Source organism: Rhinolophus sinicus, chromosome 14 (assembly GCF_057876585.1).
Source record: "Rhinolophus sinicus isolate RSI-liver-muscle chromosome 14, RSI-T2T, whole genome shotgun sequence".
Classification (NCBI taxonomy): domain Eukaryota; kingdom Metazoa; phylum Chordata; class Mammalia; order Chiroptera; family Rhinolophidae; genus Rhinolophus; species Rhinolophus sinicus.
This window is the reverse complement of record NC_142514.1, coordinates 18728044-18870508: the sequence shown is the minus strand read 5'-3', so window position 1 is coordinate 18870508 and position 142465 is coordinate 18728044. Positions and strand designations below refer to the sequence as shown.

At 48.2% G+C, this 142465-nt stretch overlaps 2 protein-coding genes and 1 long non-coding RNA gene across 16 annotated transcripts in view; 2 read left to right on the top strand and 1 right to left on the bottom strand.

Annotated features, from left to right (window-relative positions):
• Positions 1-43753, top strand: part of AHDC1 (AT-hook DNA binding motif containing 1) — a 64036-nt gene extending 20283 nt beyond the window's left edge. For 7 of the 12 annotated variants that reach the window (XM_088790698.1, XM_088790697.1, XM_088790695.1 and 4 more), the window contains 5 exons: positions 22493-22670; positions 27811-27921; positions 28074-28111; positions 28485-33407; positions 43305-43753. In XM_088790698.1, coding sequence (XP_088646824.1) covers positions 28559-33364 — 4806 coding nt within the window. In that variant the 5' untranslated portion in view covers positions 22493-22670; positions 27811-27921; positions 28074-28111; positions 28485-28558 and the 3' untranslated portion in view covers positions 33365-33407; positions 43305-43753. Of the gene's footprint in view, positions 1-22492; positions 22671-27691; positions 27922-28073; positions 28112-28484; positions 33408-43304 lie in introns of all 12 variants that reach the window. The other 5 variants (XM_088790703.1, XM_088790701.1, XM_088790702.1 and 2 more) reach the window with 3 other exon arrangements.
• Positions 43754-75429: 31676 nt separating this feature from the next.
• On the top strand, positions 75430-138801 carry WASF2 (WASP family member 2). 3 transcript variants are annotated; one of them, XM_088790690.1, is made up of 10 exons: positions 75430-75617; positions 75799-75912; positions 118596-118768; positions 125037-125171; positions 125701-125854; positions 127964-128081; positions 129106-129236; positions 131376-131528; positions 133252-133769; positions 134744-138801. In XM_088790690.1, exons 3-10 carry the CDS (start codon positions 118639-118641, stop codon positions 134899-134901), a joined length of 1497 nt encoding a protein of 498 aa, XP_088646816.1. In that variant the 5' UTR covers positions 75430-75617; positions 75799-75912; positions 118596-118638; the 3' UTR covers positions 134902-138801. The 3 variants fall into 3 exon arrangements, with proteins under 3 accessions (XP_088646816.1, XP_088646815.1, XP_088646817.1); XM_088790689.1 differs by lacking the exon at positions 75799-75912; XM_088790691.1 differs by lacking the exons at positions 75430-75617; positions 75799-75912 and adding an exon at positions 117225-117428.
• On the bottom strand, positions 97045-102711 carry LOC148755541 (uncharacterized). The gene is made up of 2 exons (XR_016018586.1): positions 101928-102711; positions 97045-97231 (listed from the first exon to the last, which is right to left on the bottom strand). It is a non-coding gene; the product is annotated as an uncharacterized LOC148755541 (long non-coding RNA).
• Positions 138802-142465: the final 3664 nt, after the last annotated feature.

Sequence of the window (142465 nt, the reverse complement as noted above, 5' to 3'; positions counted from 1 at the left end):
GTGTATGCTCTCCCACTGGGTTCTCCCAGCAGTAAACAACAAGGCATGAGCTCAGGAAAGGGAGCAAGTGAAGACTGGATGCAAGGGTTCCTGGAAAAGATGGGTTTTGAGAAATCAGCAGAGTTGAAAGAGATGGAGTCAGTGCATTCCAGGCAGAGCGCAGCACCGCATCAGCAAAGGCCCTGGGGTGAGAATGAGCAGCATGGCTTAGGGCTAAGAAGTGGGAGGAAATGGCTGAGAGACGTCAGAATGAGTTGGGAGGGCTGGGACTCAGGGGCACAGGGAGAGTAACAGCCCCAGGGAGATAGGGAGGGGGATAGATTCAAGAGGCTTAGCTAATGTAGAAATAGAAATACCTCCCCCCCCCCCCCCCCAATCTTGACAGGAAATAGAGAATAGTGATCAAGAGGGCAGGCCCTGAAGTCAAATCCTAGCTAGGTTGCTTCCTACCCTGTGATCAGGGTAAGCCACTCAAGGTCTCATTTTCAAAATAAGGGGTAACGACAGTACCTGTCTCCTAAGATGAGGTGATCTATGAGAAGTGCTTAGCACAGTGCCTGGCACATAGTAAGCACTTGATTCATTCATTCATTTCTTAACTACCAACTGCACATTTGGTATCAGTCACTTTTCAAGGGCACACAGCAGAGAACTAAGTAGATTAAAATCCCTGCCCTCAAGGAGCTAACATTTAGGGGGTGAAAGAGACAGTTAATACAAAAATAAGTAAAATATATGATTTGTTAGATGCTGATAAGTGCCCAGGAGAAAAATGAAATAGGGAAAGGTCTTAGGGAGTGCCAAGGTTGCAGGGTTGTTGCAATTTTAAATAAACTTATAAACAGAGACTATTGTTAGTATTATTTGTACAGCAGGTTTTAATAGAAAAAGTACCTTCCAGTTTATGAGGCATTTATCCTTCATGAGAATCATACGAGGTGTAGGATTGCTGTTCCCATTTTATAGATGAGAACACTGAGGTTCAAAGAGAAGAATCTGACCCAGGAGTCATGACTTTGAGGACAGTGCTAAACCACCTGACTCCCTGTGACAAGAGTAGTGTTCCTGAAAGTCTAGGGAACAGAACGAGAGAGAGGTTAACTGGAGAGCATATGGGCAGTGGCTAAGGTGGGTCAGTGTCAAGGAGTGGAGCTGGGATGGAGAGCAAGGGCAGAGGCTTGCCTCCTGGAGCCCGAGCTGCGGTATGGGTCAGCATACCCCCGTGCTGGGGCCTGATCAAGGTGAGTTCTGAGAGTGGCTGGACCTAGGAGCAAGCCTGAGGGCAGAGCGGGGGCAGCAGACAGAGCCTGAGACACTGTGTGATTGAGCAAAGGGGCAGAATCTGTCCAGAACTGAGTGATTGTGTGGGTGGTATGGAGACTATGAGGAGGGGGAGCGAAGAGAGGAAGAAGTCAGCTCCACTGACCAGACAAGAGGCAACAGCGAGGAGGTTGGCAGGGGCCAGAGCTGGCTGTGAAGGCTCTTGCATGTCAGGCTAAAGACCTCAGCCTTGATGTTGTCGTTAGCAGTAGGGAGCTATTAAAGGTTTTGGAGCAGGGACACAGTATCATGAGAATGAGATTTGAGGAAGATGAATCTGGCACTAAGTACAAGAGATGTAGTGGAGGCATCTGGCGGTGGGGAGCCCACTGGGGGGCTGTCAATAGCTGAGCAGGTGAGAAATGATGAAGTCAGATCAGAGAGACAGCTTGGCCTAGTGGTAAGAGTAAGTGGGACCTGGGAGACAGTACTCCTGATTACTCGCCTTGGGTCTGCCTCACATTTTCCGAGGGACCCTGGGGCAGTCCTTTCCCCTCTGTGTGCCATTGTTTCTTCATTTGGATTGAACTTAAAGCCCCACCCCACCCCTTTTTTTAAACATTTGGGCCAAGGATCCATTTTGAGAAGATGAGAGCATGGGCCTTCTCTTCAAAACAATACAAAAACAAGTTTTGGTTAAAATATTCTGAGGTTTATAAACCTGCCAAAGTCCATCCATGGAACCAAGCTAGATGATCAACAGTAATAAAAATAGCAGCTAACATTGCATGCTTATTGTGCCGGGCAAAGTAACATACAGCGTGATCTTAAGTCCGTACAACAACCCTGTGAGGTAGGTACCATTATTACTATTCTGTTTAACAGATGAGTAAACTGAGGAAGCCTAGAGAGATGGAGTGACTTGCCCAAAGTCAGAGCTGGAATTAAAGCCTGGGTTTGTCAGCTCCAGAGCCCGAGATCTTAGCTAAAGTTAAAGCTAGGATTTCTCGGATGGAGGAAGAAGAAATGGCAGGGAGGAACGCAGGTGTGGGAGGATTTTCAAAGGAAGCCGTGGAGAAGCAGAGCTAGAGGTAAACTGTGAGACGGGGATAGTGGTGCCACGCCAGCCTGAGGTGATAGGCATCAGATGGTTGGAGGTAAAGATGCCATTTGGAGCCCTCTGGTCTAGCTTCTGGAGGGGTTGATTATCTGTCCCACGTGACCCCCAGCTAAGTGACCTGCTCTGGAGCCTGCTGGGAAGTGGTAGACTGTTTTTTTGGCCTGATTATATTGTGCCCCCTTGGCAGGGAAGGACTTAACCCTGAATCGTTTTCCAGTGCTGTCTCTGGCATGTACCCTCCTTCCTTCTTCTCAAGGCCATTGAGTAGGGCCAATGAGCCTTGATGTGTTTAGGGGAGTTTAGAAATGGAGACACCCTTTCCATCCCAGAGAAGAGTACTAGGGCCCATCTCCTGAGATCAGAGCAGAATCTGGAACCCAAGCAGCATGGGGCACATGTTCAGCTCTGCTTTAGATCCTGATCAGCAGGACTGTCTTGCAGGAAGTGATCTAGATTAGACTAGCCATAGTCTCAGGCTGGAATCTGGATTTATTGTGGGTTGGACTAGTTGGGCCTCTAGAACAGGTGGCACATTTTCTGTAAAGAGTCAGTGAAAATTTTAGGCTTTGTAGACCATTCGATCTGTCAGGAGTACTCAGCTCTGCCATTGTGCCTTGAAAGCAGTCATAGACTATGCATAAAGGAATGAATATGGCCGCGTTCCAATCAAACTTGAATTATAAAAACTGGATTTGGCCCTTGGGCCACAGTTTGCCAACCCGATTGAGAACCTCTCCTCCTGAAGTTATCTAGATCTTAAATCTTACTAGACAGTGATTTCTAAGCAAACAAGGTTGGAGTGTCAGGCTGGATGACCTAGAAGGTGGTCTAGAGCCATATTCTTGCTGGGATCTAGATATTGGGAATTGTTGAACAAGAAATATACTAGACAATGGTTTAAAGCAGACTAAGCCATCTTCTCTGGTTGAGTCTAAATTCACAGAAAGCTGGAGTGGGGTGGGGTGGAGTGGTGAGATTTAGACCCACATACAGGCTATAGTCTGGATATTGGGAAACTGATGAGCTGAAGCCACACAGATATTATTCTAGAGCAGGCCAAGTCTGGGTCCTAAGCCAGAACACCATATGATCTAGAACAGCACTTACCAATAGAAATGTAATGGGAGCCACACAAAGTAAAAAGAAATAACTGAATTAATGTTCATAATATATCTTATATAACTCAATATATCCAAAATATTATTTCAACATATAATCATTATAAAAATTGAGATATTTTAGTTTTTTTCATATTCAGACTACAAAATCTGGTGTATATTTTATACTGATGGCACATACCAATTCCAACTAGTCACATTTCCAGTGCTCAATAGATAGTTTCTACCATATTGGGCAGCACAGGTTTAGAAGTAGGCTTTTCTTTGGGACCAGGGTCCAGAGGAGTCATGAGCCAGAATGATCTGGAATAAATAGAGTTGGACACACCAGAGGTTATACTCTTAGCAGACTTGAATTGGGTATAGACTGACTCACCCTGGGAGAGCCTCTAGGCTATGGGTTGGGGAGGGGCGGTGTCCCTCCCTTGGAGTCCTGACCAACTGGCCTCCAGCTCCTGCTTCACTCATCCCAATGTCACCTCTGACTCTGGAGTCTAGTCTGGCCTGGCAGGTGGGGTTGGGGCAGGGTAGCAGCTGGACCCTTGAGGGAGCAGGAGCTCCACCCCTCCAAGCCAGCTGCTGCCAGCCTTCCTGGACTGACTGTGGAAACAGGGGGCCCAGAGACAGAAATAAACTGCCAGGTTTCCGGGGAGGAGTGGGGGGCCTGCCAACCTTTGTGCTTCCTTGCTCAGGGGGTGGGGGCAGGAAGCAACTCCAGGCCCTGTCCCAGGCTGTTACCCCTGTGTGCTATCTTCCCTCAACCCCCAGATGCTTTGACCCCCATGGCTGAGGCTAGGCTAAGTCTAGAATTTGGTGGATTAGTGAACCCTGGGGGCCCAGGAGTTTGGATCCGACCCTTGGGAACAGAGGATGATCTCCAAGGCCCTGGACACAGCTTGGTGCCCATGGGGTAGTGCCTATGTGCCCATTTCTAGGACCTTATCCTGGGAACCCTCACTAGCTGCCCCATGGCAGGAGCTGAACAGATTCAGAGGGCTGCAGCTGGACATTTATTAGACTAGGAATTGGAAGACCTGTGTTGGATGTGCTGCCACTAACTGGCCAAAGGCAACTTTGGGCAAATCATATTTTGAACCTCACTTTCCTCCTCTATAAAAAAAGTGAACAGTGCTTGTCCCGTTTGTCTCAGGGCACTATGGTTCAATGGTTAACTCAGACTCTGGAGCTAGAGTTTAGCTGACTGTGGCCTCTTCCATTGTGTGATCTTTGGCGGGTCACTTAACTTTCCTGAGCCTCAGTTTCCTTACCAGCCAAAAGGGGATATTACCTACTTTATGGGAGTCTTACAATTCAAGTGCTCAGTGGTGGCTATTACCATTGGATAGTCGCTAAGCTCAAAAGGGTTGTAAATGAAAATTCATTATTCAAATGTAAGGGTTTCTTCCCCTGGAAAGAGTCCTCTCAGACCTCCTCATTTTATAAATGGAAAAACTGAGGCCTCATAAAAGGAAGGTGTCTTGCCCAAGGAGAAGGACACATCAAGCAAAATTTTATTTGGTACCCACTATATAAAGCCAGGTAGCTTATTCCCAATTTACCCCCAATTTACAGGTAAGGAAATCGAGGCCGGTGATTGGCCACTGGTGCACCGTGGCGCTATCCAGTGAGGCCTGAGTCCGTCGCTGGAGAGGGAGTGCCCTGGCCGCCCGTGCGCCCCGTAGGAGGGGCGTGCAGGTAGCAAGCGTCCTGGAGCTGCACGGGAACCAGGCGCGCTATTAATAATCCGTCCGCGGGGCCTCCGCCGAGAGCGCAGGGCCGGACCGCCGCCGGGCGCCTACCGGGCCTGGGACCGAGCCCGAGCCGGGTCGCGGCGTCTCCCCCCCTTTGCCCTGCCACGTGATCCACCCCACTCCGCGGGCAGCCGAGGGCCTTAGCTGGCGGGCCGGGGGCCAGGAAAAAGCCGAAAACACCGAGGCTGGGCCGCTCCCTTCCCGCTCAAAATAGCCCCCGGCCGGGGCTGCCACGCATTCCGCCCGGCCCGGGGCGCGGGAAGGGGCGGCCACCCCGGCCCAACGTGGCTGCCGGGCCGTGGTGGAAGGGGGGAGCGAGGGCGGGCCGCGCGGCCGGCCGGCATGTGGCTCTCCTTCGGGGAGCCTTGGCAGCCCGGGCTGCGCGCTGCGCCGGGATGATGGAGAGCTTCTGGAATTTCCTGCAGCTGGAGAGCGCGGCCGGCCGGGGGAGCGGGCTGAGCTCGCGGCTGGGGAAGGGGTGCCTCGCAGTCCGACCCTAGGGGGCGCCTCGGTGGCGGGGGTTGTGGGAGTTGATCTTACGTGCCCCCAAACTACGGGAAAGGAGACGGCACACCTCCCCTCCCCCGCCGCTCTTTTCGGTCTGGCTGGGGTCCAGTCCCGCCCTTTCGGCCTGGGCTGCGGAGAGGGGCCAGGTGCAGGCGACGCCCCTCCCCCAGCCGCCTGGTTTCCCTCTCGCCCGTCACCTCCTCCTGGAGTCAGAAGCTCGGCTGCCTCCTCTGGGAGGGGGCGGGGGTGGCAGGGATAAGGGGGCAGCACAGGCCTGCCAGGTAGCCAGCGAGGCTGCGGCGGAAAAAACGGGGGCGGACCGTTCTGGCCCGAGAACGGCTAGGCTAGTGGACCATAGAGACCCTCCTGCCCCTACAAGAGGCGTCTCAGGGCTTCTAGGAGGGAGGCGAGGCAGTCCTCCCAACAACCCCTCATCCCCGAAACTGGCGGGGGGTGGGGGTGGGGGGGGCGGACGTGCCCGAAAAACCCTGGACAATTTTCTGACGGCGGCTACAGCTTTCTTTGGGGGTGGCTTGGCACCTTGCAGGTCCCGAAGTCCAGAAAAGGGCCCCCGGGAGGGAGGGGCTTCCTTTTATAGGAGCCCTGAGATCCAGGGGAGTTAGTAAGTGACCTCTCAGGGCTCACTGTTGGCACTGTGGGTTGGGGGAAGGAAAGGTCTACTCTGCCCTTTGTGGAGGAGGGGAAGGGGTGCCTGCCCACAATTTTGCTAGTTCCAGTACCATTTGGTGCTCTGCAAACTGACCTCAGCAGGAACGTCCCCCGCCCCCCCTCCCCGCCTGGGCTGGACCCTCTCTCCTTGCCAGTGGTCCCTGTTCAACCTAATTTTCTGCCCAAACCCAGCACATGCTCACCATGTTAAACAAAAGTGGGGAGTTCAAATCCCTTCTCTGCCATTCACTGGCTGTGTGACCTTGAGCAAGTCCCTTCACTCCTTAGTCCCTTCACTCCTAAGTCCCTTTGCTCATCTGAAAAACTGCAATAGTACGTAGGCCATGGTCTTGTTGTTGGGCTTAAAGTTGCACAATATTTAAAGCAATGAGCACATATTATAGTAAGGGTGGAAAATAAAGGGCACCTGTGTAACATACAGAGTAATATAAGTAAATCCCCTTCCCCTCCAATAACCCTGTGAAATTTGGCTTCCCAAGGTAAATGGTGCCTCTCATTCAGGCTGGGAAGATTGAAAGATGGTTTTATTCAGTGTTCATTTATTTATTAAGCACATATTTAATATTCTCTGCTAGCTTCAGACTGGGGAGAGACTTCTGAATTTGTGCTGGGGACTGAGAACTAGAACTGGTCACCATACTAGGTTAAAGCTGGAAGGGCCCTTAGAAGTCCTTCCTGCTAGACTAGCTCTTAGGACAGATGGGGAAACTGAGGCCCAAGGGAGGGGGCCGAGTCTCATAATGCTCCTGCTACTGTTGTGTGGGGGAGAGGCTGGCAGAGAGTTCTGGGCTGGGGAAGTTGGGGCAGCCCCTGGCCCAGCTCCCTGGGGCTGGCTTTGAGTGATGGAATTCCACTTCCTCTCCCTCCCATCTCCATGCTGACCTTTCACTCCACCACTGTTAGAATGGGTGGGGGTGGAACCCAGACACCCAGATTCAAATTCAGATGCCTGTTGGCTCCCCCTCCGCTCTGGATGTTGGGCCTGGGCCTGTATCAACTCCCACCCCCCAGTTCTCCCTGTTTCCTGTTGGATTGGCCTGCCTTGTATACTGGAAGGAACTCAAGGCTCCATTTGTTGTCTTTGTGAACTTGAGCAAACTACCCCACCTCAGCGAGCCTCAATTTGTTTTTCTGCAAAATGGAGTTGAAATGAAAACTACCTAGCAGAAAATCTCTTTTTCATGCATCCCAGAGGCTTCCTGGTAAAAATCTATTTAAATAATAAAAGGCAGAGATTCGCTAGAATTTACATTCTAGGCCTAGGAACAGCAATCTTGTGGTACCTATGGTTTGGGGAGGCAGCTCTCTGGGGCCCTCGGATAGGAAGTGGGGTGGAGATGATTATCCACCAGATCATTTTGGCAGAGTTTAGATTCAAGCAAATTTATGTGGCCAGGATTCCAGAGCTGCCAGGTACCCATGTCTGAATGCACTGCTGGGCAGTTTGCGTAAACTCCTCTTTAGGACTACAGACTCCCTCTCCAACTAATCTAGTCCCACCTCTGTTGCCTCAGGGAAGCCTTCCTGGGCTGAATGTTCCCCTCTCCCCCAGTTTCTCTCCAACGCTTAGAGGGCTCTCAGTGAGGGGCTGGCTGCAGTATTTGAGCTGTGTGACTTTGGGTAAGCTGTTTCCCCTCTCTGGGCCTCGGTTTCCTCCCGCATGGTGGAGGAGGCTGGGTTAGTGACTCCCTAAGGCACCTTCCAGCTCTGACAGGCTCTGAGCCTGTGTTGACTGATGTATCCTAGGAGATAGGAGCACATAGAACTAAGTCTGCTGGGAGATTTCTGTTGAGGTATCCCCCCACCCCCCCTACCCCAGAAGGCTGGAGTGCCTCCCTTTCCAAGACACACCCTTCAGGGACACTGGCGAAGATTGTGGTGGGTGGAGGGGGCATATCACCCAAGTGAGTGAGATTGCTGATTCCCAGAGTCCCTGTTGTGAGTAGAGAGGCCTGTGCATAAGAACAGGAGTTTGTGTCAGGCGGGGCTGTGAGACTGCTGGCTTCTAAGGGAAGGGAATGTGTGTGTCAGTGACCAGTCAGCCTCCAGGGAATTGGGGGTGCAGTGCACAAGGCAGCTAGTTTGTGAGATGGTGTGTCCAGAGAGCGATTGCAGGGGCAGTATGTTGGGGTGTGTGCAAAACAAGGAGGCTAGCAATGGGAGGGAGAAAAAAAACAGATGAACCAAAGAACCTGGCTCTGAGTTAGGGCAGGCTGCATAGGGAGGCTCCCGGCCTTATGGGGAAGTGGTAGAAGATTCAGCACAGTCTGACACAGGGCAGTCTTGCCTGCGCCTAGGTTTGTCTGCCTGTTCATAGGTGTTGAGCTGAGCTGAGCTGCACTGTTCTGAATTGCAGATGTCATGTTCTATTGTGGGGGTGTCTATATTGGGGTATTGTCAAGGTTTTCTGAACAGTGAGTGGATGTTTGGGGTGTGTGTCTGTACAGGATAGCATTATAAGGCAGTGGGAAGCTTCTGTCCATTTGAGATACTTAGCAGATTGTACTGGGGACATCAATTCTGGCTGTTAGGAAGCTTTAGCTAATTGGGGGGGTTGCTGGGTTGTAAGGGAGGATGTGTTCAGGCTGTGAGCAAATCCTGGCCATATTTTGGGTGCTTTTTCCCCCCTCCATTGCTTACACACTGGGAAAGAGGTCTCCTGGTTTAATCAGTCCCTCTGCACCTCTGCAGGTAGGCAAGCAGTCAGCACAAGCCTGTTCACACTTGCAGTAATTTTACCACGGTGCCTAAGTCAGGAACAGGCGTGAATTGACCTTTTAACCCCTTCCCCGCCATGGGATTAGACTCTGTTTCCTGTTCAATCTCCTCCAGAACCAGTTCCATCCCGCCTGGGGGGCCCCCCAAGGAGAGGATAAGCAACCCCCCATCACTTTTCTTCCCTCTCCACTGTTGAGCCTTGGGGGGGCCTGAGGGCCAGGCTGGTGCAGGGTCTGGAAGGAGCTGAGGGCCCAGGCGGGAGTGATAAATATTGAAGAGGAGGGATTTCGGTGTGGGCTGGAGCAGCTGCAGTGGTTCGAGTGTCACACTATCTCTCCCCAGGTTTACTGACCCATTTCCATTCACGCGGCTGCCGGTTTCCTAGCAACGGCAACAGTCCCCCCAGAACAGGCGGAGTGTGTGTCTGCCATTAGCGACTGCCGCAACTGTGTCAAGGTTACCCCGCTCCCTGCAAACCCACCCCGGCGGGTTTGTTTTCTGCCAGCGCCTGGCACACACCGTGCCAGCCAGAGAAGGGGAGGGGAGGGGGCCGGGGGCCAGCCCAGTGGCTTGGGTGGGGGTGGGGGGCCGAGGAAGAGCTGCAGTTCCTGGTCCAGTGGGAGCCAACTTGGACTGAGGCCGAAGCAGGCCCCCCTCCCTTGGCTGGTGGAATTCCTGAGCCCGAGGGGAGCAGGGGGCGGGGCTGTCCCTCAGCCCTGACCCCCGAGATTCCACAGCCTGGGGGGAGGGGTGTGGGCCGAGGGGCCTCTGGGAAGCCTGCCCGATCTGACCCCACCTGGCTTGTTCTGCTCCTGCCCTGGCTTCCTCCCACTTCTGCGCAGCTCCATGCTAGCTCTCTGCTCTCAGCTCTTTGTCCCAGTCTCGGTTCCTGGTCTCCCCCCCCCCCATCACACTCCCCAGGGCAGGGTTGTATTTCTCCCATCAGACTAGGGGCTCCTGAGATTGGGGTTCATGATGCTTCTTTCCTTCTCCCCTCAGCACCACCTCACGACTGTTTTCCCAAATGTCATGGGAGATGAGATTAAACAGTTGGGATGGCAAAGTCTAATTTTTCTTAACAGGAACAAATGAGGCAAATACCCCCATCCTACCCCCTGGATGAAGTAGATTCTGCTTCTTCCCACCTGGCAGCATTCATATGGAAATGAACATTGGAAGTAGCGTACCCCTCTTTTCTACCCCAAAACCTGGCTGCAAAGGGTTAAAGCAGCTCCCCCTTCCCCCCACCTTGCCTTGGTATGTGAGCTCCCCCAGGATGGGGGATGGGAGGATGGGGGGTCTGTCGCCTTGTAGCCACTCATGTGGTCAGCTCAGACCTGACCAGTCACATTCCTGCCCAGGAGGGCTGGAGCTTGAGGTGGAGGGGCAGGGGCCTAGAGGGGGCTGAGTTTATAGGAATGGGGGGGGGGGGTACCAAGAAGCTGGGTCTAGGGGCTGCTGGGAACTTGAAAGTATTGTGCAATATAAACTTCAGGAAGCCTGAATCCACCTCCTGTTCCCCTGGGCCTCAGTCTCTCTGTCTTTCCTCCCATTTTGCACTCTTCAAAATGTTCCCATGGTCCACATAGTTGTGATACAGGTACAGACCTGGTCTCAATTCTAAGTTGTGGTAGAAGCTGTTTCTGACATGCAGGGCGGCACAGAGACTTGTGGGTAGCCTCCAGTGTGACTTTCTGGTGCTTGGAGGAGGTCGGCTGGGTTTTTTGGCTGGGTCAGAGGCTTTGAGATCTAGGGTACAGAGCAGGCTGTGCTAGACAGCAGAAAGAGACCTGGGCGGGCACCCAGGAAGCCTGGTTCTCTGCCCAGCCCTGTGCCTGACTCACAGCCTCACTCTCCCCATCGGAGGGGCTTAGACCAGTGGTCTCTAAAAGCTCTCCAGCCCTGTTAGTCTGTGGTTCTGGGTGAGAGATGAGGAGTGGGGGGCAATAGTCTGGAGGGCTGTAGGAAGCTGCCAGCTCAAGGGGGAGTTTGCAACACGATCCCAGAGCGAAAATAGCCCAGGTCATTTTCAGCTGCTTGGGCTGAGGTATCTGATCCTGGCAGGGCAGGGCAGCTTGGGCAGGGGGCAGGGAGGAGCATTCTGTAAAGCCCTCTGGGAAACCGGACCCCAGGATGGGGAGGGTGGGGAAAGGTTGGCATGCCCGGCTGGGCTTCCTGAGACCCGCTGGGGCCCTGGCAGGGGCTCCAGAATGGAAAGATGAGGAATTCAGAGGGTTAACAGGAGGTGAAGGCTGGACTCCAGCCCCCTTTGGGTCCTGGCCTGGATGAGGTGAAAGGTCAGCCCCAAGGAGTCCAGGCACAGCTGGGGAAGGAGTAACCTGATCCTTCTCCCTAGCCAGGCTCTGGGGATCACAGAGCCACCTCCCCCAGGAAAGGTGCTTTGACATCCCCAGGAAGGAGTTTGTTTCGACTTGTTCTCAGCAGGAGTTGGGGGCTAGGGGAGGGTCCTGGCCCAAGGGGTCAGGAAGAGCTGCAGGCCTGGCGCCCCAGCCAGGATGCCAGTGCTTTGTCATCCTGGGGTCAGGAGAGGTGGAGGTGAGCCTGCTGGAAAGGTTAGAGGTGGCCCGTTCTGGCTCTGCTCTCACTCTGTGCCCCATTTATAATGACTCTGACGGAAGCTTAGAGGTAGGAGACTCCCCCACCCCCCAGCACACACACTGATTAGTGAGAGAAACTGCCTGATACTAGACTGTGACATTGAGATGTGTGTGGGGTGGAGAATTACACCTCGACTCTGAGATGGCTTTGCTGTCTGTGGTTGTGTGTGTGGTAGGGTGTTAGGGTGTAAGGTCAGGTGTGATGAGAGGCAGAGATAATACATGGAAGAACATGGGCTCTGAAGTCAAGCTTTGCCTAGGTTCACATCCTTGCTGCTGCCTTAGGCAAGCTGTTGAACTTAAGCCTCTGTTTCCCCAACCACAAAAGGGACGAATAGTACTCACCGTAAAGGGTAATGGCAAGGATTGGCACAGAACAAGTGCTCGGTAAAAAGTAACCCTAATGAACTTCATTGTGTACCAAGGTCATACACAGTGTGGCGCTCACATTGAAGCTGGTCTGACTTCAGAGCAGGAGTTGGTGAGCTACAAATGAGGGAGAGGGTAGCTAAAAAATGTGACTGGGTCTTTGTCCCTAGAGCTGTGCCTAAGGCTGTGGGAGTATGCAGGTCACTTGGTAGTGGGATGGGGTCAGGTGAGTGGTGTTGAGTCTGTGGCAAGGGGTACTGTGTTTCCCTGAAAATAAGAGACAGGCCTGTAGAGGGAAAGTACCTTGTCAAAAGTCATGCAGCAATAGGTGGGACAGTCAGCTCTAATGCGTCTTTTGGAGCAAAAATTCATATAAGACCCGGTCTTATTTTACTATAAGACCTGGTAATAATATAATATAATACCTGGTCTTAATATGAATTTTTGCTCCAAAAGACGCATTAGAGCCGCTTGTCCGGCTAGGTCTTAATTTCAGGGAAACAGGGTAGTTGGGGCAAGCTTCTTAACCCATATCTCTGGGGCTAGCTGATAGCCCCTTCTGCTCATGCCTGGCGGGCTTTGTGCAGTCATACGTGGGTGTAGCTGTCCCCGGAGTGTGACTGTAGGTATGTTTGAGAAGGCGCAGGCATCCCAAGAAAGAACAAGTCGCCTTTTGTACGTGTCCAGCCCCGGGCTGGGCTGGGCCCTCTCTGGGGGATCCCCTGTTTCCGCGCCCAGCTCCCCGCCCACAGACAGCGCCCCGGCCCCGCCCGTCACCTGAGAGGGCGGCAAGGCGGCCCGAGCGCCCCCTCCCGGGGACCACGCTTCGTACGTGGGGCAGGGGTCTGGGACAGGGGGCGTGCCTGAAGCCCTGCCCCTGCCCCTCGTGACATCACTCCAGGTGCAACCAATCTCCCCGAGCCCTACCCACGGATGCCCGGCCCCCGCCCCGCCCCCTTGCCCGACTCCGCAACCGCGACCGCCACCTCTCTCCGGTGATCCGAAGGCGCGGTAGGTGGAGGAGGAGGCTTGGCCTCCCTATGGGGCGGGGAGACCATTAAAGACCTCGCCCTTCCTGCTCTGGGAGGGGCTGAGCATGAGGCCCTAAGACCTTGCAGCTCAGCTGCCCTGGAACCTCACAAGATCTCTTTCCTGGAGCACTCTGCCTTGTCCACCTGTCCAAATCTTGCCACGTACCCCTTTCTGCAGGAAGCCTTCCAGAACTGACCTCCCTCCCAATGTTTTTTTCTGATTACTTACGCCCTTTTAGGGAGTGGGTGATGGCAATACCAGCACTACTACAAACACCAGCTGCTGTGCACCGTACAATTCACTGTGTACCGGACTGCTCCGTTTTTCATGGAAGATCTTACCTGATGGGTCTCTGATTGTTTTCTACCTTGTAGCCTTTCTTACCTACTGGACTGGGAGTTCCTCTGGGCAACAGTTCCAGACGTGGCACTACTAAATGTTTAGGATGGATGATAGATGAGACAGGCCTGTAGAGGGAAAGTACCTTGTCAAAAGTCATGCAGCAATAGGTGGAACAAACAGAGCTAGAACCCAGGTTTCCTGGCTGTATTCAGGTCTTTGGTTCTGGTGTGTGATTAAAGAGTGGGAGTCACACAGAAAGATGCTATAGGCCTTCCCTTCCCCCATGGGAGGGCCTGCCCACCCACAAGATCAACCTGAAGTCTGTCTTCCTCTGCAGCCCATACCTTGTACCAGAACCCCTGACTCCTGGGAGGAGGGGGAGGAGATACTAGGGAAGCTAGGCAGGTTTTTGCAGGCCAAAGGGGCAGTTCTGGACTACAAGGAGTATTGTGGGCTCAGTGATTGGGGGGTACTGGTTCTGCAGACTTAAAAGTTAAAAGATTTAGCTTGCAGGTGGGAGGTTCCAAGCTGGGCACAGAGGAGTGTTGGGAGCCAAAGTATGTGGGGGTTCAGTACAAGGGAGGCAAGGATTATGCTGGGCCAGCATTCCCCCTACCAACAAGCTGGCCGTGTGGAATGCTGGGAGGCCCGGGGGATGGGCCAGGCAGCCAAGGTGTCTCCCGGTGGCACAGAAGCAGTTAAGAGCTGCCTCAGCCCGTTCCTTCAGACAATTAGTGACATCTCGCTTGACAACAACACACTGAGCCGATGCAGACCTCAGCCCCCCTCCTGGCGCCCCCCCCCCCCCCAGGCCGCTTCAGCTGTTTATTCTTGGGCTTTAACAATTGGGATTCTGACTTAGAGGAGCAGGCGCCCCGCACTGCCCTCTGACCCTCCGTCGCCTTGGCAACTGGAGCCCGGTAGGCCTGGGCTCTGCCTTAGGATTACAGATCCTGAATTCACAATCTTGCTCCCCTGCAAGCAGAAGCAGCAGCTGCAGTAGCAGCAGCATGCGGGATCTTCAGCTAGACTGGAGGGGACAGAAAAGGAGGATTCCCCAGGGGCCAGCCTGAGGCAGGGCTGGGAATCTAGGGTACCCACAGGTGACCTGGAGAGTGGTGCCCTGCTGGCAGCCTCCATGGGGTGGAGCAGGGCCCAGAGTCTTCCTGAGCTCTCAGCATCTCCCATTCACTCTCTGGAAACTTTCTTCCTCTTAGAACGCCAAGGGCAGGCAGGGGCGAGCCTTCTTCATCGCCCCCTATTTCCCCTCAGACAGCCCCCTACCATGCCCAGAACTCCAAGTGCCAGCAGACTGTGCCCCTGCCGTGCCCGCAGCCATAGCAACAGTCCTCCCTCCCTTGCCAGCTCTGCTCCTTCCTCCCTCCACCCCCAGCAGCCAACTGCCCCAGCTGAAACCGGAGCCGATGCATCTGCGAGCCTCATGCCCAGACCCACATTCCATTTCTGTCCTCTGTCCCCCCAGCTCTGGCGACGACATCTCCCCCCCTCACCCCCTCCCTCCTTGCCTCTTGTCTACTCTTGCTGCCCCCCCTACACTACACACACACACACACCATCATTTAGGGTCTCCCCCTTCTTCCTGCCCCATTTTCTGAGTGTCTCACCCTCTCCGACAGTCTCTGTTGGTCTGTGTGTCAATCCCTTGTCTCTCCAGCTCCCTGTGGTGTCCTCAGTTCTCTGTGCCTTGCCCTGTCTGTGGTAGGCTCCTTCTCCATCTCTTCCCCTCTGTGTATCTCTCTCTCTCTCTCTCTCTCTCTCTCTCTCTCTCTCTCTCTCTCTCTCTCTCTCTCTCTCTCATCCTGACTGTCTCTCTGTCTTGTTTTTTTCTTCCTCCTGTCCCTCCTTTCCTCTCTGTTTTGCTGTTTTCCTTCCTCCAATATTCATATGTACGTGTCCCCCCTTCCCCGTCTCTCATCCCCTCCTTCCTCATTTCTTTCATCCCCATTCTGTCCTGTTTCTCTTGCCACCACATTCTTCCTCTTTCCGTCTCTTCCTGAATCTGATTTTCTGACTTGGTTTCTCCCTCCCTCCTTCTCTCTGACTGTCTCCCTCTAAATATGTAGATTTCTTTCAAGTCTTCCTCTTTTTCCCATTTGGTCATTTCCCTCATGGCCTCCAGATTGGAGCCGTCCAGAGTCACCCCAAAGGAGTCTCCTGTCAAGGAGGGAACAGATGTCCTGGCAATCCATTGGGCAAATGTAGTTGAATCTCAGATAGGGAGGGGAAAGCCTAAGGTCAAAGAGCCCATAGAGGCTAGGGCACCAGGAACTGAGAGTGCCAGGCCTCCTTTTCCAGGATTTCAGAGGATGGGCTCCATCCATCTAGTCTACCTCCTGCCAGCACAGGTCAGGGTAGAGGGTAGTCCCAAGGTCTGAACTGACCCTAGACGCCCGCTAGCTATTAGGACTCAAAGAGGAGCATGTCTAGGCCTCACTGATTCCTGGGATTTGTCTCCTCCCATGCCACAATGATGGCTTTCTCAGATTGTGCCTCAGTTTCCCCCAAGGGCACAGAGGTACTATCTGTGCTCTGTGTCTTTGTTAAAGGACTTGAAGTTCCTGGAGCAAAGTCAAAGTTGTGAAGAGGGAAAGGGTAGAGTGACTCCCGCCCCCTTGCTCGCCAACCCCAGGGGGACTACAGCACGGAAGGATTTGTCTCAGGGTAAAGGTTGAATAAGGGTCCTATCTCCTTAAGTGTCTGGTGGAGGAGAGTGTCCTGCCTCCCCCCAAAGACTGGCAACCCCTGCTGTCAGGCCTGCCCATCCTCCCAGCCTGGGCAGTGGCCTCTAGCCTTCCTCCTTGCAGTTGCTCTTCAAGGAATGAGCTTGAAGTCATGGGAAACAGGCCCTGGGGTGGGGGTGCCAGGCCTCCAGGGCCCAGCCCTTGCCTCAGGGTGTGATGAGGTCTGGTCTAGGCAGAAGTTCTAGGACCCTGGGGTCTGGACACTACTCACCAAGGGGCCGGGCTGGGGAGTAGGGGTGCCTGGGGGAGGCGGGTTGCACGCAAGGCATGCTGGGCCCCCCTCGGCGGGTGGGTGGGGGGAACAAAGCTGGCATCGAGGCCTCAGCTAAAATTAGCCGCTTCCCTGCGCGGGAGCGAGCATGCCTGCCAGCCGCCCAGATCGCCGCTGCCTCGGCAGGCCATCTGTCGCCACGTTTTGCTCAGTCCCCCAGGGCTCCCCAGCTCCAGCCACCCCCAAGGGCTAGAAGGACTCTGCTCTGAGGCTGTCCCTAGCCAGGGTTCTGGTCTCTGCTGCTGTCATGCTGTGTGACCTCAGGCTAGGCGTGTCCCTCTCTGGGCTCCTGTATAGCAAGAAGGCCCTGGATACTGACATCCTAGATCCCCCAGTCCTTCCAAGCACCAGGTGCTGGTTGCTGATCATGGGGTACTAGAGTATGGGCCCCCTGCCTCCCTTAGAGCTGGCCCTCTGGTTCAGTGTTTAAAGGTGGGCCAAGTGGGATTTAGGGTAAAGTTTGGGGTGTGTGATCAGTTTCTTTGGTCTTCACTGGACAGTAGGACAGCTCTATATCCAAAAACACCCCAGTATCCCCCCTTACACCGCTCCCCACCGACACACACAGACACACACACATGTTGTGGACCTCCAGGCAGTCTTACAGAAACAGCTCTAGTGGGAAGCCAGGAAGTGGAGGCTGAGCTCAGCTGATATTAACTGCTCTGTGGCTTGGGCAAGTCTGCTGCCCTCTCTCAGTCTGTTTTCTCCTCTTCAGTAAGAAGCTACCATTTCTTGAGCACCTTCCCACTTTATGCCACATTGTCTCTTGAGGCTGACATTATGGTCCCCGCTTTACAGCTGAGCAAACTGAGGTACAGAAAGCTGAGGTTCTTTGTGAGGAAGTGTTGGAACCAGCAGTGGATGGCTGTGTCCTCCTTCCCATGGCCTCCACTGCTTTGCTTGCTGGTCTCCAGCCTTGGCTATTTTCAGACCCTGGCACTTCCCTGGCTGCTGCCCCTTCCCTCCTCCCCAAAGCCAGAAACTGAGCTGCTGCTCCAGGGTCACTCACATTGGCCTGGGAGGAGCTCAGACTTGAACCCAGGCCCCTTGGCTCCTAGCCTTCCTCCCTCTGGCCAGCAGGCTGGGCCTGTTCCCTGGGTGAGTCATGCCCCTGGACTTTGGCCTCCTTGTCAGGCTGTATGGCCTGAATTTGGAGAGGGGGGCCTTTGTAAGAAAGAGGGGCTCCCTTGGTAGCAGTGGGGGTTTGAAGCTATTATCCCTCTCCCTCCTCAGTCCTGGGCCCTGAGGGCATGGTGACAGCAACCCATGACCTGTCTACCCTCCACTGATCTCTAAGAAGTCTTGTAGGAAGAATTCCTGGGGCTTCCTTACTCATTCTGCCCCCTCCCTAGATAACTACATTCAGTTAGCAATGGGGTGGGGGAAGCTTAGGGTGGTGGCATTTCCAGGTTGTCTCTGTGCCCAGGCAGCTTCCTTCCCAGCACTCGTCTTCCCCCAGCACTGGGCTGTTGGGTTACCCTGGAGGGAAACCATGGTGCCTCCACTCCTGGTGTCCAGGGACCAAGGTCACACCCAGAGCCCTATGCGCCCCCACCTCCTCCTGGGGCCAGTGGTGTTTGTCACTGGGGCAACGTGCGGCTGTGCCCGGCTCTGGCAGTACTGGGGTGACATTCATGCCCTGTGAGCTGTGACGCCTCTGCAGGCAGAGGACAGCACCACCCAGGCTGGCATTGATGGGGGAGGGATGGGAGTGGGCTGTCACCTGTCTGAAGCAGTCGGGATGATATGTTGTGTACCCATGCTGCAGTTTGGAGGGAAGGAGTGAGGTCGTGTCCCTGGCCTATACTGTGGGTTGGGGGGATCTGTAGCCTTCTCACACCTGGAAGGTGAGGCTTGTTTGTGTGTGTGTGTGTGTGTGTGTGTGTGTGTGTGTGTGTGTGTGTGTGAGATCTCTCACACAGAGACATTCTCTGTGTATTTCACATCCCATTATTGGTTGTGGGGGTGCCTGGTTGGTTGTACGCTAGTTACACCACTGCGAGGGTGACAGCCTATATTCTTGTTTCATACTGTCTGGGAGTATCAGATGTGCCCATCTCATGCTTCAGGGGAAGTGACAGGTTATGTGCTTCACTCATCCTGTTAGGAGGGTAGTCACCGACTCATATGCCTGTCTCTGACTGTTGGGTATGTGTGAGATGTCACCATGTGCCCATCTCATGCTGTTGTGGGGAGTGATATGTGTGATTATCTCATGCTGTTGGGAGGTTGTCTGTCACCCTAAAGAGACAACATGTTGCCTAGTGGTGTGGAGATGACAGTTGGTGGGACCTTCCCATGGAGACTACAGGGCCCCAAAGGGCTGGCCAGAGGAAGCCAGCCCTCATGGGTTGGGGGTAGGGGTGCCTCAGTCTCACATGACCTACCTTCTGACCCAGGTGCCAACCCTGGGGACTGTTCCCCTGGAGGAAGGACCTAGTGTTTTTCTGACAGTGTGGAACAGGACCTCTGGGACTGGGGCAGGTGTGACTGGGGAGGTGAGGCACCAAGCAGGGTTCGCATGGGGGGCTGTGTCCCGCAGGCCTGGGGGACCCTATTCCCTGCCTCTTCTGCCCCTGAAACTGTTAAACTAATTAAAGCTGTGGAGCCGCAGGATTAATCGGGGCAGCTCGGCGCGGGCCGGGAGCTCAGGTAGTCGATTAGTGTGCCGCGGAGGATATTGGATTTCTGAACCGCAAGTCAGCACTATTCGGGCCTGTTATCTCTCCGAGGCTCGAGGGTCAGGAGGCGGGAGGCTCCAGGCGTGCTGGCCACCCCCGCCCGGACATCTCGGAGCATCCATTCCCCCGGCCCACACCGCCACCTTCTCCACCTGACTGCCTGCGTCCCCCACCCCCTGCCCTCCTGACCCTGCTGCTGCCCATGCGGCGTTCTCACCCAACCCTTCTCCCTGGCTCATCCTGGCCCTGCGCGAGGTCTCCCTCTGTCTCTCTCTCTCCATCACCCTCTGGTCCCCATCTGTCAGACTGGCCTCCCCAGTGTTGCCATTCCCTCTGGCTCTCTCCCTCCCACCTGGTCTGACTTGCACTCTGCCTCACTGACACCCGCTTTTCAGCCTCTGACTGCCCCTCCACCTCTGCCTTCCTTTCCCGTCACTGTCCCTGTCCCCCAGTCTCTTTCTCTGTCTCTCTGCTATTGTGTTTGTATGTGCCTGTCTCACAGTCTCTGTCTCTCATGTGTCTCTGTCTCTGTTTCTCTCCCTCTTTGTGTCTCTGTGTATCTCGCTCTCCCTCTCTTTCTTTTCCCTCCCTCTGGCACTCAATCTCTCTCTCTCTCTCTCTTTCTCTCTCTCTCTCTCTCTCCTCTCTCTCTTGTGTGGTCTCGGCTGGTGTCTGCAACCAGAACAAATCTCCCCCAGCCAACACCCCCTGAACAAGGAGGCCAGAGCAGCTAATGGGAAACATGTGATTCTGCCTTGCGCCTGGAGCACCGTGAAGGGAGCCTTAGTCCCAGCTCAGCCCCTGCTCCCCCTCTCGCTGCATTCCCCGCACCCGTACTGTCCCCTGTCTCCCAGGGGCTCCCCCAACCTGTGTGGGCACAGTGCAAGTTCCCCAGTCATTTACATTTCAGGGGGTGGGGGGCGCTGACGTTTTTTTTTTTCAGTTGGGGAGTATCAGGTTGTGGAGGGGCCGGGAGCAGCTTTGCTCTTTTGGTTCCCCTCAGCCCCCAGGGCCAGGCAGACCCCATGCAGACTCCCCCCACCACCACCACCATATGTAGGAAAACAGGGCCAAGATGAGCTGAGCTGTGGGGGCCTGGATGGGGGCAGCCAGTCCACCCCCACTGGAAGGCTCTGGAGCCACCCAGATTTCCATCTTTTCTGCCCTCCTGGGCCTCTGGGGAGCTGCAGGGGTGGGGGCTCCCTGAGGGCTTTGGAGCTGCTGGGCTGCATTTCTGTGCCCACCCAACCACGGGGAAAGGGGGGACAGATCAGAGGAGGGAGACTCTGGCAGGTTGGAATTCTCCTTCTCTGCCTGTGGATAAATTGTCCCTAATCCAGGCTTGGGGAGCTGTCTGGCTCCTACAGAGAGAGAGAGAGAGAGAGAGAGAGAGAGAGAGAGAGAGAGAGAGGAAGCAGGCATACAAACACAGTGACACAGACACACACTGTCTCACAAAGGGCCTCTCACATGCGCACACACGTACTAACGAGTTACACAAAGGTACCACACAGACACTGAGGCACCCTTGGTTGACAGGCACACTATGGCACACAGATCCTCTCACACATGTTGACACTGACACAGCTGTACAGGCACAGACATACAATGACACGGCACAAGGGCCCACGGACACACACAGACACACAAATATAAGGTCATACAGCTCACACATGCATGGACGTACGCATGAGCCCATGCTGACCCATCCGTGGTGAAACGGCTCCACAAGGACACTGTGACCAGTCACGCTGTCATACCATGACCCTGAAAACCCAAAGAAATGCACAAGTAGGAGGGAGGCCACACTGATCCACAGTGACACCAGTGCCCGCAGTCACAGGCCTTGAGATGGGAAACCTGCAGGGACAGCAGAGGATCAGCCGCTCCCCCCCACCCCTCTCCCCACACACATTCAGAGAGCTCTGAGACAGGCAGAAGCCGCTTCTGCTCCTGACACAGCGGGATGCAGAGAGTCAAGCAGAGTGTGTGCATACACAGACACACTCATAGCCTGACCACAGCTGGGCACACCTTGTCACACATAGGCACACACACTTCCACCTGTGTCCTCACAGGCATGCAAATGCAGGCTCAGCCGGACATGCACAAAGCTGAATAGACCCAGATGCACACACCCACATGTCTCACTGAAGACACCAAACCCAAGTATGCATGTGTCTCTCACACACACACACACACACACACACACACACGGCTGATCACACAGACCACAACTGAGCAAACACACAGTCCTATACATGTACATTCATAAACACACATGTACCTGCACAGACATACAGAAATGCACAGAGAAGCATACAGAAGGCTAAATAAACCTAGGAACCCACATGTAGGTGTATTTACCCAGACAACTCAACACAGACATACATTTATACAGGCAGGATCTCTAACACACACATTGTGTTTCCCCGAAAATAAGACCTAGCCGGACAATCAGCTCTAATGCGTCTTTTCGAGCAGAAATTAATATAAGACCCAGTATTAAAGTATATTATACCCAGTCTTATACTAAAATAAGACCCGGGTCTTATGTTAATTTTTACTTCAAAAGAAGCATTAGAGCTGATGGTCTGGCTAGGTCTTATTTTCGGGAAAACACGGTACAAATTCCCAGACAATCAGAACCTGCAAGGAGGCCCATGAAGCCTGGTTCCAAGACCCGCTCTGGACTCCAGTGCAGACCTCAAGGAGGCATACAAATGGTCAGGAAGCAGGGGGGTGGTGAGAAGGGCTATGGCTATTAAAGAGAACGAGAGACATAACCAGTAGCTGAGAAGAGTAAATGCCAGCTGCATACACACCCCCTCCTGGAAATCTATATACACCATCACTTTGAACAGGCTGTTAGCATTTAAGTTTTCCCAGAGTGCTCCTTCCCATTCACAAGATCTCCCCATTTTATAGATGAGAAAACTGAGAGCCTGCGAGGTTAACTGACTTGCCCAAGATCAGACAGTTAGTGAGGGTTGAGCGAAGGACTATCTGACTGCCAAGACCAGGTTCTTTCCACCATAACGTAGGTATTCATGTTCATGCGTATGTGTGTACCTACACATACAAAGATACTGTTTCCCAATAGGAACCTAATGTTTCAAGGTTCACAACTCCCAAGTGAAATGAGGTTTGAGCTGATCTAATTGTGTGCAAGGATGAACCCCATCTAAGACGGCCTCCTGGTCCCCCTGTGTCCATGCTTATGCCTGTGGTGCTGTGTTTGCTTCCACAGATGGGAGCTTGCCTGCCTGACTACCCATCGGCCTGGACCCCAAAGCCCGCCCTGCTAAGTGTGTGCAGAGGGCCCCGGGTTCGGGGCGACTCTCAGGCTGCCAAGGAGACCACCCTGGAATCACTGGCGAAGACAGGCCTTTCCTGCTGAGCTGGGCCTGTCTACACAGCCTGCTCGGGTAGGTAACAACGTATGGGGAAGCCAGGTCTGTGCTTGGGCTACCCGCAGGAAGTGGAGGAGGTCAGGGGGACTTACTTCCCCATCCTAGCAGGGATTCCCCCCTCCCAGCTTAGGCCAAAAAGAGGCCCTTGATAGAATCAAAATATATTAACCAAACTTACTCAAATTTCACATGGGATACTGAGACCCATGGGTATACAGCAAGGCCGATGGACTCCTGCCTCCTAGTCTAGGGACTCTTCCCTGCTCTTTGATGACCTGAGAGAACTGGGAAGGGAAAGGGTTTGTGACAATGAGCAGAACTCAGGGCAGAGGTGGAAACCAGAGTGCCTAATATGTACGGCTGACCCCCAGGACTGAAGTCTGGAAGCAGAGAGCTGAGAGGCCAGCCAAGGTGAGGTGCTGAGAGGACCTGGGTAGTTCAGGTATGCTAGGTCGCCCTCCTAGGATGAAAGGGGGCAGAATCTGCCTCCCTACTCCTGGCCCACATTAGCCCACCCAGGCTCAAGAGCTACAGAGGCCAGGTGGGGCTACCCTGCCCTGCAGAGGCAACTCCCTGAACTGACACAAGAAGCCTCAGGGCTCCAGGAAGCTCCCTAGAACCCAGCCTGCCTGGGGACCCCACCCAACTTCCAAGGGAGCATTCCTGGAGCCTGAGGTCTGGGGGCGGGGCCTCCTGGGATTGTAAGGGTGGAAAGGTTGGGCGTGAGAGGAAAAGGATACAGGGCTATGTGTGTGCCCACTGTAAAAGTACAGGACATCTTATGTGCAAGTACACAGGCATACGTGCAAGCAGGTGTGTACGGGGGGGGGGGGCTCTGTCCTTAGGTGTGGAGGGCTCTGCATACAAGAGTGATATAAGTGGACTGAGCTAGGAGATGTTTGAGGGCTGTGTGTTGTATGATGAGTGTGCAGAACTCAGTGTGTCCTGTGCAGGTGTGGGAATACTGGAGTGTTGTGTGTGCTACACTGGATGGTGTATGTATACAGGATGCTGGTGTACATTGAAGAGGTGTGTAGATAAGAATCTGAATACACTGTGGTGATATGTGGGTCCACTGGGATGGTGTGTATATACACTGGCATCTCTCCGTGTGTCACTGGGGAAGTGTGTGTTCAGGGTTCTGAGTGCACACAGGGGGTGGTGTGTTCACATGGTTCCATTTGCGCTTTGGAGGTGGGCTGGGCAAGCCTTCAGCTGAGCTGGGCTCAGCAGTGCCCAGCCTTGTGGCCAAATCGCTGAAGTCACTTCCTTTCCAGCAGCAACTTTCCAGGAGGAGGAGTTCTTCAGACCTGGGCGGGGAGGGGGGGGTGGAACATGTTGCTCTCTGGGGAAGGAGGTGGGCGGGGGTGAGAGGCTGTGGGGAGGGCCTGGTGGGGCTGGAGGAGGGGAGTCCTCCGGGAGACAGAAGGAAAGACAAGGACAGAAGTCTGGAAGGGCCAAGGGCAGGAGGGGATGGGGGCGGAGCAGGGCGGGAAGCACAGTCCCTGGGTGACCTCGGAGAGAGGAAGGGAGGGCCACCCGGCAGGGTGACCCTCGGGTTCAACCAGAGCTGGCTGTGATGCCCGCACACCTGGCACCCAGGGCAGGGGGCTGGCAGGGGGCGGGTCTAGGACAGACCTGCTTGCCAGGTGCCCAGCTCTTGGCAGGAAGGGGGTGGGCGAGGGCTGCACAAAGGAGCTCTGTGTGGCTGGGGATAGGGTGGGGTGGGGTGTGTTGTGTTGTTGGGGGGGCTGATGGCTCCAGGGGGTGGGGCGGGGCTTGCTCCCCTTGGGGGCATCAGTGGCTCTAAGGGGACACCTAGTGGCAAGGGAGAGTAGTGCATCAGGATGACCGAGGTGGGAGGGGGTGAGGAAGCTGTCAGGGAGTAGATTAGAAGTCAAAGATTAAAACTGGTGGTTGGGAATAGAACAGTTGCTGCAGGAGAGGAGGCTGCAGGACAGGGGCTGACTCTCTGGACAGTGAAGAAGTTTGGTTGAGAGGAGCCCAACAAACCTAAATTCAGACTCAACTCTTCTGTCATGGCTGTTTGTCCTTAAGGGCATAACTTAACCTCTCTGTGCCCCCATTTAAATGCCAAATAAGTGACAGTTGCCATTATTATTTTCATTATTGTTATTTTTGTTATGATTTGGGGCCGGAGTCGGGTTAGAAAAAGATCTTGGGGTACATTTGGGTGGGTGGGACGGGGCAGAAGAGAAGGAGATTGAGAGGGGTGATGCTTAGTTCCTGACGGGGCAGATCCTGGGAGATAAAGGCCTTCAAGGGAGATGCTAGGGGGGGTCTCACAGCAGCAGTAATAGCCCCGCTTTGATGCAGTGTTTCCATTTGAGGCTATCCCTGGGCCTTCAATCCTGGCTGGGAGGGAAATGGTGTTGGGGGGAGGAGTGTGCAGGCTGGAGAGAGGGTCATGAGGCCGGAAGTGAGAGCTGGGGCTGGCAGTCTGGCTCCCCTGGGGAGGCTGCGGGTGGGGGAGGGGAGGCGGTCTGGGGAAGGGGTGGGGTGGTCACAGCCGCAGCAGGGAGGGTGGGGCTGGGGACTCAAGGATGTGGGCTGGCGCTTCCCGGCACTGTGCACAGCAGGTTGGGGCCTCCAGCCCCCTCCCAGCTGCCTGCTGTCCCCATGGGTAGGCTCAGAAGCAGACAGAGGGACAGAAGGACCCTTTAGACTTTGTTCACAGACATGGGATAGGTGGTGCCCTTGGGAGGGGTCCAAGAAAATGGCTGCCTGGGTGTGGTAAGGAGGGGAGCCAGCTGCTTCCCTCAGATCCTGGAGGCTATAAGAGAGCAGTGGACAGAGTCAGGAGGTCTGGCAGGAGGACTTGCCCAAAGGTCTTCACGGGTGGGTGGAACAGAAGCAACCACTGGGGAGGAGGTTTTTCTCTTCTGCCAAGATCACACCCTCTGGCCCTAAGTGGGAGGTCTGCAGAGCAGGGAGGGAGGGTGGCTTCTGGTAGGCATCTCAAGGAAGGCATCAGGAGCCATGGGTCAACCATACTATTGGAAATCAGACGTGGAGATTTCAGAGTCTGAGCCTCCTTCCCTCCTTTGTGAGGGTGTTACCCAATGTCCTTCCTGCAAGAGCAATGGTGGGATTTCTTGAAGCAGAGACCCTGGTCTGCGAGGGGCCAGTCCACAGTCTATAACCAGGCACAGAACAGAGCCCTGAGTGATTGAGTAGGGGGGACAATGAGGGGCCACTAAGGTCTGGGACCTGCAGAGAGGGAAGGACAGAAGGCTGTTCTGCTTGGGGCAAAGTCTCTTTCCCTTTTTGGGTCTCAGTTTCCTCATCTGTAAAATGGGAGAGGCATGAGGTGGCACTAAAACATTGCCCACTGGAAGAGCTGATTGAAGATACAGATTTTCAGATGTCCTTTCTGATCTATGAGTCAGACTTCCCTGGACTAGGGCCTGGGTATCTGGAATGTTACACAGCTCCCCCAGGCCCAGGGTTTGGAAGCCAGTGGGTTAGATGATTTTTAAGGTTTCTCTCAGCCTTAAATTAGACCATAGCTCTAGAAGGAGCACTTTCAGGAGTGGCTAAAGGAGAGTTGCTGGGAGTGCAAGAAAGCTTTGGACATAGGGCAGAATTAGGAATCCTGCCACTTAGCAGCTATGTGACTTCAGGCAAGTTACACAATTGCTCTGAGCCTATTTCCTCTGTAATGCGGGCATTATAAACTGTACCACCCAGGTTGCTATGAGGATTCAGTTGGTCTTATATGTGGTGGTGCTTTGTAGGTTGCAAATCGGTGTCTACCAAAGGGAAGTGGGGGAGTGTCTTTATCCACACCATCCTGTCCCTGGTCTAGTCAGCTGTGCAGTCTTCCTGGGGTGGGCCAGCAATGGACAGACAGTATGGCAGCCAGTAAGAGTCTCCATGTATCTATGGGGGATGGGCTCTGGGGATCAGATCAGAGCCAAACACACTAGGCATTGACGGGGTCAGTCTTTAAGACCCTCACAGTGGTAGGGCCCATTCAGCTCCTTACTCCCCAAGATCCCAGCTCCTGTGGTTCAGCCAGGGCTCTGAGTCTCCAGGCTCCCTTGGAAGTTGGATATGCCTGGATCTAAATCCCAGCTCTGCCCAGACCACCTCAGGGAGTCCGTTGGTAAATATTTATGTAGCATCCATAGCCCAGGCCCTGGGGTCAGGGGATACAGCAGTAAACAAGACAGACTCGATCTCTGCCCCTGAAGGGCCCACACTCTGGGGGGACCCACTGAACAGCCAGTTATACAAGTAAATGATTGCAGTTGTGATAAATATTGTGAAGGTAAAGTAGAGAGTGCTCTAGGAATGTAGGTATAGCAGGGACTAGACCGAGGCCATAGGTGAGATGGGGGTATGTTCAGAGAGGGCCTTTCTGATAAAGGTGGACGAGGGGTCAGAAAATGTCCCTTTCTACATTCTTGTCTCCCTCCCTCCCTCAGCCTCCTTCTTGGGTCACACTTTTGGGTCTGGAGAGGAATGAAAGAGAGGCTCATGGGAAAGGCAGGGCTGAGTGCTCTGTGTGCCTCATTCGTTCATTCATCCCTTCAGTAAATGTTTTTTGAAACACACTTGTGGGCCATGTGCTGATTAGGGTTTTGAGAGATACACAGAAATAAACAGGACAGAAATCTTGGGCTCATTGTGCTTAAAACCTTCTAGTGCCTGGTTTGCTCTTCTGTGAAAACGAGGGTGGTAACCATGTTGGTCTCAGATTTGCAGGGGGGTTAGGTGAAATAATCCATAGAAAGTGCTTAGGCCAGTGTTTGGCATCAGAGAAAGTGTCCCCAAAGTATGAGCTATTATTGGTGACTCCCTGGTGTGATTGCTCTGACCTCAGCCACTCTTCACTTTTTCTTTGCAGCTTTTATCCCAGTAATAATTAAGTCATTTGTGATTGTCTGATGTTTGTCTACCCAGTCCTTGTACAAAGTAGGCACTCCATAAATAATGAGTATATGAATGAATGATGTTACTTCAATCTCTGAGCCTCCATTTCTTCATCTGCAAAATGGGGTTATTAATAGCCCCTACCTCGCAGGACTGGTATGAAGAATTAAATGAAACGATGCCTGGACAGCTTCCAGCCCAGTGCCTGGCGCGCAGTAGGTGCTCACTAAACCTGAGCTGCGATGGTCCTTTCCAGGCGCTGTCCACGCCCCAGGCCTGGGCTCAGGCCGAAGTTGCTCCACAGCACCCCCAGCTGACAGCCAGCGACTGGCAGAGCCCCCAGGCACGGGGGCCATCTCTTTTCCAGGTCAGCCGGGTGTGTGTGCTAGAGGGAGCATCAAGGGAGCTGGGGGTGGTGTGTGGAGACCGGGCCAGTGGGCGGGTAGATAGGTCAGGTGGGCAGTGGGCTCCGGCCGGCAGACCATTCAGATCTCCTGTTGCCTGTCTTGTTGCCCACAGAGATCTCCAGTGTGACAGCCCAGGTGGCAGAGCCGAGGGTGAGTGGCTGGGGTTCCCCTGGAACCCTGGGGATGCGGCAAAAAGGAGGGAGGCCTTGCGCTGGATAGGACTTCCTGGCCCTCTCCTTAAGTTTGATCGGGAATGGTCGCCCTGCCCTGCTGATGTTTTTCCCTCTCAGAGGCAGGTGTCCTGTTCCCACTAGGGCCTAAAAGGGGTGAGCTGTCAATAAGTGGAACTGGGGCCCATGAGGGGTTCATGGTTCATGCGGTGGTTTGGGAGAGGCTAGCGGTCAATAAGTGGATTGGGCTTGGGGAGGGGACTAAAAGGGGTGCAGGAGCTCATTGAGGATGTGGGGAGCTGATGAGAAGTTGGGTATTCATTGAGGGACCTCCTGCCTATCCTGCCTGGCAGGTCCTGGTCCCGGCTTCTCGCACCCTCATGTCAGCCCCGGCCCCGCCCGGCGGCCCTCGGAGGACAAGGTCAGGATGCGTGTGAAGCCCCAGGGCCTGGTGGTGACTTCCAGTGCCGTGTGCAGCTCTCCTGACTACCTCCGGGAGCCCAAGTACTACCCCGGCGGCCCCCCCACCCCCCGGCCCTTGCTTCCCGCGCGGCCCCCCGCCAGCCCACCTGACAAGGCCTTCGCCCACACCTTCTCTGAGAACCCGCGCCCACCCCCACGCCGGGACCCCAGCACCCGGCGCCCACCAGTCCTTGCCAAGGGGGACGACCCGCTGCCCCCTCGGGCGGCCCGTCCTGTCTCACAGGCCCGCTGCCCCACACCCGCCGGAGACGGCAGCAGCTCCCGACGTCGCTGGGACAACGGGCGGGTGAGCCTGCGTCCAGTGGTGCAGCTGATTGACATCATGAAGGACCTGACGCGGCTCTCCCAGGACCTGCAGCACAGCGGCGTGCACCTGGACTGTGGGGGGCTCCGGCTGAGCCGCCCGCCTGCCCCGCCCCCCGGCGACCTTCAGTACAGCTTCTTCTCTTCCCCCAGCCTGGCCAATAGCATCCGCAGTCCTGAGGAGCGGGCCACCCCCCACGCCAAATCTGAGCGGCCCAGCCATCCCCTCTACGAGCCTGAGCCTGAGCCTAGGGACAGTCCCCAGCCCGGCCAAGGCCATAGTCCTGGAGCCACAGCCGCGGCCACCGGTCTGCCCCCGGAGCCTGAGCCAGACGGCCCTGATTACTCAGAACTCGCTGACGCCGACATCCTTAGTGAGCTGGCCTCCCTTACTTGCCCTGAGGCCCAGCTGCTAGAGGCCCAGGCCCTTGAGCCACCATCGCCTGAGCCGGAGCCTCAGCTCCTGGACCCCCAGCCCCGCTTCCTGGACCCACAGGCACTAGAGCCGCTCGGGGAAGCTTTGGAGCTGCCACCCCTGCAACCTCTTGCTGATCCTCTGGGGCTGCCAGGCCTGGCTCTCCAGGCCCTGGATACCCTCCCCGACTCCCTTGAGTCCCAGCTTCTTGACCCTCAGGCACTTGACCCCCTACCCAAGTTGCTTGATGTCCCCGGACGCCGTCTGGAGCCCCAGCAGCCCCTAGGGCCCTGCCCACTGGCTGAGCCCTTGCGCCTGGACTTGTGCTCGCCCCATGGCCCCCCTGGGCCTGAGGGTCACCCCAAGTACGCCTTGCGGCGCACTGATAGGCCAAAGATCCTGTGTCGCCGGCGGAAAGCCGGTCGGGGGCGCAAGGCAGATGCTGGACCTGAGGGCCGCCTGCTGCCCCTGCCTATGCCCACAGGGCTGGCTGCCACCCTGGCCGAGCCCCCGCCACCACCGCCTCCACCACCTCCTGCCCTGCCAGGCCCAGGCCCAGTCCCAGTCCCAGAGCTGGAGCCAGAATCTTCCCAGATCCCAATGGTCCCTACCCGCAAAAGCAAGTGCCGGGGTGTGCGGCGCATGGTGGTGAAGATGGCTAAGATCCCTGTATCACTGGGACGGCGTAACAAGACCACATACAAGGTATCGTCCTTGAGCAGCAGCCTGAGTGTGGAGGGCAAGGAGCTGGGCCTGCGCGTGTCAGCTGAGCCCACCCCGCTGCTGAAGATGAAGAACAACGGACGGAACGTGGTGGTGGTCTTCCCGCCAGGCGAGATGCCCATTATTCTCAAGCGTAAGCGTGGCCGTCCTCCTAAGAACCTGCTGCTGGGTCCTGGCAAGCCCAAGGAACCAGCTGTGGTGGCAGCCGAGGCAGCCACCGTGGCAGCAGCCACCATGGCGATGCCGGAGGTGAAGAAACGGCGGCGGCGGAAGCAGAAGCTGGCATCTCCCCAGCCATCCTACGCCGCAGACGCCAACGACAGCAAGGCCGAGTACTCAGACGTCCTTGCCAAGCTGGCCTTTCTGAACCGCCAGAGCCAATGTGCCGGGCGGTGCTCACCGCCCCGCTGCTGGACACCCAGTGAGCCCGAGTCAGTGCATCAGGCACCTGACACCCAGAGCATCTCCCACTTCTTGCATCGAGTGCAGGGCTTCCGGCGGCGTGGTGGCAAAGCAGGCGGTTTTGGTGGCCGGGGTGGGGGCCATGCAGCCAAGGCAGCCCGATGCTCCTTCAGTGACTTCTTTGAGGGCATTGGCAAGAAAAAGAAGGTGGTGACAGTGGCAGCTGCTGGGATGGGGGGCCCTGGCCTCACTGAGTTGGGGCACCCCCGCAAACGGGGCCGAGGGGAGGTGGATGCCGTGACTGGGAAGCCCAAGCGCAAAAGGCGTTCCCGGAAGAATGGGACTCTGTTCCCAGAGCAGGTGCCCAGCGGCCCAGGCTTTGGGGAGGCCGGCGCTGAGTGGGCCGGGGACAAGGGTGGTGGCTGGGCCCCTCACCATGGGCACCCAGGTGGGCAAGCTGGCCGAAACTGTGGGTTCCAGGGGACCGAGGCCCGGGCCTTTGCCTCCACTGGGCTAGAGAGTGGGGCTTCAGGCCGTGGCAGCTACTACAGCACAGGCACACCTGCGGGCCAGACTGAGCTCAGCCAGGAGCGCCAAAACCTCTTCACCGGATATTTTCGCTCCCTACTCGATTCAGATGACTCCTCTGACCTCTTGGACTTTGCCCTCTCAGCCTCGCGCCCTGAATCCCGGAAGGCATCAGGCAACTATGCAGGGCCCCCAACAAGTGCCCTGCCTGCCCAGCGGGGCCTGACCACCTTCCCCAGCCGAGGAGCTAAGGCCAGCCCAGTGGCAGTGGGCAGCAGTGGGGCTGGGGCAGACCCCTCCTTCCAATCTGTCCTGCCCGCTCGCCAGACCTTCCCACCAGGCCGGGCAGCAAGCTACGGGATAACCCCAGCCACTTCAGACTGCCGGGCAGCCGAGACCTTCCCGAAGCTGGCTCCCCCATCTTCAGCCGTGGCCCGCTCACCTACCACTCACCCACCCACCAACACCTACCCTCCCCAGTACAGTGGCTATGGGGCTGGACAGAGTGTATTCGCCCCAGCAAAGCCCTTTACGGGTCAGGACTGTGCTAACAGCAAGGACTGCAGCTTTGCCTATGGCAGCGGCAACAGCCTGCCTGCCTCGCCCAGCAGTGCCCACAGCGCTGGCTACGCCCCACCTCCTTCTGGTGGCCCCTGCCTGCCACCAAGCAAGGCCTCCTTCTTCAACAGCTCTGAGGGGGCTGCCTTCTCTGGTTCAGCCCCCACACCCCTGCGCTGTGACAGCCGGGCCAGCACTGTCTCGCCCGGTGGCTACATGGTGCCCAAGGGCACTACAGCCTCTGCCACCTCCGCCGCCTCTGCCGCCTCCTCCTCTTCCTCCTCCTTCCAGCCCTCGCCTGAGAACTGTCGGCAGTTTGCGGGGGCTTCTCAGTGGCCTTTCCGGCAGGGCTATGGAGGCCTAGACTGGGCCTCAGAGGCCTTCAGTCAGCTCTACAATCCCGGTTTCGACTGCCACGTCAGTGAGCCCAACGTGATCCTGGACATCTCCAACTACACGCCACAGAAGGTGAAGCAGCAGACAGCCGTGTCTGAGACCTTCTCAGAGTCATCTTCCGACAGCACCCAGTTCAATCAGCCAGTGGGAGGCGGTTTTAGGCGTGCCAACAGTGAGGCCTCGAGCAGTGAGGGCCAGTCGAGCCTGTCCAGCCTGGAAAAACTTATGATGGACTGGAATGAGGCATCATCTGCCCCCGGCTACAACTGGAACCAGAGCGTCCTCTTTCAGAGCAGCTCCAAGCCGGGTCGTGGACGGCGGAAGAAGGTCGACTTGTTCGAGGCCTCACATCTGGGCTTCCCATCATCCGCCTCAGCCACTGCCTCTGGCTACCCATCCAAACGGAGCACTGGGCCCCGGCAGCCACGGGGCGGACGGGGCGGGGGGGCCTGCTCAGCCAAGAAAGAGCGGGGTGGCGCGGCAGCCAAAGCCAAGTTCATCCCCAAGCCACAGCCGGTCAACCCGCTGTTCCAGGACAGCCCAGACCTTGGCCTGGACTACTACAGTGGGGACAGCAGCATGTCACCACTGCCCTCACAGTCAAGGGCCTTTGGCGTGGGCGAGCGAGACCCCTGTGACTTCATGGGACCTTACTCTATGAACCCGTCCACGCCATCTGACGGCACCTTCGGCCAAGGCTTCCACTGCGACTCACCCAGCCTGGGTGCCCCTGAGCTGGATGGCAAGCATTTCCCGCCACTGGCACACCCTCCCACAGTGTTTGATGCTGGCCTGCAGAAGGCATACTCACCCACATGCTCACCCACACTGGGCTTCAAGGAAGAGCTGCGGCCGCCACCCACAAAACTGGCTGCCTGTGAGCCCCTCAAGCACGGGCTCCAGGGAGCCAGCCTGGGCCATGCGGCTGCAGCCCAGGCCCACCTGAGCTGCCGGGACCTGACGCTGGGCCAGCCCCACTATGACTCCCCCAGCTGCAAGGGCACAGCATATTGGTACCCTCCAGGCTCAGCTGCACGCAGCCCACCCTATGAAAGCAAGGTGGGTACGGGGCTGCTGGCTGACTTCCTGGGCAGGACGGAGGCCGCGTGCCTCAGTGCCCCACACCTGGCTAGCCCACCGGCCACGCCCAAGGCCGACAAGGAGCCACTGGAGATGGCCCGGCCGCCCGGTCCACCCCGTGGCCCCGCTGCAGCTGCTGCTGGCTATGGCTGCCCGCTCCTTAGTGACTTGACCCTGTCTCCCGTGCCGAGGGACTCGCTGCTGCCCCTGCAGGATACCGCCTACAGGTATCCAGGCTTTATGCCGCAGGCGCATCCCGGCCTGGGTGGGGGCCCCAAGAGCGGCTTCCTGGGGCCCATGGCGGAACCTCACCCTGAGGACACATTCACCGTCACCTCCCTGTAGTGCCAACTGAAGTGCCGACTGGACCTCGAGGTTTTATTCCTGGGTGAGTCTGGGGATGTGGGTATAGTGGGCAGAGGCCTGAGGGGTGGGAGGCATGAGGATATTAGAGCGTGGCCAAGGGAAAGAGGTACAGTGATGAGCAGGAAGGATTTAAGGACAAGATTGAGAACCTGACAACAGGGATTTGGACTTTAGGAAGGGGTCTGGAATTAAATGTTGGGAACAGTACTTAGGGAGGAGATAGGTTGCTTGTGTGGAGAACCCAGCATGGGCCTTGGATGGTCAGGGGGCCCTATTATTAAAATGGCTAGAGAACCATAGACTGGATGGGCCCGTCTAGTTTGGTTCGTCAAGCATTTATTTCCCTCATCCATGCTAGATCCTGGGCAGGCACCACCTGAGTCCCAGGAAACACCACTTGACCTCTTGGGAGGGAGGGCATTTGCATTGCCCTATGTGAGACAAGCGAAGGGAGAAGTAGGTTGCTTAGTTATCTGCCAGGGTCCAGGGTACCAACCCTGCTGGGCTCCCTTGTTTCCCTAGGAGGAGCTTCATTTAGTGTAAGAGGCAGTCTGGCAAGGGCCAGGCTAAAGGTGTAGCCAGTATGTCTAGTCATACACTCTGCAATGACTTCACAAAATGGCCCAGTGTTTCCTTTCCTGGTCTTCCACGGTACCCCCCAAAGGCTATTTTTCAACATCTTTGGCTTGAGGTAGGTTCAGTGTGGTTGGGCATGTGGGGTAGGGATCCCGAAGTGGAGAATGGGTGCTGGGAACCTGCAGCCAGTGGGTCTATCCCCAGGCGGGATTTTTCCTGCCTAGAAAAAGCCAGTCCCTTTCCTGAAGCCAAATGCTTTCCCAAGACTCAGTTAAATATTGCTAGATGTTTAGCTGTTTTTATTAGGCACTGTGACCTCAGTAGTTAAGAGTCACAGTTTAGTATTCTCAGCATTTTGTGTTTAAAAAAAGGAAAATAAAAGAGAGAAAATGTCTCCAAAATGGTAAAAGGGGAGGGGGTGGGAGAAATCATTTTCTTGATGAACAACCTGCTCCAGAAATACGGCCATAACTGGCCCATCAGATCCCACTTTTGGACCACAGACCTGTCACAGAATTGGCTCAGACATGGTAGGTGGTGGTGGAGTGGCCTGGGAGCCTGTCTGAGCCCTTCACCTTTCACCTCTGCTGCCACCACAGCCTCCTGGGAGTGTCTCTTCTTGGAGAAGGAATAAGAGGGCTACTGGAAAACCCCGTCCCTGCTCTAGGGAGCCTGTTCAAGGCCAAATCGACTCAGGATCCTAAAGCCATGTCAGTGGAAACTCCTTACCCTTTCTCTGCCTGACATCAGCTCCTTGGTACCTAAACGTGGCAAAGGGCAGCACATGGGAGAGAGGCGGCCCGGGGAAGGACAATTTCCCAGTTGGCCATCAACTTGCTATTTGTCCTTGACCAAGCTTCCCCCCCACACACACCCCTACTCCAGCCTCTATTTCCCCATCTGTTCAAGGAAATTGCCTTTGATAATCTCTTAGGCTCTTGCAACTCTGCATGGCATAGACAATGGACCAAAGTTTTTTTTTTTTTGGCAGCATATTTTTCCTCCTAATGAAGCCAGGCCAAGATTAAAATGGCCTTCCGCTCCTGTGTGCCTCATTGCAAGCAGTAGAGCCGCAGAGCTGAAGCAGACCAAGGAGAAGCTGCTTAGGGTTTAAAATGTCAAACTCTTGATCCTTCTCACTAGAGGGGAGATGTCTCATGGATAGTCAGAAATGTGAAATAATCCAAAAACCATTCCTCCCAGGCTCTGGGTGGGAAAATAAATGGGTGTGGGAGCTGGGTGTTTGGGCAGGTCACAGCTCAGTGAGACACATAATGGAACCACCAGTGAGGCCTGAACGCAGGAGGAACTGGGACGCAATCCAGCCCCACATTCTGGCCCTGCTCCCCACTCAGAGCTGGGAGTTGACAGCACTATCCTCAAACCAATGCATTCAGTTGTTCCAGAAACATCTGTCCAGTACTCACTACGTGCGAGGCATTGGGAGGCACCACAGTGAACACCATAAATGACATCCTGGTCCTCAGGGAGAGTCCAGTTGAGAGAGAAAGACAGTAAACAGAATAATGCAAAGCATTTGGTAAAGATCACGATAGGAAGGACTGCAAGAGAAGAAAAGCTAGGAAGCCATGAGAGCCTATAGCAGGCTGACCAGATCCTGAAGCTGATGCTTCAAGAATATGGGGGTGTTAGCTAGACAGGGAGTGGGAAAAGCATTCTGGGAAGAGGGAACAGCAGTGGGTAGAGCCCTGAGGCAGGAAGGAGCTCAGCTTTGAGGAACTGATGGAAAGATAGTGACACTGAGTGAGGGGACCAGACAGGCAGGGCCAGGTCATGCAGGGCCTCTGGAAGGAGTTTGAACTTTATTCCAAGACAAATAGGGAACCACTGAGGTGAGCCCTCAGCTGGGATATGCCAAAGGTCACAGTGGAGCAGCATGAGTGGTGAAGAAGGGAGACCAACTGCAGTAGTCCAGCCAAGCACTGATGGAGGCTTGGACCAAGGTGGTGATAGGGAGGTCTCCCTTTATCTAAGATGGCACACCAGCTCCCTCACCTAGGACAACCCTCCAGTTCCAAGCACTGATTAAAATTATTGTAGGAATGAGGAAGGGTTGGGATATAGGGAAACAGAATGGTGAGGAAGAAGAGTTGACAGAGGGAGCCTCACGTCATTAGAGGGCTTAAGCAGAGAGGACGTTGACGCGCTCATTCACCAACAGGCTGTGAGCACTTTTGATGCTGAGCCCTGGAGAAGCAATCATTCAGCTCACCCTCACATCTTGAACCCTTCCATGCCCATCTCAGTGCCAGGCAGGGGGAGACAAAGCAGCCTTGGTCCCTGCCTCAGAGGTTAGCTTCCACTCCAGGAAGCTAAAACAAGTACACAAAGAACCTGAAAACACCTGGTGGAAAGTTGCAGGTACTCGGAGGCAAGGAGAAACAAAGCTTGTGCACCAGGAAGATGGGTGTTGGGGTCAGAAGTCATTTCTGTTCCCCTTTGGTGAGAAAAAGGACTCATCTTGTGCTGGGCCCACTTTACTGACCCTTCAGCCTGGGAGGTGAGCCCCCCACCCTCAATCTGTGAGTTGAGGAAACAGGTGCAGCTGTGAACCTTGCCCAGGGGATCTACAGTTAGTAAATGGTGGTGCCAGCATTTGAACCCAGTACTGCTCCCCACCCCCAAGCTGCATACTCTGCCACGCTGCTCCTTCTCCACCCCACATCCCCGATTTCCTCACCTGGAAAAGAACAGATTGGTTGGATGTTCCCTACGACTGTTTCTGGGTCTGACATTTTAAATGGATTTTGAGGTTCTGTAGAAGAAGCTGCACTTGCACTTGACCTTGAAGAATAGATAAGATTTGGACACGTGGAGAATGGGGGAAGGGCATTCCAGGCAGAGGGAACTGTGGGCAAGGGTAGGTCACATCCCAATGGGAATTAGACGAGGAAAGCTCAGAAGAGCCAGAGTGGGAAATGTGGGACCAGACTGGTCTGGGAGCTGAGCTAATGGGACAGAGAAGGAAAAGGGTGCGGGGCCCCTGGGCCCAGGCAGACATTTTCTCTAGTCCCTTAAATGGAAAGCAAGAGCCAGACAGACTGGCTCCACGTTGGGCCCTCATGGCTGAAGATCGGTGCTACCAGACCCTGGGAACAGGGTGGGAGGGTAGAAAGAGCCCTCCAAGGTGTTCAGGAATCTCGAGTCCTCCCTCTCCTTCCTATTCCCTCTCAGGCCTGGACCTGAGGCCAAGAGAAATGTCACAGGTCCTCCAAGGTTACACCAGCTGGGGCCTGACTAGAGCAGAAAGCAAGTTTCCAAGGCCACCATCCAGCCAGGGTCAGCAGGCATGCCCGGACCTGGGCCAGGCCCCAGCTGCTCTGGGCTTTGTCTCTTTGCGTCTTGAAGCCTCAAGAGGTCACTTGATCTTGCCTCTGGCTCTGAGCAAGAGGCCCTCACGTCAGGGGTCAGCCAGTCCCGCCCTGCTTCTTCTGAGCTCCTCTTCCCACTCCCTGAGGCTGTCTTCCCCTCCAGTCCTGTCTCTTGCCTCTTCCGCAGCCATTTTCAGGCCAGGCCTTCTTGTTCTGAGCCCTCATTTCCTGGAAATCTAATCTCTTCGTGAACATGCCCTCTCACGCTCCTCTGCCATCTCCCCATATCCCTGTGGACCTGGAAGGAGAACCCAAGGGAGCAAGGCCCTGAAACTGGGGGGTGGGGAGGGTGAGCTAAGAGCGTGCCTGTCGGCACAGACAGGCCTCTGTGCAGAGCCTGATTCCATCCCATACCAGCTCTGTGACCTGGTGAGTCACATCACCTTGCAGCGTCTTTTATGAGAATTAAATGAGATTACCCGTGAGCATTTAGCCCAGTCCCTGGCACATAGGAAGCACGTAATCAGTGGCTAGTAAATGGGGGGCAGATAAAAACCTGTGTGAGTCACACACCCCTAACCCTTTCCTGCTTGCTTAGGACTCTGTAGCCAGCCCTCCGTCACCTGCTCTCCCTGCTTCTCTCCTAGGAAAAAGGATCTTGTATCTAGTGTGGGTTTGGGGCTTTTGGCAGGAGATGAAATGCCCCGTAGGTCTTTGCCTTAGCAACTAGGCTGAGTCCTCCCTAAGGGGCCCCAGACAAGGTAAGTCACAGGCCCCACCCTAAGGGACCCAAAGCCTAATGAGCATCAGGACCAAGGGCAGCTAGAATCCCTGTCCACACTGTTAGGCACACCAGTCCTCTCTCCCAGTGCAGATAATCTGAAAAAGATTTCCTATGACTCTGTAATAAGCCATAATTTTTCCCCTGGCAGATTTGCCACCTTTGTCATAATAACTTTTGCTGCCATAGTGCCCTCTGTTTTTGCTGGAGGGCAGGGGCAAGTAGGTTAATTCTGTGTTCACTGCACATGAACCAGCCAACTTTTCTAGGCCAGGCACTGCAGCTGGTGCTGAGGGTACCACTGAACAAGATAAGCAGTGTCCTGCCCTCATGGAGTTTGCAGCCTATAAACAGATGTTCATTAAAAGCGTATATGTGGGCATCACTCTCCATGGGAGAGACTGAAATGCTCCCACCAGAAATACCAGAGACCACCCTTGGGAACCATGAGCAGGGCAGGCAGCAAGAGCTTCCTGGAGGTAAAAAAAAAACAATGGATCTTGAAGAAATACGAGGTTTCGGAAGCTGTAGCCCCAGCTCAAGTCACCTGGGTCAGAACCCAGCACCTTCCAGGTCTCTGGCCAACATCTGTCCACCCTCTGCCCAAGTCCATTCCCCCCCTCGTGGCCACCAGAGTGCTTTTCTTCAGTGCATGGTGTCTGGATTCCGCCAAATATTTACTGGATTAATTGGTTAAGACACGTCTGCTCCTTTGACTCCATGGCTTAACGTCTTTTGATTGCATCCTCCCCCTCGAGCTTCCTTCCCTACAAAATGAAGCCCCCAACTTCCTAGCCTGGTATTCTGGGTATTCAAGTCTTCTTTTAAGCCCTGGCCACTTTCTCACACACCCTCCCTTTCCAGCCCTGGACTGTGGAATCAGAAGCGAGCTTTGCGGGGAGGGGACTTTCCTCAGTATAACCTGTGCTTTTGCTCTAGCTGTTTCCTGGCCTGCGCTGCCCTTTCTTACATACCATCCATCTCCCACCTGTCAGTTCCTATCTTTCACTCAGGCATCACCTCCTCCAAGAAGCATTCCAGGGTCTTTCCCAGGCCCAATTAATCTCCAGCCCTTCATGCATCCATGACAGCCCTTCCTGGGAATGTCCTCTCCATGCCATCAGCTCCTTTAGGCCAGTTACTCATCTCTGTGCACTGTCCCCATCTCCCTCCCCAGTGTCTCATCATGCCTGGGACTATTCAGGGTCAGGGTTTTTTTTTTCCCTTGAGTCAAAGAAGAGCATGTAGACTAGAGAGAATTGTGAGAGGAAAGGTTAAATGTTGTGGAATGGGTAGAAGACGAGTCTTGAGCCCCACTGTCATCAGATACACTCCTAAAAGTGGAGCAGGGGAGGGGTGTGTAAATAAACCAATTCAAGCTCTCAGGGCTAACTGGGTTTTTGGAGATCTCCAAGTACAGCCCTGCCAGTTTACAGAGAAGGAAAGGGACTCGCCCAAAGACGCACAGCCATCCTGGCAGGGAAGCACAGCATGGTAGAGCCAGGAAGGGCCCTTGGGGAATCACCCCGTCCCACTGTTCTTGCCCTTTCCTCAGCCTCCACTCCAGTCACATCCTAATACATACCCATCGGTAACACCCGTCTTTACACAGGTATCACCAATCAGGAGGCTAGAGAGGGGATAGCCTCTTCCCAGGACAGGTAAGCAGTGTGAGGCTCTGAGAGGTAGGAGATATGCACATGGTCACACAAGTTTGGCGGGCGACAATGGATGTGAACCCTGTTTGGGCCCATTAGCATCCTTCTCTATGACCACCCAGCAATAGGGGCGGTTGGGGTTAAGATCCCTAAGGAGGGAATGACTGGCAGAACTAGAGTTTAAGAGCAGCTCTGGTGGACACAGATTTTGGAAAAACCCCGGGAGTGGGGAGGGGAGCCGTACACCCACAACCCACAGCCTGCCCATCCCCAATGGGAAGCCTCACCTATCAGTGTGTCTCCATCTGTCAGGTGTGGTCTGAGCCCCAAGGGAAGCAGTTTCCTCTCCACATTTGAGGGACTCGCTGGCCTGACTTTGCCTGAGAATGTCAGAAGGGGGATCAGCCTTTAGAGAGCTGTGGTTTGCCTCTGACCCCTTTGTCTTTGGGGTACTCTCAGTGCCCAACGATATTTCCCCATTACCTGTTCAACCCCCTTATTTTGTGTAGAAACTGAAGCCCAGAGAGGGAAAGGACTTGCCCTAGGTCACACAGCAAATCAGCCTCAGTTCCCATACAATCTCTGCCGTCAGCTCCACTGCCTTGTTTGATGTTGAGGCCCCCTTCTGGAGGGGGTGGTTAGACCTTAGTTCCTGGTTTGGCAGCTAGTGGGTGTGAATACATGTTTGCTGGTTGCTTAAATGAATATGGAATGTGTGGGGTGAGCAGCTCTCTCCAGACAACATGATCGGCAGCACTTTGGAGTGCCCCCAGAGCCTGCCCCCACTGATAGGCAGAGACCATTCAGTGCCCTGGTACCTCAGATGGTAAAACTGCTAGAGCGTGAGGACTCAGTGGCATGTGACTGTGGTCATACATTATGGAGGCACTAAAAGGTTAAGTCTCATGAACAATGGCTGGTGTCCTGGGGCATCAGGCACATGCTGGCGTTGGGAATAGAGAGGTACCACACACAGGTCTGCCCTGGAGGAGCTGGGAAGCGAAGGACAAGTGCACCGGTAGCTATGGTAACAGAGTGGTCTAAAGGAAGCGTCCAGGAGGTGTGCACGACCTGAGCTGGACCTTGACACACTGATCGGACTTAGACCAGTCGTCGCTCTGTCGTTCAGTCAGCAGACATTCTTGACCCCAGCATATGCAGGGCACTGCACTCAGCAGTGAGTAGAGGAGCCACAGTCTCTCCGCCAAGGCTGGGCTGGGTGCTGCTTTGTGCACCCTGAGCACCCTGAGGCTTTTCTTGGCACAGCCCTCACCTCCCTGCATCGTCACAATTGCCTGGTTTGGGGTCTGCTTTGCTTTTCTCTCTGCTCTGTGAGCCCCTCATGGGCAGGGACCAGGTCTGTTTTGTTCTCTGCTTTGTCTCCAGTACCCAGCACTGGGCCACCTGGCACATGATCATTAGTTCTGTTTTGTGGAGAGTTGAACCTAGTGAGGTCAGGGTTCTGCATAGCCACAGGCATTCTCCCTTCTCCCTGGCTCTAGATTTGGTTCTCTTCCCATCCCCCATCATCCCCCAGATTCTGGCCAAGTCATGAAAGCTGGGGAGGGCTGTGGAAGGAGGAAGGTGAGACTGTGATGGCTTAGCAGAGGGTGAGAAAGCCTCCCTGCTGCCTGGCCGCCGGCACCATGAGAATGGTTCTGGCAGGAGCTGCCTGCTGGGCTGAGATCACCATGGAGACCTGGCTTGGAGAGGGTCACTGGCAGTGACTATGGGCTGGAGGGGGTGGGGGTGACAGGGATTTGTGAGGAGGCTCCCAGCCTGCCCCGGGGGCCCTTATGGGGAGCAAGGGAGGGGGGGTTCAGTACAATCCACTTGCTAAATGGCTTGGAGCAGTCTGTTCTAAGTCTCCCCCTCACTTGTCTCCTCAGCACACTATACCTGTCACCCCAACAGGTTCCTTAGCTTAGCAGCTGTTCTTCAACTGCAATAAAGCTGTCCTACAGATAGGTGCCCCAGCCCTCCAGCTGAACCTGTCCTTCCAGATCCAACAGACCTGCCCCCTAATGGATACCCTGCTTATTCTACAGCTGTTCCTGTTTAACACCCTCCCTGTGGACAATTGACATCCATCCCAACTGTACTCTCTGCCCTAGTCACCCCAGTTGTAATACAGCTGTCACACTAACGGGTATACCTCTTAACCATCCTCCCCTCACCTTCAGAAGGCCTGGCAGCTTAACAAAGATGCCCTCCCTCTCAAACCTCTGCTTGCCACCTGGGCTGAGACACCAGGTGGGGTGCTGCGCCCACCTTGTACTTCGAGGGAGTCCACCTTGGTCCCCTGGCCTTGGGGGAGTCCTGGCAAGTCCAGCCTCAGGACAAAAGTCTTCCTCAGGGCTGACTGCCCAGCAGACAGCAGCCGAGGCTGAGCAGAATTTAAATGTGGCCCTGTTAGGAAGGGAAGCCAAGAAAGAGGACACGGGAGGAAAGGCTTTCTGTGGCTACTGGGTTCCTGCAGGGGTGGGGGAGGGCAGACTGGCTTGCTGAGGAGTCTTAGAAGGCAGTTTTAGCACCTCCACCCTGTCCCTGAATTCTGGTGGGATGGTCACTCATCCCTGTCCCTCTGGACACCTTCCAGCTCATCCCAGCAAAGCTGGGGTCTGGATAGGGAAGTCAGGGCCCCACAAACATAATTCTACCTTCTGGGGAAAGGAGGTACTTCAGCCCTCCAGTGTCAGGTGATTGTAGGTACTGCAGACTTGGGAGTTCCTGAGCTTCAGGAAAGCAGGGAGCAGCCCGACACAGATGGTATTGTGTTGGGCAATTCCTTCATTCCTTTATTCACAGACTTCCTCCTCACCTCTCTAAGCAACAGAATGGTACTGGTTAGGGGCTGGGGAGAGGGTTGGATTTAGAGGAAATAGAAGCTGTGGCTCACACCTGTGCTGTGCTAAGGCCCTGTCTTCTTCCCCTTTATGTCATTTCTCAGAACAGCCTAGGTTGGAGGAATTACAAAACTCATTGCTACATGAGGAAACCCAGGCTTTGAGAACCTAGCTGGCCCAGGCCCCAGGAAAATAGGAATGACTAGTAATTGGTATCATGTATTGTGCAGTTATGTACGAGGCTTAATCTGCCTTAAACCACTGAATCCTCCCAACAAACCTATGGGATAGTTATCCCCATTTTACAGATGAATAAACTGATGCTCACAGAGAGATGTACCAACTTGCCCAAGGTCATAGAGCTATTAAATGGTGGTGCTAGCTTTTGAACTCAGCTGTGTCTGGCTTGAGAGACCAAGTTCTTAACAAATTACACTGCCTGGAACCCTGACTCTTTCCCTGATACATCCTGTACTTGTCATTGGGATAGGCTTTGGACCACATACTGATTGTACAGATGGGAAAAGTGAGCTCAGAGAAGGCCAGAAGCAGTCCAAAGTCTCGTGGGGGGCTGTTTGGAGTTTCTGGGAGAAGGAAGAATGGGGTTAGCTTCTCCCAGAATCCTGGTAGGAACTAGTTGGGGGTCCCACTCTGAGCCTCTCTGTTCTCAGAGCTCAGTATCTGCTTGCCACTGACTTCTGCCTCTTCTTTTGTGTTTCTTTGCAGCTTTCAGAAAAACCAACGCCAAGACCCCTCCCAGTGTCCACATCATCCTCTGGCAGAAGCGCCTGCCCCTCTGCCTCCAGCCCCACCCCACCTGCACCCCCTGCAGCCCCACCTTCCCCCCACCCCTCCCTGCCCATCTCCTCCACGCAGAAGCCCAAGGTGAGCCCTTTCTGCACAAAACCAGCAATTGTAAATACTTTTTAAAAATGTACAAAACTTAAAAACAAAACACAGTTTTAGAAAAAGACAAAAAAAAGAGAGAGAGAGAGCGAGAGCGAGAGAGAGAGCGTGTGCAAGAGGTTGCGAGCGGGGCCTCAAGGTGTCCAGAGCCCCTGCAAGTATGCACTGAGAAATTTATCTACAGGTCGTTTGACAAAAATGAACAATATCCTATTTATTGTATATACTGTTTTATTATAAATCGTGGATTGTATATTGCATTCTGTAAACCTGCTGTGGTCCCGTGGTGTGCAAATTCGCATGGTGGGGGGGAGGGAGAAGAACCTCTTGCGGGAGCTTTTTTTTTTTTTTTTCTTTCTTATTTTTCACTCTTTTGGGTTTTCTCTTCTGTTGTTGTTGTTGTTTTCTGTTGGCAGGACACACCCAAAGATCCAAGTTTGTATTAAAAAGAAATGAAAAAAGCAAAAAAAAAAAAAAAAAAAAAAAAAAACCACACACACCTCGTGTCTTGTGAAAGGGGGTGAGTGAGTGTGGATGGAATGGAAGGGGCATGCCTGGGTTTTGTCACCAGCCACTGGTTCCCCAGAGGAGTTGAAATAGCGCCATGTGTTTCCCTTCCTCTTAGTTTTCCCTTCTGCCTGAGATCTGAATCACCTTTGCATCTGGACTCCCCCACCCCCATTCCACTCCAGACCCTGGGTCTCCCTGCCTCAGTTAGCCTCCCCAGTCTGCACCCTAGGGCTTCCTGGCCCCTGGTCTGTCCCAGGTGCAGGGGATTCTGCCTCTTAGCTCCTCATTTTGCCCTAGGTCCTGGGTCTCCCCTCACTCTGAGACCCCTGTTCTGTCCCAAGTCCCAGGTCTCCCTTTTTCTGGGCCCTTTTTTATGTCCCCTGGTTTCCCCTGCCCCTGGACCACCATTTTCAAAGTGTAGGGATGCCTGCCTCTAGGACCCCTGTTCTCCCCGAGGAACCCCCATTATGAGTCAGGTCATGGGTCTCCCCTGCCTCTAGACCCCCTCGTGTCACCCTACATCCAACATCTGTGACTTTAGCCCCTTCATTTGTCCTGTGTCTCCCCAGCCTCTGGGCCCCCACAGTTCTACTCTGGTTCAGGGACACCTGTCTTTGAGACACTGGTTCCATCCTAAGCCCAAAACCCCTGTGGGACACGGCCTTTCCATCAAGGACTAAAGTACCCCGTTTGTGTATCTTTGGTTCACCCTATTGCCTGGCCCCCATTTTGCCCCAACTCACCTGCATCTGCCTCTACAAACTCCAGAGTACAAGGTCAGTAACCCCAATATTTCTTTCTCTGCTTTTCCCTTTCCACTCCAAACCCCAAATGCTGGTTCTGGATTTCCTCCCAGCTTTTGTAAACTTTGGAAAAAGACAACTCTAACCCTGTGCCTATTTCTGGTGGACCCAGAAGAGTTGAGCTGTTCCCCACTCCCTGACCTTGGGGAGTTCCTGGCTGCCCTTGACCAAATAATGCCCACTTTGGGCTGCCTGGTCTTTAGCAAGCAGCTTTTCCTAAAGACTTATTATATGTTAAAGGTCTGTCCAAAAGGCTTCTGTGTCCCTCCCTGCTGAAGCTCGGGGAGATGCCAAGAGCCAGCTCCACTCTGCCCACCCTTCCTGACCCAACCAGCAAGGCCCAGGCTTTGGGAGAATCAGAGGAACCCCCCCTCTGAGAGGGAGACAGATCCCCGCCCCCCAACCTTCTGGGCACCCCTGTCTGAAAGAGGAGGCCAGAGGATTCAGACAGGGGCAGGTAACCATCCCTAAAACTGCAGCCTCTGTGCTGGATGTGAAGGGTCGTCCACCCACCAAGGCCCCTCCATGAGTCCCCAAGAATCACATGAAGGCACTGTCCTTACTCTCCTGCATGGTGAAGGCAAAGAGATCAACACTCCCCTCAAACTGACAATCCAGTATGGTGCTGGAAGTGGGTCCAGGAGGGGCACTTTGTTCCCGGAGGAGCAGAACGTGTGAGAGCGGGGCAGGGGGCAGGAGCCCCACATAGTTAAGTCTGTTGGGAGTAGACACCAAGTTTGCGAAGGGGAGGGGGCTTTGGCAAGCTCACTCTGGGGCAGGATGGAGGCTGGTTGGAAGGAGTAGGTGGCATCACAGGAACCAGTGGGGGAGGCCAAAGCTTGTTTCCAGCCCCAAGAATCTCCTGCAGGGAGAAAATGTGTGTGTTCAGTGGCTGCTGAGGAAGCGGAAGAGACTTGGGAAGGCTATCCAGGTGAGGCCGGCTGGGCAGAGGAGGGGGCCAGTGAAGAGGGCTGAGGGCTCAGATGGGGGAGTTGCAAAGGAGGTGTCAGAGAGGGAAGGGCAGTAGGGGGATTATTCAGTGGAAGGGATTAGGGCTCTCCTTGAGATGGAAGGAAGGGCAATAAAGGGTTGTGTGCCCCGGAATTGAAGTGGGGGTGGGGAAGAGAGACCCTTGAAGGAAATGGGAGTTTAGGGAGGTGATTATAGCTCAGCAAGGGGGCTCATTAACTTGAAGAGGGCTTTGTTGGGAATGGGGATTCACTGTAAGGAGAGGGGCACCGGGAGTGGGGTGGGAACCCAGAGAAGGGTTTATGGTTTCCGGAATGGGAGGTAGGCTTGGGGAGAACTGGGGCTCCCTGAAACGAGTGGGGGGGTTGTGGGAGGGGTGAGGCGGGGGGTATCTGCAAGAGAATGGTGGCTCAGGGAGGGGAGGGTTCTGTGGTTTAGTAAGGGGTAAGGAGGAGGGCCCAGGTGTATTTTGGAGAACAGTCTTGGGAGATATGCCAGGGCCAGGGGGCAATCCTTTAAGCTTTAATGTTCTCTGTGCCCTTGGGGCCTGCGGGGGAAGAGCAGCAGAGACCCTGCCCAGGTGGGTAGGGAAGGGGTGAGGGCCACCCTATTTGATCTGTTCTTACCAGCCACAGTCCCACACCTGACCCCAGAATACATCAAGGCAACATGGTGCCTACGTAGATATTTGGGTTTTGCCACCATTTTTTAAACACTTCCCAGAGGTGTTTATTCCTCAAAACAGTCCTTGAGGTAGAGAAAGATATTCACCTCATTTATGAATGAAAAAACAGGTTCAGAAACACGGACTAAGTGACTTGTCCAAGATTACACAGGAAGTGGCAGAAGTAGGTTGACTCAGAATCTGACTCTGAGCCCTTGATTTTTCCTAACAATTTAAAGGGGGGAAATACTCATAAAATTCGTCCAAAAATTAATTAATTCTATAATAAAAATTTTAAGTTATAGAAATAAGAATAGGAAATAGTTATATACCTATATAACACTGTGTACCAGATACTGTTTCAAACACTTTTCATGTATATAAACTCAACAATCCATCTCCGCAGCAATCCTATGATGCGTTATTGTAATAATTATCCCCATTTTACACAGAAAACTCAAGTGCAGAGAGGTAATTTACAAAGACCACTCAGTAAACAGTAACACCAGGGTTCAAACCCAAGCAATCTGGTTCCAGAGTCTGTGCTTCACTCTACTATTAAAAGTGAAAACCCACTCTACAACCATCCCTCTTAATAACCCCTTTGTCAACATTACTGAGTCCATTCATCTAAATCAGTGGTTCCCAACCTAGAGATTCTGATTTTATTGGGCTGGGTGGGGCCTGGGCATCTGAATTTTTAAAAGCTCCCTAGGTGGTTCTGTGCAGCCAAAGTTGAGAACCTCTAATCTAGCTATTGGGCTGAGTGCACACCTATTATTTAAGGTGCTATCCTACGTGTACATAAGATGCCTTCTTCTATGTACACTATGATATGCATTAGTGTTTTTTCACTCTGAGTGGCTGTAAATTACTGTGGGTTCTCTGAGTGACTGTTAAGACACTGTGAACACATTCATTCAACAACTATTTCTTAAGCATCTACAAGATTCCAGGTACTGCAAGAGAATGGTGGCTCCCAGCACTTGGGGATACAACAGTGAACAAGAGATGGGGCCCCCGCCTTTGAGTGTATAATCTGATTAACAGTTTTGGTCCATTCTTTCCCTATGGGTGACAGAGGTTTGGAACCCCTCTGGGATTGCTGAGGAATAAAAGGCTGCTGGGAAAGCTTAGGAAAGTGAGACTTGCTGGTGGGGCTGTGTGCATAGCGGATCTTCTGGCCCTATGTGCAGATGTTTGAGACGGAGAACCAGGGCATGTTTTGGGGTTTGGTGTGTGGCTGATTGTGTGGCATGTGTGTGAAGGTGTGCATGATCTGAGCCTGAGAAAATGTGGGCAACAGTGGAGGGGTGTGATGAGGGAGGGCTGTGTGCAAGAACAGCACACAGATGGCGGCACACACACACACACACACACACACACACACACACACACACACACACAGCCAGCTGCTGTAAGGAGGAGGCTGGGTTCCAGTCCCAGGGCACAGACTCCCAGGGCCAGGAGAACTCTACTTTGGGTATGTGGAACATGCACAGCTGGGGCTGGAAACTCTAGAGTAGAAGGGAGGGAAAGAGGGAGGACGCTGGGGAGCTACATCCTTGATCTCTGGTCTGTTTTAGCAATTCTGGACTGGGTGCTCTGGGTCTCTGTGTGACTCTGAGTGTCCCTCTCTCCTAATGTCCTGATCTTGGCATCTCTGTTTCTCTCTTCTGGGTCTTGGGCTATGAGGCTGATCACATGACTCTGGGTCACCACCTCTCCAGCCTACTTGACTCTCTGTACCCCCCTCCAAGTCTCTGTGTCTGCCTCCATGTCTGCCTCTGTCTCTGCGTCCTTCCTTGTCCTTGCCAGGTGGGGGAAGGGGGCCCAGTGCTTAGGGAGCAGGTGTCGGCTTGCTCAGGCAGCAGGGAGTGAAGCTGAGGAGGGCACAGAGCCAGCAGCCCCTGGACACACAGCCACACTCCAGGACACACACTCAGGGCACTCACAGAAGTGCATAATGACATGAAGAGATGGGTTCTTGGGGACATTCACAGGGACATACACACAATACAACATGCAGCTGTGTCCAGAAACACACAAGGATGCCAGATACAGGGTCACAGGCAGATACCAAGGGATCAAGCACACACACGCTGACAAACATTCATCCAGGCACACGCGGACATACAGTCAGAGGCACACCTGGGGCATTCTTCCAGAGGAAACCCAGGGCCATGGTCACACAAACGGACACAAACATACACCTTCATACAGGCACAGGAGCACAAAAATGGCAAACACAATCACACATTCAGTTACACCATGGCAGTCATACTCAGAGCCACACACATTCAGGAACGAGGAGGCAAAAACAAGGGCACAGACAGGCAAATACCCTCAAGGACAACCAGAGACAGGCACACTGAAGAACACACCCGGCAGGGGTGGCACCTCCTCAGGTACACTCCCCCCACCACCCCCACCCGGGCGGGCTCACTCTGGAGCACCTGGGGACACGCCCATAGGCGGGGGGGCGGGGACAGGGCGGCCCCAGCGCACCTGGCGCCTCCGGCTCTCCCCCAGGCGCCCGCGGGCGCCCCAAGTGTGCGTGCCCGTGCGTGCGTGCCCGCTGGTGCGCGCCGCCACCTGTGGGAGGAGAGGTGCGCACTGCGCCCGGGGCGGCCCGGCTGCGCGGCGCGGGGGGAACGGTTGCCATGGCGCGCGGAGCGCGGCCGCATACTAATGGGGCGGCCACGGGCACTGCGCCCCTGCCGCCCGACCGCCTCTGCCCACTCTTTCCTCCAGCTCCTTCCAAGTCACTTCTGCCCGCGGCTCGGCTCGCGCACCCCCTCTCAGAGGGCCTGAGCCCTTTGCCTGAGATGCGGGGGCGGTCGGGAGGCCCGGGGCTGCGGGACCCTCCCCTCCCCCGCTTCCCCCAGAGAAGGCCCAAGCCAGGCGAGGCTAAGGGCCTGGGGTGTTCCCGGGCTGCCCGGCCTGGATGCGGGCACCAAGTGGGCATGGCAGCTGGGAGCGCAGGTGCTGCCTTGGAAATGGGGGTGTCTGTCCTGGGAGGGGGAAATAGATGGGGAATTTAACCCTTTTGTTGCCAGCGGGCCCTCCAGTCTGTCTCCCCTGTGCTTGGCAGGGGAAGGGCAGGGGACTTGACCAACCGCTGATACAACTCAAACCTCTCTCTCCAGCTGCTTCCAGCATCTCTCCAGTTCTGGCTTGACCTGCGGGGGAGGGGGGCATCAGTTATCATCACTCCAGTTCTGCTCTCGTCTGATTGGTGAGGTGGCAGTGAGAAGTGCACTGGGGGGGGGGGGGGTAGAGGCACGGAAAGGGTTACCACCACCTCCCCTTACCTTGAAACCAGTCCCAGAGCCCCCCTTTCGCATAGCCTTGACCCCCTACCCCCTCAGCCCTGCTGTTTTAATTGGCATGGAGGGGCGTGGTGGTACCCTGGGATGGGGGAGAGCTAGCAGAGGGTTTGCAGGTAGAGGCAGTGGGAGTGGGGGCCTTATAGGGGGGAGCCAGGCGGTTGCCTAGCAACCCCACAGCTGTCTGTTGACCTAGAAGAAGCTGCGCCTTCTTGACACAGCTGGTGTTTACATGTAACGGAGGCTCTGGCTTAGCACTTGCTTGGAGGAAAGCTGAGGCAGGGCCCTGGTGGCAGCCTGGCCCCCGCCCCCGGCTATGGTGGGCTCTGTGCCTGCCTGCCCTCTCTGCTTCAGCTCCCACCTAAAGTCCAACAGGAGAGAGTGGGAAGGTAGATCTCAGAGCTGGAGGCTTTGGGGCTGGGGAAAGTTGATGTGCACATACAGACACACAGACAGATACACACACAACTTGAGGCCCTTCAACACAGAAATGGTGGGAGACTAAGCGAGGGCTGGGGGAGGAGGGTGCCCAGCTTGTGCACAAATTTCAACCCACACAGAGAGAACACCAACATTCACAGGGACACATGAACATACCCACAAAATCAAACTGACTTAGGCACACACAGGCACAGTGATGCCCATTGACATAATGACATCCAGGCAGACAAACACACAGAAACTCAATAATCAAGTGATTGAAACCCTGACACACAGGCACACCCACAGACCTCTTGATACAGAGGACAGTCACTGACCATCTGATAGAGACACACAATCACACACACACAAACCTCCATGTGTTAATGCCAGCAACTCTCACCTGAACACAGTTCATTCCAGCTAGAGTTTGCAGGTCTGCATTATGTAAGGGAGAAACCTAGACTCACACACGGAGTCACTCACATGTACACAGAGAAACATACAACTCCTCAAACTTTTATTGATTACCCATCATGCTCAAGGCAGGCAGTCGCTGACACCACCAATATAGGCAGAGACACACCCAGGAGCCTAACATGTGAAGAGGTCCCTGAAAGACCACGGGCCCTGACATGTCCCACCGCACCCACACACATACCCGTAACACAAACACATGCCGGCCTAGGGTGTGGGCAGAGCTGCAACCCCTCCCTGCCCACAAGCCCTGAGTAGCAGGAGATGTACCTTGGGGTCAGAAGACCCTAGTGGCCCCAGGACCAGTGCCAGATGAGCCTATACAGCCCACGGCTGTGCCCCTGACCCTCAGTTCTAGGGAGGAAACAGCACCAGCTCTTTTACTGGGAGTTCCCAGACTAAGTGGAAAGATACAGGCCATCCCCAGGAGCCCCCTGTCTGAAGCTCTGTCCTCTGGAGTCCCTGGACTGACAGAAGAGGCACCGCCCCGACGAGCCCCAGTCTGATGGAGGCCGGATCTCCCTCCCAGGCAGCTCTGGACACCACAGACAGACGCACATACGCACACACTAGCATGTGGCAGCTCCTGGGGGTTCTTGAGGGCTTCCTGACAGAGGTGAGCCTGGGGCCTCTTTTTGGAGCCCAAGAGGAAAAGGGGGAGGGAGTGTGCTGAGGAGGGCCTCCTTTCTTACCCCACACCCTGCCCCTCATCCAGCAGTTCCTCCTCCCCACAGGGCCCAAGGGGCCTGCTGGGGCCCCACAGCCCCATCAGCCCAAGCAGTGAGCAGGAGGAGGAGAGGGGATATTTTTAGCTACTCTGCCACTGACATTTCGCAGCAGGCGACCTGGGGTGAAGCTGAGTGAGTGCTGAAGGCTGGGAGAAGCCGACAGCGCCTTCCCGCCCCCGTGCACAGTGCACATGCACACACAACTGTGCACACACACAGCCATGTCCCCCAACACTCCCAATGCTTGCATAAGTGGCACCGCTTCAGGTACACAGTCACACACCTAGACACACACATGCACCTGTGTACAGACTTGGCTCACATGCCACTTGTGCCTAAAACCTCACACACCTGGACACAAAATGTATCCATTCACACACCCAGTTACGTGCACACGTAATTCATACATATAACACACTTCCCACACCTAGCCAAGCATGCACACACGCAGTCATCACTCATTCAAGAAATGTGATTCAGTGCCTACTATGTGTTGGCACTATTCTAAACACTCAGGCTGCTGTGCAAAACACACAAAAATTCCACGCCTCACAGAGTTTACATTCTGGTGGGGGAAGTTTGACAATAAACAACAAAAATAGCAAAATATTGCTTCAAGAACCACACATATAACCCAATCCCCCAAAATATACAACCACACATTTGGACAGTTCCTTACCATTCACTGCCCCACAAATACACCACCCGCACACATAAGCCCCTCGTCCAGACTCATACAGACAACTCCACTATGTACCTCCAAACAATTACAGATGTGAGTACACAGCAGCACATACACGATTACACACTTCACATATATTCATGCAATTAAACACATGATCCGTAAATAAATCCAGTCTCACGCATATTGTACACAGCTACGCGTGTAAACCTACCCACATGCATAGTGTACAGCCTCCGCAAGCACATGTAAGTTCAGGTTCATGCACTCCACACACACACACACATGCACACAACCACTCCCTCATAGTAAAATTGATCTGCCTAGCACAGACACATACATTCCTGCAATTCTCCCCCCCACCCCACCCAGTGACATCCAAGCCTATTTGTCACACGTTCACATGTGTACACACAGAGTCCTAGCACACTCACAACTTCACATACACATCCAACTCCCATGCTCCAAAGAGGCCACATACCCTGTCAATTCATACCCAAGTTCACACCCACTCTCCCACCTACAGCCCCTCCCTCCTTTCCCATGAGGTGAGTGTGATCACTGCACACCATACAAGCACCCAGAATACTGCCCACGAGATTCCAACCCTGCTGCCCCCAGGGTTTGGGGGTGGAGTCCACGACTTAGAGAAACCCTGGGGTCTCCATCCCAGCCCCCAAGAGGCAGGACTCCCTCTGAACTCAGAGTTTGCCCCTGATGCCCAGGCTGGCGATGGAGGCAAAGGAGAGTCTAGCCTTCCCAGATCTGCCCCCAGCCCCTCCTCTCCTCCTCTCTCTCTCCTTGAGTTCCTTTCCTTCTATTTCTTCATCTCCCCATCCCACCCCCACCTCCCCAGTAGCCCCTGGCTCAGAACCAAACTGTTCTCTTTTCTTCCAGGTTCCACTGCCCTAGAGGGTATTGGAGCCTTTGTGACAAACAGACGCACTAACAAGCAACCAGACAGGTCACTTGGGACCAAGAAAAAAAAGAAAAAAGCAAGAGGTCATTGTCATATCCTGAAGACCTGGGAGGGAGAAAGGGCTAAATGGGCCAAGGGAAGAATAGGACGGACTGGCCCCTGCCAGCGTGCGTAGCAAACACAGCTGGAAGAAGAAGACCTAGGTTTCAGTCCTGGCTTTGCTGTTCCCTGGATCAATTGCTGCCCCTCTCTGGTTCTCTCTTCTGCTTTGTACAAAGAGGGAGTTGCAGTCAGTGATTTCTGAGGCAATGAGATTCTCAAAGACGCTGCAGCAGTTATATAAACAGGGAGGGGGCCGTGGAGCCTTGGGAGTCTGATTAGAGCAACCAGAGCCCCTTCCCCAGAGGCTCTCTCCTGTCCCCTACACCCTTCCCACAGCCTCCTCTCTCCTCTAGGCCTAGGCTCTTGTCTGATGTGAAGTACTAGAGACCAACAGCACCCCCTGCCCCCCAACACATATAAACACATGTGCTCCCCCAAGCCTTAGCCAAGTCCTTTGCCCTCTCTGGACCTTTGGCGTCTAGGCTTGTGTATTTAGGGGCTCACATTTGGGCTCTGGCCCGGTGAGCCAGTCTATGTGTGCACTGTCTGTCTGTCCAGCTGCCAGCAGCCTTCAGGCGCCAGGAGGGGAGGCAGCAGTCAGGAGGTGGGGGCAGGGAAGGAGGTAGCGTTGACAAGTTCCAATGTCTGGCTTTCCCTCCTGGAAACCCCAAGCTGGGGCTGGCCCCCCCCTTCCCTTCCTGTCTCTCTCGCTCAAGCACGTCCCTTCTAAGAGCCCCTCTCTGCAGACACCCCCAGTGGAACCAAGCCCAGATTTGCTGCCAAGAAGGCCGACATTTCTTAGACTTGCCACGTTAAAGGGGCCTGCACAGGCACGCACTCAGATCCCCCTCCGTGGCCTCCTCCCGTGCACATTCAGATGACCCGAACGAAACACACAAAGACACAATTGGACACAGCGGCCACCTGTGCACACAGGAGGTAGCATATGGGCTCACAGACAAGTACAAACACAGCCATGTACTCCCCGCTTCCTACCCTCCGCTTACCACAGACTCAGAAGCACGCACAGTTTCCAGCACACGGTGCTCATACATGCACAGACACCATCACACACAGGCCAGGCCACACAGAGAAACGAGTGCAAACCCATAGCATATTGTCTCCCTGCATAGCACGACCGCCACTGCCACTGCCACTGCCACCACCCTGTGCAAGTGCAACGCAACACAGGGACACAATGCCTGTGCTGCCTCTTCACTTGTACACACAGCCAAGCGTATACAGCCACACACGGTGAGCCCCTGTTTTGGCGCAGGTAACCACTTTTACAAAGTCTGCTGGGCACAGAGACACCATGTACCCGTGCCCTGGACATTTGCATTAGCCCATGCGGTTACACTGTGCTTTCTTGGGCATGGAGACATGCATAAAATCACAGCTACGTGCAGTATTTCCCTATGCACACGCAATCACTGTCCCTTGGACACACACAGGTGAGCCCAAACTCACAGTTACGTCTTTATTCTCTTGGACACAATAGTACACAGGGTCCCCCAACACACCAGACATAAGCTGAGTACACAATCTCACACACAGGTGCTGACCCTTTTGTACACACATGGATTCCTTCTCACTAACAGTCGTCTTCCATGCACACACACAGGCATGTGTTCACACTTATGACACACACAGCTTTTCCTTGTGCTTGTACAAACATACAGTAGTCCTCTATGCACAAACCAGCACAAATTCACACACACAGCGTCACCTGTGCACACTGAGGCCAACATAGATTCACAAACCGTCCCAGCATGCTCTTCCTTGCAAAATTAAGTGTCATGCTCACAAAATAGACCCAGCTATCAACCTCACACGGACTCTCAGGACCCCAGCCCCCACCCACATACAGACTTTGCCTTCCTCCCTTGGCTGGTGAGGGTTGGGAAGGGCTGGGAAGGTGGGAGGCTGGCTCAGCCCTTGTTCCCTCCCGCCCCCGGCTGGCTCTCTCTCTCCCATCTGGCAGAGTCAGCCATCCCAGCCCCTGCTCCGGCAGTCCTGGCTGTTCTGGGCAAACTCTCGGTGGGTTGGTCTCGGCTGATGCCGCAGCAGCAGCAGCAGCAGCAGCAGCAGCAGCAGCAGCAGCAGGGTGGCTGCCAACGTGGCAGACGGCGGGCAGGGCGGCAGGAAGGAAGCTGGGCCCATTCTGCGCCCACTCACTGGGGGAGACAGAATCAAAGGGGCTGGATGAGTAAGCAAGGCAGCTGGGCAGGGGGACCTCGTGCTCAGCCTGGGCTCTGGGCCCACACTGGCCCCAGACTCACTGAGTGACCTTGGGCCACTTGCTCCCACTCTCTGGTCCTATTTCCTCCTTTAGCAAGTGAGCAGTCTGGACTGGACATTTCATCCAGCTCCAAATGTTTGTATCTAATTCAATGCAGAGAACTCATAGGAGGGAGATGTGGGTTCATTCTGTGGCCTCAGGCTAGTCCCTTCCCCTCTCAGAGACTCAGTCTTTCAGTCCAACAGTAAAAATTCCTCACTTCTGTACAGCCGTCACTGTTGACAAAGTGTTTTCACTACAAAGTTAGCACCATTTTGCAGATAAGAAAACTAAGGTTCAGAGAGGTCAATGAGGTGCCCAAGGTTACCTAGCAAGTGAGTGGCAGAGCCGGGACATGAGCTCAGGGCTTCTGATTTAGTTTCTAAAATCAATGCTGTCTCCGTTGTCTTCCAGTCATTCCTCACCCTCCAGGTATTCTGCTGCCCCTCTGAGAGCCCCCCACCCCTGAGCCCTCAGCACCACCAGAGCCACCTGGTTCTGCCGTGGGGAGTCAGGGTGCAAAGGCCAGACAGGCCTCCCACCAGCATTCCAGTTGCCACTGGGAACACAGCTGTCAGCAGGGCCAACAGAGCCAAAAGCCACCTCCCAAGCAGGCCCACATAATTGGTACATTGTCAACTCAAAACAGAGCTGCTGTGGGATCTTGGGCAAGCCACAGTCCTCTCTGGGCCTTGGTTTCTTCATCTGGCTGCAGTGGATTGGACTACACCATTTCCAAGGGCCCTTTCAGTTTGGACAGTTGCCTAGGGAGTGACCAAGGAGAAACACAGTGGGAGAGGCAGCTGCACCAAGGTCCACAGCCAGCCATGGGTGTGTCTCAGGTGTTTGGAAGCAGGGAATCTGGCCCCTGCCTCACCTGTTATAGGCTGGGGTTGCATCTGGACCCTCTCTGAGATCCCATTCGGGGGGTGTTTACAAGATGGATGGATGAACAGACAGATGGACAAACAAAGGTATGAAGGAGAGAAGAGAAGAGAGGCCCTCAAAAAGTAGTCCAGGGGCTTAGCGCCCCTTAGGATGAAGGAGGACAAAGGGCAGACAGAGGCTCTCCCCCTACCCATCTCCTTTGTTTATTTGATAACCCTCTCTGGTGGCTCACTCTGCCCCACCCTACAGGGCAGTCTGTGGGGAGGACAAACGTGGGATAGACAGTTACAGGAGCATGGGGAATGGTGTGGGATCAGTCCTGGGAACTATGGAAGAGGCACCCAGCTCACCTGTGGTGGTGAAGGCCTTTGGGATGAGGAGTCACAGGTATTGAGCTCAAGCTTCCAGGGTAAGTCAGAGACAGCAGGCTCAGTATGTATGTTTGAATGTGTGTCTGTGCGGGTGCAATTACTATCCCATTCTATAGACAGGGCAATCAATGCTCAGAGGTAGAGAGCCAGAGCCAGGCCTTACACCCAGACCTGCATGACTGCAAATCCAGTATTTTTTGTGCTATGCCATGCTGCCTCCCAAAGGAGTGAATTGCTAATGGTGGCATTTTAGATTTCAGATGTAGTGACAGCAAACTAGGGAAGAGGTTCTGGACAGATGGTTCCCAATCGTGTCCCTGCCTCGGGCAAGCAGAGCAGAGGGTTGTCAGGGCAGGCAAAGTGCCCTCCCCTCCATTCCTCTTGTGTGTGGGCTGCAGGCAGGTCCCCCCCCACACTCCTCACCATCCCCCTCCAGCCCTTTGGCCCTGCCTGGGTGACCTGCATGAGCTCAGCTTCCCAGCAGCCCTGCGGAGGAGTCAGCCAGGGCAGAGGCTGTCTCTGCCCTCTCACTGCTTGGCAGTGCCAAGGGAGGCGGGGCTGCAGAGGAGTAAAAGGAGCCTCCCAGCCACCAGGCTTCCAGTCCTGTCCCCCAACTCAGGCACCCACCCCCTGGGGTTTGCTGCAGAGGCCCAGGCTGGGACAGGTGGTGCAGGGCTGGGGCACTCTGGTCAGGCTCATCCCTGTTGCTGCAGCCTTGTTGAGCTGCCATTAACAAGTGGCCGGAGGTTGCCGTGTCTCCATGGAGACCAGACAGTCAGTGCGGCTCCGGGGTGAGGGCCGTGATTAGTGAGTGTCAGCTTTGCCAGCCCTGATCTTCCCACCGCCCGCCGCTGGGCTCAGAGACAACAGGACTGGCCGGGGGTGGGGAAGGACAGGGAGAGGGCTCTGGGCTCCCACAGGCAGGGGGGCTCCCAAGCCAGGCCCCAGGTGCTGTGTCTTTGTCTCCCCCAGTGGCTCTTCAATTCCCCCTGCCTTTCCTCCCAATCCATCTTCCACACAGCCCCCAGGGTGAGCTTTCTAAAACACAAGCTGAATCCTGACACTGCCTTTCTTAAGAACTTTCCATGCCTCCCCATTCCTTTGAGGATGAGTCAAATTCCTTATCATGGCATTCAAATCATTCATTCATTCATTCATTCATTCACTCATTCATACAACAAATCTTTTTTTGAGCACCTACTATGTGCCAGGGAGCCTGACAGGTATACATGCTCAGTAAGACAAGCGTGATCCCTGCCTTTGAGGAACTTCTGATCTAGTGAAGAAGACACACGATAAGTAAAATACAAATCAACAGATACATGATTACAATCATGGGGGCTGGGAAGGAAACGCAGAGGGTGTGTTGGTAAAGAATGATTTGTAGGGGCTGGCCTACCTAGGGTGGTCAGCATGGTTTCTCGGAGGCCACATTTTGACAGTCACAGACATTGATGGGGACTCACTAGTGGGGAGACAGGGGCGAAGAGCATTCCAGGGAACAGCCTGCATCAAGTTCCCAGTCTCTAGCCCTGGCCTGCTCCTCTTGCCCCACTTCCACCCCCACCCATTTTCCTATCTTGGTTAAAGGCATCAGGACTTATTCAAGGGAGAAACCTCTGAGTTATCGCCAACTCTCTCTTTTCCCCCTCTCATCAATCGTGTGTCCTGTCAGTTCTCTCACCTACCGTCTTCTCTCTCCTCATTGCTCCCTAATGAGTTTATCCATTCATCACTGGTTCATTCATTCATCCCATTATGAACTGAGTGCCCCCCGTGTGCTGGGCACTCTGCTGGAACTTGTGGACACAGCAGTGAGCAGGACCAATAGTCCCTGCCCTGGCCACAGTCCAGTCAAGGAGACAGGCAAATCCACAAGTACTGAGGAGGAGAAGGAGGACCTCATCTAGACATGGGGTGCCTAAAGGAGTCTCCAGGAGAAAGTGTAGCCAAACTGCGACATGAGGGAGAACAAGGAATTAGCTGGACAAAGGGAGGGGAAAGATGTCCCACGCAGAGGAAAGAGCCTGTGGGCAGGCAGGACATGAGAGAGGTCAGGGGAGCCACTGGGGGACTTTCACCCACGGGGAGTATGCTCATATCTGCTGCCCAACATCCAGTCTCTCCCTTTCCGGTTCACTCTCCACATTACACTTAGAATCATCTTTCTAAAATAGGCACAATCATGTCCCTGCCCAGCTCTTAAAGTCCTGCTCTGTCCCGTCCTTTAAAGTCTAAACTCGGCAGTCAGGCACTTGAGGCCCTTGAAACCGCCTTTCCAGCCTCACTTCCTATCACTCCTCCCAGCTGACTCTGCTCAGCCCCACCCAGACAGGTCACATCCTTCTAGTCTCAGGGCCTTTGTCCCTGTAGTACACTCCTCCCGGAATGCCCTCCCCCATTTTTCCAGGTGAATTCTTCATCCTTTAGGGTTCGACATAGATGTTCCCTCCTCCATGAAGGACGTGATCCCTGTTACTCAACAAGAATACGTTTCTCGGGGTGGCTGGATGGCTCAGTTGGTTAGAGCGCGAGCTCTTAACAACAAGGTTGCCGGTTCAATTCCCGCAGGGGATGGTGGGCTGTGCCCCCTGCAACTAAGATTGAAAACGGCGACTGGACTTGTTGCTGAGCTGCGCCCTCCACAACTAGATTGAAGGATAACGACTTGGAACTGATGGGCCCTGGAAAAACACACTGTTCCCCAATTAAAAAAAAAATACATTTCTCCTCTATGCCCCCATTACATTTAATTACAGATAGTTAATACTCATTGAATGCTTCTTTCAATGTGCTAGACTTTATAGAAGTGTTTCATGTACATATTCTTTAATCCTCATGGGGATATCTTGTAAGAAAGTATCTTATCATCATCCCCACTTTACACATATGAAACTGAGGCTCTGAAAGGTTAAGTGACTGGCATAGTTTCCAAAGGTAGTAAGTTTGATTCATCCATGGTCCCAAGAGCTCTGCATATAGCTCCACACAGTGGAGGGGTATGCAAATGTGTGTAGGATGAATAAATAAGATAGAACGCTACTAGAGGATTGTGAGATGGGCTCACAGACAGATTTCTGAGGGTAAATTAAACAGATCTGTTTATCATCCTGGGACAGAGAACATGCCTAGTCCAGCATCTGGCTCCTGGCCAGCCCCAACAAGGATCTGCTAGTGACCTCGGGATTCCGATCCCTTGGCTAGCAGCCCCTTAGAAATCAGACAGATCCAGCTTTGAATTTCAGCTGTGCCTTAGATATAGCTGTGTGATCCTAAGCAAGTGACTTTACCTCTCTGAGTCTCAGTTTCTTTATCTTCTAAATGGACTAATAGTGTCTGCTTTTGTTGTGAAGATAATGGATGGCATTCCTACTATTTCCCAAGTGTCTACTACGTGCCATGCAGGGCTTTGTCATTTAGTCTTAATTGATTCGGCTGTTAGGCCCAGGCGACCAGGGAGGCAGGAGCCCCTTCATTTCAGAGGGACCACTCTATTAACTCCTCTACTGGGCTCTTCCCCACTGAGTGAGGAGTTAGAGAGCCCAAGAGGCTATGCCCACCTGAAGCCCACCTCCACATCCTTCTAGACCACCTCCAGATCCTAGGGTCCCCTGAGCCAGCTTCAGGGACCTGAATGGGCCCTTGCCTAGTCCACTACCCCGGTAGAGTCCTAGGCCTCACAGGTGGCCAAGGGGCAGCTGTTTTCCGGGGACTTGTGAATAGAGCTGAAACATGCAGATGGTGGGGTGCAGAGGGGTGGGAGAGGAGAGGGCCTCCAGTGTACTCTTATTAGGGACCAGCTTGCCCTTACCAATCTTCATAAATGCCCTGGAAAGCAGAACTTATTACCGTGTTTCCCTGAAAATAAGACCTAGCTGGACAGTCAACTCTAATGCATCTTTTGAAGCAAAAATTAATATAAGACCCGGTCTTATGTTATGTTATATTATTTAAGACCCAGTCTTATACTATAGTAAAATAAGACTGGATCTTATATTAATTTTTGCTCCAAAAGATGCATTAGAGCTACTGTCCGGCTAGGTCTTATTTTCGGGGAAACACAGTAGCACTATTTTAGAGATGAAGAAACTGAGGCTCAGACTAGAGAAGAGATTCCCAAACCTGTTCATTTTACTACCTCTGAGGTGGCAGTGCTTTATATCCACATGCTTTACTTCTATTATCCCATTTAATTCTCACAACAACCCTATGACATAAGTAATACTATCATCCCATTTTACAGATGAGGAAACTGAGGCACAGAAGTGTTAAGGGAGTTGGTTAAGCGCACATGGCTCATAATGGCAGACCTGGGAGTTGAACCTTGGCAGTCAAGCTCTTAACTATAGGCTCTGTTGTGTATTACTATTATCATAGTTACAACTCAATTCCTTAACTTGGCTAGCAACCACTCTGCCTCGGTCACCTGTCCAAGGAAGAGGATACAGTAAAGGGGCTCTGAGTGCCCCCTGGTTGTAATGCCAGGAAGAGGCAGAAATGTAATCCAAGCTGAGGGGAGGGCCATATGGAAGGAGCTGAGGGACTGGGGCTTGACTCTGCTCCTTACCCCCTGTCCTGCAGCCCCAGGATAGCCAGGCAGGGCCCTGGGTGCTGCTCAGAGAGAGGCCCCTCTGGCCTGAGCTCACAACTGTGCCCTCCTTCCCAGCCTGTGGCCTGAGAAGATGGCGCTTTCCCAGGACCCAGGCAGAGGCAGCAGCCGCCCCCACCCCCCTTCAAGGCCCAGCTGTGGGGCTGCTGCCCAAGCTCCCAGCCCCGCCTCTCCTACTCCCTGGCCAAGTTGCTGCTCTGTGGTCACCTGGACCCAATTTCCTCCTTCCTGCCTCCTCCCATCTCTGGGAAGCGCCCCTGGGCTGCCCTGCCAATTTCCAAAGGCTTCTCCCCCAGGAAGCCATTTCTGCCTTTCCCCCACCCCCCACCCCAGGTCTCCTACCCCTACTTGGAACACACCAGTTCCTCTCCCTTCAGCCCCACACACAGAGAATCACTTGGACCATCAGCCCATTTTCCATTTGGTTCCTGGCTGAACATTGGGTCCCCCTGGCCAGACTGCGAGTTCCCTTCCCCAGGGCAGTGATCACATTGTGTGCTTCCCTCTCCCCCCACAGTGCCTTGCAGGGAGGAGCCCAGAGCCAGAGTTGCCCGTGCTCCAAGAACTGAACCTTGGTGCTTAGAGGCCTGGAGCCAGCGTCACGGTTCTTCAAGCATTTAGGGTCAACCTCTGCCTCATTTTAAGTGAACAGACCCAGGGGGCTCAGGGAAGGGAAGAGAATTGCCCAAGGTCACCCAGAGGCCAGGCCAGGATTCAAACCCAGGTTTTCTGACTCTCAGGCCCAGGCTTCTGACATACGACGGATCAAGTTTCTAATCCTCCCAGGTCCTCATTTTCAGGCAGGAAACCAAGAGTTCCTGACAATGTATTGGGGGGTTTATTTGGCCTCAAATGCCATATCTGGAAAAGCTCCAAAGAGATTGTTAGTCCGACCGGCCTCCACCCACCCCCATTTCATAAACAAGCAAACTGAGACCCAGAAAGCAGAAGGGACCTCTTCCAGGTCACTCTGAGCGGGGTCTAGATCTGACATTGGATTCCTGTTGAGTTCTTTGAAGAAGAATTAAGCATCACCAACTAATTCATTCATTCATTCATTCATTCATTCATTCATTCATTCATTCATTCATTCATCCATCCATCCATTCATTCAACAAAGACTTTTTTGAGAGCCTAATGCCTGTGCTGGGTGCTGAGAATATAAAGGTGAAAGAAAAAAGACAGTCCTAGCTGGAAGGGACGTGAGGGGGCTCCTGGGTATAGGAAATGTTCGGTGTCAAAATGTTCTGTGTCTTGGGCCGGCCAGGTGGCTCAGGCGGTTAGAGCTCCATGCTCCTAATTCCGAAGGCTGCTGGTTGGATTCCCAAATGGGCCAGTGGGCTCTCAACCACAAGGTTGCCGGTTCAACTCCTCGAGTCCCTCAAGGGATGGTGGGCAGCAACCCCTGCAACTAACACTGAACACGGCACCTTGAGCTGAGCTGCCGCTGAGCTCCCGGATGGCTCAGTTGGTTGGAGCGTGTCCTCTCAACCACAAGGTTGCCTGTTCGACTCCCACAAGGGATGGTGGGCTGTGCCCCCTGCAACTAGAAATGGCAACTGGACCTGGAGCTGAGCTGCACCCTCCACAACTAAGATTGAAAGGACAACAACTTGACTTGGAAAAAAGGCCTGGAAGTACACACTGTTCCCCAATAAAGTCCTGTTCCCCTTCCCCAATAAAATCTTTAAAAAAAAAAAGTTCTGTGTCTTAATCTGGGTACCCGTTGCATAGTGTGTGCAATTTGTGAAAATTCACCAAGCTATATATTTTGATATGTATACTTTTCTGGATGTATATTTCAGTACATTTTATTTTTTAAAAAGACAGTCATAAGCACTGAGTTCACAGAGCTACAGTGTATTAGAGGAGATGAGATGTTAAACAACTAGTTACACAAATAATTGTTTAATTACAATTGTGGCAACTGCTACAATAAAGTAGAGGGTGCTATGGGCTGTGGAATGGGAGGACCTGATCTACGGTGGGGGTAGTCAAAGAAAGCTTCTCAAAGGAGGTGAGGTAGAAGCTGAACTGCAAACAATGAGTAGGAATTAAAAGAGTGGAAATGATTCTCAATCCCTACCTCACACCACACAAAAATTCATTTAAGATGAATCACGGACCTAAATGTGAAAGCTAACACTATAATGCCTCTAGAAGAAAATATATGGGAATATCTACATGACCTGGGGATAGGCAAAGATTTCTTAGGCATCAAAAGCACTAAACATAAAACAAATTATCAGGGGATGGTGGAAAGCATTCAAGACAGAGAAAACGGTATGTGAATGCCCAGAGGAAAGAAGGAGAAAGGTGTGTTGGAAGAACTGAGAAAAGGCCAGAAGAAGCAAAATGAAGGCAGGGGGAGAGTGAAGTGAAAGAAAGTCCAAGAGGTATGCAGGGGCCAGACCATGCAGGTTAGAAGTTGGGACTTGATACTGAGAGGACTAGGCAGTCAGAGAAGGGTTTTAAGTAGGGGGGAGGGGCATAAGTAGCTATTGAAGCAAGAGTTGGAGGTAATGTGACTTTAACCAGGGTTTGCAAAATCAAATATTACCTTCTTTGATGTGCCCAGGATTGCAAGGTGTTGCCTACACAGAAAGGAGAATAAAAGGAAACACTCCCCTTTCTCTCTGCTCAGCAACCAGACAAGGTCAGGCTTGGATTCCAGTTCCCTGAAAGTCAAGATGTAGTTTTACAACTTGAAAAGTCACTTAATCCAGGTGCCGGGATGAGGCGGGGCGTTGCAGGTGGGGACTTGGGCTGTGAGGCCCTGTCCTGCCAGGCCCAGCCCTGGTCTTAGAGGAGCTGGAGTCTGCCAGCTCCCACCCACGCCCCCAGCTCCTGCTATAGCCCTACCTCATCCCTGCTCAGCACCTGGACCTCCTCGAATCCTCTCCCCTCTCTCTCCCTTGGAGGACGGAAGATTCCCCACCAGGAAGAAAGAGCTCAGAGGTCAGGAGTTTCCTCCACCCACTCCCACACATGTCAGTGTGCCCCATACCAGAGCTAGAGTGGAACTCAGGCAAACGGGTCCCAGCAGAGTCCCGCTGTCTCGTCACTCAGGCTTCCTCCCTGCAAGGTACTTGAGAAAGGCACTGAAAATGGTGACTCCATTCAATTCAACCAACATTTATTGAGTACTTGCTGTATGCCTGGCTCTGTGTGAGAGTTAAGGAGGACATTCTTGTTCTTGCTCTCCGGGAAACTCTTGGGGTAATGGGGGAGAGTGCAAAAACATTACAAGTGCTTTATGGAGGTGCAAAGTGTGAGTATAGACAGTGAGGCTGATTTCACTTGGGGAACAGAGTGTGAATATCAAGACAAATTTCCTCCAAGAAGTGACACTTGAGCTGGGTCATAAAGAATAAGCAAGACTGACAGTAAGAAGTGTTCTTTGTGGCAGAGGAAAGTATGTGAATTACAACGACTGTTGAGAGTACCAGGTACTGTTGCTCAGCACCTTATGCATTCGTTTCATCCCTACAATGACTCTGTGAAGTAGATATTAGAATTATGCCCATTTTCCAGATGTGGTAACAGGTTTAGAGAAGGGAATTGATTTGTTTACAAACTCTCACAGCTGGCAAGTGGTGGAACCGAGACTTAAAGCCAGGTCTGTCTGCTTCTATGCTCTTCATTTCTACTACATAGAGTGGCTTGGGCAGAGGACAAGTGGAGGAGAGGGGCAGGAGGTGAGGCTAGAGGGGTGGAAGTCGGGGTGGGGTGGCAGAAGCCTTGGTGAGCAGTGTGGACTTTATCCAGAGAGCAATGGGGAGCTATGGAAGGTTCATCAGTGAGGGAGGAGGTAAAGAGGGAGGGCACCCACAATTAGCTATTTTTAGAGGCCCACTCTGAAGGAGAAGACATTAGAGACAGAGAAACCTACGTAGGAGTTGCTGTAAAAATCCAAGAAAAAGATGGGAGTTGAGAGATGGAGGAGTGCCCTGGGGAGAAACCAAGCAGAACCTGGGGACTGACTGGCTCAGGAGGAGGAGTCAAAAATGATGTCCCAGGTTTTTGGCCTCAGTGCTCCAGGAGGAAGCCTAGTAATTGGTCTTGAATAATACAGTAGTCCCCGCTTATCCAAGGGGCATACATTCCAAGACCTCCAGTGGACACCTGAAACCGCAGCTATTACCGAACTCCATATAGACTATGTTTTTTCCTACACATACATACCTATGATAAAGTTTAATTAATAAATTAGGCACAGGCAGAGATTAACAATAATTCATAATAAAAGAACAATTTTAACAATATGCTGTAATAAAAGTTATGTGAATGTGGTCTCTTTCTCTCTCAAAACCTCTTACTGTACTGTATTTATCTTTTTTATTTTTAAGATTATATTGGGGAATAATGTGTTTCTCCAGGGCCCATCAGTTCCAAGTCGTTGTCTTTCAATCTAGTTGTGGAGGGCGCAGCTCACTGGCCCATGTGGGAATCGAACTGGGAACCCTGTTGTTCAGAGCTCACACTCTAGCCAACTGAGTCATCTGGCCGCCCCTGTATTCACCTTTTCACTTAAAGGAAGCACTTTACAGCTTCTCTTTGGCATATCGGGATTGCCAGCATCGCTACCCTTGGGCTTTGGGGGCCATTGTTAAGTAAAATAAGGGTGACTTGAACACAAGCACTGCGATACCACAACAGTCGATGATCACGGAGGTGGCTACGAAGTGACTAAACGGGACAGGGCGTGCACACAACGTGCGTACCTGGAAAAGGGATGACGCACATCCCGTGCAGGACAGAGCAGGACAACATGAGATTTCATCGTGCTACTCAGAATGGTGTGTGATTTAAAACTTAGGAACTGTTGATTTCTGGAATTTTCCATTAAATATTTTTGGATCGCAGTTGACTGCAAGTAACTGAAACCATGGAACGCAAAAAGGCAGTGAGGGGGGACTACTGTATATTGGGCACTCCCCACCCCTCACCATGGCTCAACTCCACATATGGCACCTGCAAAACTCACTCCTGGAAGGTGCTTTATTTTTCTTCAGCTACTCATGTGTATGCATCACCTGTTGTGTGCATTCCTTCATCCAGTATATGTGGAGCGCCTACTGTATGCCAGATGTTCTGGGAGCTGGGAAGAGGCAGGGAACAAGCTGAACCTGACTTATTAGTGGGGTAATGGTTACAGCCTGGGGGCTGGATTTGAATCCTGGTTCTGGGACTTCTTTGTGCTGAGGCCTGGTTCAGTCTCCAACTTGCTGTGACCTCAGGTAAGTGATTGGACTTCTCATTGTCTCAGTTTCCTCATCTGCAAAATGGGGAACCTACAGTACCTGCCACAGGGATTAATACATGTAAAGTCTCTGGCACTGGGTAAGCATTCAGTGTCAGCTATTGTTATTACAGGGTTCACATTTTAGTGGGGAGACAGATCCACTTACATAATTAATTATTTAATTAGAACAGTGATAAATACCCTGAAGGAGCAGCACAGTCTGGAGCTGAGGGGAAGGCTCCCCAGAGCCAGGGATGGACCCGCTGAGCTGAGCTGAGTGAGTTCGGGCTGGCTAGATGAAGCATGAGGCAGGGAGAGGGGCATGTGAGGCAGAGGGGGTCTCTGAGTGGGCAGATCCTTAGGCCGAAGGAGGTGCTGCGAGGTCTGCATTTCTGTAACTTCACCTCTTTAGAGCTGCAAAACCATACTGAGAAGTAGGTCAGGCAGATACTCTGTCCCCATTTTCCAGCAAGGGCACCGAGGCCCAGAGAAGAACAGCTAACTCGTTAGCTGGTCAGTGACCAAGCCTCCTGGTTGATGCTCTGCCCCCACGGTTCTAGGGGGCTGAAGGAGACAGGCTTGAGAAGAGGCCTTTGTCCCTGTGCCCGCTGGGGTGGGAGTAGCAGGAGCTGAGGCTGCAGCTGGCCACCAGCAGCTGTGGCGGCCAAAGCTGCATTCCTTCCCCTGCCAACAGAGCAAGTCCAGGCTCATGGCAGGGACCGAGAACGTTCTTTTTGTCCTTAAAAAAAAAAGCACTTCAGTCAACATTAAGTCGTGACTTCAAACAGACGCAGCTCCTAACTGTCATCCCTAACTCTGGGGCTCTCCAAGTCTCCAGAGTAAGCCCCCAGGCAGCCAAGTTTCTGGGAAAAGGAATGAGGCCTGGACTCAGAGGCCAAAGACGTTGTGGTAAGTCCTGGCTCAGCTTCCAATTTGCTGTGTGACCTCGGGCCGGTCACCAGCCCTCTCTGGACCTGAGTGTCCTCTGCAAAACAGGGAAGGGAGGGTTGGATGACATCAGGTGGGGTGGGGAGCCCAGCAACCGGCTCCAGCTGGCTTTAGCAGCTTTACTGCCCTTCAAGTTTGAGGCACTGGGGCCTCAGGGGTCCGGAAGCTGGGGACAGGCAGCCTTTCATCTCTGCTGGCCCAGGGTCGCTGCAGGTTGGCAGGCCCCACATCCCGAGATCGCATTTCAGGCTGGAAGGGGCCTTCCTGTGACCTCAGCTGGCCAGCCCTGCCCCTGGCCCCCTCCTCCCCATTCTCACCAGAGGGAAGCAGGCAGCATCCCGCCCAAGGTCACCAGCCAGCAAGTGGCTGTCCTTCGGCCTGCCCTTCCCTCCCACCCGAGCCAGCCCCAACCGGACTCCCACTGTAAAGCCTCAGGTCTCCTGGGCCATTAGGAATCTGCCAGGCAAGGCGTGGTCTTTTTCCTCTCTCTTGTTTCTTGGCTTGTTTTCCCGGTTCTCCAACAGCCGCCTCCTGCAAAAGCCTCCGGGTGCGTGTACAGGAACACTTTTCTTTAAAAAGAGAGAGAGAGAGAGAGAAATGCAGCCACAGTTTGGGTAAAAAAGCAACCAACTCCTGAACCTTCCCTCTAACCTCTGCCGGGTTGGCTCCAGCCACTGGGAAAGAAGGCCCTGCTGGGGTGAGAGGTCTGGGCTTGTCTCCCGGCCCGCCCCCTCCTCACCCGCCTCTGTTCTCCTTCAGGGTTTGGTCTGACTTCTGGAGCCAGGAGAAGACAAGCTGCAGGGCTCAGCAATGCTGAGAAAGCATGGGGGGCTGAAGGCTTGGCTGGGGCCTCTGCTCCTCTGCCCATTTGGCCATCTTGTAAGGAGGTTACAAGATCAGGGTTTTTCACCCCTAACCCATTGCCTCTACTCCTACTTTCATTCCTTTATTCTTCTGTCTTATGAATCACTGGACTCTCCACTGCAAGTTCCCTGAGCGCCATCTCCCATCTCACTGCTTCATTGTCCAGCACAGGGCTTGGCTTTCTTTTTGTGAATCTTACACTTTCACACTCCCAGCCTTTATCCATTCAGACACCTCTGTAGGGTGGCACTCAATGTCCCTGTCACGTCTTGCTCTGTCTGCAGAACACTTAATTATCTGTTGCAGCCCCAGCGCCTGGGTCAGTGCTTGAAACATAGTAGGTATGTGGTATCTCTTGAATGAATGGATTCAAACCATAAATAAGTCTCTAGACATATTCAGAGTGACCTCGCAAAAGGGACATTTGCTTATGGCAAATCCCAGTTAAAACCCTTCTGCGCCTCCCCAGCATTCTTAGAATCTAGTCCAATTCTCCATCCTCACTTCTTCCCACTCACCAGCCCTCATCAAAGGATTTCCTCCCTCTCACCCCCCTCATCTTTTCTTTTGCCTTTGGGTCTTTGCCTGTGAAATTCCCTCTGCCTGCCACACCCTTCTCCACCTCTCACCTGGCTGACTCCCTCTGGCCTGTCACCCTGTTAGATAATCTGATGAGCTTAGCAAGCATGTGATTAGGGTACCAGCAAAGCAGGGGCACTAAGAACATTATTTAAAAAAAATAATTTGATGTTTGGTAATTTAAAAAACAACATTGAAATAATGTTCATGGGAAAAATCAGAACTTTATTGAAGTTTACCTTTATTGTTAGTATTGTTTTTTATGTTGAATTTATAGATAGGCTGGGATGGCAGTAGGTGACATAATCTGGCTCTGATCTTTAAGTCTCAGCCTAGACATCAACTACTCCTCCAGGAAGCCTTCATTGAACCTTCAACAAGTCTTTTTGGTAGTCCCAAAGCCCCTCGGGATTTTCTTTAATATTGATAGTTTTGCTTTACTTGTTGCTTTCCATCTCCCCCACACCAAGTCTATAAGCTCTCTGAGAGCCTAGTTAATATCTTTCCACCTCTGTACCTGCAGTGCCCAGTACAGGGCCTGACACAGAACTAACCCCAGACACGTTACTCTCTAGCCTTAATTCAATCAGTTCTCTTTGTAGGATCAGCACCACACATCATATTCTATGTTCCTACTTTATAACTCTGTCTGAGGAACTTCTACTCACCCTTCAAGACCCCATTCAAATGATCCCTCCTCTGTAACCCTGCCCCAATTCCCCAGTTAGGTTCTATGCTTCTGTGAGCTCACAGCCGCTGCTGCAATTGGTGTCTCCCTCTTTTATTGTAATTTTTATGTATGTGTCTTCCTCACAAGATTTGGAGCCACTGGAGGGCAGAGACTGGGTGGATTGATCCCTGGGTCCTCCGTGCCCTGCATAGGCCTGGCCAGAGTAGATAGCAATATACGCTCGTTAAATGAATAGAGTAAAAGATGTCAAAAAGGAGAGAAAATTCAAGCAGGATTTTGAAGGTGGGAGGAAAGAGAATAACATGTACTTACTGAGGGCATAGAGTTAGTACAGCTAAAGACAAATAATATTAACGATAATTATGACCAACTATCACTGACTACACCATAGCGTGGTGGATGAGAACAGATTATGCTCTGCTTCTTACTGGCTGTATGACCTTGGGCTAGTTATATGATCTCTCTATGCCTCAGTTTTCTCATCTGTAAAATGGGGATAGTAATGGTATCTATCTTATGAGGAATTCAATAGGCTAATATATGCAAGGGGCTGAAAGCTGTGCCAGGCACACCTGGGCACTGTGTGTCTTTGCAATCATTGTTACAATTTCTATTGCTAAGCACTTCGGGCATCTCACAGCAGCCTGAGAGGCAGGGATTGTTTTGTCCTTTTACAAAGAAATGAGGTATAAGCAGGCCAAAGAGCTTGCTAAGGCCACTCACTGGGTAAGTGGCAGGAATGGGATTTGAACCTTGGTCTCTCTGGCCTGCCGCCCACCCATGTTACTTGACTGTGGCACCTGCCTGCAGGAGCAGGGGGAGGAAGAGAAGATGGCACAGTGGGAAGGGAGGGAGGCTTCACTGAGCTGGGGCCTTGGGAGCCGAACAGCAGGCGTTTTTCTAGAGCTTTCATTTCCGTCTGCCTCTTCTGAGCAGGTGAAAAACCCCACAGAGGGCCCTTCACTGAGTCCTCCCCCTTTTCCTCCCCCTCCGAGTGCTGCCTCATCCTCATGCTGGGAGGGGGGAGGTCAGGCATGCAGTGTGAGGGATGTAGGGGAGGGGAGTGAGGAGGTGGGGGAGCATCATTCCAGATCCTTTCCCTCCAGCACCCCCCTCTTCCCCATCAAAGGCACTCCGGGAGGAGAGAGCATTCCAGGTGGAAGGAATGGCAAATGCAAAGGCTGTGGATTAAGGATGTGGAGGCGGGGAAAGGCTGTAAGCTTGGCTGGAACCGAGGTTCAGGGCCCCCTGGGATTGCTCAGTGGAGAAGAACTTGTTTGAGGGGAGAGAGAGAAAGAGAGAGAGAGAGGGAGAGAGAGAGAAGTGGATCAAGCAAGAGCTGAGAGTGCCAGAGGTAGGGTAGTGGCTGGAGACCATTCTAGACTCTGAGCATAGTGCTCTTCACCCTCTTCCCCTCAGAGAGGGGTGGCATGGAGGGGTCAGGGTGATTCTTTTTGGTCCCTCTCATTTGTCTCTCCTCCTAGAATCCATTAGCAGGCTGTACTCTTGCCAGCTCTGTATCAGGCATTGGCTCATGGCTTTTTATGCATTCTCTTGTTTTCTTTCCAGCTCTACAAGATCAGTATTATTCACTCCATTTTATAGATGAGAAAAGTGAGGCTCTGCCAGGTTATATAACGTGCCTAAGGTCGCACAGGGCTTAAAAAGCAGATCTGGGACTTGAACCCAGGACTGTTTCCAGAGATGGCCATTTTGCCTGTTATACTGGTTTAGGCTGCTTTCCCAGATGCTTGCCATCCCCATAGCAACAAGGAGAGGAACTCTCGTGCTGACAGCACATTGCAGGCCTTATATTTTCTGCTCCTCAAAACAGCTCTGTAGGCAGAGCTGTTATCATCCCTATTTCATAGACAAGGAAACTGAGGCTGAGAGGGGATGTGACTTGGTTAAGATTACAGAGACATTAAATGACATAGTTGGGACTCAGACACAGTTCTGGTGACTCTAAAGGTCTTTTTGCTTCCGCTGCAGAGGAAGAGGGTCTGTTTCCTGCTCTTAGCCTCAGGGGACAGGGAACAGGCAAGGGTTACTTTTTAGAACTGGTGGGAAAGGAATGAGGCTTGGCCTTTGGAACTTGGGGACTTGCTTCCGGCAGTGAATAATTTCATCCTTGGGCAGGTGATAACTAACTCCTTGGGCAGAAGAGGGAGGGCTTGCCTTCTAGAGCAGCAGACCCTCTCAAGTTCATGGTTGGGTTTAAATTCCAGTTGTGCTGCTTCCTGACTGAGTGGCTTTGGGCAAGTTACTTAACCTCTCTGTTTCCTTGATCTCATTTGTAAAATGATGATAATAATAGGACCTAAGTTGTAGGACTGCTATGTGGATTTTTTTTAAAAGATTTTATCAGGGAAGGGGAACAGGACTTTATTGGGGAACAGTGTGTACTTCCGGACTTTTTTTCCAAGTTAAGTTGTTGTCCTTTCAATCTTAGTTGTGGAGGGTGCCGTTCAGCTTCAAGTTGTTGTCCTTTCAGTCTTAGTTGTGGAGGGCGCAGCTCAGCTCCAGGTCCAGTTGCCGTTGCTAGTTGCAGGGGGTGCAGCCCACCATCCCTTGCAGGAGGCAGATTGGCAATCTGGTAGTTGAGACCCCACGCTCCAACCCAGCCATCCCAGAGCTCAGCGGCAATTCAGCTCAAGGTGCCGTGTTCAATCTTAGTTGCAGGGGGCGCTGCCCACCATCCCTTGCAGGAGTTGAGGAATCAAACCGGCAACCTTGTGGTTGAGAGCCTACTGGCCCATGTGGGAATCGAACCGGCAGCCTTCGGCGTTAGGAGCATCGAGCTCCAACCGCCTGAACCATCGGGCTGGCCCGCTATGTGGCTGGCTTTATGAGTTATTGCATATGGCTGGCAGATAGTAAATGGTCACATTAGTACTTATTAATATTACTATTAAAATGCATAGCACCACCCCCTCTGAAAGCAACTTGTCTATCTCCATTCCCTAAAAAGAGAAATTAAGCCTCCTATTGCCAGACAACCTTCAAGCAAAGCCCCTGAATCTTACCTAGTACAGGTAGTAACTGCTGATATCAATAATAATTATTAATAAAATTAAAATTTGACAACTGTGATTATGGGCCAATCACAGTGCTACGTGTTCCATATTTATTATATCACTTAATCTTCACAGTGCTGGGAAATAGAAACAATTATGATGCCCATTTTATGGACAAGGAAACTGAGGCTCAGTGAGGTGAAGTCACTTGCCCAAGGTCACACGGCTAGGAAGTGGTATAATGTGGTTTGAACCCAGGCTTGCCTGGTTCCAAAGTCTTCAGATAACGACGTGCCCAGTGTATAAACGCTCGCATCAGCTCTCTCCCAAATGCATCTGCGGAATCTGCTGCCTCAGGTTCACCTCCCTCTCTGCTGGGAAGACCAACCACCACTTAGGGAGGGCCTTCTCTGCGCCAGAATGCTTTATACACGTTTCCACATTGAATCCTCACCTTCACCTTATGACCCCTTATCATTATCCCCACTTGTCAGAAGAGTAGCTGAGGCACAGAGAGGTGTGGTGACTGCTCAAGGTTACACAGTCCAAGGTAAGATGGCACAGCCAAAACTCAAATCCAGGTGGGTTGGCCTCAAAGCTTGCATTCTTTCAGGGACTAACAGAAAAGTAGAGACCCTTGGAGAATAGCCCCACTTTCAAAGCCAGTTTCCCCGCCCTGTAACACCTCATTTGTTTAGGCCCTAGTGAGCTCTGCCCTTCCTCTCCACTGCCACTGTCTCCGCTGGCCTAGATGCCTCCCATACTCTGTCCCTTGACCTGCAACACTTCTCCCAACTACCTGCTGGCTGCCTAGTTAACCCCCACTCATCAACTCACCGGAGACATCACCTCCTCAGGAAGCCGCTTCTGACCCCACCCGGTGCTCTGACATTCACTCTCATAAACACAGTGTACTTTGCCTTCTTGTTCCTTATCACAGTTTCTAACTAGATTTTGATTCATCTGATCATTTAATGACTTTACTTCCTCACCAAACTCTAAGCTCCATGAGGGTCTGAGTCTGTTTTGCTCACCATAGCAGCTGCACCACTGGCAGGCTGCCCTACACATGGTTGGTGCTTAATAATTTTTTACTGAGTAGATGAATCCATGAATGAATAAATAGCTACCAAGCATTTTCACACATGCCTCATTAATTCCACAATTAACTCACTGAATCCTCACAACTGCCCTGTTGTCCCCATTTTAGAGAAGACACAGGTGAGGCTCAGAGAGCTACAAAGTGGTGGAGCTTGGATTCAATCTCAGGTCAGTCTGACTGAAAAGCCACTAACCCCTGCACAGCATCTACTCCCTCTCAACACCCAATGGCCACAGTCAGGATTTAAATAGTAATTGGTTATCAGACCACACGTCTCAACTTGAGCCTGGAGGTCACGGACTCAGCCAGCATTGGGGCCACTGGCACCACGCACTTGGTGGTCTCTGCCCTTCGAAGTCTTAGGCTGCTCCCCCTCCCACTCCCTTCTTGGCTTCCTTTCTTTCCAGAGAGGGAAAAGGGCTAGAAATTACAGCCAAGGCACCCCTTCTGGGAATAGCAATCCTGCAGTGAAAAGAGCCCTGTTCTGAGTACAGAGAGACCTGGATATAAGTTCTGGTATGGAGTCTGCCCCGCTGAGGACCCACATGGCATTACTGCCCCTCTCGGAGCTTCAGTGTCCTCATTTAGGATTCTGTCGGGGCTGCTGACCCACCTCTCATCCCTTCCTCACTTCCTGATTCCTAGGACCCCAGAAACAGCTCAGGCACACCCCTAGGGTCATTTTCCCTCTGAAACCTTAGTGATTAACAACAGCGAGGGTGGGGACTGTGTCTGTCTCTGGTGACCAGAGACATGGGAAACTGGCCAGGCACCCTCCAGACCTTCCCTGGAATGGTAAGAGATTGGGGAAGGGAAGTCTTTTTCAGAGGACACAAGACCTGGAAGGGAGACATACAGGAATGGAAGCCAAAAGATACAGGTTTGAGTCTCAGGGTTGTTTCAAATTCCCTGGGTGACCCAGGGTAAGTCATAGTTTTCAGTTTTCTCTTTTGCAGACGACATCCACCTTACAGAGTTGCTCCAGAGAATTAAATACGGTATCTTTGCTAACTTGCGAATTTAATCTCATTGCTATCCAGCTGCAGCCTTTTATAATCAACAAGAGGCACATATACCCACTTAAGGATGAATCTTCATCAAACATTCCAGACACGATTGTTCCTATTTTGCAGAAGGACAAACTGAGACCGAGATAAGTTCAGGGAGTTGTCTGAAGTCGCAAGTGAGGTGTGGGCAGAACCAGGGCCCAGCTCACCTGACCTTGGGCTTTCAGAGCCACTTCCCAATCCCTGAACCCCGGGCGTAGCCCCGGACAGGGTCCCTGAGCGGCGGGCTGAATCCTGTGACTCACTGTCTCCACCCTACTTTCGGCGGGGCCAGAAACGGGGAGGGAAGAGACAAAACTATCCGCAACTTGAGGGGTGTCCACAACAAGTTCATGGGCTTGGCCCCTCCCCTCCACCAAAAATACTTGTTCTTTGAACTCTAACAATAAGAATTGGTCTTTCAATACACTTTGTACAAGTTTTTACACTTTCTTAGGTGGAATGTTCCTACTTGACTTTAGAAGTTGATTTACTTTAATCTCCACCCCCACTTCACTTGGTTTGCCCCTCCGCTGTTTACTCCGATTGCGGAAGTAGCTCGGGTGGAGCTCCCCGGACAGTACCCTTGAGTACGTCTTTTGCGTAGCTATTTAACTGGCATTCCACTCAGGCCAATGGAATACCCGCAAGCCCTAGGCGGGTGGGGCAGAGAGCCAATCAGGGCCGTTGGCGGGGTGTGGCTGCGTCCCAGGGCGGGGAATCGCGTAATGGCGGACGCGGGCCGGGCAAGCGCGGCTGGGGGCGTAGCGCGCTGAGGTGGGGTCCGGCAGGGTGGCAACCCGCGAGGCGGCCCGCGGGAACAGACCCCGAACAGAGAAGGGCGGCCGGCCGGGCCCGTCTGTCGTTGAGGGCGACCGCGCGAGACCAGGTGAGCAACAAGTCCCCGCGGGCGGGCCCCGCAGTGAGGCGCCGGGCCCGGCCGAGCTGCCCTTCCCGAGCTGCGCAGGGTCCTACAGGAGTGGGTGCCGCGCCTCCTGCAGCGGACCGGCAGAGGCAAGGCGAGCGGTCAGCGCGGGGTGGCATCTTACTCTCTCCACTCCTCTCCCCAGGGAGAAGTTATCCTGGAGATCCCCTCGAGGACTAGAGGGCTCCGCGAGTCTGTGAGGTTTCGAAAGTTCCTTAACCTCGTGTAGATCTGCCACCAACTCGCGGTGTGATCTTGGGCAAGTCACTTTCCTCTCTGGGCCTCAGTTTCCCCACTTGCAAAGCGGAGGCTTTGCAGGCATATGTACATGAGTTGGATCCCAGATGTTTGAGAGTTTGGGCAAGGTCTTCCCCAGGCGGAGTTTCCATCTCTGGACCATAAAGGACTTGATGTGCTCTTTGAGACCCCTGGCCTGCGACGTTGCAGAGTGGGACTGTGTGTGTGTGTACGTGTGTGTACGTACGTACCTGTGCGTACCTATGTGTATAGGATGGTACTGCAGAGTAAGGAGAATTGGCGAAAAGGGACCTTCCACAAAGGCTTTGGATGGACCCCAGACTCTGATGGGGTGGAGTCTGGTTGTTTTGGTCCTCCAGAGATGGTGAAGTTTTATATAGATCTCCATAGAGTCAGCAGAGGAAGGAATCCTTGGAGTCTCTTGGGCTGTGATTGAAATTTAGGCCCCCCCAAAATTCAGGAGTAGGAGGAGGAGGGAGAACATTGATGGTGCTCCTACTGTAATGTGCCAGACCTTGCTTAGGCATATGTTCTTATTTAATTTTTACAGCTACCTTTGAGAATTTACACATAGGAAAACTAGGTTTCAGAGGAGTTAAGTAACTTACCCAAGGTCACAATGTAAGGAAGTAAGGTGGAGAGCTTACCAGGGATAAGATGTTTCATTTGAGACTCACTGTGCAAGGGGGAGGTCACTGTCCACTTAAAAGAAGTTTTGTCACAAATGGGTGGAGGGGCCTGGTCCCAGACACTTGAATTGACTTCTGGCATGGAAACAGACTGGGCCTTGATCTTTGGATGGTTAATTATAAGTACATCCCCTTTGTTCTGTCTGTGAGTTGAAAAGGACCATTTCTACATTGTAAAAGTCACTTTGAAGTATGTCAGAACTTGAGCGAGCTCAGTTGGAATCCTGACTGGGTGGCCTACAGAAGTTTCACCAGCTCTTGGTGTGTAGACTTGACTCTTGGTTCAGAGTGACGCTAGCCCAGTAACTTTTTCACCTTCTCATGAAGGCCAAGTTTTCTCAGGATGGGAGAAATTTCCCATTTGTTAGTTCAAATTTCTTTGGATTCCTGGGGTGAAAGGTTCAAAGTTCCCCTCCGATTATGCGTAATATTTCTTTGTTTGTGCTCCTTGTTATCTGACTTCTAGATGAGTGAAGATTGTGGACCTGGAGTTGGAGATGTTGGGGTACTTTTAAGTTGCAGCCCTGTATTTTTCCAAGCCTCAGAGCTTTTGGTTAATCAAAATGGTAGGACCGGCCTGTGTATTGTTCTCATACTTGTGTGTCAATGGTAGGGAAGAAAATTGGAAGAGGAAGTTGCTGAGAAAGAGGGCGTTTCTTAGCAGTGTAGCCAATATGTATTTCTTTGTTTGAAATTCTAAAACCAGAAAGCAGCAACTAAAGGAGGAAGGAAGGAAAGAACAGTGACACTCTGCTTCCTTTAAATATCTTAAGAGTTGTCCCTGTTGCTGTCCCTGTCCCAGGCTCTGCTTTCACAGCAATAGTCAATTGTAATTTGTTCAATGTTCAGAAATTGTATTCTAGAATGAAATAATTTAAAATTTTAAACCCCCTGAGAAATTTTTAAAAAACCAGAGCATTTTATTGGGTATGCTATTTATCAGTGGATGATTCTTTAGCAACATAATTACCAATTGCAGTCTTTGGGTCTATTTTAACTGTGATTTAAATTAGTTGATTTAAACCTAAGAGGAATTGATCTAGATATTGGATGATGCAAATGTCACCATCACTTGAAATACACATAATGGTGTGTTAGATTTTTGACATTTGTTAAAAGTCTTTAATGCTTTTTTTTTTTTGGTGTATAGTGAATAGTTGTTAAAACATTGAATTTATTGCATGTGAAGATCTACCTTCATTCTCAGTATTGGTTATGTTTTTTGCATAAGATTTAGTCTTAATTAGTATACCAGTCCACAGTATTTTGTGGCCAAAAAAAAAAAAAAGCTCTTGGGGCCAGAGATGTTTCTGAATTTAGAATTTTTTGGATTTTAGGAACAGAATATGGTACTGTGGTTATGTAACATCTCAGAGGGGTCTGGGGCAGCACCTTGTAATCAAACACATTTACTATTTCTGTAGTAAATGTCAGAATGTTCACACCAACTGGGATAAATAAATACTATAAATAGCCTCATGTCATTTTACGTCAGGTTTTGCTGCCAAATAATAATGAAAAACATTGTTTTTTGCAGCCTTTTGGATTTTGGAATTGAAATTAAGGGATTATGGACCTCTATGGATAAAACTTGTATGATGACAAGAAAAATTGCAGGGAAAAATATTGTAAACCAGGCTAATTTCAAAGTCATGGGTCCTAAAAACTTACGTAGAAGACACTTTTTTTTCCTTTCATATAACAATCTTATTCTAATTGATATGTGCCAATGTGCATTTTTTCCTGAAGTACCAAAATTTCCCTTTTAGTATCCTCTGTGGTCCCTGTTTTAGATGTTTGACTCACCCTACCCCTCTTTATTTTTTTTTGCCATGTGTTTTTTTTTTTTTAATTTATTGGGGTGACAATTGTTAGTGACCCTACCCCTCTTTTTAAAAGAGTAATTTATAGTGTCTTGTGCTCATCAATATTTGTATGGCAACTAAGAGAATTCCACCTTTTTCCGTATAATTCAGAGAAAGACTAATCGGGTGAAGATCTGTAGATTCATGTTTGCCGAATTTAAAGCTGATGTTCCTTTCGGGGTGGTCTTTAGTATGGGGTCATCACTGCTGGGTGGGATTTAGGTAAAACATTTTTATTTTTAATTTACAAAGCTTCCACAATTTGCACATCTTGGTAAGGAGTTTACTAATATATTTAATTTAAGAGTATTTTTATCTTAAGCATATGCTATATGAGAAACTTGAGTTTACCAGCCTTATGAATTTGGGTAATTTCTTTAAATGGCCAAGGATCTCTAGGAGTGAATTTACAAAAACTCAATCTATTCTTTACTTTCCTTGGACACTTCAACTATAGAGGGAGGAGACTGGTATTGTTGGAGGTTAAAGAATTCTTTTGTATGAAAGAAACCCCATGACAGCATGAATTGGAGAGGTTCTGGCCTTCAGGACGCCACATAGCCACCCGATTTGAGGGCCTCAGTTCATGTTCATCCTCATACTTGGGGTGTCTCCATAATTCCTGAGAATGGTGCTCACTGTCTGGGAGAGGGAGGGTGTGGACAAGTATATCCGGAGTTGCAGGTGGAGTTGGTGTGTGACGGGACTAGGGAACAGGAACAATTCTTACTCAGACAGCCCCAGTTTCTTCTCTTTCATAAGCACAGATAATATTGTAAAAGGATATAAATCGGTGGACTAACATCCTATTCTGAGTTACTCTGTTGTGATTATGGATAAGCTCTTCAAGACAGGAACCGTGTCTTATGCTTCTTTTGTACTGTAATGTGCAAGGCCAGGGCATCAAACTGCTCTTGCATCAGAAGTGACCATTTAAAAATATTCATATCTGGCCTGGGAGCTCTAAATACATGTGGATTAATTTGCTGTTGGTCTTGGCATGAATTGGGTAGGGTGGAAGATTTTATTTCATAAAGTAAAATAGCTTTCCAAGATACCAGCACACATCTAACAGTTGGCAGATCTGGACCCATCGTCAGTTCATTGCTGCCAGCATCACCACCCTCATTGTGTGACCTGGGCACGATCAGTCTGTGTCAACAGGCAACTCAAAGTTTTATTTGCTCCTTGGGTGGTGGCCTTACTGACTAAGATTAATTAGGGTGACAATTCTTAAATTGGGAATAGGTAGCAGTGCAAGAATTGTTGGGGATTTGGGTGAGGGAGGTGGACTGCTGGGCACCCGTGATGCCAAGGGAAGAATGGAAAGTTGTAATTTGACTGGGTCTCCAACACATGACACAATACATGGAACATAATTGGTGTTCCATAATTTTTTGTTGATGGAGGAAATGAATGACTCTTTGTTTGGAAAGAGGCGTATGAGCTGTGACATAAGATGCCTCCCAGTCATCCTTCAGAACTGAGCTAAGAAGTCATTTATTCCGTGAAGCATTCCCAGGAAAAGTTGAGTGACTCTCTTGTATGTTTTCTCTTTCCTTAAAGCATTTATCAGATTGTCAAATCCAATATCAGACAAATTACAAAACTCTTTCCCCTACCTGTGAACTCCTTAGGGGCCAGACTATTGGTTTTTGTATGACTGGTGCTCAACATGGAATAAAGATGCAGTAGCTGCTGTTAATGCTTAAATTATGGCCTCTGCCCTCTACTTCATTTTTGTAGACTTCTCTTTCTTCTCATTCATGGTCTTTCACTTCAGGTCAGCAAACGTTTATTGAGTGTCTTCTGAGAGGTAGGTCTTTCCTGGACCTTGGGTAGAGTTTCTCAGCGTTGGCACTATTAACATTTTGGGCTGGATAATTCTGTAATTGTGGAGGGCTTTCTTGTGCATTGTAGGGTGTTTAGCAGCATCCCTGTTCTTTACCCACTAACAACCCCACACACACACTAACTGTGACAACCAGAAATGTCTCTAGATATCATCACATGTCTCCTGGGGGACAACATTGACCCCTGTTTAGAACTACTAAATCAAGGGTAGGGGTGATAGAGTCATATCACCCCAGGTGATAGAGGAAAGTAAGCATAAATGTCCTCAGGTGTGCACTCCTTATATTCCTTCTTTCTGGTTGTCTCTTGTCTCCGACTTTTGGATCAGAAAGAAAAATGAGAGAAATCAGGAGGTGGCAACCTTGAAATAGCCCCATTACTTTTATTCTGTTCAAATTTTATTTTATTTGGTTTAAATATATTAGAGCAGTACAGATAGGTGAATTATTTATTGCAGACAGATCTATGTAAATTCAGTTCCTACCACTGATTAGATAACAAACTACTAGAATATTACTACCTTGCATAAAAGACTTTCTCAGAAAAGCTCATAGCTGAAATGTTTAACACCTAAAGAGTAACAAGCATTGGTTTTATAGAGAACTTGCCAGGACTTGTCAGGATTCTTGGCTAATTTTTGAGCTTCGTGACTAAGATACATCGTTTGATGTCCCTGTACTTTATAACTCTAAAAAACACGTTTAACTAATGGGCATGTTTTTCTAAGCTCCGTACTTTTTGTGATAGGTAGATTGGTCAAGGCAGTGAGTGGTCCTTGGTCCCTTTGGGTGTTCATCAAGTGATGATAAGTTAGTAGTAACATTTGGGGACTTCACTCTGCTTTGGCCAGCCCTCCACAATATAACATTATAATCATTCATGTCTCAGTAACCATTAAAGTGAAGTTGAATGAGTGTTTTTTTTTCCCTGTTCCATTTGAAGTTATGAATGGTACTCTGGAGAATTGAAATGTATAGTTATGAATGGTATCCTAGAATAGTTACCATTTATGCAAATGAAACTCTTCTTAACTTAGAAACCAAACAGAATTGAATTAGAAAAGAGAAGAGTAGAAACAAGAATTGTTGCAAGCTGGCAGAGGAAATAATGTTCAGACACAGAAATATTTCAGAAAATCTTGTTCTTCATCGTGATTTCTGCAAATTAATAATTTAAAAAAAAGCAGTTTGACGTTGATGGGAGAGGCTGTTAACTTTGCCTGTGATACTACTTTTCAAGCTATTTTTCTTTTCTGGTAAAATATCAAAAAGTCTGAGACATACTCTCTCAGTTGTCCAGTTGAACAGAATTAAGTTTCTTAGTTTTAGAATATAGAAGATAGACCTTTTGGGAAGAAGCAGTGGTTCAACTTAGTTCCAGTTTAAGTGAATATGTGTGTGTATATACACACATACATACTTACACACATATAAGTGATGTGGTTTGTGGCAACCTTTAAACTTTGTAATTGATATAGTAAAGTGACAAGAGCAATTCTTTTACTCTCAAGCATTTAGAATTGAGACCTTTCCCCCCATAATGCCATTGTTCTAGCAAGTACTCAGTCTAAAAAGCTCTCTCTCAAATCATGTCTTGAGAAATTGTGTTTAACTGTGTAGAGGGAGGTCTTATGTCATGCCCATCAATGTTCCCTTCTATTTACAATTGAGAACTGGAAGTAAATTTTCCTTTGTAGAATACTGATAGTCTTCGAAGAATGGTATTTCTGATACCAAAGGCATCTGTGAAATTAGGAGAAATATAAGACCAGCTTCGCCCCCTTCTCTATTTTTAAAGCACCTTCAGCATTCATTGGGTGATAATTTGCAAAGCACAGAGCTCCCACTTTGATATATACTATTACAGTCAGTCCCCAGAACCTGAGATAAATTATATTCTGCTAGTAGCTGCGTTTTATAGATAAACAGGCTCGGGGAGGTTAAGTAACTTCCTTAAAGTCACTCAGCTAATAGCAGATTTGAGATTGAACCCTGTCTTTTCTAAATGAGATTTTCTTTAAAGGTAAAATTTAGATACAATGAAATGCAAGTATATAGTTAGATGAGTTTTGACAAATGTAAACATATGTGTAGCCAACACTCCAGTCGAGAGAGAACAGTTCCATAACCTTCAGCGTTTCCTCACACCTCCTTCCAGTCAGTCCCCACTGTCTCTTACAGGCAACCACTGTTCTTTTGTGTTTTTTTAAAAGGAGGGCGCAGCTCACAGTGGCCCATGCGGGGACCGAACTGACAACCTTAGGCAACCACTGTTCTGATTTCTATCCTCACATCTTAATTTTGCCTCCTGTTACTGACTCATGCAATATGTGTCTGACTTCTTCCGTTCAACATAATTTTTGAGATTCATCCACGTTGATGTTTATGTCAGTATTGAACCCAAGTCTTTTGACGCGTATTTAGAGTTCTTCCAACAAACTGCAGCTCTAATTTGATTATTTTTACATCACGTCCATTTTTTTTGCTTTGCTATTTACATGTAATTTACTTTTCTAATATTCTAGATTTATTTGTTTTTAAAATCTCTTTGAAATTACAAAAGTAATACATGCTCATTGCAACACATTACACAACCAGAAGTAAATAAAGAATGATTGTTTCCTCATTTATTTTTATTCCTGCCTTTTTTCAATTATGAAAATAATGAGTGCTCTTTTTAAAAAAAAAATTATTGCCAAATTCAAAAAATATGAAGTAGAGAATAAGAATCACCCCTAATCCCATCAGTTAGCATTTTGATATATTTTCCTTTTCTCTGCCCTTTGTTTACCATAGCTGAGACCATAGTTGAGTGATTTGTAGGCTTCCCTTATAAAAGGTTTGTCACATCTTCATTAATCAGTTCTTGATATTTCAATGTTCATGTAGCCACCCAAAATCAGAGTAGATGGCTGGCAGTGACCTTGGCTGGTTTGGCCTTGTCAGGCAACATTTTTGAATACTCACTGTAACTCCTTCATTACTAACCTAATTCTTACATACCCGACACACAACATTTCTTGTAGATTAGGAGGCAGTCTAGTTCTGTGGTTATGAGTATAAATTCTAGAGTTGTTCCATCTGGGTTCAAATGTAGGCTTCTCTCCTTACTAGCTCAGTATGTAACCTTGGGCAATGACTTTCTTAGCCTTAGCTTTTTCATCTGTAAAATGGGGACCTGTCTAATTTTACTGTAAAATATAGAGCATATCTCAAAGGGTATTGGAAAGATTAAATGACATCATTCCTTAGTCCAGCCCTCAATAAAAGTTAACAGTTGTCGTTATAAATTAAGAAATGGCATATTTGATCGATACATTATCTGTCTAGCCCAAAATTCTGCTTGGGGGAAATGGATGAAAATGTCTAATTCAAAATTTAGGACTATGTTGCGCACAAGTCATAATTTCTTTTAGGAGTTTCTTATGGAAATGTTACCTATGAATTTATCTAGACTATCTTTGAATTATTTTTTCTTACATTCTTTTTATTATTATTATTATTATTTTTTTTTTTTCTTGCATTCTGTACTCCCCTTCTGAGTAATGAGTTTTATTTATTTACTGGATTGGGTAGTAAAGTACTACTTTTCATTGGTCTCAATAAAAGCAGTAGCTGCTAGGTGGTGCGTGTACACTGTGGGCCAGGCAGTGTGCGTATCTCCATCATCACACCAATCCTTCACACACACTAATCCTTTACTGATGAGAAAAATGAGGCTCAAAGAAATTGAGTAACGTGCCCATGGTCACACAGCTAAGCCTACTGGGACTAAATTCAAAACCAGTCAACCTCCCTCCTTTATTTCTTTGTCTCTTTTTTTCTTTTTGACATAAAACTTTTTTCTTCCTGATTCTAAAACCTGGGCTTAAATTTTTAAAAGATCACTTTATTGTTTCTTTAGGCTTCTGCTTTATAATGTCTTAAGATTTGATGCAGTTTCTAGTTACCATTTCACATCCTCTTTGTTTCATATTAAAGTGTCCTTTATATATCCAAACTTCTGTATGCAAACTCCTCTGTCCTTTGGTCATTTTAGATACCTTTCTAGGTTTTCTCTATCTTTTTTACCTTTTTTGTGCCATGATGACCACAACTGCACATTCTATTCTAGGTACAGATATACTTTGGTTTGTACAAGGGCAGGATAATATGTTCTGTGTTCTCAAAGCTTTTATAAGAACAGCCAGCATTTTGTTGCTTTTTTGTAGTTGTATTCAGGATAAGTCCAGGGACTCCGAAACCCTTTTCTTGTACTGTAACAGGTAGCTTTAGAGCTCATCATCTGATAATTCTAGTTTAGACTATTTTCCCATTACTGCATTGCATTATTTTTGTCTACATGGAAGCTATTTTCCACATTTCTCAACATACAACTTTGTACTGTCGTACTTGTAGTCACTGCTGTAGAGTCATCTGCAAACTGGGAAGATTTCACTAGTTTTTTTTCTAGATAATTTCTAAAAACGTTACTTGTAATAGGTTTTAGCATCAATCTGTGGGAAACCCCTTTGTTTATACATCTTTATCTAGAGAAGGGACTATATCAGAACTTTCTTATTTCTGTTTCTAAGTGAATTCTCCGGGGAAAAAATTAGTCTTAAATCATTTACTGTTTTCTGCAGGCTTTGGAAAAGTTTTTTTTTTCTTTTTTTTCTTTCTATTTAATTCTCATTATATCATGTATCCTCTCACTTCAGATATGCATATCTGTTACCTGAACCCTTGCAAACAGTAGGTTCTCTGTAAAGCTTTGTCATCTTAAATGTGAATTTTAAATTTCTGGCAATAGGACAATGCCCAATATTGAATTTTTAGTTTAACATTCAACAAATTGAGTACCTGCTATGTGCCAAGTACAAGAAATACAACGCAGGGGGCTGGCCCAGTGGCTCAGGCGATTGAAGAAGCTCCGTGCTCCTAACGCCCAAGGCTGCCGGTTCAATTCCTCCATGGGCCAGTGGGCTCTCAACCACAAGGGTGCCGGTTTGACTCCTCGAGTCCCACAAGGGATGGTGGGCTGTGCCCCCTGCAACTAGCAACGGCAACTGGACCTGGAGCTGAGCTGCGCCCTTCACAACTAAGACTGAAAGGACAACAACTTGAAGCTGAACGGCACCCTCCACAACCAAGATTGAAAGGACAACAACTTGACTTGGAAAAAGACCTGGAAGTACACACTGTCCCCCAATGAAGTCCTGTTCCCCTTCCCCAATAAAATCTTTTTTAAAAAAGAAAGAAATACAACTCTGTGACTGTGGGAGGCAAGGTACCTGCTCTCATGCACTTTAAGGAGACTTGGATAGACAATAAACGAATAAACATATCAATAAAATGTTGAAGATTGTGACATGTTACAAAGAGAATAAAATCGTGTGCTATAATAGAGTAATGGAGGGACTTAGATAAAGATGATCAGGAAAGGCTTCTTTGAGAAGGTGACAAACCGAAAATGAAGAATGAAAATGACTGATCCAGGAGTTTTATTTTTAAGTAAAACGGGAAGCCTTAAAGAGCTGTTATTATTTTTTTAGTTGAAGCGCTTGGTTTTTTTTTTGTTGTTGTTTTAAATTTTATTGGGGAATATTGGGGAACAACAATGTGTTTCTCCAGGGCCCATCAGCTCCAAGTCGTTGTCCTTCAGTCTAGTTGTGGAGGGCGCAGCTCAGCTCCAAGTCCAGTCGCCGTTTTCAATTTTAGTTGCAGGGGACACAGCCCACCATCCCATGTGGGAATTGAACCGGCAACCTTGTTGAGAGCTCACGCGTTCTAACCAACTGAGCCATCCGGTTGCCCCTGAAGTTTTTAAAAAATCTTTTCAATGCAAAATTTCAAACATATACAAGTAAAGAAAATGGTGTAATGAGCCCCTATATACGTATCTATCTCCTAGGTTCAACAAGTATTAACTCATGGCCAGTATTTTCTGTTCTAATACCCTTTCTCCTCCCAGTTAATGTAACTTTTTTTTTCAACAGTTAATGTAACATTTATCTATTTATTTATTTCCAGCTTTATTGAGAGATGATTGACAACAATCTTATATATTTAAGGTGTACAACATGATAATTTGATATATATGTATACATTGTGAAATGATTGCCATAATCAAACCAATTAACACATTGCCTCACATAGTGACCATGAATAATGTAACTTATTTAAAATTATTATCTGGCATAATAGAACTCAAGCAGTTTAAATACTTGAATTAATAGTGCTTTCATTTTATTTTTACAACAGTTTTATTGAGATATTATTAGCATACAATAAACCACATATATTTAAAATGTAAAATTTGGTAAGTTTTGACATACGAAGTCAGACAATTAAGTTCGTGAACTCATCCTAGAAAAAGTGCTCATTGCTGAATATCACTACGGTCACCTTTGAAGTACCCTCCTTGGGAAGCTATGCACCGATGCCAGAGTCTAGTCCGCCCTTCAAAGCAATTTTGGAACTCTTTCTGGAATGACCATCAGAGCTGTTGTCGTATTACCCTGATGTCCTGAATGTCATCAAAATATCTTCCTTTCAATATTTCCTTTATCTTCGGATAAAGAAAAAAGTAATTGGGGGCCAGATCAGGTGAGTAGGGAGGTGTGCCAATACAGTTATTTGTTGACTGGCTCAAAACTCCCTCACAGATAGTGCCTGTGAGCTGGTGCATTGCCGTGATGCAAGAGCCATGAATTGTTGGTGAAAAATTCAGGTCATCTAACTTTTTCACGCAGCCTTTTCAGCACTTCCAAATAGTAAACTTGGTTAACTGTTTGTCCAGTTGGCACAGATTCATAATGAATAATCCCTCTGATACCAAAAAAGGTTAGCAACATCGTTACAACAAGTTCGGGAACTTAATTGTCACACCTCATATGTATAGACCAGTGAAACCACCACCATAGTCAAGATAATGAACATATCCATCACCCCTAAATGTTTCCTCCTGCCCCTTTATAATCACCCCTTCCTTCCCCACTTCCCACTTCCCCAGTCCATAGGCACCCACTGATCTGTTTGTATCACTATGAATTAGTTTGTATCTTCTAGAAGTTAATATAAATGGAATCATACAATATGTGCTTTTTGAGAGGGGGAGTCTGGCGTCTTTCATTCAGGATAATTATTTTGAAATTCATGTTGTTGCAAGTATCAGCAGTTGCCAAATAATAATCCATTATGTGAATATACTAATTTGTTTATCCATTCACCTGTTGATGGATATTTGGGTTGTTTCCAGTTTGGGACTATTACACATAAAGCTGCTGTGAACATTTGTGTACAAGTCTTTGTATGGGTATGTCTTTTTGATTTTTGAAATTGAGATATAATTTACATGCCAGACAATTAACTCATTTAAAATACGCAGTTCAGTGTTTCTTAGTATACTCACAAGGTTGTGCAGTCACCACTATTTACCGTATTTTGCTGTGTATAATGCGCCCTCATGTACAATGCACACCCACATTTTTGGCCCAAACTTTCAAGGGAAAAAAATATTCTTTTTAATTTTTTAATTCAAATTTTATTTGTTTACATTTAGGTACTTGTATTATATGTTTTGTATTATAAAGGAATTTTAGCATTTTTTTTTTTTTTAACATTATGGTACAAGAAATTTTATGTAACAAATAATTACAAAACACAAGAACAGATAGAAATTTTATGTACCGGTAACAAATTCACAAAATTTACGCCTCATAGAAGGCCAAGAACTCCTCTAGTTGCAAGTTGGTCGTAAGTTCAACAAAACTGATTATCATATTCCAGGATACTATTTTGCATATGGATATCGTTATTGATTTCTAGAGTTACACTTTTAACTCATAAACATAAATAAAAGAATTAGAACCATTTATATAGATATGGAATTAGTACTACTCATGTATAATGCTCATCCTTATTTTTCCCTCACAAATTTGGGCAAAAAAGTGCATATTATACACAGTAACATATAGTGGTTAATTCCAGAACAGTTTCATTATCCCCAAAAGAAACCCCATATATATTAGCAGTCACTCCCCAGTCCCCTCTTCCCCAAGCCCTAAGCAGTCATTAATCTGCTCTGTGTCTATGGATTTGCCTGTTCTGGACATTTCATACAAATTCAGTCATACAATATGAGGTCTTTTGTGATTGCCTTCTCTCACTTAGCATAATTGTTTTCAAGGTTCATCCATATTGAAGCATGTGTCACTATTCCATTCCTTTTTATGGCTGAATAATATTCCAGTATATGGATGAACCACATTTATTTATCTATTTATCAGTTGATAGACATTTGGGTTGTTACCATTTTTTGGCTATTATGAATAACGGTGCTATAAACATTTATGTACACATATTTTGTATGGTCGTATGTTTTCTTCTTTTTTTTTTTTTACTTTCATTTTAAGTGTGTTTTTCCAGGACCCATCAGCTCCAAGTCAAGTAGTTGTTTCAATCTAGTTGTGCAGGGCACAGCTCACAGTGGCCCATGTGGGGACTGAACCGTCAACCTTGTCGTTAAGAGCACAGCGCTCTAACCAACTGAGCTAACAGGCCGCCCGACATATGTTTTCAATTCTCATGAGTATATACCTATGAGTGGGTTTGCTGGTTCATATAATAACTATGTTTGGGGAAATGCTCGACTGTTTTCCACAGTGGCTGCATCAGTTTACATTTCCACCAGCAGTGTATATTTCCAATTTTTCCACATTCTCACCAATATGTATTTCTCATCTTTTAAATTATAGCTATCCTCGTGGGTTTGAAGTGTTATCTCATGTTTTGATTTGTATTTCCCTAATGACTAATGATGTTGAGCATCTTTTCATGTGTTTATTGGCTATTTGTATATTTTCTTTGAAGAGTGCCTATTTAAATATTTTACCCATTCTTAAATTGGGTTTCTTATCCTTTTATTATTAAGTTGTAATAATTCTTTATATATTCTGGATACAAGTCTCTTGTCAGATATAACATGCAAATATTTTCTCTTATTCCTGTGCGTTGTCTTTTTACTTTCTTGATTGTACCCTTTAAAGCACAGAAGTTTTTAATTTTGATGAAGTACAATTTATCTGTTTTTTCTTCGGTTATTTGTGCTTTTAGGTATCATATCTAAGAAACTACTGCCTAGTCTAAGAGTATCAAGATTTACACCTGTTTTCTACTTTTAGATCTTATATTTAGGCCTTTGATCCATTTTGAGCTAATTTTTGTGTGTGTGGTGTTAGGCAGCGTTCCAACTTTATTCTTTTGCATGTGAGTATCCAGTTGTCCCAGTACCATTTGTTGAAAAGACAGTTCTTCCCCATTGAATTTTCTCATATCCCAGTCAAAGATCAATTGACCCTAGATGTATGAGTTTATTTCTGGATTCTCCATTCTATTCCATTGATCTAAATTAAATGTCTGATCTCATGCCAGTACCACACAGTCTTGATTACTGTAGCTCTGTTGTAAGTTTTGAAGTAAAAAAGTGTGAGTCCTTCAACTTTGTTCTTTTTAAATATTACTTTGACTATGCTGAGTGTCTTGTACTTCCTTATGAATTTAGGCTCAGCTTGTCATTTTCTGCAAAAAAAAGTCAGCTGGGATTTTGATAGGGATTTCATTGAATTCATAGATTAATTTGGGAAGTTTTGCCATCTTAACAATGCTAAGTCTTCCAATCCATTAATAGAGGATGTCTTTTCATTTAGTTAGGTTTTTAAATTTTTTCTATGTCTTGTAGTGTGTAATGTATAAATCTTTTTGTTAAATTTATTCCTAAGTATTTTTTTTTTCTTTTTAGTTTTTATTTTTTTAAAGATTTTATTGGGGAAGGGGAACAGGACTTTATTGGGGAACAGTGTGTACTTCCAGGCCTTTTTTCCAAGTCAAGTTGTTGTCCTTTCAGTCTTAGTTGTGGAGGGCGCAGCCCAGCTCCAGGTCCAGTTGCCGTTTTCTAGTTGCAGGGGGCACAGCCCACCCTCCCTTGCAGGACTCGAACCGGCAACCTTGTGGTTGAGAGCCCACTGGCCCATGTGGGAATCAGCCTTCGGAGTTAGGAGCATGGAGCTCCAACTGCCTGAGCCACCAGGCCTGCCCCGTATTTTATTGTTTTTGATGCTGGTGTAAATGAAATTATTTTTTGTTTTGTTTTGTTTTGAAATTGTTTTCTTAATCATTTTTGGATTGGTCATTGCTGGTGTATAGAAATACAATTGATTTTTGTATATTGATCTTGTAACTAAGGGTTCTAACAGATTTTTGGGGATTCCTTAGCATTTTCTGTACACAAGATCATGTCATCTGCAAATAGAGTTTTACTTCTTCCTTTCCAATCTCATGCCTTTTATTTGTTTTTCTTGTCTGATTGCCCTGGCTAGAACCTCCAGTACAGTATTAAACAGAAGTGATGAGAGCAGACTTTGTACTCTTGTTTCTGATCTTAGGGTGGAAAGTCTTTGTATGGTTTTGATACCAGAGTAATACTGGCCTCATAGAATAAGTTCAGACATGTTTGCCCTTATTTTTAAAGCAGATCTCAGACTTCATTTTATTTGTAAATATTTTAGCATATATCTCTAAAATACAAGTATTCCCCCCATGGAGTACACTTATATTAGCATTGTCACACTCAATATCTTTAAATATCCAGTCACTTAAAGAGTTTTAAGTGGGGGGTGTGGATGGATATATGACATGATTTCCATTTTTAAAAGTTTAATCCAATTGTTGCAAAGAAAATGGATTATCTGGGGGCAGAAATTGATTGAGGTGAGTAACAGAAGGCATTGCGGAAGTCCAGGTAATGATGGATACTTCAGTTAGGTTGGTGGGAAAAGAAATGGAGAGAAGTAGGTGAAATTGTTTATATTTTTGAGGTAGAGCTGATAAGACTTGATGATGGATTAGATATGTGCGTTAAGGAGAAAGACAGGGATTGAGCGTGCCTTCCTACTGGAAACTCTTCTCTTAGCTTTTATGACAAAGCTTTGGTCTGGTTCTCCTTCTGCCTTCCTTGATGCTACCTTTTTTGTCAATCTCCAGGTTTGTCCCCTTACCTTGCCTCTCTGTTTATGCTTTTGTATTGGGAGGTCGTCTACTCTCTCATGTCTTTCACTACAACCTCCGTGTAGTAACTCCCAAATCTATATTTCCACCTCTGAACCCCAGTCCCAGAATTCTTTTTTTTTAATAATTAAAAAGATTTTTTTCAATTATAGTTGACATACAATAATCCTAGAATTCGTATTGGATCACTCCACTTGGATATCCCTTTTGCATCTCCAGCTTTTCATGGACTGTTTGCTTTTGGGAACCAGTGACCAGATTGGTACAGCTTGTCTCCTACTTGCTTGGGAGACATGTTTACAGGTTTTACAGGTGGATTTTTATAACTTTTATACAGGTTTTAATGATGGAACTTCTGCTTTTTCTAAGAAAGATGCTTAACACACATGGGCATTATTTTCCTTCAGGACCTTGACTTTCTCATAGGTTAAAATGTGAAGGTTATTCGAGCCTACCCGGGGATGCAAAAAAAAACCCACAAACAAAAAACCCCCCAAAAACGTGAAGGTTAAACTTATGTTCTGTCCACCCCCCTCTTCCAATACCCTGACTTGCTACTACCCTTTATCCCGACTCACATATTTGTCTTTATTCATTGACTCAGTCAGAACTGGGATAGGACTGCCAACCTACCTCCACTATTTTCCCAGTTCATTGAGATGTAAGGCCTTAGTTACTGTTGACTTCCCTGAACTCCCTGACTCTTTTCATGCCAAGATACTCTCCATTCCTTCCCTGTCTTATTCTCCTAGTATTCTAGTTCAGGTGCTTTGTTACCTTTTGCCTTGACTATTGTCCCTACTTCCCAACTCCTTTCTCTTTTACTGTGCTTAAGTGATATGTATAGCATCTTCCTAAGTAGTCTATAATCTGTAACTCCATTTGTGTAACTCTTATGTAATGACTAAAGTACAAACTCAGCCTGATAGTTAAAAGGTTCTGTGATCAGGCCCTACTCGCCTTTCCAGCCTTGCTTCCCACTGCTTTTGCAACACTGTAGTCACCTTCGTTCCCTAGAAATGTCTCATGATTTTCTGCTCACACTGTCTGTCCACCTCAGATGTAATACTTCTTGTCTCTGCACGTCCAAACCCTGCCTGTGTTTAATGCCCAGTTATATGACACTCCTGTGTGGTGCCTTCTGTGATTTACTTAACCAGAAGTAAACCATAACTTCCATCACTTTTTAACTTTGTTTTATATGTGTGTACTTTTCTCATTTCTCCTATATGACTATACTCCTTAAAGAGAAATTATTTCTTGTATCTCTGTTCATCTTCTATAAATCTAGGGCCTTTGCACTTAGTAGTTAATAAGTATTTGTTGAGTGAGATAATAATGCAGATAATGTTCCTGGAGGCAGAAAACAAGATTGAATGACCTCTTGAGGTACTAGCCAACCCCATGGTTTATTTTTATAGATTTTTGTAAATTCAAAGTGTAAGCTGCCATGAGCTGCCGTTGGCTACCATGTGCCGCCGTGAGCCGCCGGCAGCCGGCATGAGCGGCGGGTGTGAGCGGCCGGCAGCCGGTGTGAGTGGCGGGTGTGAGCGGCCGGCAGCCGGTGTGAGTGGCGGGCAGCCGGTGCCAACAGCCGAGAGCTTCTGTGAGCTGCTGTGAACCGCCGACCGACGGCCTCAGCCGGGGGGAGCGCAAGGCTCATAATACCAGCGTGGGCCAGGGAGCTGTGTCCTACACAACTAGACTGAGAAACAACGGCTTAAATCGGAGGAGGGGGCAGAGAAGGGGGGAAAAGATTTTAAAAAATTACAGAAAAATTCAGACATATACAAATGTAGAGAGGATGATGTAATGAACCCCTATATGCCTATCACTCAGCTTCAACAGATACAAACTTCTCTTACTTCATCTGTACCACTACCTACTCCCTTATCCTCGTTGGATTTTTGGGAAACAGATCCCATACATCATATCGTTTATACTATAAATAAGTTCAGTGTGTAGCTCTAAAAGATAAAAGATAAGTACTCTTTACAAAACAAATAAACACAGTACGTCAACGTATATTCAGTTAATGTTCAAGTTTCCACAGTTGCTTTCTCTTCCTCTCTGTCATCCCTGCCCTTCTTTATCTCTAAAAGTTTGGTTTATTCTAATCAGGTTCCAAAAAAGGCCCATACATTGATTTGGCTCCTAAGCCTCTTAATGTATAGGTTCTCTTGCCTCTTTTTTCCCTTGTATTTGCTGTTGTTGTTGTTGTTGTTGTTGAAGAAAGCAGGTTGTTCTGTAGTTTTTCCATTCTGGATTTTGCTCATTGAGTTTCTGTGATTCATTTATGTTCCCCTATCACTTGTATTCCTTGTAAACTGGTTGTTAGATATAGAGCAGCATTGTCTAATAGAAATACTCAAGCCTCAAATGAAATTTAAGTTTTCTAGTAGGCACATTAAAAAGTATGAATAAACAAGTGAAATTCATTTTAATAATAATTTTATTAACCCAGTTATTGCAAACTATTATCATTTCAACATATATAAAAATTATTAATGAGATATTTTACATTCTTATTTTATACTGAATCTTTGTGATTTGGTGTGTGTTTTACAATTACAGCACATACCAATTTTGATGAGCCCCATTTCAAGCGTTCAAAAACTACGTGTGTATAGTGGCTGCCTCTAGAGGGTTGACCTGAACCAGGTTCCTGCTTTGGCTGTAATGCCTCATAAGTGGTGTTGTATTCTTCCATGGGGAGGCTGATAATGTCCGGATGTCTCGTTGTGTTGTAAGTGGTCATGGGTAACAATTACCTAGATCCTTTATTTCATTAGATTTTTGCAAATGATGATATTCTAAATCTGTCACTTTTTTTTCTTCATTAGCTGGAATACTTCAGAAAAGAAAAACTTGCCTTTATCAACTCTGGTTACCCTGAAGTTTGATTTGTGTAGGAAAGGCAGGATAAAGACTTGATTATTTCCCTTTATTCTTTTATTTACAAATTTTAAAAACGAGTTGGTTCCCTAACATACTCCAAAGGGAATCAGTGAGCGTTTTTTTTGTTGTTGTTTGTTTTTTTAAGTATCGTGAATTGATGGGTTTTAACATATTTGGTATGTTTTTAATCCACTGAAGTTGTTCTTATTGATGTTCAGTTTGTTCCACCTTGGACCAGTGGGAGCCTCTTCAAGTCGGCTCCTGATTCCTTTGACATAACTACCTAGTCTGACAGTGTTCCTTGCTTTCAAGTGTGATAGGATGTTCCAGACTTGTCTTGTACATTTCCTGCCCTTTATCCAAAGAGTTCTGGATGCTTTTAGTGTATTTCGAGACCACATGGTTATTGGCTCCTTCATTTGGTAAATGAGGAAACTGGAGGCTAAAGAAGTAGAGTGGTTTAACCAAGGTCACACAGATTTAGCAGCAGCATCTGGCCTAGAACCCGACCCTTCTGGGTCTTAGCTCCTTGTCATTGCCATGGTGTTGCTTCCACTACCTACTTTCTAGGACAGGTGGTTTCGCTGCATTTGTGCTTCGACTCTAGGCCATCGGGGAGGATAGGTTTTGTGGGTCATCATTGGAGGTACAATCAAACCTCATTAATTTGCGCTAATTGGGGTAAATCATAGTGAGAGTGTTGTATGTTGTTTTTTTCTTTAGGTGCAGCTGTTATTTTGAGTCACACAGTAGCTGAAACTAGGCTAATAGTGTTAGCAGGTTATTTTGTTAGGTGGAGGTCCTTTGTACCTGGTTTAATGAATAGCTGAGAATGATGTGCAATTTAACTTTAATTGTATGTAAATTAGACTCCTGAAATGCTTAAAAACAACTCATTAAACATTTCTCCCTGCGATCTTATTTATACTGTTTTCTTAGCCAGTCTTTTCTTTATTAGAGTGCAGAAGTAAACTTGAGCCAGGTCTGAATTTATCTCAAGTTTCAAATGTTCAGAGTTTATTAATAAAATGTTGCCGGAAAGAAAGAATATTTGGGAAAGTGCAGAGGAAGAACACCTGAGAGTCAGAATCTGGCAGTTGCAGCCAACCAGAATGCAACTCTTTGCATTTAAAAGTAAGCTGCAAGTGCTTTTGAGTGGCAAAGAGCTTGCAGAAAGCGTGTTCACATGACCTCCTCTGTAGTATCATGACTCAAGGGCCTCACTGAGAGAATTGTGTATATTGAGGAACAGAGGTTCCAGGTGTGTGAGGGTTGACTGTGTTGCCTGTTGGCTCTGTGGCCCAAAGTAAATCACTTGACCTCTCTGAGACTTCATTTATTCATCTGTAATAAGGGAATTAAAATTGGGAGTAGTAATGCATGTTCTTTTTACCTCATAGCCTTCTTGTGAGATTCAAGTCAGCGAATTAATCAAATGGTATAGTAGACATTTGTTGAGTTAACAAGAGATGATACGAAAGTGCTTTTTTAACTAGAAGCTTTGTATGACCCTAAGCATTATTAGAATAATATAGATTAGATGCACTAATACATGCTAATGATCAGAAGCGTGACAGCAGGAGGAGGAGCTTCAAGATGTGTGTCCAGAACTTCACAGCCATTTCCACGCAGAGGCATATACCCTCACACTTCAGGTGCCTCTGACAGTATCAGGCTCTGTAGCGTAGAACCCTTGCTGATGTGAAGACCTGGAGTTACCAGGAAAAGGGTACGTTATGATTAGTATATTTTGTTTTAAGAAATAATGGATACGCACAATATATTTTACAGAGATTTTCATAAAATGGCTTCCAGAAGTATAGTGTCTAAAGAGTTATTTTCATTATCTGGCAATTCTGCCTTGTGTGGAGTCTGTCATTCCCTGAAAGCAGTTAACACCTGCACTAAATGCTAGCAGCCGTTCTAAGTTCTTTACATATATTTACTCCTCTATTTCTTCCAGTAATCCCTTGAGGTAGATACTGTTATTAATGTCCATTTTACAGATGGGGAAACTGAGGGACTAAGATTAAGAAGGATGCCCATGATTGTGGATTGGGATCCTAGGTTGAGGGAAAAAATTCCTATAGTTATTGGGGCGCTAGTAGAATTTAGATATGGACTTCATGTTATTTGATAATATTGTATCATTGTTACATTTCCTAATGTGATAATTGTACTATAGTTTGTTCTTAAGAGTAGACTTTGACTCCTGACTGCAATCTTATTATCAAATGGTTAAAAAATTAGTAATAAAAGTGTGTGTGTGTGTGTGTGTGTGTGTGTGTGTGTAGAGAAAGAGTAAATGTGGCAATATGTTAATAATTGGTGAACCTAAGTAAAGGGAGGGCATAGGGGAGTTCTTTGTACTATTCTTGCAACTTTTGTCCAAGTTTGAAATTATTGCAAAATAAAAAGTAAAACAAAAAATGTCCTTAGGTCACACACTGGAGTGGAGATCGCAGGGCTGAGATGAAGCTGTGTTCTTAATCACGGTGCTGTTCTGCTGTTCTGTTCATGGTGCTAGATAAATGAGGTCATCTGTGCTGAATGTTAACTAATTGGGGCTGTGACTGCGTCCTGCACATTGAGCTGTTTTAACAGCTCTGCCTTCTGGTTCTTCAAGGATAGAGTGATCATATAATTTATTGTATGAGTAAGAGTAAGAGGGAATTCTATTAATAATTACTCAATTGATGTAAACCAAGATGAATGGACATCCTAAAGGGATACTTCTTGGCAGAGTCCAGTTTGAACAAATATGATAAGACATGATAATTGCTTCATTATAATTGAATTTTATTTACCATGGATTCTTATTTACACAATATATAAGCCACTTTTTTCTTTTGCCAACAATAAATCTTCCGATGCGGTTTCACATTTTCTCCTCTCGATTTTGTTAATTCTTTTGCTTCCTTCCAGACCACTTGGGAAATACTCTTTGTCAAACTCCATTTCCTCCAAGTCTGAAAAATACCAACAGGAATTTCTGTAACACTTGTCCAGTTTTAAAAAATATTGGCATTTAAAACCATAAATCCCCAAACATCTTTATTAACATGATTTCTACAAGGAGAGGAGCTGGTAAAATGCATCTGTATTACTAGATTGGCAGAGAAGTATTACTACTGTCAACTTCCCATAGACATTTGGGGAAACCTTATTGTATGGTAACTGGAGGCTGTTAATGTTTGTTAAAAAGGATGACAGTGTAGCATCAAAGGTGTGTGTGCTGTCTCATTGATCTGTTGCCCAGGCAGTGTCCACTGCCATTCTTCTAATTGTACTTATTTGCAGTAATACTCTCCTGGAGCTGTGTGTCCAGTTAAAGATGTTGACCGTCACTGGTCGAGGAACAGTATTTTTTGGTTAATCTCTAAAACAAGCTTTCAAAATTCTTCTAGTATTAGGTTGGTGCAAAAGTAATTGCGATTTTTACAATTATTTTAAACAGCAATTACTTTTGCACCAACCTAATACAATCTGCTCTGGATTTTTAAAGATCAAACTACTGTATTTTGCTGAGTATAATGTACTCTGGTGTATAATGTGCACCCACGTTTTGGGCCTAAACTTTCAGGGGGAAAAATCTTTTGTTTTAATTTTTTTAATTCAAATTTTATTTGTTTACATTTAGGTACTTGTTTTTTGTATTATGAAGGAATTTTAGCATTTAATTTTTTTAAAACTTTTCGTTTTTTTTATGTTAAGTGTTTTTCCAGGACCCATCAGCTCCAAGTCAAGTAGTTGTTTCAATCAAGTAGTTGTAGAGGGCGCAGCTCACAGTGGCGCATGTCGGGATGATCTGGCAACCTTGTTAAGAGCATCGGGCTCTAACCAACTGAGCTCACCGGCCACCCCAATTAGCATTTATTTTTTAACATACAAGAAACAATTATTTATGTAACAATTACAAAACACAAGAACAGATACAAGGTACAAGAAATTTTATGTACAGGTAACAAATTACGATATTTATGCATCATAGAAGGGCAAGAACTCTTTGTAGTTGCAAGTTCGTTGTAAGTTCAACAAAACCGATTATCGATTATCGTATTCCAGGGTATTTGCATATTGATTTCTGGAGTTACACTTTTAACTCATAAGCATAAATAAAAGAATTAAAAATTTACATAGATACAGAATTAGTACTACCCATGTATAATGTTCATCCTTATTTTTCCCTCACAAATTTGGGCAAAAAAGTACACATTATACATGGCAAAATACGGTAGGTACCTCTTTGTTTCTCCTTCCTCAGACAGAATGTATTTAACCAAGTACACATCTGCTAGGGCAGGAGAAGGTGGTACAGGGCAAGGATGCTGAAATTTAAATCAGAGTTTTCCTTCCAGTTAGCTACTATGGTATTAAGATTTGGGGAAGGAGTGGATAAAACAAATGACTAACATAACTTATTTTTCTTTAAACCACAAAAATGATTTTTTTCCTTAAATCATGAAGTATGCCTTTATAGTAGCAATAATCTTCTAATACTTTTAAAAATGTGTACTTTATAGTTCAAAGCTGTTAAATTTCTTATACTGGCTGATTTTTCTTTAAATTCAGTGAATTGCTATATTTAAATGGGTAAATTTTTTTTTTTACATCTAATTTAATGAATGAAAGTGGCTTCTGACACAAATTTTTACTTAATTTTTAAAAATCTTTATTTTAAAGACACCTGCAAATGTCACTCAGGTCAACTATATCAAAATCAACTATTAAAATAATAAAATACCTATTGGATGATCAATTTTGCATTTTTTTGATATAGGGAATCAACAAATACTTTTGAGAACACATTAGGTACAAATGGCTATGATAGATACGATCCCCTGTCCAAAAGAAGCCTATATCCTAGGAACACAAAGACACATGAAAATGTCTCAATATTGTGGAATCTCAAATCTAAAGTCTTTATTATGTCTTGGATCCTTATCTCAACCATTATTCCATTCTTCTAGCCATTTTGTCCTAATAGCAATAAGTTTTGCTAATCAATTTAAGAAATATTATGAATACTGTATCAATTTATTTCAAAGTTTAGATAACATGGACATACTCCTAGCAAAAGATAACTTACCAAGATGACTCAAGAAAAAAATGGAAAACCTTTAACTGTTAAATACATTGAAATTGTAGTTAAACAACTTCTACAGAAAACACCATGCCCAAATAATTTCCAGGTGAATTTTAAGATACAGCCTGAGGTTTTAGAATCAGTTATTAATTCCACTTTTCCATGCTACTGACCCTAATTAGGAAGGTGACTATAGGTTTACATCTTCACTTCCTTCCCTTCCTGGCATGGATCTCTATTAAGGGGATCTAATTGTCACATTTTATTCTTCATTAGCTCTCACTCCCTTTCTCCTTCCTTGCTTTTTCTCTGATTGTTTTTCATAGTCAGCAAATCAGATTGTTTAGAGAATTTTTTCTTAGCATATTCTGTTCCTCTTTCCACTTAGCCAATAATTTATGAAGGATTGATGGATGACAGAAGTGCTGCTCAGCACCTCAGGATTTAAAAGACAGCCCCTTCCCTCAAAGAGCTCACAGTCTATCCTGTCCCTGTTACAACTGTAATATGGGGTGGATGCTATAATAGAGGAATAATAGAGTGCTCTTGAAGCGGAGGAGGGCTTGATTAATTCTTTCTGAGGAACAGGGTCAGGATGACTTCCTGGAAGCAATTACATTTGAACTGGGCAGGGAAGGATTAATAAATTTCAAGAAGCTGGGGGGAAAAAAACCCAAATAGAAAAAAGGTGGGTATTCCAGGAAGCAGAAAATGTCTTGAATGAGATCACAGAGGCATGAGAGTGCAGGAGGGCCGCTGTGGTGAGCAGTGGCTCAGGTGGAGAGCATGGGGTAGGAACCGGCAGAACGGAGGCCAAAGAAGTGTGCTGGTGTCAGACAGGCCTTCAGTACCACACGTTATGCCCTGATCATTCCCTTTTTCTCAGTCTCAGTCCTAAAAATCCCTCTCACTTCAATTCTCAGATGAAAAATTTCAAGGTTTGCCTCTGTGTCAGGCGTCAATATGCCTGAGATTTGATCATATAGTTTTACCTTAGTGCTGACAGAGACCAATCTTCATCTGGTTAATTGTTGGCAGGCAGCATTCTGAATGACCTCCAGCCATTCTAGGCTTTCAGAGAAGGGACTTGATGTCAGTGTTTTAGAAAAATAAAAAGTAGCTCCTTCCTACAAAAAGGGTTAAAGATGCTTGGACTCATAGCAATCAGGGAAATACTGATTAAAACTGCAGTGATACACTTTTATGTACATCAAAGTGGCAAAATTTAAAGTCTGACAAAGTGTTGGCAAGGATACGAAGCAACCAGAACCCAGCAAGCAGAAGTGTAAATGCGTACAACCATTTTGCCAAACAATTTGGCGTTATCTCCTGATTGAAGATGCACATACCCCATGACCCAGGAGTCCCACTCCTAGGTATCTACCCTTAAGAGCTCTTGCACATGTGCTCCAGGAGTCATACACAAAAATATCCATAGCAACACTGTTGGCGATAACAAAAACAAAACATCCAAACTGGGGGAAAAAATCCCAATATCCATCAGCTTCAGATTGGATAAATAATGGCATGGCCATACAGTAGAATATTATATAACAGTGGAAATGTTTGCATTGCAGCTATAGCAACATGAGAGAATCTCAACAAATTGTAGAATGGAAAGTTGCAGAAGAGTTTACATTATGATTCAATTCATATAACGTGAAACTAAACAATATAATGTTTAGAGATACAAATGTGATAAAACTATAAAGGAAAACAAGGAAATGGTAAACACATTTCCGGATAGTGTTATCTCAGGGTGAAAAGGGAAGGAGATGGGTTTGGGGAGAGACATGTAGGGGACTTGAAAGCTAATGGTAATTATTCTTAAATTAGGTGGTAGGGTAGGTACACTGATATTTGCTGTATCACTATTCTTTATGCCTACGTATGTTTTAAGAAATTTTTATACCTGTACGTTTTAAAACATTAAGGTTGGTGATACTTGATCTAGTGTTTCCCCTAGTTCTGCTTTCATACATAAACACATTTTTCAGAATGTAAAAACTAAGCCCGGAGATTAAGTAATTTAATCTCTTAAGAGACAAAGCTTATCAGTGACAGCCTGGTCTCAGACTCAGTATAGAACACTGTGTCATCTTAGGTTGCAACTCCCCCATTATGTAGATTCTATGGATCAATTAGAAGTGCTTCCACTTGGATTACTGCCTCAGTCTTTCACCCCTTCATGTAGTACCTTCTCCAGCTGCTGCCAGAGAGAGCTTTCTAAATGCAAATCCATCATGTCACTCTCTGGCCTCAATCTTAAATAGTTCCCAGTAGCCTTCAGCACACTCCAAGTGCTATCGTGTGGCATACAAGGCTCTCTGTGCCTCAGCTTCTGTCTGCCTTATTAGCTTCATCACTCATGACTTCCTGCACTTCAGCCGCACCGAGCTATTTGCTGTTCCTGGAACACTGTTTGCCTCTGCACACACTGCTCCCTCCACCTGAAACTTCTCCTAACTAACCTTTTTGTCCTTTAAGACACCCTTTCTTAACTGACTCCCCCCCCCCCCCCCAGCCTGAGCTGGATGCTTCCATTACACCTTGAACTTAACATTTGTAGTCACACTTACCACAGAGTAGTATTGTCTGCTTTGTCTCCTTCAGTAGTTTTCAGTCTTGGTGAGGGCAGGGGCAGTGTTGAATTACGAGTATATTTCCAGTGTGTGGCACAGCGCCAAGTACGTAAGGTTCATTGAATGAATGAACAAACCAATGAACGAATAATCACTTTATACAAATCCCACATGTAGCTTGAAGCTGTCATTTGTTTGCCAGATTCTCTATCTGTATTTATAAAGGAAGGAAGAAAGGAAAAGTAAGGGAAAGAGAAAGGCAGGCAGGCTGGTAGGTGGGGAGAAAGTACTGAGGGGAGGGAAGCAGGAAGCTGATTTGGGAGGGAAAGGAAAGGTTCAGAGGCTTATTAACATTTTAGGCCAAGTGCCTGGTGATTTTAATGACAGCCTGGATTTCTTTCAAGCTTTAGACATGTGCTGATTTTGATGACTTACCCTATTTCGACCTTCCTTAGCCTTTTTGGAAATTTATCTTTGGCTGATAACTATCATTTTTTCTCTTTACATTAGGGAGTAAGAGCTTTGAAGTGCATGAATAAAAGGGAGGTGGCGGATAGCTTGTGTTGGTCAGAGTGGCCTTTAGTTTTTAATATTTATTTATTTGTTTGTTTGTTTTAAGGAGGGTGCAGCTCACAGTGGCCCATGTGGGGACTAAACCGGCAAACCCCGCTGCCATCAGCACTGCGCTCCAACCAACTTAGCCAACAGACCACCCCTTGTTTTTAATTTTTGACGTCTCCCTCTTCTCTGTACCAGATTAGACCCCTGATCATTTCCTAGGGCTTGGAGAGTGTATGTAGATCCTATCTTGTGATCTGATGAGCTATTAGGAATTTTAATTCTAAAACAGAGGTTGAACTTGGGCTATTCAGATTGGGTTCTTTTCCGTCAGGAAGCAGTGCTGTAAGACGAAGTCCAGACACCCTCCCTATCCTCACCTGCATAAGGACCAGAACACAAGAGCCACTAACTGTGGCTTTATTCATTTGATAGATACTTGCTGAGCATTCTCTCAGGGCCTAGCATGGTAGTAGGCACTGGGATTAGAGATGACTGATGACCATCCTCACAGATTCAGTCTAGTGGGAGAGCAAGTAAGAAAATCAGTCATTTTAATGCAGTGTGCTGGGCTAGGCACGCACAGGGTGTTACGGAAGTTTAAAGAGTGTATGGAAGAAAGGGAACCAACCTGCTTTGGTGCAAGGCCTGTCGAGGGAGATATTTCACTTGAGCTCAATCTTGGAAGACGGTAAAAGTTGGTGGGGGTGTGGTGGGTGGTCAGACGTGAGCAATAGTATGATGGCAAGAAGAACATGATGCAATGGGGAGCTATGGAAAGGTCTGTAGGACTTCAGGGCAGGGTATGTATGTATGAAGATGTGATAGGAGATGAGATTGGAGCCATCTGGGAACCATATTGTGAGTGACCTCTTCTACTTGCCTAAATAAAAGGGATTACAAGTGGCAGTGTTCTCACTCCCCCAGTGTTAGCTGGTTACTGTTTCTATTACTGTTGTCTCTCGAGCAACAGAGATTTATCATGTTTTATTTCTTTGATTTGTTCTTTTTATGATAACTTGAATTTGGAGCCCTCTTTCTTTTTATGCTTTAAGCGACTCCACTTTGAGTACCATCTAGTCAAACCCTACATTCGAGCATTGTGAAGTAGATGATGCATCGCTTTTCAGGCAGTTTGGAAGGAGGGGGATTCAAATGACCCTCAAAGACTAACTAGTCAGGCCCCCATGTCAATGTCATTGCAGTTCATGCATGCATGGAGAGTGGGAAAAGGAACTTAATTATGGAGGAGGGGAATCGTAACCCTGCTTGAATGGGTAGTTGAAAGTCCTGGGCCCACCCCTCAGCCTCAGAAAAAGGACTTCTGACAAAAAAGGCTGCCAAAGGGGTCATAGGGAGAGCCCACAGAAATACCGTCCTCTCTCTTGGGGGTGTGAGCCAGTCTTTCTTTTGCTTCCACAGGTGCAGAATAGGTTCACCAAATAGTATTCTGATCTCTATTGTACAGAATTTGGCATCTTCCTGTCCTTTTCTGGAAAATCAACCCCTTTAACGTAGGGGACATGGCAATTTTAGGTCAGCAGCCATTTAAAGGCACCTTTTTAACTTTCAAGGGCTAGCCTAATAAGATATATTTTGTACAAAAATACCCATTTATCAAGATGAGACTCGAATCATTTAAATCTCAAAAGAGGCTTAGTTTTAGCTGCTGGTGCACTTTTTACCTGAGATTACTTCTGGTTGTCTTTTAATGGCACTGTCCTTCTGGAGGACTGTGATCACCGCCAGACATTAGGTGTCATTTCTTCTGCTGCCCTGTGGTAACTGTTCAGAATCCATTACAGTGTTTGGCATGAGGGAACCCACAGTGACCCATGTCACTGTCCTTCTGGATCATAAAATAGCTTTCCATAGTTAGCCTGGATGACAGCAGAAGCCAGCCTTCTGCAGTCAGGAACGGCTTCAGCATGGCTACTGTCTGAATGACCAAAGGGGTTAGTCACAGGCAGCCTCCTCCGTTTCATTCATTCGTTTTGGGAAATGGTATAATGAGGCAGAACTGCACCTTTGGCTTTTTAATACAGGGTCTGAACAGGAAAATCTATTTTGGTGAAATCCTGGAGAGTTGCTGAAAACACATGATGCTGTTTAGTACTTTAAATAGAAATTCTTTACATTGGAGGGAAAGTGTTGTACAAACATGGCCCCAGTTGTTACTTGTACAACATATATATTCATACAGTTCTTGCTATTTCTAAAGTTGGGGAAAAGTTCTGTGTTAATCTAAATAAAATTTTGATTTTTCTAAATACATATTCCTATCTTAACACTCATTGTTAGATTTTTCTTAGGCAGGAGACTAAGTTCAATCTTCTTAATTCCTCTTCTATGTAAGCCTTTCCCCTGCATTTTAATAGAAGTTCTTCAGTGCACAGACTGCGGCAGAGTCCATTTTGAAAACAATTCATAGAGACTTACCTATGCAATTTATTTAACCGTTGGTCACCAAGAAAGAGTAAAAATCAAAGAACCAGAGGGCTGTTGAGGGAAAAAGTTTCCACGGCAAACTTGAGGGCCTAGAGGCCAGAGAGCAAGAAGAATGTTTGGGGATGGTCTCTGGGAGCTACGGTTGGTAGTAACAGAATGGAAATTAGAGCATGGAAAATGTAGGCCACTATACCAAAGGCATGGTTCTAACAGATTTTGGTGTGGAATTGTCTTCTAAGTAAAGATTTTGTGATGATTTAAATGCCATAGAAGTCATCTCTTGGCTTTTTGTCTCAGGAAGGCATTAGAATTTAAAACAGACCCTTTAACATGATTTACGGCAGACAAGAAATAACAGTTCAGTTGGGGCAGGTGGTATTTAATTACCCTTCTCTGTGGGAGTGGGGCTGTTCCCACTAAAATTGTTTCTGGGTGAAATCACACCAAAGATCCATAAAGTACAGATATACATATACATATATTTTAAAAGAGACATCAGTTTCTTGCATTTTTCTAATGTCAAAGGTTAATTTAAAATATTAACGCTGAAAAGATTAATTTAAGATATTAAGTCTACTAGGCAAGAATACATGTACATATTGTAATTACTTCCTTTTTACAATTAAAGTAATTGGATTATATTTAATAAGCTATTTACATTTAATAATTAAAAAAAGACTTATCTTTTCAGTATTCCCCATATGCAGGAAGAGATGGGGGAAATTCACTTCTAATATAATTATCTTTACTTGGGCTAAAAAGGAAAAACAACTGTGCTTTTTGAAGAATGGTCAGATGAATATTATTTTTTAAAATATACATACACAGTTTAGGAATTACCCATAGGAATGTGTTTTGGTTCATTGTAAAAGAAGATGAAAGATTAGCTGCTTTTAAAAAAAAGTCCCCAATGACAAGATTTGATGAGCTGAACAGTGCACAGAGAATAAAACTTAAAGTGACTCTCAGGGACCCTATAGATAAAAGTAACCCGTCAAAAGTGACGGAACCCCAAATGCCTAGCTGTTTGAAAATAGGAGTTTGTTTGAAAAGCAATAGCATCTGAACACGTTGTCTGAGGCTGGCACTTTAAATGAGCCAGTGTTTATGTTGTTTAAAGTGAAAGATGTGAGCTCCTGAGCAGCTGGCTAAAATTGGGTGTAGAGAGGGAGAAAGCAGTGTGTTATCCTCATTAACACCATTTCAGTTCTAGGGTAAATATGTCAGGAAGACTTTCTTGTGTTAGCCTGCAGTCTTTTTTTCAAGGGGGAAGAAACTAGTCAGGTTTGGTGGCATTTGTATATGAAAACGAGAAATATGGACATATTTGTCTAACTTCTTGGTTTGGGTGTTTCGTGAAGAATCAGTTTATGGTGTCATGGAAAGAGCATGAACTTTGGATACAGATGGACATGGGTTTAAAAGCTGACTGACTTTGATAAAGTTACAGAATCACTCTTACTCAGTTTTAGTTTTCTCAGCTGTCAAATCAGAATGCTACTACTTACCTTGCAGCGTTGTTTGAGGATTAGAGATTTTTCAAGAAAATGTGAATAAATGCTTGGCACTTCTTAGGAATTCAACAAATGTTTATTGAGCAGATGTAAGAACCCCACCTTGTCTCCAGATAGCTGCTGTTGGGACTACTACTTCTGTTAGGTTTAAAGATATTTTGTTTTTCAGTTCCTGTATTCAGAGAGTTGTACACTCCAAAAACCTGTGTTACAAAATAGAATGTAGTGACTGTCATTAAAAAAAGGTTCAACGTACCTCTTTGGAACTTTTGGAGAGGGAGAAATGACTTCAGACCCCATAGAGGAGTCAAGGAAGGCTTCTTAGAAGTGGTGACATTTGCCTTGCGCCTTTAAGATGAAAGGGTTTTGTTTTGTTTTGTTTTAAAGATTTTATTGGGGAAGGGGAATAGGACTTCATTGGGGAACAGTGTGTACTTCCAGGCCTTTTTTCCAAGTCAAGTTGTTGTCCTTCAGTCTTAGTTGTGGAGGGCACAGCTCAGCTCCAGGTCCAGTTGCTGTTGCTAGTTGCAGGGGGCGCAGCCCACCATCCCTTGCGGGAGTCGAACCGGTGACCTTGTGGTTGAGAGGATGCGCTCTAACCAACTGAGCCATCCAGGAGCTCAGCGGCAGCTCAGCTCAAGGTGCCGTGTTCAATCTTAGTTGCAGGGGGCACTGCCCACCATCCCTTGTGGGAGTCAAGGAGCTGAACTGACAGCCTTGTGGTTGAGAGCCCACTGGCCCATGTGGGAATCGAACCGGCAGCCTTCGGAGTTTGGAGCACGGAGCTCTAACCGCCTGAGCCACCGGGCCGGCCTTGTTTTGTTTTTTAAAGAAATGCCACAATCCAGATAATAGTCCCTTTGAGACTATTTTGCTTTCAAAGTACCTAAAGTGAAAATACTGAATTGACTCTTGACTGTGATGTGGAAGACTGATACCCTTTGTCTTAATCCTTAAAATTGGCATAATGTAAGCAGAGGCTATCCATTCCTTTCTCAGCATTTGTCTCCATACTCCTGGAGAATCTGTCTCAGAAGGTAAGAGGCCCACCTACTACTAGGTCTCCACTGAGACCAAAGAAAAGAGGGCCAGTTAGGAGAGCCCTTTGTGTGGTGCTCAGTGCTGCTTAATTTGACCTGCTCTCCTTAGATTATTTCATTGCCACTAGGCGGTGAGTCCAAACAGGCTCAGCATTCCTTTGAATTAGTAATGATGAGAGCTGTCCTTTACTGAGTAACTACTGGGTGCTAGGCACTCCCCTCGAAGGCTTACTTGTGTTATTTTATCCTCAGAGCCCTCCTTGAGGTAGGTTTTATTTCCCCCATTTTACAGATGCGGCTCAGAGAGATTAACCAGCTTGCAGTCCCAGAACTAGTGGCTCAGGGAATCCTTGATTCCCCTGACTGAACATGCCTCTGGGTTCACCAGGTTATATTGATTTTTTTAAATGTGGTAAGCACCTATATATGTGTATTAATTAAAAAAAAAAAAGAGAAGAAAAAAAATTTTCTTTCATTGTTCTCAACTGTGATCATTCAAAAAACTAATTAAATATGTTGTTCAAGTATGTTATTTGCTTATGGTGATACTGTCCTTTCTACTTGCTGTGCTTTCTTATTTAATTTCAAGACACCTACTTTTTGCTGTTGTTTTTTCTAAAAGTACCCATGATATACACCTAGTGAAGATAAGTTGAAATTAGTGTGACTTGAAAAATTTTACAATACCTCTTTATGATTGGGGGCCTTGCGAAACTAGAGTGGAAATCAATCCTGACTAAATAGGAAGCACAGGGCTATCACCATAAGCATATCCCTTGTAGAAGGGAAATGGAGGAGAGCCACGTGATCACTCTGGCTTCTGCCTAAATATGTGTTCTAACCATGGAGCAGGTGGGAGATCCTCAGGCGAGCACATTGGTCTTGCTGAACTGAAGAGACAAATATTGTAGTTCAGGGGAGGCAGAGGCCTCTGGAAGCTGTGGGATAGAGTAGAGTTCTGGAAAGGGGAGAGCTATGCCAAAAATCTGCTCTAGGAATCTCCTCAAGGTCCCCTTGAGTCTTTGCTGACCGCACACATGCCTGGGGTCAAACTCCAGGAGGCTGGGGAAAGAGTGACCAGGAAGCTATGAGCTGTCTGGTTCCCAGAGTGGGGAGGTGTTAGAGTTCCTCCCTGCCTGAGTGGCGAGCCCACGTTGCTCACTGAGTGTCCAGTAGAGATTGTAGAAGGGCCACATCTTTGTATTGGAGTTAAACTAAAGTAACTGGAGTAACAAAGCTTAACACTCTTGAAATGAAGATGACAACACTAGATATTCAACACTGTAAAATCACAGTGTCCCACATTCAATTAAAAGTTACTAGACTTGCCAGGAAAATGTGGCCCATAACTAGGAGAAAAATCAGTCAGTAGAAATGACAGAGATGATAGAATTAGCAGGCAAGGACATTAAAACAGCTGTTAGAACTGTAAAGGAAAACATGAACATACTAGTGAGACGGTAGATATTTTAGCCTTGCAAAGAAATAATAGAGTATGGTTCCAGTCTCTTATATTTATTAATTTTGTTCTTCCCATGGTATTGTTTGGTAAAATTTGAATATTCTCTTGTAAGTCTGAGTTATAGAATCAGCATTTTAGGGTTGGAGAGAACTTTTTAAAGATCATCTTGTCCACCCTCTCATTATAAAAAGAAATATATTTCATTGATTCTGAGATGTACATTTCCCCTACATTTTAACGTCTCTTGAATCATGATGCGTCTTAATCGGCTGCATCTTAGACTTGATGAAATATGATAAAAGCCCGTTAGAATTGTGATTTTTTTCTATGTTTTTAGTGGTAGAGTTCAAGACTTCTGCTTGTATTATCTCCACCTGAAAAACCATCCCTTCTTTATTTTTTATATACAAATCCTGCCCAGTTCAGACCTTTGTTCCAGGAAATCGGCTCAGTCCCTTCAATTCAGTGATCTTTCCATTCTTTCTATTGTCATCATTGACTGCATTATTCATTTGATAACTGAACTTTGCCATATTGTTACTTTGGTTTTATCTGGTTCAATTAAATTGCAAACTCTTGGAGTCAAGGGAGGGATTCTATACTTTGTGTCTTCTAGTGTCTACTTGATAAATATTCATTGATTAATGAGAGTACTATAATTAGTAAAACCATTAATACAACCTAAAGCTTGGTTAGTAGTAGTGTTGTTTAATGGTTAAGAGAACCACATAAAAACATTCAGAACAGTGCCTGGCCCGTAGTTAAATGCTAGATAGATGTAGAGCTAGTACTTCCACCACCACCACCACCACTGCAATAATCTGTCCTGTGCCAGGCACTGTGTTAAGCATTGTCTACATGCAGTATTTCATTTTTCTTCACAACTTTACGAACTGGGAATCATTACACGAATTTAACAGATTAGGAAACAGACTAAGAGATTTAACTGTTTACCAAGGTCCCAAAGCGAAAATTTGGCGGTCGTGAGTTGAAACCCACTCCTCTCTCTTAGTGTCCCCATTCTTGCTGCTCTGCACCACTGCTTATTAGGTCCTGAGGGCCTTGGTAACCTCCTAGTAAACTGAGGGTAGAAGAAAAGAATGGGTACTTACTTTCCCCTCTGTTCAAGGACTTTTCCTTATAAATCCCGTGTATTGAGTGGTGAACAGACCTCGTGAGAGGAAGTAGATGTACAGCTCCCCTCTTAGTTGCTGGCGGCTTGGCCATTAGTGACAGATGAGTGTGTGACACGTTTTCAGGAATGAATTCTTGTTACAGCTGGCAGAGTAGAATAGTTGATATGGAATTGAATGTCAGTTTGCTCCATAATTTCACTCCCTGGTGTTCAGATGTAGTTGTGGTTGCTAGGTCTCTCTCTTCACTTAAGTTGGTATATTAACAGTCACGCCCAGGACTGCTGCTTCTGCCTGCTCCATGACCACGCAGTATGTTTGTATATTGCCCTGAGCTGTCAGCAAAACATTTTGCTGAATTTCCTTTTTTGTTGTTGCTCTGCAACCTTTTTTTCCCTGGCCTTTCTCAGTTGTGTAAAGTCGGTTTCTTTTTTGGCCTTTCCATCCCAGAGAGGGAGCAGTTACTGCAGAGAAGCCTGAAGTATGAAGTGAGGCATCATAGAGATTAAAATGAATGGTTAGACAGCTGGCAGGATGAAATGAAACTTACTTGGTGCCTGATGTGCGATTCGGCTCTGATTATCTCCTTCTTGCCTCATTTTCAAACCTGCCCTTGTATCTAATCCAGCAGTGGGTGCTCCAGTGCCTTGTCTGTAGGGAGCTTAACCTAATGCAGTACTCACTGCTCCTTGCAGGAACCAGGAAAGAAAGGGGACAGCCAAGCTCCATCCTTTCCATCTCTGAGCAAGGTAGTAAAGTGGGATTAGACAACTGTGTGTTTCCCGTATGGCAGCACATGCCCAGGTTTGGCTTCCTCCCAGGTACTCAAATCAGGTACTTGGAGAGGAATGCATTTTGTATCTGTCCTCTTAGCTCACATTTTTGAGCGCCACCAACTAGACATCGCTCTCTTCTGTCATTGGCTATAAATAAGAAAGGAACCTCTCAAAAACGAAGGCTACTTCTGTTGGGGTTTGTTATTACAATATTGTGAGTTATTGACATATTTCTAGTAACCTTGTGAACTGATTTGCTGAGGATTGATACTTTTGTGTGTTGGTATATATTTTTCAGAGCAGCTTAGTTGTTTTTTTATGTTAAACTCCTCTGAATATAATGCTCAATTGATTATACCTGAAAGAAATCTGGTACTTGAGTACCTAGGGGTAAGATTTCTCCATGTCTGAGTTAAATCATTCATAATTTATATTTATCCAATCACAGTATAAAAGTAAGCCCATTTAGATGGGTAGTTTGGAATATTTCAGACCATTCTATTTTGATGAATTGGGTATTGCTAGAAATTGGCATTAAACTGGGAAAGTAAAATGAACTTTGTGTCTGACTGAAAATCGTCAGTGATAACATTGTAGACCCTATGTAATTTAAGTGGATCCATAACAGGGAACTTGGGCCAAGATAGAGATACAAGAAATATTTTATGTGAATAAATCTTTTCTTTGGAGTTCAGAATACTTTGCAAACAAAATCTCAATTGCATATAGCATCTCTTAAGCATTTTTTTTTTATTTAAGATTTTATTGGGGGAAGGGAACAGGACTTTATTGGGGAACAGTGTGTACTTCCAGGCCTTTTTTTTTTTCCCCTCAAGACAAGTTGTTGTCCTTTCAGTCTTAGTTGTGGAGGGCACAGCTCAGCTCCAGGTCCAGTTGCTGTTTCTAGTTGCAGGGGGCACAGCCTACCATCTCTTGCCGGAGTCGATCTGGCAACCTTGTGGTTGAGAGGACATGCTCCAACCAACTGAGCCATCCGGGAGCTCAGCGGCAGCTCAACTCAAGGTGCCATGTTCAATCTTAGTTGCAGGGGGCGCAGCCCACCATCCCTTACAGGACTCGAGGAATTGAACTGGCAACCTTGTGGTTGAGAGCCCACTGGCCCATGTGGGAATCAAACCGGCAGCCTTCAGAGTTAGGAGCATCGAGCTCTAACCACCTGAGCCACTGGGCCGGCCCCTCTTAAGCATTTTTTTAGTGCAGTTCACAGCTGAACTAGAAGGATGAATTGAAATTTTTTTTTCTCCAATTGCCAGTCATCATTAGACTAAGTAAGGACTAGAATTCAAGTTTCTGATACAGTTTAAATGTATTTTCTTTTGGACAACCAGATGGATCCTACTAAAAAGAAAACCCAATTTTGGTCATTTAAGAGGCAGTTTTCCATGGAATAGTTGATACTAGAAGAGACCAATTTTGAAGAGGAAAGTGATCCCCCAATTTTAGCTTTAAGAGCAAGCTGTGATTAAAGCCTGAAGAGTAATAAAGGTAAGAACAAAAAGTGGTATTGTCCCCCAAAGATAATGGAAAGTAACGGAATTGCCAGATGTGAATGGTCTTTGATAGATGTACAGTGTGCTCAAGGAGTAAGGTCATGGAGTTTAGAAGTCCTGCTTCCTGGGCTACTTTCCCCAAACTAAATCAGGACAAGAAGGAGCCTTACGTTTCTTGAGTGTAGGTCCATAGTTGGTATCATTCCTTTATGAAATTGGAAATGTCTCCTGGTTTTACATCACAAGTAAGCTCTTCTTCTTGGTTCTCCCTGTCAGATACTTTCTCTGTCCCAGGAGTTCCATTTTTGTCTTACTAGCTCTTTCCGACATTAGTGAGCTAACCTGATTTGTCAGTAACACCTTGTGTTGAGAGAGTCTGGTTATATTTGTAGGTTCAGCCCCACCCTGTATTTCAACAGGAAGTGGGTGGGTGCTATAAGTCCACAAGGAGGCATTCACCCTGGTGGTGGGTGCGAGGTACTGAGGATGGCTGTATGCAACGGCCTGAAGCGGCTTTCAACATTTTACTAGATAAACTTAGATTACAGTAAGCCTGTGTGCTGTTGATCATTGTGAAGTCAAATGATTATTTGACTTTTCAATTGAAATTCTTGAACCCTTTTGGAATGCATATTGTTTAACATAAAGAAATTTAGCTCTTGAAAGAGGAACCTGGTCTACAAACTAAAGCTCTTCTCATATGCCCCCATGCAAATGCTGTTAACTATAGAACAGCGGGAAATGCTGAAGTGAAAAAGCAGAAGTTCTAATTGCCACACATACAACATCCCCACGTGTTGTCATCCCCAGCTACTGCTGATCAGCATTTTGGGGGTATGTTTCAAAGAGGAACTGCCTTGAGAAGCATTTCTGTTGTTATGGTTATTGCTATAGCTCAGATATACTTGCCTTTGGATGTGACCATAGAAATCTGAAGGTGTTATCAGTGACCTTGACTCTAAGTGAAGTGTTGTTTATTTATAATAAACAGCTACTAATAAAGATCGTCGCCAGATCAAGCAGTCATCTGTCTTCTGGCCTGGTGATAATGGGAATTCAGAGAGTGGGGTACTAATGAGTGCATCCTCCCTCTCACATGCAGCCTTCCTTTATTACCTTCTTCTATCCTCCCAATTCCTACCTCTCCTCTCACCCCACTCCTGCTGCAGGCTATTGGGATCCAAGTTGTAAGAGTTCAGAGTATAGGCTGGATGTCAAAGTCTTCTTTTGACTTTACACTGACCAAATATGATATATAAATATTCCATGATAACTTCAAATATAGAGAGTAACAGAATCTTACTGTTTGAAGGGACCTGAAAGAACACCTCATCCAGCTGTCAATTCAAAGCATGAATCCCTGCGTGGTACTAACAGTCTAGACTAGTCCGTGTACTGCCTGGCCGTGGCTTGGAAGGGATGCCTGAAGTTTTTTATTTGTTCTTAGACTCATTCTCAAGTCCCTTAGGCTGGAAATAGCCAGGGGTAAAGATGGGGGTTGCTGCTGAGCCTGGCTGGATGTCTGGAAGTGGGCCAAAGCTAATTTTTTGGGTGGTCAACTCCCAGATCAGTCTGGGAGCCTCCGCGGCTATAAATAACTTCACCTCAGGGCTCTGTGTGTGGCATCCTTTGGACCATTCTGGATCCTGGGTCCTGGTGACTACATAACTCTAGACCTGGAGAATCACTTGCTTCATGGCCACGATTCACCGCTATCTGTAGTCCCCAGACCTGCTCTGGCCTTGTGTTCGGAATGCAAGGGGGTCTTGGCCAAGTGAGGAGGTGCTGGCAGCTTAGGTAGAAGCAAATCCAGGAGTTTCAGAGAAAGATCATCCAGCTTAGTCCCTTTATTTTTCTGATAAGGAAACTGAAGCCCAGAGTGAGAATTCTGTCATCTTTTATTTAGAAGCCATTGTAGAAGTCATCCAGTCTGACCTCTCAACATCTTCACAGTCTAGGAATGTCCCCCCAGCATTCCTGATACCTGGTCATCCAGAGGATGGTACTGGGGAACTCATAACTTCTACAAAGAACCCATTCGAATATAGGACAGCTCTAATGGAAAGGAACTAACTAAACTGAAATCTACTTCCCTGTAACTTTTATCTTCTCAGCGGTTCTAATTTAATTCCTTCCCTATGTAACATCCCCCAAGGTAAAACCATCTCCAATCCCCAAATTAGCAAACACCTCTATAACATACAGTTTCCTTAAAGTAAAAGTATAACTGAAAAAAGAACTTTATTGATTCAATGAAGACAGAGCATTCCACTGTCCATGTGTTCAAAACTTTTTTTCTCAGCTAAGAACCACTACTTTCTTGGTTTTCTTCACTTTCTCTTCATTTCTGTCAACTGACACTAGCATTTAGCTCTTTCCATGATACTTAATAAAGAAACATACATTTTATTACTTGTGAGTATAAATGCACAAAACTGTCAGGAGTTTTGCTATATATCAGGACTCACCACTGTAACCTGTCTGTGGTTTTTCAGTTCGTATTTGCTAGCTGTGGTGGCCTCTCCAATTCTATTGTCTCCTTCTTAGCCTGTGAAGACTTTCCAAGCCGGTCTTTACCTTCCGCCTTCTCCTGCCCAAATATAACTTCTTTGCTTCTGTTAGAATGATTTGTCTAAAATGCAGATTTGACCGTGACGCTTCCTTAATTCAGTGGTTCCTCAACACCCAGTTCTCCTCAAATATTCCACTAAATGACTACTGGTGATAGATGAGCCTTTCTCAACTGGATTTCTATGAGAGAATTAAACCATAGCGCCATTAGGCATCCATTGTATGTAATATATTAACTTTTCTCCAGTGCATCTGGAATGGTGCTAGTTATGTACAGTCTTGAGGAGAACTGAGAAAATAGTCACTCTAATCATTTTGTTTGTTCTGTGGTTCAGATGAGGAACCCAGTATGAAAGTGGAAGAAAGAGAGAGAGTATATGTTCTTCAGTAGGTCCAGAAGCATGACTGGGAGCAACCTCCAGAAAAAAACTCACCAAATTTCATTGAAGTCTAACGTTTCATCTTAAAATATATGTGATTGTTGTGTTCTGTATCATAAGTTCAGGGTTAAAACTCTTTTAACGGGTGGCCGGTTAGCTCAGTTGGTTAGAGTGCAGTGCTCTTAACAGTGTTGCTGGTTCAATCCCCACATGGGCCACTGTGAGCTCCGCCCTCCACAACTACCATGTTCCCCCGAGCCAGACAGTCAGCTCTAATGCGTCTTTTGGAGCAAAAATTAATGTAAGGCCCGGTCTTATTTTACTATATATATATTTTACTATAATATAAGACCGGGTCTTACAGTAAATTTTTTTTTTTTTTTTTTTTTTTTTTTGCTCCAAAAGACGCATTAGAGCTGACTGTCGGGCTAGGTCTTATTTCTGGGGAGACACGGTAGATTGAAACAACTACTTGACTTGGAGCTGATGGGTCCTGGAAAAACACACTTTCAAAAAACACACAAAACTTTTAAAATAGATTTATCAATGAATAAAATTGATTTTTCTGAAAGATTTGGTGAGAGTCTGTAGAACTACAAGTAACTACCTTTTTTAAGCCTGGTAGTGGACATTTTATATATGTTATATCATTTAATATCTCTAGGAAATTTGCCTGAGATCACACAGCTAGGCAGGTGTCAGACTCGGGACTAACCCAACATGTCTCAACTCCACAACTTGAAGCTGAGAGAGTCAAGAGCCTAGAAGTCTGTCCATTTCTAGGTTTATGTTCTCCTGAACGTAGGAATTTTTTTTTTCTTGGTCAGGTTATTGTTGTGGTTCAGATCATGCATAATTGCATATTTCTTATGCAAAATATAACTAACCTTTTGTATTCAAAACAAAAATAAGCAGTGATACAGGTAATTCCATATAACAGGGACTTTTGTCTCTCTTTGGTGGCTCTGAAACATTAAATGACTTTTTAGTAGCAGGTACACTTTTCTAATTGTTTTGTCTTGATGGCTATGGACATTGTCATTTCTGGAGTACTCTTTAGCTGGTTATAGGAGCTGGTTCATTTGGCAAGAGAAAGCAATCTTGCTATTGAAAATTTGATTTCAGGTAAACCCTACCCATATGACATAGAGTTGGCTCCATTAGTGTCTGCTTACCCAGACCACTTGGGACAGCATTAATACTAAAGAACCAAGGTGTTACAGGTTGCCCCCTGCCTCCCCATCTGGAATCCAGTTTCCATTAGGTGTCCAGAGACAACTTCTGGAATGCCCTGGCATTGGCCACATTCAACACAGAATTTCAAGAGGATTTGGCTCCTTCAGGTCTTCTGAGAAGCTGAAATTGTTGCTAATGGAGGGAACCACATGGTTGTTTTCAATCATCTCTGACTGCATTTTTGAGTTTCAGGTTCTTCCAGAAAGCTTGAAATATGGGAGTCTGAGGGCATCTGGAGGGTGGTATACAGAGCCCTGAGAGGTTCTTTTGTTAACCCCTTCCTCCTTTCCTGTTCTAAACTCTCTCTTTTTACCATGAGTTACTAAAGATTGCATCTTTAGTATCTGATACCCTTTACATTAAGTAAAAGAGGAGAAGAGTTAGACTGGAAAGGAAAAGTCCAGAGTTTGAGTTAAAAAACCTGATGAGTCAAAGGGAACTTAGAGGAACGGAATGAAATTTATTTCCTTAGACAGTAGACAAATATTCAGGAAACACCTCTGCACCCCAAAGATAGGCACAGCTGCCACACAGTGACTATTAAAGGGAGCTTCAAAGTTATGAGCAAACAGCTGATTCTCTTGGTTCTTGGGCTGTTGCTGTTGGTGACAGGAAATCTTGTTCCCCAAGCTGCTGGCTTCCTGTTTTATTTTTACTCTTAGCAGATCAGAATGTCCATAACAAGGAGCAGTTTGTTCCAAAGGGTTCTTCTCCCTCTTTGAGCCTGAAGGGTTTTTTTTTGTTTTTTTGCTTTTGGTCGGACAGTATGTTGGTTCACTTTTAAGATCTATGATATTTAGCTTGGTTCAAGCATTTTTTTATTCATAATCAACTTTTTTTGGTGATGAACTGGTGTTTTAAGATTTGATGTAAGTAAACCTGTTTTGCTTTTTTTTTTGTTTGTTTAAGAGGAATTTGCAATAATGGGTACTTGGATATGTTACCTTTTTATTTGAAGTGAATTTGCCATTTTCCGTAGCACAAAAATCATTAGACTGTTTTTAGATGTCGTTAGTTTCACAAGCTAGGGAAACAGGACCACAGCCCAGTGTGCTTTGGCTGTAGTCATATCCATTTTGTTGAGACTAAAACCTGCTCCTAGCCTTGTAAAGCTAGGAACTTGGTAATCTAACTCTAAAACAATAGCTCAGCATGAACCTGAAGTGCCGGGGGATTTCCTAGGGAAAGGGGCTCAGCCGACCGGATAAGAAACAGTAACTGGAAGGTTTCCGGATCTGCTCCAGACACTTCCTGCTGTCTTAAGAGCCCTTTGGCCCAGGTGTGTTAAACCGGATGGGAGAGAGAAAGGGAGCTTGTTGGGTAAAAGAGAAAAGGCTAAGGGAATCTTAATAGCACAGTTTACTCGGCATCATGTTTGACATATTGAACACGTAAAATTTTCCTTGATATTCTTTCATTTTGTCAATTTACAGACGAAATTTTAGTGGTGTTAATAGATACTGACAGCTAGTATTCAGTTGTACATTAGCAGTCATCCATCAGGGAAGAACTGGAGAAGTTATGTCCTGGTGTAGATCAGTGGAATCACAATTGGCAACTTAATTTCACTGTGGAGATTATCAGATGACAGAAGCTCTTTTTTGATCCTTATAATTGATCATCTGGAATCTGATCTGTCCTGGTGGTGGACTCCCCACGGGTAGGATCTGTGCACCGTTACTAGGACCTGCTGAACGGGCAGTTTTCTGACCATGCCTCCTTGTCTCTGGAGACTCTTGTTGGTTGGAGCATAGTTGTTATTTTAAGGTTTTTAGGTTTTTATGCTGCCTGTGTACCTCAGTCAGCAGTCACCAGTTCAGAATTTCTAAACTTATCCGTCAAGCCTTCTATGAGCAAACCTTTAAAAAAAAGGGGGGGGGAGTGAGGGGGGTCTAAAAAAGAAAAAAAGATAGGGAGAGGGAAGATGATTTTAAAGCTGTTTTAGATCAGAGCAAGACAAAAGAAAAAGACTCACACAGCCCTAGTGTGCCTGGAATTTGTGGTTGAGTAATACTTTCCTGTTATTTCTTTTTTAGGTTGTTTTTCATCATTCAGAACATTGCCTGAAGCAGGTCCACCATGCCGTTAGTAACGAGGAACATCGAGCCAAGGCACCTGTGCCGTCAGACGCTGCCGAGCGTTAGAAGCGAGCTGGAATGCATGACCAACATCACCCTGGCAAATGTCATCCGACAGCTGGGCAGCCTGAGTGAGTGCCGCAGAGAGCCTGTGCTTTGCCCTCAGGGGTCGTTGGTACTCTTTATTTAGTTTCCTTCTCCTCCTGTGTTCCTATTTCTCCCCCATCTGCCTTCCCTAGGTAATGCGAAAATGCATCCTGCCTCCCCCTCCCCAAAGAGAGGCTCCTTTTTGGTACAGATGCTTCCCTTCAACCCTTTCTTCATCTACCACCACCCTCTAGGGTCCCTCCCCCTCCCCCTCCACCTGCTTCAAAAGAAATCTGTGGGAAGGGTGTCAGGAAGGGCTGCAGCAGAAACTGCAGATGGAATGACAGAGCAGAATTCGCTGTGTGTAAAGTGGGAGGTTCACAGAGCAGTGTCTTGGGTTGGGGAATGTGCCTGTAATTGCACGAGCTGTTCGATGTAGCCTGACTTCGTTGAAGCCTCAAATGTGCCAATAGTCTTTATCTCCCCGACAGCCCCCTTTTCTTCCCAAAGAGGAGTAAAGCAAACATGCACTCAGAGAGATTCTGGCTGACTTGTCTACCCTGGTACACATTTAATTGTGCTGCAAGCCCCCAGGTCCAAGTTCAGGGTACAAATTACTTCTGCAGTCTCTGGGGTATTGGGAGTTTTGCAAGCTGCGTGAACACAACAGTGACACAAATTGTAGCTGGAGCCATTCTTCTCTAGGAGGAAGATGGGGGGTAGCCCAGTCTGTTTTGGAGCTGAGGGAAAGCCAGCTCAACTGTAATTTTTTTTTTTTTTTTAATTGGCAAGAATGAATGAGACTGCCTTGGGTGGGGTACATGCATGTGGTTTGGATTTCATTCTGAATCAAGCTGACTTTGTTTGCTTGAAGCCGAGGTATGGGAAGGGCAGATGCTTGGATAGGCTGTGCGTTTGTCTAGTGCCACTCCAGCTCCCATAAGAACCTCTGTCAAAATGCCATTTTACTGATCTTCCTTAGCAAAGGCATCTGGGTGTGAATTATTTCAGACACCCCTCCTACCGCATCATTGCCCTTCGTGAAGGCAGTGGAATATCAAGAAAGCCTCAGTCCCCCAGATAGTAATAGACCCTGCCTTTACAATAGGGGCCTGAGGAGACAGAGCTCTGTGACCAGATGATGTATGGGGTCTGAGATTCCTAAGCCTTCACCTAGCTCAGAGGCCATGTCGGTTGATCCAGGGCTTAGGGAAACCTGGATGGGCGTCACGAAGAAATGAAACCCTGCCGGTGCCTGTCTTACACAAAGGAGCACTGACAGCGGTGCAACAGCAGAGTGTCTGACGAGGAAGCACGTGAAGGCTGCAGAGAGCCCCACTGCTTCTTAAAAGCATCATTTCTGCTTCTGTCACTCTGAGAAGGCCAAATGGGTGGAAGTCAATCACACACTGGTTCCTTCTCTATAGGACAAAGGACATCTAGCTAATGATGCTTCTTATTCTCACTCAGCAGGAGTTATGCTCCCTCTCAGGTGTTTTTCCAGGGTACTCTTGATGGATGCCATTGCTCACTCTCCCACTTGTGATCAGACCTGCCTATCTGAAGGAAGTGGACCTGAGGGCCGAGTCAGCTTGTACCTACAGAAACCAGATTTCCTTACACTTCGGAGATAACTAACCCTTTTTTCATCATATAAACATGTATTGAACATATTTTATGTGCCAGATGTTGAGGGGATACAGTGATAATAAATGATCTCTGCCTTCCAGGAGCTCGTAATCTACCAGAGGAGACAGAAATAAATAATTCTTAAAGAGAATGGGGAAAGGGAACTCCCATTTGTTGATTGCCTACTTTATGCCAGGTTTTAGTAGGACCTTTACATACATCATCTCATTTAATCCTCTCAGTAATCCTATGAGAGTAGGTGGTGGCATTCCCATTTTTCAGATGAAGAAATGGAGGCTCAGATAAGTAAGGTAACTTGCCTAGAGAGACAACAGCCAGTAAGAGGCAAGTCAGACTCCCTAAGGACTTCTGGCATCTCTCTGTCTCTCCCCTACTCTCTGTCTCTGTCAACACAGCCCTGGTTCAGACCTTTACTCACTCTCACCTAAACTATTACCCTCGCCTCCGTCTGGCCTCTCTTTCTCTGATCAACCCCCTTAAACCTATAAACCCACAAATCTTATAAATCTTAAACCTATACCCCTGCCAGAGTGGCCTGCCCAAAACACAAATCTCACATTTTACTTTCATAATTCTGAGTTGTTTGAATTTTTTAAAGTTAAATCTGTGTTAACTTTTGTAACTTAGAAAGTGTTTTTAGACTGACAGTACAAATGTTAACTGCATCTCCCCTGTTCCTCACTATGGAATTATCGAAGTGCCTTGGCCTGGCATTCAGGACTCAAGACCTGTCTTCCTTTCCAGCCTCCTCTTCTGCAATCCATCTTCTCCCATTTTACAATCTTTTAAAAAGATTCCTTTAAAATAAAAAAGAGAAAAAAGAGGGGTGAAGGAAGCAAGAAAGAGTGAATTATATCAACTGCATGTAGTTCCGCCGAGACAGAGCACGCTCGGACCTCCATGTGGTACCCTTGCTGTTACCCCTGTCTGGAGACCCCTTGCCATCCTTGTAGCTGATCTTTAAGGCCCAACTCCGGCATCTCCTCCTCCAGGTGTACTAAGTGCTCCTCTGAGCTTCTATTAGATGCCGGAATTATTACCTACCATGTTATATTGAAAATTATCTATACCTCTTCTATTAAATTAAAAGTTCTTTGAAGGCAGAAATCACAAGTTGTTTGTCCTTGAACCCCAGTGTCTATCTTGTATAGTACCTGGCATGTTTGTTGAATAATTCATGTCTGTGTTCTCGCCACCATTTCGTGCTGGTGGTACACAGTGCATACAGGGCAGGAAGGAATACTTGCTGTGGGGAGGGGGGGCACAGGGGGGGCAGGGAGGGTCAAGGAAGGCTTCAGAGAAGAGGTTACATTTGAACCAGGCCTTGAAAGATGTTAGGATTCCATCTAGCAGAGGGGGGCACAGGAATGGGCTCGCATGTGCTCCAGGCTCATGACCATGGCCTCATATGTTGTGTTGTACCCTGTTTCCCCAAAAATAAGACCTCGCCGGACAATCAGCTCTACTGCGTCTTTTGGAGCAAAAATTCATATAAGACCAGTATTATATTATGTCATATTATATTATACCCGGTGTGATATTATATTATATTATTATTATATAGGGTTTATAGCAAAATAAGACCGGGTCTTATATTAATTTTTGCTCCAAAAGACTCATTAGAGCTGATTGTCCGGCTAGGTCTTATTTTTGAGGAAACACAGTAGCCAGAAGTGCTCAGTCTAGTAGGATGAGTCTGATTATGGAATGGATAAAGCACAAAACTAAAAATTCCACAGCCATGGGTTGCTCCGTGATAGCATGTCCAGAATTCTTATTTTCCCTTAGTGCAGTGAGATTGGTATTTCACGTATCAGGTTGCCATATCTTAGGAAATAAAGGGGCATCAAGCCAGCCAGAACTTTTGACCCCCCGGAAGAGTGGAACCCCCACTTGTGGGCTTATTAAGAAATCATGCTATGATATTGGGGTTTCTAACCAAGTGCAGTGGGGCTATACCATTGGGGGCTTCCAAGACTCCCACTCAGACTTCCAAAAGAGGAGCTTCACTTTGTTATAAATCAGTTTTACCTGTTCCAGTTCCATATAAGATTTCGTGTGAAGAGTTCTGCTAAGGGAAAAAAAAATTGAAGACAGCTTCTGGAATCCTTTGCAAAATGTGGTATCTATTGGGAATGTCCTGATGTGATAGTGGGTCTATTTTAGTAATCTGAATGAGCGAGATGTAACTCTGAACAAGGCACTTTGTTTTCCTCCTATATAAGTATCACTCTAATGTTTTCAGAGGTTGGAATAATTTTTAGTACTTGAAGAATAGGGACTATCAAAATTACAGACTGGAATTATATTTAAAATTTCCTCTAAGCGTACAACTTAGGATATTTAGATAGTCACACTGCTTTTTTTTTTTTTTTTTTTTTTTTTTAAAGATTTTATTGGGGTAGGGGAACAGGACTTTATTGGGGAACAGTGTGTACTTCCAGGACTTTTTTCTAAGTCCATTTGTTGTCCTTTCAATCTTCGTTGTGGAGGGCGCAGCTCAGCTCCAGGTTTGGTTGCCATTGTTAGTTGCAGGGGGCGCAGCCCACCATCCTTTGCGGGAGTCGAACCGGAATCAAACCTGGCAAACTTGTGGTTGAGAGCCCACTGTCCTATGTGGGAATTGAACCGGCGTCCTTCAGCGTTAGGAGCACGGAGCTCCAACTGCCTGAGCCACCAGGCCGGCCCGATATTCACACTCTTAAAAGTCATCTGATGTGGTTGAGCGATATAAGGAAGAATGTCATTGTAACTACTTACATTTTCATCTCATTTAATCCCATGACATGTTGGTGAGTTAGATATAGTTATCCCTGTTTTACAGATGAGGAAACTGAGGCTTGTGACTTGCTGAAGCGTACACAGGTATAAACAGAAAGAACTGAGACTTAAGTCTGTAGTTTCTGGTTTGAAGTCCACTTCTTCTTCCATGTATCATCTTACAGTTCTTCTTAAGTGTGCCTAGGCTAGGCCTGCCGTGATGTGACGGTGGGGAAGCCTTCACACCACCTCACTCGCTCTTCAAATAGCCTTCTCTGTGTTACCATTTTTTGTATGTTGGGGTTCTTTGTAAGATTTTATCTTGAAAACCACTGTGCCACACTAAGCGTCTACACCCACTATCACTGCTACCTTCACTGAGGAGCAGGAAATCCTGGGCACTCTCTTAGTGACCTAAAGGTAAGTTAATTTGGGGTTTTCTTTTCCTCCAGAACAGCTGGGTGGTTAACAGATATTTTTGAGCCTGGTTTATTTTCCACACATAATGTTGCATTTAGCCTTCCACTCATAACTTTCCATTACCTGCATAAGCGTGATACAATATGTTGTTAAATAGGAACTCCGCCATGTTATGGACAGGGATCAGATAGGATCCTCAGCACGAAGAAATTCAGCACTGCAGCTCGTTAGCCAGTTTGAGTCCTTTGAGCCCAGGAGCTTCCCAGGGCTGTTTAGATCACAAAACCATTCAGTATGCAAAGACTTGCTCCTTTCCTTGATTAGAAACTCCTTATTGACTAAATTTACCAGCAGTTCAAAATATGCAGTTGATTGGTCTTATCCTTACTCTCCAGGTTACACTGGGAAGGTGAGCTGCAGGTCACCCTGAAGGTGCAGTTTTGGCCTTTTGGACTCATTTTTTCCCCCCTCAAGTGTAGAGTAAGCATAAATGAAGTTTGGAAGATAAAAATCAGAGCCTACTTTAAATAGTTCTCAAAGAAATTATCTTTTGGTTGAGTACAGTCACTTATTGGCTTCACCTTGCAAGTAAGAAACTTAGATGGTGTATTTGTTTGTATGCACCACTTTTCATTCCTGGCAAGACTGTGCTTTGTGGCTTGGAATGACAATATGGAAGTAGCGTCCAATTGCTGTTATGTTTCTTTGGCTGCAAATTCTCCTTACATTCCAGGGTTGAAAGTACGGAAATACGGAACTTTTTCTAAAAAATAGGACATTGTGGAAAGAGACCACTGGTATGTTGTTTTTCAGGGAGGGTTTGAAAGTTTCAGCTTTTTACTTGTTTCCTGAGATACAGATTTGAAGGATTATAACCTAGAGCAAAGACTTTCAAAGTTCTAGGTTATAAAACATAAAATAACCTTTTCACCCCTGAGAAGAGGTTGTAAGTCTCTGCTGTGAGTTGCTGATAAGTTCAGGGCTCCTGGAAGATACCACAACTCATCATGGTTGTTCAATGTACTTCCGAGGCTCCACTGAGGATGTAATTTCTTATTTTCCATGTTAATTGTAGACACCTAGAAGGACCTTCTAACTCCCAGCCTGTTTTCCAGAACCATTTTACAAAGTGCTTTTACAGAGGGGCAAGGGGCTAAGGGCTGTCGGTAAATGGGTAGACATATTGTCTACCCTTCTAGGACTCACTTTTGTATTTTTATTTTTCGATTTTACTCAGCCTGCTTTGAGTTTCATGACTGTTCAGAGTTTGCCAAGAAGACTCTGTTAGAACATATGCAGAGTGCCCAAGCTATGGAGGGCGTCTGTCTCTGTCTCTAAGAGCAGGCACCTACATATAACCCAGACAGTCTTGGGGGGAGGAGGGGTGATCGCTAGGTGGGGAGCATGATCTTTAGTAGCCAGTTTTTCTGACCATTTATGTCACTTTTATGCACTAGTGACTTGGTTTCTTTGCTCTTTCAGGTAAATATGCAGAGGACATTTTTGGAGAGCTTTTTATTCAGGCAAATACCTTTGCCTCTCGGGTAAGCTCCCTTGCTGAGAGGGTCGACCGCCTACAAGTTAAAGTCACTCAGCTGGATCCCAAGGAAGAAGAAGGTAAGGAAGCTGAGCTCAGCATTTGCAGGCTCTGCTGAGCAGTTTCTTAGAATTTTTTTTTTCCTGATTTATAAAAAAAAGTGAGGGGAGAAATCACAGAGACCTATGGAGTTCTGCTTTGAAATGACACAAGCCGGGGTGGTGTAGAGAAACCTTTTTAGCTCTACCACACTCCCACACACTCCCTCTCTCCCATTCCCCCAATTCCCTCTTTCTCAGATTCCCCCTCCCCCAATCTTGTTTTGCTACCATAAAAGTACTTGGAAGATTCATTCCTCCTAAGGAGAGGCCTGCTAGATCTGGCCACATAGTAAACCTTTGTGTTGCCTCATTTTGTTCAGTCATGAAATGGCTGGGCTGCTGACAGCCTTGTGGGGCTTCCCCAGAGGGGGAGAAGGAAAAAAAAAAAAACCTGGCTGCAGACAGCCGCAGCCAAGAAATGTAGCAGCTGAGGCCTCTCCGACTGGTGTGACTCAGTGTTTGCTCAAATAGCCTGTCGTCCATTTTCTAACGCCTTCCATCTTCTCAGTGTCACTACAAGGAATCAACACCCGAAAGGCCTTCAGAAGCTCTACCACTCAAGACCAGAAGCTTTTTGACAGAAACTCTCTCCCCGTACCTGTCTTAGAAACATACAACACCTGTGATACTCCTCCACCTCTCAACAATCTTACCCCTTACAGGTAACCTAGCTAGCTCCTCTTTTTTTGTTTTTTTGGCCCGTGGCTAACAGTATTAGATTGTCTTTTTATTTAAAGACATTGTTTACATCAGAGAATTGTATCAAAGCTTACTACTCACCCCAGAGTTGCTTGTGGCAGCAGAAGCTAACATTTGCCACATAAACAGTTGTCACCTATTATTGTTTGGTTTCTGAAATTCATAGTAAATATAATATATATTGAAAGTTCGCTATAGCATTGCATGCTGCAGAGTTAATTTGGTATAAGCCAGGTCCATTTTGGATTGCGTCCAAGGAATTTAGTTATTCTAGAACCAAGGCAGTCCCATAGCATGCATCCCCGGGGCAACATTCTAGCAAGGCTCCCACTTACTCAGAAACCACTAGATTACCAGATGTTTGGGCGTGTTAGTGGGGCCAGCCGTGTGGACTGGCTGCTCTGGGCCCTGAGGGTCCTTCCACAGCTTAAGGAGTAACTGGCATTCTTCCAAATGAGTATCGTTCACTTTGTTTTAAACATCCTTTCAACATTCCCCTCTGAAAGGACCTACACTGCTGTGGCTGGACTTGAAAAAGAAGGTAGGTAGCCTATAGACCACTTCAAGCCCTTCTCCAGTGGCCTGGCAGTGTTACTATCCTGCACATAACCGCTGAGCAGGGGCAGAAAGCGAATATTTATCTCGCTTGCATCCACAGGTAAAAAGTAATTACAGATAGCTAGAGGCAGATATCTTCTGTGAGACATGGGTATACTGCAAAGTAGAATGTGTGTGTGTGAAATTCAAGGACACCCGCCTGATCCAGGGAGCCTGGAATAGGAGCATGGAAGCTTCTCACACAGATACCGAGAAAATACATGGCATCTATTCTGTAGTATTGCTGTGTGAAATTATGTTTGTCCCTTGGCTTTCAAAGGGGCTAGCTAGCAGAGCAGGACAGAGATTTGACTCTGCAGCCTCCGTCATTTAGTTGGATTTGGGCAGAGGCGTTGTGGGGCAGAAGGGAGTACACACCTGATAATATTGAAGGGAGTATGGTATAGGGTTTGTGTGGTAGGTTAGGATAAACATGCCATTAAGACCAGTTTATTTTTTAGGTAATGGCATTTTCCTTTCTAACATTCTCCTCTCAGTTATCTGAATTTGGCCTAACAGAAATGAGCGGAGGTGTAGCTAACTCAGAACAAGATTCAATATAAAAATCATTAGTGTATGATGTGGAAATGCTTTCTGTGTGTTGTGATAGGATTGGAAGCCAGGGAGTAGAACTGCCTTTCCAATTCTTTTCAGTTTAGAATAGTGTTAAAATTAAATGTCCATTGCTAAGCACATGCTTTCTGGAGAGTGAGAGAGACTTATACCAAAGTGCAGGATTCCAGCCGGGATCAAGTCTGGCAGATAACCCTTACATTGACACTCGGGAACTCACTCTGCACTCTGTCACAGCCACTGAGAGGTGGTAATTAAATCTTGTGGTCATAAAACATCTGGCTGTCTGTTCTCAATGGGGCCCCCTTGTGGTAGGGGAGTGGGGCAGATGCTGAACTATTCTAGAAGGGATGAAGAAGGTGGTGTGCTCTGGTTACGTGGTTTTACAGAGAATTAACGACTGCACACATATACGCATTTATGTGTATATGTATACATATGTACACATGTGAAGCTATACGTATGTGCACAGGTTTCAGGTGGCTGGGAAGCCACTAATTCTTCCTAGAGAGTCCAGAAGAATTGGTACGGGGAAAAGGAACCGTAGCAGAAATCCCCTCTGATGTGCCAGGATAACAGGATATCCTCAGGGACATGTCTGTCCCTGCAGATCATTAGAAATAATCAGGATCCCTGCTGCTGTAGCCCATTCTTTGTCCTGACCATGCAAATTCCTCCAGCAGGAACTGAAAATAAGACTAAGGTTCTTAAGCCAGATAAATAAAGAGGTGGCATTCAAGGGGCATTGGAATGCTGGTATGAGAGAGGAAATATGCAATCAATTTGAACGACTTTTTGATTCCTGAGTGTAAAAACTGCTAAATGGTAGGTATTTGGAATATTGGATTTGGTTAGGAGCTCATCTGTCTACTAATAGCTGCTTGTCTTCATTTCTATCCCAGGGACGATGGGAAGGAGGCACTCAAATTCTACACAGACCCTTCGTACTTCTTTGATCTTTGGAAGGAGAAGATGCTGCAGGACACCAAGGATATCATGAAAGAGAAGAGAAAGCACAGGGTGAGGGAAGGGGGCTCTGTTCTGCACATCAGTGGGCACAGTTGTGGGGGGGGATAAAAAGGAAGCCAGTCTTATGTGAAGTAATCATTCCGAGTGGCTGCTTGCTTGGATGCCAGGTGAAACTCTTAAAAAAATGTGTCCACTCCAAGCACAACCAAGATGAAAGTATAAATCACACCAAAAATGTGTGTGTTCCCCACAGTGCTATTAACAATTGAGTATATTCAGGCTGAGTTTTAGAAATTGACTTTTCTATTCACCATTTATTTCTCTTGCAATTTGCACCTGACTCTGCTGGACACTCAAGCTAGGCTAGTCCCTTCCCTGCCAGTTTTGCAGCTCATTTCTCAGAGCTCAGCACAAGGCACTACAGTGTTTGATTTGCAAGAGGAGCAGTTTAACACCTTCACTACTGGTGGGGCGGGGCAGGGATGGGGGCACAGGCCTAGTTTCAGGAGATGCTCCTCTCCCCTTAGATTCCCAGTGATGTATGTAAGCATATGACCTACCAGTTGCAACCTCACAATCCCATTAGCATGGCTGCCAGGAGGCCTCAGAGAGTGCCAGGGGCTAGTGCAGCCGCACAGGCTGAAGAACTCTTCATTGGTTGTTTTGTTTTTTTAATGATTTCCTTATATCTGCCCCAGATATCTACAGCTGTCAGTACTTCTCATCTCTCTTGACTGACCTTTGTGGCAGAGAGAATAACGAATAGCTATTTACTAACTACCTAACAGTTAGAGCTGCTCAAAAACATGAATAAGTTACCCAAAGAGGTAGTGGGTTTCCCATTGCTAGAGGTGTTTGAATGTGGGATTGAGTGAATGTGTTTGAGCCCAGAAGGTGGTTTGGATTAGGTGACCTCCAGGTCACTTCAAACCCAGTAATTCTATAAATTCTGTAGTGACTGTATGTTGTCTAGGCAGTTCACCTCATGTGTGTGCGTCCATGAAGGTGGATGGAATTTTAATGAAGAACTTTAGAAAATGCTTTACAAAGGATTTTCTGTTTCTTTTTATTATAGAAAGAAAAGAAAGATAATCCAAATCGAGGGAATGTAAACCCACGTAAAATCAAGACACGTAAGGAGGAGTGGGAGAAAATGAAGATGGGACAAGAGTTTGTGGAATCCAAGGAAAAGCTGGGGCCTTCAGGGTAGGTGATGCGTTTGTACTGTTGGTATCGTCATTCTTTGAAGGGGCTGGGGACCCGGGGGCAATGGTCTGACAGCTCTGGTGTGACACCTTTCACACCCACTGATGTCTGGCCGTGCGGCTTAGATCAATACCATTGTTAATCAGCTACTTTAAAGTGCATCCATCTGGTGATTAAAATGTGCTAAATAAATCAAGACTCAGCAACTTAAATGAGGTGACCAAAGTGGTCTGGAAAAGAAAGCCATGGCTTCTAGTGCCCTTACTCTGCCAGACACTGGTATTCTGAGGGCCTCGAAGGAAAGATTGGGAAGGGGAGAAAAGTGGTCTTGGGAGCCCTTTGCCTCCAGAGCATTGATTTGAAGGTCGTGCCTAAGAGAGCCGGGCGTTTCACAGGAGTGGGGAGGGCGAGGCAGAGAATTTGTGCACATCACCAAAGCAACTTTTCAGTCAGCCTTTGTCAGTCTCGGGAGAGAGGCTGGCCAAGGGACTGAAAGCAGACCTCAGAGACAGTGTGGGAAAGGTCACTCGGCCAGTATTGAGGCTATATATCTCCATGGAGAAATAGTAGATGTCAGTGTGACCCCATTTCCCAATACCAAATCACACTAGAGATTTAAAAGGGGGAAAAATGGTTTTAAAGCTTGGTTTGATGCTTATCCTAGTGTCCGACCTGTGTGACATTCAAAGCCAAGTCACCACGACTGCCTGGCATGAATGTCACCCTGGTTTCCCCCCTAAATACATTGCATCCTGGCTGTCGGAACTATGCCAGCCCATGCCGGTGTCTAGGAATGATAAAAGGAAAGAGTTGAGTTGTTCTTGCTTTTAGAAATAACTCTACCATGAAAATCTTGACTTTTAAAAATCTTGACACTTCTGACACTGTTCTTCCTGGATTAAGAGATTTGTTTTAAAGAGTGATGAAGATGGTGAGAGGAAAAACGAACCTTTCTTTCTACAGGGAAATCAACCCCGAGGATATCTCCCTTACCGCCCCCCCTCCTCTCCCCGAAGGGCCATTTTATTCTCTGGTCCCATCCTGTTCAGACAGGCCCTTGTCATTCATAGGTTCAGTGACTCTGAGGCCAGAAGCTTGCAAGTTTAGGATATACCAACTATTTTGTGTTTGTTTTTGGAGGTGGTGGGGTTTTTGTGTGTGTGTGGAATGAGGGTGGTAAAAATAAGGACTTTGCCTCCCATTTTCCTGTTGCCCAAGAGGTTTGGGATTGGGCTGCATGGTTGGTCTCCAGGGCATGCTTGTTGGCGAACCTATAAAGTCCTATAGGACTCCAGGCTTTGGAGGGTTTTCCACATCAGAGCATCATTTGATTCAGTTAGTTCGCCCCAACTCTGTTCTCCCTGGGGTCTATTTTAGATGTGTTCTTTAGAACCCAATAGTGGTGGAACGAAAAGGGGGCAGGTAAAGCAGAACAAACTACATTCTGCTAGCTGCTGCTTGGTGTATTTGTGCTTATTTGGAGGTTTGTTGTTCACCCAGAGCAAATTCACACAAGACCCCGTGCTCTGAGAGGGCAGATTTTCATGAGGCAAGCCCTAGCACCCTACTTTAATCAGCAGCTCATTTTGTTTGATAAGAGACCTGGCAGAGAGACCACGTCTAACTACCACACAACACCTTGCATTTGTCCTCAGCTTGGTTTTGCAATCAAATGCCTCCTTGGCCTTAGGAGCACTCCAGAGGCTTGCCGACCTCAAAACCAGGCTGTGTGCCAGGCACGTGTTTGCAGCTCACTAGCCTTGGGGCTTGGCTTTGCCCTTTGCCACAAGACAGACTTTGGGATTTGGGTATAGGCTGCTCCTAACATTTGGGAGAGAATTTAAAAGAACTGTTGGGTTTGACAAGGCCAACACTGCGAAAGGAATAACATGGTTTTGATCATCTGGGTTGAGTCCCATTCCTACAAACAATCCAGCAGAAACACCTGGGAGATAGTGACAACAGAATATTTAGTCCTAAAATAAAATTTCAGTATAGCAAAAACTATATGGGGAATATACTGATTTTATTTCTTCCTAATAGCTTTTCTATCAAATGCATTTTTGTAGGGTCTTTTAAGAAAACAGAGTGCTACTGAGACTTTGTAAATGACAGTTTTTGCATTGGGTTCATTGTCAGGTATCCGCCCACCTTGGTGTACCAGAATGGCAGCATCGGCTCTGTTGAAAACATGGATGCAAGCCACTACCCACCGCCACCACAGTCAGACTCTACTTCTTCACCTTCTGCCTTCTCTGAGGACAGCTTGCCTCCCCCACCAGCAGAATTCAGGTAAATGGTGGTACCTCTTTCATCTACTCAGGATGATTAAAAACTCAAGAACAAAATGAGTTCCAAATACAGGACAGGACCACTAAAATAACTTCAGGCAAATCTATCTAGGTAATAGATACAATTAACATTTATCAAGTGTTTGTAAGGTGCCAGGCATTATATCAAACAGTACATGTGTTACTTAATTCCCCACAAGAGTCCTCTTGAGAAAAGTACCCATTTTGCAGATGAGTAAATGGCGAGGCACAGAGAGGTCAATGAACTTACCTAAGGTCACAGAGCTAGTAAGAGGCAGATTCCAATCTGCTTGGAAAGCAGGTCAGTTTGATTCTAGAGCCTGTATTCTTTACTATTAGCGATACCTGAAAGATAGAAATCACCAACTTATCTCTTATGTTTTACTTAGCTTTAACTCGGCATGAATTGAAGTGGTATAACCAGGCCATAAAGCATTTATCAGATACCTGTTCAGTAATGTAGGAACCTAGGAGACAGTCACCTTTCTCTCCTGCTGCTTCTGGTTCATTTCACTGTTGGATAGAATCCAGAAAGAATGAAACAAAGGGAAAAGAGAGATGAAACTCAGAACCTGTCCATTTTGATACGCCTGGCAGAGGTATACAGGGGAAGAGTTAGCAAGTAATGGCTGGCGGGCTCTGAGGACTGGATTTCAGTGTTTCCTCACAGTTGCTTTTCCCTTTCTGATGCCTTGTATGCTTTTCGCCTTGAACACTGTTCAGTCAGAGATTGGATATGTTGAGGACCCTCAGATGGAGACCTAAAGCAGTGCTCTAAGCTCCCCCCCCCCCAGCCCCATTCTTCTGGGCTCTTGAAACCTACTAATCCCAAGTCTCCTTCTGCCTCCCAAGTCACTTCCTGCCAGTTATCCTGTCAGATGCATCTAAGGCTTGTAGTTTGTGGAAAATTCCAAAATGGATGCTTTCTAAGGAGTAGCTATTAGTGCAGAGCAGATACAAAGGTGGAAAAAGAAGCCCTTCAGCTTCACACATGGCCTGAGACCTCGCAGCTCTCTACAGCCGAGCACACCTGACCCAGGAGAGGTGCGCCCTGATCCTCTCTCAACCTGGGTCGTCCGATGGCAGGCTCATTTCCTGTCTCTGTTGCCCTTCAGACCCTCCAATCTCTCTTAAGTTTTTCCACATGAACACTGAAGGTGCCTTCACCTAAATCTGTACCCCACTCAGGTTTGGTTAGCTTGGCTTGGGTTTCCTGCCCTCACAAGATCTGGTGAATGTTAATAGCCTGAGGGACAGAGCCTGGTGGGTGGGTGGTGTTTGAATTTTTATTCCAGTTCTTTCTTGCATGTTTTCTTAGTCCTGGCTCCAGGACTAAATTGACCGTTCCTTTTAGAGGAAGGTTCAGGAGGGTGCCTTCCCTTGGAGAGCTGAAAGGTTTGAGGGGGACCTGAGTGGTGGTTTTGGCCAGCCCTCACCTGATAGAGAAATCCCAAGGCCACCTCTTTCGGGTAGTTTTTCTCAATTTCTGCTTACTTCTCTGTTGATGGGAAGCTCGTTACCTTACAAGGCTGCCCATTTCATTGTTGGTCTGTTCTGACCATTCCCAGGTTCTTCTTTCTGTTTGAGCCAAAATGAAATGATACAGTCAACCAAAATAAACCTAGGCTTATAGATTAGCTTAACTATAGGTGGACGTTTGCATCCTGAAAGTGATGGTAGGTCTTTTTGCTTTGTCCTTTTAGCTACCCAGCAGACAACAACCAAAGGGGGTCTGGCTTAGCTGGACTCAAAAGATCCAGTGTGGTCAGCCCAAGCCACCCACCACCAGCTCCTCCTCTGGGCTCTCCGCCGGGCCCCAAACCCGGCTTTGCTCCTCCACCTGCCCCTCCGCCTCCACCTCCGACCATGGGCATCCCACCTCCACCCCCAACTGGAGGATTTGGATCTCCAGGGACCCCACCACCACCTTCACCCCCCTCTTTCCCACCTCACCCCGATTTTGCTGCCCCTCCCCCTCCTCCCCCACCTCCGGCAGCTGACTACCCAACTCTGCCACCCCCACCCTTGTCCCAACCAGCAGGAGGAGCACCGCCTCCACCCCCTCCGCCCCCTCCCCCGGGTCCCCCTCCGCCCCCTTGCGGTGGTGCAGACGGCCAGCCTGCACCCCCACCACCACCACCTTCGGATATGCCCAAGGCCAAGTCCTCCTTGCCTCCTGTGAGCGACGCCCGCAGCGACTTGCTTTCAGCCATCCGTCAAGGTCAGTCCTAGTGCTGGGTCCGGGACCATGGAGCCTTGTCTTTCTGCAGCTGGGGTGACTGATTGGAGGGTGGGGAAGGGGTTCTGTGCCCTTCCTAAGGAATAGCTTTCATTGGATGGGGAGAGATTGGGACCTTGGGCCTTGCGTCAGCCTGAAGAAAGACATTGCCCTAAAAATACAGAGATTTAGATTTCTTCCCACCCTGGTTTAGAGTAAAGAATTCTTAACCTGGGATCTTTGAACTCCTTGAAAATTTATGTTTTTTTGTGTATTTCCGTCCATTTTGTGACCCAGAGGAAATAAGAATCACTGTCCTAGAAGGTACTTCTTCAGCTGAACTGTCCCTCCTTGTCCTCCTCTTCTTTGCCTGTCATGTCCTTCCTACTCTTTTTCTCCCTTTCTTACCACTTCCTTCTCCTTCTTTTCTTCTACCCCCATCCCTCTTTTGTCTCCTTTTTCCTCACCTTCCTCCCCTCCCTCATCATCGTCTCACTCTCATGGAGCTTTTATTTTCTTTCTGTCAGAGGCCAGGTCTGCTCCCAAGGGGCTAGAGCGGTTTCTTCTGTTTGTGATTCTCAAGGAACTGAGGGCTTGTCTAGAAGAGACCACCTCGGGCAGCTGAGCTCTGTGGTAATCGGTGAACTGGGCAGGCTGCGTGCCTTCTGGACAGGGCGTGGTGGCCAGTCCCTGTTGAGAGACCGTGAGAAGTACCGTCCTCACCAGCCTGAGAGCTGGACACTGGGAAGCATGGCAGGCTTCCTTTCAGATACTTGTAGCACCAGGGCTACCACTTCGTAAACTTTCATCTTTATTTTTTTCTTGCCTCTCCTTTCCCTCTTTGTTTTCCCAGAAGATCCTTCTTTTTCGCTGTCCTTTCCCATATTACATGCACCAGTGGCCATTCCCCTTTCCTCCGTCCTGGATGGTTCGGAGACTGATTCACCTCCTGAACCCTTCTCTCTCTCTCCTACCAGGCTTTCAGCTGCGCAGGGTTGAAGAGCAGCAGGAACAAGAGAAGCGAGACGTAGTGGGCAATGACGTGGCCACTATCTTGTCGCGTCGCATTGCTGTTGAGTACAGCGACTCGGAAGACGACTCCTCTGAGTTTGATGAGGACGACTGGTCAGATTAACTCTCGCTGCCTGCTGCCCACCTCCTTTCTGTCCTTCCTGTCTGCCTTCTTTGATGCCTACCCCAACAGTCCCATGGGGGGAAAAGGGAGGAAAAAAAGAACTTCAAGGGGCCAAAGCCTTCCCTGAAGCAACCAAAGATAAATCCAAGTGCTTCCTCCAAATCAGCATGTGTTTCCCAGCTCCCTTAGTCAGGCCCCATGGGGCCCCTGAGGGTCAGTAGCTGAGATGAGACGTTCCCTCTTCCCTTCAAGAGACTGTTGCATATTGAAGAGAAGGAAAAACCCCCAAAGCTGATCCCTTTGATTGGGTTTAAATTGGAGTTGGTGCCTTCTCCTAGGAGTCATTTTTAACTGTGGTCTTCTCCCCAAATCCTTGCCCTCAACTACTTCGAATAATGCCAGCCACCTTCCGTTCCTAAAGCTTGCATGGTCACAGCTGGCCCCTTTCCTATGCACGGAGAGGGCAGCGCAGGCCACATGCCCGGCAGCCAGCCTGCCGCACCCTTCTGCCCTGATGAGCAGGGCAGGCTGCCTTTCGCTAAGTTGTTTCTGTGTCTCTATGCCCTTTATTCCAGGAGCCATCAAGCCTCTAAAGAAGGTCTTAATCCCTCCGCCCAGAAATGATGCCTTCCTAAAGGCTGAGGTGGTTGCCTCCCTCCTAAGCTCCCTCTCCTGAGTATGATTTCGAGTGTCCCTTAAATGCCCCTCCCTTGCCACCAGGTGCCTCGAGGCACCACAGCCCAGTTCTAACCTCTAATACGCATGACCAAATTAGCCCTGACACACAGGGATCTGGGCCTCTGCTGGCTGTCAGGAGCCAAGCGTAGAGACTTGGAAGCGCAGGACTGGAAGAACCATGAAACTCCTTGGGTCCTACCCTCTTGATGATGCTGAAGTCTTAGAGATGGGAAATGACTTGCTCAAGGTCACACAGTTGGATAGTGACAGAGCTAGAGCCCAAGTTCCTGATTCCAAGTCCCCTGTGTTTTCTGGGACCAAATAGGGGGCACCTGCTGGAGCCTGAGCAGAGCGGCTTGGCTCTGTGCTGCTCCAGACCTCACCATAGGTGGGGGTCCCAGCAGGAGGGCTCAGGGCCTGGGCCAGGCCTGTCAGTGCTGCTCAACCCTTATGGCCTCTCTTGTCATGCTTTGCTTCCCCTTTGCCATCAGCAGCCAACTACATGGCCTTGGAAGCTGCCCTTCTGGGGGACCAGAAGTAGTGAGAGAAGGAAAGGAGTGGGCAGCTTTGACAGGTGCTGTTTTCAATTCCTCTTCAACTCCTCCCCCTTTTATTTCTCCAATTAAGCATAGGTTCTGCCAACTGTAGAAACTTCAGTCCCTCAGGCTGGCAGCCACCACAGGTAGCGAGCTGCCTGGGGGGCCTGGCAACCGTGAGGAGGGCTGAAAAGCAGAGGGCCTCTGGGTCTTTTTTCAGCTCCCCTCCTCACTACACACAGCAATGTCCCCTCCCTTGCTCCCTCCTTTTCCCAGAGCTAATACACAGGTGCTATTATTCAGGAAAAAAACTGGTCAACTTTGGCCAGCAGTGAGGTTTCTTCTCTTCTGCCCTAACTATTGTGTAGCCTCTTATGCTGAAACCGGCTTCTCCTGGCTTCTCCTGCTTTCAGAGCCCTGAAACAAAGAGAAACAGGATCTGTCTCTACTCAGCACAGCAAATGGTTGTAGTAATTGCCAAAGCCCTCGTAAACCCCTCCGGCTTGAGGAGAGTGTAATCATGGGTACTGCCGCTGTGCCCTGGCTGGATGCCCCCCCCCACCCCCCCCCCGCCCTCTTTCCTTGAACCCGGGCAGGCGGACTGAGTCTGCAGGGGTCAGCATGCCCTCCTGCTGGGGCTGCTGCTGAGTGCCCTCCGCCCTCTCCCCAGCGCTCGTGTGTCTGTCCTGGGGCCGGCACCTGGCTCTAGTGCTGAGCATACAGGGCTGTGTGCGCCCCTCCTTGCTTCCCACCTTGCACTTTGGAAGCTAAAGTTTCATTCTTCAGAACCCTAAAATGGCCATGGAAAGTGCCCCCGCTGCAGCCCAGCAGTGGCTGGAGAGGCAGGTGGAGGGCAGTGGTTCTCCCAAATAGGAGTCCTGGGGCCTCGCCAGGCCAGGGTTTGGGCCTAATGGCTTTGACTAAATTACCCCCACCCCCTTCCTTTCCAGAAAAAGGGGTAGCCAGTGCCACTTGCTATCATTCTGCTCTGACCTTGAAGGGGGCGGTGTTGGCCTGGCTTCTGGAATGGACAGAATCCACCATGGAAAAGGCTGGGGGCAGGAGCAGGTGGGGAGGGGCACTGCCTGCGGAAGGTAGGATTAGATCATTAGCTCAGTGACCTCCTAGGGTTTCGATGTGCTGTGTTCTCATCCTACAGCTGGTTTGGTAATGATCTGCAAGTCCCGGAGAGCAACAGCACAGCTCTGCCTGACGCTCTCATTAAAATCTATGCAGCCAAGCCTGGCGCTTTGTAGCAGCCGGCCTTGCGAAGCCTCCTCAGCTGGGGGGGCTGGGACCCAGTCAGCCGAGAGGCCCTCTGGGCTCTACTTATGCATGTGTGCACCCCCCAAAAAATGCTTCTTTAAACCCAGAGCGCTTTAAGATGATAAAGGACCCTATGCAGGTCATCATGTGTCTTTGGAATCCTGTAATTGTAGAATGCAAAGTTTAGCGATTATTTACACTGAGCTGAGGCTGCTAAGAGTACGGAACAATGGCCCATAAGGACTCTTAAGCACTGAAACCAAGGAGTCATCTCCCTTCCTGGTCTGCTCAGCCCAGGGGACCTGTCCCCATTCCTGTGGCCCAGGGGCCCAGCTTCCAGTAGACAGTGTCAGAAGAGATTGGTGGCTTTGCCCAGGTGGTGAGATGAGTACATTCCAAAGGAGTGGCCTCGTGGAGGGGGCAGGCTCCTGATCCCTTGGAGGCTCAGAGCAGACGGCCCACGCTCCAGCTTGCCTTGCCTCCGGAAGCTGGAGCGCCCTCAGAAACGACCCTGGCCAATGTCACTGCAGAGCTGAGGCTGTGTTGTCAGGGCTAATGGGAAATCTCTTCTCGTGGCGCCGAACCTCTGGCTCTGCAGCGCCAGCTCGGACAGATTGAGGTCTCTGTGGCTTTGGTGACCCTGCTTAAATTAAGCATTCCCATCGTGTCCCAGCTCTGCTCTCAGCCTGCCTCCCACTGCAGCGCCATCCCGGACCTTAGGGCCTGGGGATGGGGGCAGTGCCCCAAGGCCAGGGACTTCTACAAGTCAGGCCTCCTGGAGGCATCAGGCTTTGAGCTCTGCTGGGTCCAGCTGACCTGGGGACCAGGTGTTGCCCAGAGATGCACCTCATTCTGTGCCTCAGTGAGGACTAGGGAACAATGTTGTTACTGTATTAACTCTACTCAGTTGACTCACTTGAGAAACTAACCAATTTTTACTTTCTGTCTAGAATGATGTACATGTAGGAGAGTGAGCCGTAAAGCTCCTGAAGTGCCTTCTTTTCTCTGATATAAACATTTATAAAGACCTATTCCAGTGGATTCTTGAGTGTGTTTGCCACATCAGGATTTTAGGGCGTGAGCACATATGTAGTGGGGATACAGTCTGAAAATGGATCCCTTTTTCCTGAGGATGGGAAAGGAGCTTCAGTTGGAGATCTGAGCAGTGAGTGGGGTTAAGCCAACCCCCTAAAGCGACCCTTTCCCTTTGCCCTAATCCTCTCGTGTCCTTAGAATGATGTCCAGTTTTTTAAAACCCTGTGGCTCCAAGCCTGGTCTCATTTGCTTTCCTGCCAGGCTCATGTGTCTACCATCTTAGCTCCCCAGTGACCTGAAGATTCCATGTATCTATGTATAGTTGGGAATACATAAATGCCAACATTTTAAATAATTTGATAAAATCTTTGTAGCCGTTCAGCCACCTCTGGTGTGTGTGTGTTTTTAATGGGAGAAGTGGTTAGAAGGGGCAGCATGGAGAGCCACAGGTGGTGGCCAGAGCTCCAGAGGGAGGTGCAGTGTGGGTGGGCTCCAACGGCAGGAGGCCTCGCGGTGTGGGTGGGGCACCCTTGTGCGGGAGGTGGGAATGAAGGCTGGGAACCATTTTGATTTAGGAGGAAACCCAAATTGGAGGACCTAGAGGCCCAGATCCCTAGGCCCCCCTCAGCTGAGGGGAGTGTGCTGGGACCAGGGGAGACGAGCTGCCGGCGAGCTGCTGGCAACTCCTTGCACCAGGCAGGAGAGGAGCACAGGCTGAATGCTGATGCTGCCTCCCCACATCTGGCCGGCATCTTGTCTGCCTCAGACCCAAGCAGCTTACCTTAAATAGAACGATTTACAATGGAATCTGATAAAAGGTTTAGGCTGCTTCACGCCCCCTCTCCCAGGCGAGGGGGCTGGGTTTATAGTCTGACCCAAAAAAATGACCTACCCAGGAAGCAACGGTTGTTGGTTGTTCCGAACACAGCTGCTGCGGGTAACTGTCCCTGGGGGTAATTTATGAACAGACACCCCAGGTCCAGGCCCAGCAGAAGCAGTAGGGTGGCCTGGGAGAGGGGCGGGAGCAGGGTTGGTGACTGCTGGTCACGCCTGCTGTTCAAAGAGAGAGTCACCCACTGGCGTCCCAGGAGAGGGGGCAGAAGTTTTGAATTGTCAGCAACTGCTGCGCCAGCGCTCTGAGCTCATCGTCGGGGGTGGGGTGCAGGGGAGGGGGCTCGGGAGCCAGCTCACCCCTGCAGATCCCCTCGCTCCACCCTCCTGCTCAGGCCTGTGTTTAGTCAGCACTTGGCTTCCCAAGGCCGGTGACTGACAGGCAGCCAGACACCCGCCCCTGGAGAAGACAAAATGGTGGTGTCGGGAGCCGCCCTTGCCGCGGAATTGGAGGGAAGGAATGTGGTTCTGGGAAGCAGGAGGCCTGAGCTTAAACTCCAGCTCCTCCACTTGGAGCTGTGACCCTGTGCAAGTCGCCTCATCTCTTGGGCTAATCCTGAGACGGTGAGCGTTTGCTGAGTGCCTACTACCTGCCCAAGACGACATACACTTTATTTCAACCTTAGGAGGCAAGCCTCCCCCTCACCTCCATTTTACACATGAGAAAAACAGGTTCAGAGGGGTTAAGTGAATTGCCTAAGATCACACAACTGGCCAGCGGCAAAGCCACAGTTCTCCAGAACGTGGGTATGCAGCCAGAGCTCGTGCAACTTAAATAGCTTTCAGCCTCTCTCCATCTAGAATCGTCTAGTGCCATAGGGGGCATGTCACAGGTTTTCCGTTCTTGTCTACCCCACTTCCTGGTGCCCGATTTTACAGGTGATGGTTAATTTTGCTCTTCGCTTTGAAATCAAGTGAGATGGACTGAGGACCCAGTTACCATAGACCCAGAGTTGTACCATCAGCTTTCCCTGGGTGTGGACTGGGGCTTCCCACAGACACACCCTGCTCAGTAGGTGCACACACACTTGTTCAGATGCACACTCACATGTACACGTGTAAATACACACCTGTGCACGTGAGTGGGCACACCGGAGATCACAGGCCCGGGGACCTTGCACACACCACACACAGCCCCGCCCTTGTGCAAACAAGGGCACAGACCAGCACACAGTTACAGGAACACATAATCGCAGGCAAACCACACAATCCTCGGGAGCCACCCCTCCCTCCACTCTGCCTCTGCCAGTTCCTCACTGCCCCCTCCTGGCCGCCCAGTGGCCAGGGCAACCTGGCAGTATTTTCTGTCAATTCTGCTGGGGGTGGTTGTCAGCTGGTTTCTTCCTAGCTCACCGTGGACTGTCCATCAGCCCCAGGAAATGAGGGTGTCTAGAGGAAGCTAGAAGTAAAAAAAAAAAAAAAAAAGCCTTGCTTCCAGCACCCAAAGGAATCTCGTGGTAGAATTTTCAGTACTGTGGTGGGAGGGGTCCTGTGTGCGCACGCTCCCACCTCAGCAGGTAAGCCACCTCCACCCTTACCTCGGGAACTGTGCATGCGCCTGCTCACACTCTCACAGGTATTTAAAGAAGAGCAGACTTCCTGGCTGAGGTCAGAGGTCAGGTCTTCAGGCTCCCACCTTGCTGCTCCCTCTCTGAGCCTCAGCTTCCTCACCTATTCAGTGAGGAGGTGACCATGATATAGGCAACCCTTCCATGAGTAAAGCACATCCATAAACATGACCCTATGGATTCCTCAGACCAGTCCTGGGAGGATTACTAACAGCTTTTTATTCCTATTTTACAGTTGAGGAAACAAGGCACAGAGAGGCACAGCAGCTTGCCCAAAGTCACACAGCAAATAGGCATCAGGCATGGAAATATAAACCCCCTTCTTTCCAATGCCCCAGGCTGCCTACAGAAGATTAAAATACCCTATCGGCTTAGACCTGGAGACAGGAGATACAGGGGCTAAAACCAGAAGCTCTGCCTTTGTCCAGGAGCTGTGGAGGCTGAGGGTAACTCAGAGGAGGTCCCAGGCTTAGCATTAACATGGAGGTGGGAAAAAGCAACTTGGAAGTGAGTGGGTTCCACCACTCCCCACCCGCACCAGTAGACTGCGCTAACCTTAAGCTTCCTTTTTCCCTGCAAAGCCAGAGGGAGCTAACGGGGTTTCTCCCTGTGCCATAGTCACCGAGTAGCTTGTTTATCCAAGTATGTACACACATGTGAGTGGATTGTGCATTTGTGCCTGGACTCCACCAGTGTGCACTCAATATGTGGGTGTATGTTCTTGCATGCCTGCAGGTATACTTAGGAGTACACGCTTAGGCATGTGTAACATGGAAGTATATATTTGCAAGCCTGTACACGTGACTGTAGTTGTGCGTATAGGTGAGGTGTGTTTGGTTGTACATATATAAATGGTCTTGGCATATCTGGCAGGTGAATTTATGTACATGTAAGATTTTGTGTGCATGCCTACTGGGTTTGTTCATGAGTGTACTTGAGAATACATGGAAATGCTCACATGCATTTGTGTGAAGAAGTGGAGTGGGGTATGACCATGCACACAACTGGTGAGTGTGTGTAAAGGTGCCTGAAGGATGGTTTCATGGGACTATATACACATGAATTGGAGGAATTTCCTCTCAAGAGAATATGACGCTAGTGTTCCCCCCAGCCCTGGTATCGGGGGTGCCCTTCCTGGCTCCAGCCAGGCACTGGGCTCACAGCAAACCCCATGCCCCCCTCCCCACTCTATTCCCCAGACCCATACTGCTTGGCCAATTTGCAGCCTCTTGCTCCCAGCTCCTGAGAAGGCCTGCAGCAAAGTCAAGGGGCTGGTGGCCAATTAGCGAGGGGGTTAATCAGGGATCTGGGGGCCCTTGGGGGGTGGGAAGCCGAAGGCAGGCATTGGGGTTGGCAGGAGCAAGAGCTGCCTACCATGATGCTGGGGGAGGGCAGAGGCAGGGAGGGGAGGCTGAGCCAGCCCCATGGTGCTAGAAACCAATGGTCTGCCTGATTGCTGAGCATAGGCAGCAGTGGGGAGCCTGTGCGACTGTCACTGTGCGAAAGGGCATGTACATGCCTCAAGTCCTTGAATGTGGTCCTGTACACAAATGTGTGTACATGCCTATGGATAGCATCTGTATACACATG

Bases quoted from the DNA above. Each gene is read 5' to 3' on its own strand.
- WASF2 (XM_088790689.1), top strand. From the start codon at position 118,639: ATGCCGTTAGTAACGAGGAACATCGAGCCAAGGCACCTGTGCCGTCAG. The intron at 125,855-127,963 runs GTAACCTAGCTA...TTTCTATCCCAG, and splicing joins AACAATCTTACCCCTTACAG to GGACGATGGGAAGGAGGCAC. The intron at 131,529-133,251 runs GTAAATGGTGGT...TTGTCCTTTTAG, and splicing joins CCCCCACCAGCAGAATTCAG to CTACCCAGCAGACAACAACC.